General features: G+C 35.2%; 8 protein-coding genes across 15 annotated transcripts; 1 reads left to right on the top strand and 7 right to left on the bottom strand.

Annotated features, from left to right (window-relative positions):
• Positions 1-7009: 7009 nt before the first annotated feature.
• Positions 7010-10837, bottom strand: LOC132642132 (uncharacterized). The gene is made up of 5 exons (XM_060359398.1): positions 9847-10837; positions 8857-9755; positions 8524-8796; positions 7562-8416; positions 7010-7360 (listed from the first exon to the last, which is right to left on the bottom strand). The coding sequence occupies exons 1-5, from the start codon at positions 10835-10837 to the stop codon at positions 7010-7012; spliced, it is 3369 nt and encodes a 1122-aa protein (XP_060215381.1).
• Positions 10838-31298: 20461 nt separating this feature from the next.
• On the bottom strand, positions 31299-35670 carry LOC132640203 (actin-like). Of its 5 annotated transcripts, none has more exons than XM_060356690.1 (5): positions 35559-35670; positions 33831-33903; positions 33327-33720; positions 31950-32563; positions 31299-31554 (listed from the first exon to the last, which is right to left on the bottom strand). In XM_060356690.1, exons 2-5 carry the CDS (start codon positions 33888-33890, stop codon positions 31489-31491), a joined length of 1134 nt encoding a protein of 377 aa, XP_060212673.1. In that variant the 5' UTR covers positions 33891-33903; positions 35559-35670; the 3' UTR covers positions 31299-31488. The 5 variants fall into 5 exon arrangements, with proteins under 5 accessions (XP_060212673.1, XP_060212672.1, XP_060212677.1 ...); XM_060356689.1 differs by lacking the exon at positions 35559-35670 and adding an exon at positions 34721-34868; XM_060356694.1 differs by lacking the exon at positions 35559-35670 and adding an exon at positions 34555-34578.
• Positions 35671-38601: 2931 nt separating this feature from the next.
• Positions 38602-44405, bottom strand: LOC132640202 (very-long-chain enoyl-CoA reductase). The gene is made up of 4 exons (XM_060356688.1): positions 44118-44405; positions 43281-43320; positions 39849-40603; positions 38602-38914 (listed from the first exon to the last, which is right to left on the bottom strand). Exons 1-4 carry the CDS (start codon positions 44184-44186, stop codon positions 38846-38848), a joined length of 933 nt encoding a protein of 310 aa, XP_060212671.1. The 5' UTR covers positions 44187-44405; the 3' UTR covers positions 38602-38845.
• An 18726-nt stretch (positions 44406-63131) lies between these two features.
• Positions 63132-67671, bottom strand: LOC132640200 (KIN17-like protein). Its single transcript, XM_060356687.1, has 2 exons — positions 67516-67671; positions 63132-64698 (listed from the first exon to the last, which is right to left on the bottom strand). Exon 2 carries the CDS (start codon positions 64640-64642, stop codon positions 63440-63442), a length of 1203 nt encoding a protein of 400 aa, XP_060212670.1. The 5' UTR covers positions 64643-64698; positions 67516-67671; the 3' UTR covers positions 63132-63439.
• Positions 67672-71689: 4018 nt separating this feature from the next.
• Positions 71690-72714, top strand: LOC132640198 (uncharacterized). The gene has a single exon (XM_060356684.1). The coding sequence runs from the start codon at positions 71835-71837 to the stop codon at positions 72705-72707; it is 873 nt and encodes a 290-aa protein (XP_060212667.1). The 5' UTR covers positions 71690-71834; the 3' UTR covers positions 72708-72714.
• A 2296-nt stretch (positions 72715-75010) lies between these two features.
• On the bottom strand, positions 75011-81394 carry LOC132640199 (heavy metal-associated isoprenylated plant protein 32-like). 2 transcript variants are annotated; one of them, XM_060356686.1, is made up of 3 exons: positions 81254-81394; positions 76234-76751; positions 75011-75290 (listed from the first exon to the last, which is right to left on the bottom strand). In XM_060356686.1, the coding sequence occupies exons 2-3, from the start codon at positions 76682-76684 to the stop codon at positions 75223-75225; spliced, it is 519 nt and encodes a 172-aa protein (XP_060212669.1). In that variant the 5' UTR covers positions 76685-76751; positions 81254-81394; the 3' UTR covers positions 75011-75222. The 2 variants fall into 2 exon arrangements, with proteins under 2 accessions (XP_060212669.1, XP_060212668.1); XM_060356685.1 differs by lacking the exon at positions 75011-75290 and having other exon boundaries at positions 75443-76751; positions 81254-81393.
• Positions 81395-103415: 22021 nt separating this feature from the next.
• On the bottom strand, positions 103416-110282 carry LOC132640197 (chitin-binding lectin 1-like). Of its 3 annotated transcripts, XM_060356681.1 has the most exons (3): positions 110168-110210; positions 107630-107698; positions 103416-104590 (listed from the first exon to the last, which is right to left on the bottom strand). In XM_060356681.1, exon 3 carries the CDS (start codon positions 104520-104522, stop codon positions 103692-103694), a length of 831 nt encoding a protein of 276 aa, XP_060212664.1. In that variant the 5' UTR covers positions 104523-104590; positions 107630-107698; positions 110168-110210; the 3' UTR covers positions 103416-103691. The 3 variants fall into 3 exon arrangements, with proteins under 3 accessions (XP_060212664.1, XP_060212665.1, XP_060212666.1); XM_060356682.1 differs by lacking the exon at positions 107630-107698 and having other exon boundaries at positions 110168-110282; XM_060356683.1 differs by lacking the exons at positions 107630-107698; positions 110168-110210 and adding an exon at positions 105727-107558.
• A 5388-nt stretch (positions 110283-115670) lies between these two features.
• Positions 115671-119322, bottom strand: LOC132640196 (heavy metal-associated isoprenylated plant protein 32-like). The gene is made up of 2 exons (XM_060356680.1): positions 119144-119322; positions 115671-116909 (listed from the first exon to the last, which is right to left on the bottom strand). Exon 2 carries the CDS (start codon positions 116680-116682, stop codon positions 116098-116100), a length of 585 nt encoding a protein of 194 aa, XP_060212663.1. The 5' UTR covers positions 116683-116909; positions 119144-119322; the 3' UTR covers positions 115671-116097.
• Positions 119323-119350: the final 28 nt, after the last annotated feature.

The following is a 119350-nucleotide window of genomic DNA, read 5'->3' as shown; positions in this document are numbered from 1 at the left end:
ATGATAGTTTTCTATTTTTACAAAATATAAACTTATGGGAGAAGTTTTACATTTAAAAAATTGAAATCACAACTTGAAATTTGAAATTGTACTTTCCGGAGAATTTGGGATTGAAATTATGATTAAAAATTGAAGTTGAAGTTCTGTTCAAATTTCATAAACAAACGCTGATTACAAATCAAATTTGAGCTCCAAATCCTAAAATGCCTACCTAGTAATCAAAGTAAGTTGAAATTTTATGTGATCTCAAATTTAAATCTCAGCGGGGGCAAAAACAGTAGGTAATTTCTACTTATCAATTCAAGTTCTGGTAGACAAAGTAACCGGAACATATACTAATGGTAAGTAGTAAATACCTCGTAAAATTAGTCGAGATACGTGTAAAATTACCTCTACGCCATGATTATAAAAAGAAAAACAAAAAACAAACGGCTAGTCCTTTTTTCGTTGCCTTTTTGTTTCCTTTTAACGGAAAAATATACATCTCTACAGCCATTGACGATTGCGTCAAAAAATACAATCTATGACATATTGTATTTGGAGTTCATCCGACCATTACAGAAAGCTAAAAATTGGGAAATGTGAGCTGGCCTTTTCTCTCTGTTCCTGCCTATATATTGCACAAGTTCAATACTTTTGACTTCTCTTTTACTTCTAACATTTTACTTTTAATAACAGAGAATTGGCAAAATGATAAAAATCCACTTGTAAATTTGTACTTGTAAATCTTGATATAGTGATGCAAGTCAAATGTGACTTCTAATATTCCATTGGGAGTTTCCGCTTAGCAAATCCACTCATTCTTTTTCCATATTTTCTTCAAAAATCTGGAAAAAATTGTAGGAAATCAATTCGTGATTGTATTGATGTATGAAAGTCATTATATACAAAGTAGGTATCTCACTATCAGCATGATACTAGGCTAAATGACAGGACCTAATTACTATACATAAGGAAGAGAATATTTACAATATTTACGTAGACTATTACATAGTCTATCACACCCCCGCAGTCGAAGCGGGAGGTTGTCGTACGCTTAGACTGTCCCTGAAATCATCAAAGAGTACGCGCGGAAGACCTTTAGTGAAGATGTCTGCGATCTGGTAACGGGACGGGACGTGAAGAACACGAACTTCTCCACGGGCAACTTTCTCACGTACGAAATGTATGTCCATCTCAATATGTTTAGTGCGGTGGTGCTGAACTGGGTTACCTGATAGGTATATGACACTAACATTGTCACAATAAACCAATGTAGCTGTCCGGATGGGACAACGGAGCTCCAAAAGAAGGTTACGAAGCTAGCAGGACTCAGAGACGACATTAGCGACGCCACGGTATTCGGCCTCGGCACTCGACTTAGACATAGTAGGTTGCCGTTTGGATGACCATGAGAGGAGATTATCGCCAAGGAAAACACAGTAACCGGATGTGGATCGGCGAGTGTCTGGACAACCACCCCAATCTGCATCTGTATAAGAAACAAGAGAGGCAATGGAGGATTTGTACAGATGGAGACCAAACTCAACAGTACCTTGAATGTATCGGACTATGCGTTTAAGAGCATGCATATGTGCAACCTTTGGATCATGCATGTGAAGGCATACTTGTTGAACCGCATAGGAGATGTCTGGTCTTGTGAATGTAAGGTACTGCAACGCGCCGGCCAACTTACGATATTGGGTGGGACCATCGCAAGGAGGCCCGGCCGTGGCACCAAGTTTGGCTTTGGTGTCGACCCGTGTCTGACTTGGCTTACAAGCAGTCATGCTCGCACGCTCTATAATATCTGCTGCATAATTTTTCTGAGAGAGAAACATGCCGTGTGAAGTCCGGGTAACAGCAATACCCAGAAAATAGCTTAGAGGGCCCAAATCCTTCATAGCAAATTCGGCACTAAGCAGAGACATGATGGATTTTCTGAGAGCATCTGAGGAAGCTGTGAGAATAATATCATCAACATATAGCAGAATGTAAGCAATGTCAGAACCTCGACAATAAATAAAGAGAGAGTGATCAGATCGGTTATGTGAAAAACCAATAGTGGAGACAAAGTCTGCAAAGCGTTGGAACCATGCACGGGGAGCTTGCTTAAGTCCGTACAACGGTTTCTTCAAGAGACAGACATGATGGGGATGCTTTGGATCCTTAAACCCAATAGGCTGATGCATATAAACAGTCTCATTAAGATTACCGTGTAAGAAAGCATTCTTGACGTCCAACTGATGAATGGGCCAAGAGTGTGCAAGTGCAATGCTCAAGACAGCGCGAATAGTATCCGGTTTGACAACTGGACTGAAAGTCTCATCGCAGTCAACTCCAACCTGTTGAGACTTGCTATCACAGACAAGACGGGCTTTGTGCCTCTCAAAAGAACCATCTGATTTTTTTTATGATGAAAAATCCACATAGAACGAATAAGATTCACATCAATGGGACGTGGAACCAACTCCCACGTCTTATTTTTAATTAGAGCATTATATTCATCAACCATGAAAGCTTTCCAATTGTGGTATTTAAAGCACTTACAGGATTTCGCGGGATAGGCGAGATGGAGGGAGTGGTGGAAGTGTTTAAGTTAAACGGTTGTTTGGGCTTAAAAATCCCATGTTGGCTTCTAGTGACCATGCGGGTGGGCTGCTGGGCAGTCACGGGTGGGGAAGTGGGGGGGGGGGGGGAGAGGCTACTGGGCAGTGACCGTGGGGTTGGACCGCTGGGCAGTGGGGGGGGGGGGGGGGAGAAGGGCTGCTGGGCAGTCACGGGTGGAGCAGTGGGGGGGAGGGGCTGCTGGGCAGTGGACACGGGTGCAGTAGTGGGGGGGAGGGGCTGCTGGGCAGTGGGGGGGTCGGGCTGGACCGAGGGAACGACGGGGGGAGTAGGCTCTGACAGAAAATGCAGGGTGTATGGAGAAATCTCATGGTTCAAAAAATCATAAGAAGTTGGGGTTGGTGAGTGCAATTTGGAGAAGGGAAATTGAGTTTCCTCAAAGATGACATGCCTTGATATGATGATTTTGTTGGTGGATAAATCATAACATTTATATCCTCTATGATTCAATGGATAGCCCAAAAATACACACGGGGTGGATCTTGCTTGCAACTTATGAATAGTTGTAGATGGGAAAAGTGGATAGCATAGACACTCAAAAACCCGAAGATGAGAATAAGAGGGGGTCCGTTGATAGAGAACTTGCATTGGTGATTTATACCCAAGGACTTTGGTGGGAAGTACATTAAGGAGGTATATGGCCATTTGGAGAGCATGATGCCAAAAGGAGGGGGGCATGGAGGAGTGGACAAGAAGAGTGCGCTTTTCTTTCTGCTTTGCCGTTTTGAGGAGAGGTATGGGGGAAAGAAAATCGGAAATTTAAACCATTGGAGGCGCAAAAAGATTGAAAATGCCCATTGGCGAACTCCCGCCCATTATCACATTGAATGTTTTTAAGTCTCTTTCGAATTGAGTCCATATTAATGCCTTAAAAGATAGAAAAGTGGAATAGACTTGGGACTTGTTAGAGATTGGAAAAATCCAAAGAAAATTACTATAATCATCAAGAAAGAAAACATAATAGCGGTGCCCATTAGAACTTAAAACAGGAGATCTCCATAAATCACTATGAATGATATCAAATGGCATAGTAGTAAATGACAATGAATCATAAAATGAAAATTTAACATGTTTCCCCAAAGGACAAGAGGTACAAAAAGAAGTTCGGTCCCTATTACATTCAATTAAGGCATTACTACGAAGAGAACTAAGGATAGCATTTCCCGGATGGCCGAGTCGGGAATGCCACAAGATAGGTGATGTGGCAATGAAGGTGGATGGTGGAGTGGTCCGTTTTGTGGCAGTGATAGGATACAATTCCTCGGTGCTCTCACATCTCATTAGGCGGCTCCCCGTCGGTAAATCCTTCACAGAAAACCCAAGAGGATCAAACTCAACAGAAACATTATTGTCCTTAATGAATTTACGTACGGAAATAAGGTTTTTGATGAGTTTTGGAGCATGCAAGACATTTTGGAGACGTAATTGGGGATTAGGTGGGGGTAGGTATATATGACCATAGCCTCGAATTGGAATAGTGCTACCATTACCAACAATGATTCCAGAATTATTGCTCAAATTAAAATAAGACGTGAGAGTACCTGAGTTGGCATTCATGTGGGAAGTCGCTCCGGTGTCCATGTACCAATTATCATCCGGTTGATGCATGGACAGAGTGTGCATGGCTGCCTCCACGTCTGTTGGAGTGTACCCAGAATAGGTCGGACCATGCATGGAATAGGCCTGTTGAGGTCGTGGACCCGCACCGAGAACGCCGCTGCCGGGCCGCGGTGTGGTGGGACGCTACTGCCACGGTCTTGTCGGATACGGGCAGGGGGGCAGTGGCCACTGCTGGGGCGGCCAGGCAGGCCAGTAGTAGCCCCCTGCCGGTGGCTGTCCCGTCGGCCACTGGCCGTGGCTGGTCTGTCCGCCGCCGCTGCGGCCGGATTTCCCGCGGTTGGTGTTGTTGTTGTTGTTGTTCCCCTTTCCCTTGTTCCTGTTGGAATTCCTGCCACTATTATTATCATGACGGTTAGTTGAATTATTGTTGCCGCCAGGTGGCGGGGAGGGAGTATCATTATCAACAAGTAGAGCCGCGGGACTAGAATCGCGGGCACATTCCTTGGCTGCGGCGTCTTCGAGCTTGAGTCTGGAGCACACTTCAGAGAAAGAGGGCAGCACATCCTTTTGCTGGATGGTGGTGACAAAGTGTGCATATGTCTCCGGTAAGCCTGCAAGGAGGCGCAAGACCATACGTTGGTCAGACACCGGCGACCCCACGTTGGCAAGCTGATCCGCGAGAGTCTTGAGCCTATTATAATAGGCCATGACCGAGCCAAAGTCGGCCATTTTTGTGGTGGTGAATTCAGTTTCAAAGTACGCTGCCCTTGAGTGCTTATTATCTTGGAAAAGTTGAGCAACTCGATTCCAAGCCTTCTCTGCAACATCATCCGCCACGAGAATAGAGGTAAGAATATCATGGGATACGGTGGCGTATATCCATTGAAGGACCACCGCATCTAGCCGTTTCCACAGCGGAAGATTAGCCGCCTTCGTTGCGTCGTACGCGGTGAGTTCAGTGGTGTCAGTTGGTGGTATGATGTGCTCAAGTACGGATTGGACGCGGGCTAGAACTTTGAATAGTGTCGCCCATTCGTGATAATGGCCGGTTTCCATGTCTAGAGTGATTGGAATTAAAGATTTCACATTCGTGACGGTTAAAACAGAATGAAATTTTTTGTTGTCAGCCATTGAAGAGAGAAGAGGGAGGAGGAAGGGGGAGCGGCTACGGCTAGGGTTAGGAGAGAGGGAAGTGGACGACTAGGGTTTAGGATGCTAGGGTTTTTAGGAGAAACCTAGTCTGATACCATGTAGGAAATCAATCCGTGATTGTATTGATGTATGAAACTCATTATATACAAAGTAGGTATCTCACTATCAGCATGATACTAGGCTAAATTATAGGACCTAATTACTATACATAAGGAAGAGAATATTTACAATATTTACGTAGACTCTTACATAGTCTATCAAAAACAGTAAGGTAGATTGTTTATAATAGGCTATGTAGTACTAATTAATAGTCTGGCTATCTGACAAACATCCCAAAAAAAATCATGCTTTGTCACCAAAGTTAAAAACTTAAAATGGTCACTTCCTATTTTCCTTTAACCTTAGTCTGTCAATTTTTATCCTTTTTTTTTACCAGCTTTGGGTTTTGTCGTTTAGCTGAGAAGGAAAGAGAGCACTCTGCTTAGCCATCAAACCTAACAACCAGATGCTCATTGGCCATTGCTTTGGGATACCATCCGTTTTACTTGTAAATAGTACTACTAATTATTATAAGTAAAAATAACAATAAAAATCAAAACCAAGGAAATTACCAGAAGTTTTCTAGCTGTTCTTTTTTCCTTTAAGAAGAGACAAATTTTTTGTTAGAATATATGTCAATATATTCTGTTTATTGTATATTTGCTATTTATGTACTTTGTATATTTAGCTCCTTAATTGTAGGCAATTAGGTCCTAGTTTATAGCCTTACCTTACGTAGCTTAGCTTGTATATATTACTGTTGATATGCTTGTTAATATTCAAGGAAATATAACTTCTTTCATGGTATCAGAGCGGGGTTGGAGTTTTATGGTAAAAATAACATTTTTACACACCACCATTTATTTTGACTGTCTTTTATCAGTTCAAAATTAGTAAGTCTCAAATCAAAATGCGGAGTTGTTTTGGTAAAGAAAAAGAATAATACATACAAGATAAGAAACATAGTACTATGGTACGAATTGAAAGAATTGCAGCTGTATATCACTATTCACCATTAGTAGTTTTCATATATACCACTACACCACTACTACTACTTTTCTTTCATTGATAACAGTAAGCTCCAGTCTTAAAACTTTTCTTCTAGCTCTTTCTACCAAAACAATACTCTTTTTTTTCTCACTTGAAAAACCTTAGCTTATACATCTAAGCAAATAACTGAGAAACTGTGAAGTTGATTTTATTCTCTAGTAGTTTTTTTTTTTTTTTTTTTTTTATTAAAGTTAGTTTATATTATTTCCAAAAAGGGGATAATTACATGGTAACTATCCAGCATAGAATGACAGGCCATTCTTGCTCAAGAGGGGTCTCCTCCTACACCAATAAGCTTACAAAAGAGATTTTGAACAAATGTTGAATCTGAGAAATAACAGATTCATTATTTGTTCCAATCTACTTAGCCTATACCAGCTTTCTTTTTCCTAATTCTGAAGTTGGCCATTCCACTCTTATCAAGTCTATATGGACCAATTGCATCCTTAGGTAAGTTTTGTGGGTTTTGAATAGCACAATTCATGTCCTTAATAGAGCCTTGCTTTGACAGAATATCTGCTACTGTGTTAGCCTCCCTATAGCAGTGTTGTACAGTGTATCCTAGCTTGTCGAGCCATTCTTGAATTTCTTCAATCATGTTCTAAAATCTCCAAGAAGCTTTGCTGATTCCTTTGATCATATCCACCATGAGTTTTGAGTCCATTTCTAGATTTGAACTGTATTGCAAACCCAAAAGTGCAGCTTTGATTTCTGCCATATTGTTGCTACAATAGTCAAGTGACTCTGAAAATCCAAGAATAATTTTGCCTTCATGGTTCCTGATGATACCTCCTGCTCCTGCTTTCTTCAGTTCACCCACAGAGCTTCCATCTGTATTGATTTTGTACTGATTTGGTTGTGGTTTCTCCCAATATACTAGAAAGGTACTGATTGGAGCAGAATATACATCTGCAATGACACAAATATCTTTCCAAGACAAGTGAAGGTTAATCTGTGTAAAATGTCTATATAATAATATCTTAATATGAAAGTTAATCTGGTTTACTATTCTATATAATGAATATGCTTTTTTTCCATACCTACTAGCTCCTCTCCTCTTCCAAAGTTCCCAGGTAATATACATTGGGAGAATTTTACAGAGAGTTCTGTGCAAAGCATTAGAGCTATCATAAGCCCACCAAGTCCGTATTACCTGCCTAATACTCCCATAATAAAGCTTAACTGCAAGAGGGTTAGCAAAGAAACTCCATATTTTCTTAGCGATATCACCTTCAACAAAGACATGATTCATGGTTTCAGTTTGAGGCTGGTTACAACAGTTACATCTAGACACAACCTGTTGGCCAAACTTGGGGAGAATGTCATCAAATGGGAGTTTTCTTTTGAGAATTCTCCAATTCAAAAGAGCCACTTTGAAAGGCATTCCTTTATGCCAAAGATTATTGTAAGAATCATTTTTGTTCTTCCTTTGTCTAGTAATCTCTCTGGCAGAAGAACAAGTGAAATTTCCATCACTATTGTGGGTCCAAATGCAGGAATCAAGAGAGTTTTGGTCAGCAATCTTGATACTTTCTATAGTGTGTTGCAGATTAGGGGGAACGGTATTCTCCAATTTACTAGAAATCCAGTTACCATAAAAAATAAACTCCTCGACTAAAGTGTTTCCTGGTCTTGGACCAGGTTCAAGCATTAAAGCAAGGGGCCCTAGACCAGTCCAGTTATCCCACCAGAAGAGAGAGGACCCAGAGTTGATTTTCCACAACATGTAAGGTTCAGCAATGCTTCTGCAATTAAGAAGCTCTTTCCAACTTTGAGATTGACCAGAGCTCCAACTTCTAGCAATAGAATTGACTCTAATGCAGTACTTGGATCTCAGAAAGTCAGCCCATAAACTCTTTTGAGTTCTAAATCTCCACCATCTTTTCAGAATAAAAGAACTTTGAATATCAGCAAGAGATTTAAAACCCAGGCCTTCTTCTTCTTCTTTGGGATAACAAAGATTCTTCCAAGCACTCCAATGGTACTTATTTTTACCTTCGTTTTGTCCCTAGAAAAAATTAGCAAGGTATTTTTCAATTTGCTTTAAAACAGTTTTTTTTGGGGGGGGGGGGGGGATAAGGCAGCCAATAGATGAAGAGTTTGGGACTGCAATACCTGTTGGATGATAACTGCTTTTCCCCCATGAGACAAGAGGTTTCCTTGCCAGCTACCAATTCTTTTAAAAAATTTAGAAGTAACATCTGTGAAGCATGAAATTTTCTTCCTACCAGTGTAAATGGGGCACCCAAGATAAGTGAAAGGAAATGTACATGATTTAAAACCTGACATTCTCCTAATTCTCCTATGAGTACCATCAGAGGCATGAGAGGCAGTTAGGAACATGCTCTTTTCCTTGTTTATTTTTTGTCCAGAGGCCTCCTCATATCTCTTCAGTTGTCTCAGAATAATCTTGAGAGAATACTTATCCTAGGAAATGAAGAGAATTACATCATCAGCATATGCCAAGTGGTTTATTCTTGGTCCCATAGCATTCATACTATAGCCAATGTATCTGTTTTTGTCATGAATCTTGTTGAGCAACTTAGTAAGAAGTTCAGCAGTTAAAATGAAAAGCAAAAGAGAAAGAGGGTCACCCTGTTTAAGAGCTCTTGTGGAGTGAAAAAATCCTTTCCTCTCACCATTGATTATATTAGAGTACCATACATCTGATAGAAGTCTCCAAACTAAGTCGATAAAGAATTCAGAGAAGCCAAAGTTTCTGAGAATAAAAATTATGCAGAGCCAAGAAACTCTATCATATGCTTTTTCCATATCCAATTTGAAAACCAAATTAGAATTATTACCTTTATTTATGTCATGCACAATCTCCTGGGTAAGTAAAATATTCTCAGTGATGAGTCTTCCACTAATAAACCCAGTCTGATTTTCTGACACTAATTTGGGTAACAAAACATTGAGTCTAGTAGCCATAATTTTGGAGATAATTTTATTATAGAAATTAGATAAGCTAATAGGCCTTAATTGAGAAAAACTAGCAGGTTCATCTACCTTAGGAATAAAAATTAAACAAGTATGAGTAAAATACTTTGTTAACCTTTTACCACAGTAGAAACTCTGCACAAAGTTGATCAGCTCATCCTTAATGATGTCCCAGCATTTCTGGAAAAAGAAACCATTAAAGCCATCTGGCCCTGCAGCACTGTTAGTACTGATATCCATGATTGCATTTTTTATTTCTTCTTCTGGGAATCTGTTAAGATTCTGATTATCTTCTTCATTGATAATCTTCTCAATGTGATGTAGAACCCCATAATCAGGAATTTGTGCAGTCTCAGTGAACGTACTTTCAAAGTATTGGACTGCTGCATCTCCAATGACCTCATTACCTTCGATCCAGTTCCCATCAGAGTTTTTAATTCTATGTAAAGTAACTCTCCTTCTCTTGAGTTTGATAGAGCTGAAAAAAATACTTTGTACAGGCATCTCCTTCGTCATTCCATTGAATTTTGGCCTTTTGTTGTAGCAAATTTTCTTGTATGCTAGACCATCTAATGTACTCAGCATTAACTCTGTTAAGATCCTGCCTGTTTTTCTCAGAGTCATCACTGTCCATCTTGTGCTCAAGTTCAAGAATAAGTTGTTCATATTGCTTGACTTTCTCAAAGACATTTCCAATGACTTCTTTGGACCACTGAGTTAAGACTTTGGAGAGTCTTTTCAGTTTTTCTTGCAGAATCCACATTGCATTGCCCTGTACTTCTTCCATCCATGAGTTCTGAACTAGTTGTTGAAAATCTAGTTGCATTGTCCAAAAATTCAAGAACCTGAAATAACTCACAAAATTATTAGTAACTTCTTTGCAGTTAAATATAATAAGATTATGATTTGAACCTGTCCTTGCCATGTGCTTAACCATGCTATCCCCCATATTGTCATTCCACTCCTCATTGTATAGAACTTTGTCAAGTTTTCTACAGATCCTGTTGCCTCTTTTCCTTCCATTAGTCCAAGTGAAAGTGTTTCCACTGTATCCTGCATCAACTAATCCACAATCATCCAAGCATGAGATGAAATCCATACTTTGACTCATTCTATGTGGTATGCCACCTCTCTTCTCACTAGGAGATAGGATCACATTGAAGTCTCCTAGTACAGCCCAAGGGCCATCAATATGACCAGAGTTATGCCTAAGCATGTGCCATAACTTTCTTCTCTTCCTGGCAGTGCTCTTAGCATAAACTATAGTATACCAGAAGGTTTTGTAGGTGATCAAATGCTTGATCTTTATAGTGAGCTGCTGATTGCTGTTTGAAACAATAGAGCAGTCCAAAGAGTCATCCCAAAAACACCATATTTTGCCATTAATGTTGGCCACTGCATTTTGAAAACCAACTTTATTTTTGTATTTCTCCAGATTGTATTCATCAATGAAAGGTTCTTGGACAGTCACAAATTGAGCCTTGTTCATTTTGACAATTTTTATCAGCCTTATAAAAGCTTTCTTGGACTTAACCCCCCTAATATTCCATGAAATTGTATTAATCATAATAACACAATTATAAAAATGGGGGGTCAAGCTACACTGCTTCTCTGTCTTCTTCTACTTCTGGATATATCTCCATTGGTAGTTTTGATATTTCTGGTTCTAGATCTGCCCCTTGGAGACAGATTGTGCTTCTGAGTTACAGCCTCAAATACCCTGCTAATAGCCCGAACATCAGCTTTTGTAACAGGAGAAAAAGCTTCTATCAGTTTATTAGAGGTATCTGATTCCTTATCTGACTCTTCTAGCCCATCTTTTTTATCCTTGCTATCATCCTTGCTAGGAGACTCTGCTATAGTGAGATGAATGGTAATGATTCCTCCCTTATCAGTGGTTCTTATAGAGTCTTCTTCAATGTGGTTGATGGGTTCTAGAGTGTCTTGTATAGTCTCAGCTTGTTGCATCTCAGCCTTGTCCTTTGTGTGCTCAGAGGAATTATGAACACTTTCAATCTCAATGCTATTATCATTCAAACTCTTTTGAGGGGTCTAAGTGTCCACCTGTCCCCTTGATCATATTGTTGTCCTGTATCCTGCTACTAACCTTTTCAAGATTCTTGATTTTGTTGTTTTTGACAGTCTTCAACTTTCTAGCATTCTTCCTTTTCTGATTTCTTTTTTTCTTTCTTGCACTTTCCATAGCATTAGCTATGCTCATATTGTTCTTAGTCTTCTTCTGCAAATCCACATCTGGTTGGAGATTGTTAGAGTTATCAGGAACTTTAGAGCTCTCCTTATTCTTATTAAGTTGAGTGTTATTGATTTCCTTCTCATCACTGTTGGATCTAATTTCACTTTCTTGACTAGCTTTTTCTTCAGAATTTTCCTTTTCTTGGCTAGCCTTCCTTTTAGTCTCCTTGTTATTTTGTTCTGATTCACCTTTTCCCTCTTGTTTTCCTTTTGCAGCACTCATTTTGACCCTTTTCATTTTCTCTATGCTGTTCATTTTGTTTCTTAGCACTGTCTTTTTCAGCCTCATTTTTCCCTACATCAATGTTCATCTTCTCTTTTGCCCTTATTCTTTCCAGAACTCTACATTTAGCAGTAGAGTGCCCCAATTTTTTACAATGTTTACAATATTTTGGCACATACTCATACTCTATTTTTTGCTCAAATCCTTTCAAGGGAGAATCGTCATCTTCATCCCCAACCCACATACTTTCCAGCAAGGGCTTTAAAAGGTCCAATTCTACCCTCACTTTGGCCATGCTTGGCCTAGTCTTATTTTTGGTAGCAGTATCAGATTCTAGAGGTGTACCAATCACACTAGCAATTTGTCTGAGATAGAGCCAATTGTCTAAGTGAATGGGTAATTTTGGGAGAAGTACCCAAACCAGAGCTATGGGTAAATCTTCCTCAGGTTTGAAATTAGGGCTCCATTTCTGTAACCACATTTGGAGCCCATTGATATCCACAGATCTTCTAAACCAAATAGTATTGAAATCCTCTTCTTTGGTGAAATCCAAGAAAACATTAAAATTATCATAGACTCCAATTGTAACTGTTCCTTTGAGAGAAAACAATTCAGCGAATCTAGAACGAATTTTGTCAATTTGGGGACGAGTACTTACGGATCTTCCGACAATGGTTCTTCTACTTTCCACTGCCATCACCCCATAGTACTCTCTGGTCCTAAAAATGACAGCCGCCTTTCCGTTGTGGGAAGTTCTTTTAGCTTTAACAGCTTCCTGTGCTTGTCGAAAAGTAGTGGCGGGAGTAATGACAGTCGATGTAATAGCATTTGCAAAAGAGGTTTTTTTTTATGATTTTCCATAGTGGTTTGCGTTTCAGTTGTTTGGGGGGGGGGGGGGGGATGTGGGGGAGGGTTCCTAGTGGGATCCACCGGAATTTGGCCTCTCGACGGTTCCATCGTGGAGATCGACACCAGCAAGCTAGTAGACTAACCGTTAGCGGGAGAAGGGAGACGTTAGAGAGGGGTTTGCTATCAGATATTGAGTAAAGTATGAGAGAGAACAAGTTAGAGAGAAGCTCTAGTTTTTTTTTTTTTTTTTCCATGTTAAGCTTTTTGAGTCTTTTATTCTCTAGTAGTTCTATTGCACAAAAACAGTATGAGGAGGGCACCTTTCTTTTTGCTTTTCTTATTTGTGTTCATAGCGTCATTTCTTGGTCAAACTTCTTATTATTTATTTGGTATATCACCTTTTGGACCTTTTCTTCGTGGCTTCCCTCGGAATTGGGCTATGTTTTTATCTGTCGGGTTGACAACAGTCATTATTATGGCTCTTGCTTTGATGTTTTTAATCATTACGATGAGAAATAGGACTTTGGTAGAGGGGATAATCGAACGTATTGTTAGAGCTCAACATGGTTTTTATTTTGATTTTCTCTGTACTTTAATACAGATGGCACGTTCTGTTTGCGACAAAGATATTCATATGTCTCTAGTATTCTACATTTCCTCCTTATTGCTTATGCTTATTCTTTATATGGATCTATTTGCACGGAGAGAGGATACAAATGCTGTAGTCCGAAAGGCTGCCAGAGGTTGTATGTATGGTGCTTTGAGTTTATTATACAGCGGGCGCATGTTCCACATTCATTTGAGCCTGTTTCAGCTTTTTTTGCCTAGTTTGATTATTCCCCTCGTGCCGGCTGGCATTGGTGCTTTTATTGTGGTATACTATTTTTTTTTGGTTTTATAATATTAATTACTTATTACTCTGAATTTAAACCTATATAACATGATCTTCTTTAGGTGTTCCGTTCCGAGGATTTACCGCACTATTGAATGATTCCAAATTGGGTAAGCCACTAGTTCATTGTTTTTTACGATGTATGTGTATATATATTAGCTTCTTTTAAAAATTATATCTCTTTTTATTTTGTTATTTGCATTATGGTTGGAAATGGAAACTTCATCTCGAGTAGGATTATTTGATACTTGAAGAATTGGAAGGTCGAGACAAATGAATTAAATTAAGGAACAGGAAATGGAGTTAAATATTAGTTATGTTTTGTGTTGTGATGGTAGCCGATTTTATATCAATTTTAGTTGAGTTGTATTGATGACAACATTTTGGTTCTAAAACTATATATTCTGGCTTATATTATCTGTTCTCGACTTACAAGTAACTATCTAATTCGATCCATTAAATATGAGTTGAGTAATTGACCATTTAAAAATGGATCAAACATGAATGAGATAGATTAAATAGATATGCGTACTATCAATATTCATTTGTATGTTTGTTACATTTCATGAATAATGTTTCATGCGAGTCTAAGCTTATTATCGAAAATATGAATATCCATATTATCGATTGTTAACCCCATTTTCTATGGATATTAAAAATGAGCGTATTGAATATTGTATTTATTTTTATTTAATTCATATTCAACCTGACCGCATGCGATGTTACTCTTAATACGAACATACCTTATTTATACTTCCTTAGGCTAAAGAAGATTTATTGGTTTTGCATTTCATTATGGTTGAATCGATCAAAATGATTATCCACAAAAATTACAAGTGGGGTTTGAAGGAATTGAAGAAAAGGCAGTGTAAAGGGGATTTTTTTTTGGAAGAGTGTTGGTCTGATTCTATTGATGTAATTTCTCTTGAGATTACCGTGAATAAAGAGAAAGAAAGGAGCTTCTCTTGAAAAAGATTGATGTTTCTTGTTTGCACTAGTCAAAAATTACCAACAATGCTTATGATATAGTGGTTGATACTACTCCATTTTTAATCAAGGTTTCGAGTTCGATCCCTCTTGGATACGGAGCCAGAGGCGTATGTAGCCTACAAGGTAGGGGTTCAATTGAACCCCAAACTTTCGATGCGGAGCTTAAATTTATGTGTAAAAAATTATTAAAATTGCAATAAATAGTAGATATGAACCCCCTAACTTTAAAAATATAATGGGTTCAATACTAAAAATCTTAAGATTGAACCCATAAAATTTAAATCCTGGATCCGCCTTTGTACAGAGCCACCAATGTTAGGAGTGCTTTGTCCCCAGTGTGGGACTATCCGGCATGAGTCTGGATTTGTCGGACTCAAATGCGGGTACCAGATATCGGATGGAAAAAGAAAACAAAAAAAAAACTAGTCAAACAATTATAACTGGTTCCTCCTCTCTTGATTTAGTCACATAAATTTGGGTCGCAATTTCACTATCCATGCTATTCAGACAGACGTAAAATTTAGACTTTTTACATGCTTTATTTATGATAACGATTTTGGTAACAAAACTATTACTGATATTAGATACACTACTGTCTCTAATCTTTTCTTCTTGCGTTTTTTTGAACCAGAGTTACACAAAACCAACTTTTAAATTCTAAGACGAACTAATTATACGGTAAAAACTAAAAATTCTCACCCCTCATTATTGATTATTCAAACATAAGTACTTCAACTTTTATCCAGTAAAGTAACAATCTGATAGTAATATTGGTTTTGACAAAGAAGATATTTACTTATATTTGAATTTACACTAATTATTCATGTTAATTTATCATGACAAGTGTTAAATAGATTATACATATATGTTACTCTTAATTACATTAAGTAATAACTTTATGTAAAGACAAATGTTACCCAATTATTGATTTGAGGAAATGATTTTTATGATCACGTATATAATTAGAACTAGATGATAAAAGCCCGTGCTAGCACGGGCCCAACCAAAAAATAGTATCGCACTTTTCTTTTTAGTCTGTCTTAAAAAGAATGATATATTTTTATGTTTAGAAATCATTTAACTTGAAACTTTCCCTTTTACCTTTAATGAAATGATTTAAATCCACACAAATATTTATGACTTGTTTTATACCACAAGTTTCAACGATCTTTCTTTTATTTTTTAAACTTCATGTCTAGTCAAACTATATCACATAAATTAGGACAGAGAGAGTACCTTTTAGTAATATAATTATGGAAAGTATTATAATTCAATTAATTGAAAATATCAATAAATTATTTTACTTAGTCCGCTTCTCTCATATATGACTTTCCTGATTTGGTTCTCCAATTGAAAAATTTGAAATATACATTCTCCTACCGAGTTTCATGCCATCATCTCTTTCTACTCAACAACACTGAAAAACGCTTTCATGTGTTAGCATCTGTTGTAGTCTTAAATTTTTAAGTATAGACCAACTTTATCATTTTAAGAAATATGTGTATACGTTTCTTGACTATTTATATTTTGTCTTCTTGATGTCATTCCTCATTATTTGTGTGAGACGTAATCTTTTGGTTTTATGACTTCTTTAGCGGTTTTTGTGTTTAATTTAAATCATTATTTCTTTTTTCATGAATTTTTCTCTTCTTTAAATTTTCTCTAAGCGTACCTTTACCATTTTCTGAACTTATTATCATTATTTAACGGAGTATAACATACTCCCTCCTTCTCAATTTATATGACGTAGTTTGACTGTGCACGGAGTTTAAGAAATAAAGATTTTTTTTTTAATCTTGTAGTCTAAAAAGAGCCAAAAATATTTGTGTGGTTATAGATCATCTCGTTAAGCATAAAAAATAGTAAAATTTAAAATTAAATTGTTGTCAAATAAAAAAATATGTCATTCTTTTTTTGACCGATTAAAAAGAAAGTAATAAATTGGGACAGAGGGAGCATTGTATTGGTAGTTCATTTGACCATTGCAGAAAGCTAAAATTTGGAAAAGTAAGCTGACTTTTTATCTATGGTAAAAAATTATCTTGAAATTTCTACTTGTAAATCTTGATATAACGATGCAAGTCAAATGTGACTTCTAATATTCCATTGGGACTTTCCGCTTAGCAAATCCACTCATTCTTTTTCCATATTTTCTTCAAAAATCTGGAAAAAACAGTAAGGTAGATTGTTTATAATAGGCTACGTAGTACTAATTAATAGTCTGGCTATCTGACAAACATCCCAAAAAAATCATGCTTTGTCACCAAAGTTAAAAACTTAAAATGGTCACTTCCTATTTTCCTTTAACCTTAGTCTGTCAATTTTTATCCCTTTTTTTAACCAACTTTTGGGTTTTGTCGTTTAGCTGAGAAGGAAAGAGAGCACTCTGCTTAGCCAACAAAACTGACAACCAAATGCAAAATTTAAAATGATAGTTTGTGTGATTTTTTTTTATTTTTTTTTGCAAAAAAATTGAAATGTAGGTTTTGAGATGTAACGTTAGTTCGGGTTCGACCAGTCGGATAGAATAAATCCCGAGGGATCACAAACCGTAGGGGCGTTAGTTGACACAAACGCAAGAAATCCGACCTGAAAGGGATTTCTTGCCGCCTGTTGCGCTGGCCGTCACGCTATCGACCGTTGAGGCTCCTGAGACGTCGAGACCATATCTCCTTGACAGATTTAGTTACCATGTATAACTCTAACTCTTGTGATATAAATACAGAGGTGGATACTCTCATTAGGAGGCAAATTCTCATTTTTACACACATATTTCATACTCTCAGATCTATAACCGCAAAAGCTACTTAAATTCTCTTAAGATTGGCTCGAGTTCGAGAGAAAAAGGCTCCAAACCGGACCAATCAGCTGTGTTCCACAATTATCAATCAAGGCCATCCCTTTTCTTGCACTTTACGAATCTTTGCTTGTTAATGTTGCTTATTTCATTGTTTTATCAACAGATCAAACCACGTATCCTTTAACTGCGTATAAATTCAATTGTTACCTTTTTAAGGGGTAAACAATATGCATTTTCTTCTCATCATATATAATTAACCTACAATTAATGTGTATATATGGTTGACTTGCAAATGAGCAGCCATATTCAACATAACTATAGTAATATCTTAATGCAATCCTCTAATCTGTACGATATTCGATTGTGTTGCAATTATGAAAAAAGAAATTAAACAATCAATTGTTTCTATAATGTTTTTATTAGATTAAAAAAAAAAAAACTGACTTTTATTTTGTATGCGAAGATTGAAAGATATGGTAGCCTCGTTTGTGTGGTTACTGGATTCCTCTGTGGATTCTGAATCAAAAGGAGCGCTTTCGTTATCGTAACTAGTGCTTTTATTTTAGTATTTGTTTTTTTATAGATTTTCTGATCCTTTGTACGTTGTCATTAATAATTAGAATTAGTATAAAGTATAAATTGGTGCTGACGATATACAACCTGCCGCTAATGAGGAAGAACACCAATTACAACGCCCCCCCCCCCCCCCCCCCCCAAAAAAAAAAAAAAAAAACCCTACCATTATTACACATCTTAATTTTTGATAAACCCTATTTGCTGATCCTGGAAACAAAAGAATAATTGAATCGCAAATCAAAAGCATTAGGGATTTTTACACTCTATGCCATTTAGGGCAAGAATAATTATTCGTTTTAGTCCATGTTTATTTATTTTTACCTGAGCTCACCCCCCCCCCCCCCCCCCCCCCAAAAAAAATCACGCTTGTTTTTTCCGGCCTCATTTCATGTTTCACGACTCCAGTGGTGTGTCGTGGGAGGTAAAGTGGTGCTGGAGCCATGGATACGTGCTGGTACGGTCACGTTTCAGGAACTAAAACTAAAATAGAAGTTTGTACAATATTGTATACTAGTGTAAAAGTGTGTATAAACTTCTCTTATACATTATTATACACTTTTATATAATGTTGATACATTATCTACCGTATATATAAAGTTGTATACCGATGTATAATGTTGTATACCGTGAAAAAGTGGCTATGCGGATGTAGATAAAAAATATGACTACGTGAATGTAATTTCTTACGGTGAATTGTACATTATTGAAATTTCCCCAAAACAATATTGTACTAGAGCCCCTATACAGTAAGTTAAATGCAACATATTCATGCATGGCTTATAATCGTGGTAGAGTTTGGTTCTTCTTGTCGTCAGGGGCGGACCCACATAGAAAATTGTGGTGCTCGAGCACCCATTAAACCCCGTCTCGGAATGTATATATTTCTATATAAAACTGTAAAAAATAGATATATTAAATTGGTAAGCACCCATTGCACAAATGTGCTTATGGGTGCGTTGGTTTGGATGTGGAATGTCAAATTCCATGTTTGCGTGAGGCTAAGGGTTCAATCCTCCACAAAGGTTATTTTTGGGTATCTTCTAGTTCTTATTTCTGTGTCTCATTGCTTTGTTTTTTAATTTTTTTAATGCATATTCTTCTTTTTTATTTTTACCGATTGACTTTTTCTTTCACTACTTACTTTTTTTCTTTTTTCTTTTTTCTTTTTTTCCCTTTCTAATTTGTCAAACTTCATCGCGGCAGAAGGCCTAAAAAGAAAAAGAAGAAGAGAAAATTATCACTTCCTAACCTGAATAGAGTAGTTTTTCTTTATGCTGGTTTTCCTTTTTGGACGACTGTCATTTATCGTTAAAGGCAAGCACCCAGGACCTTGAAATCCTGGATCCGCCACTGCCTGTCGTCAATTATAACATTAAAAAATTATAACTTGTTTGGATTTGAGTGTTCTAGCTGACTGAGATACGACTATTAACATGCGAATTAAACTTTTATTTTCTAAATAGAATGGTGTGGTATCGGACTAATTTAAATTTATATCGTGTAAGGTTCATTAAAAGAAAACCGCTTTTTATAATAATTTAATCTCAGGACTTGAACCCGAGATTTCTAATTAAGAATAGAAGGATTCTATCAATCTTATCATTATCTTTTATAGTGAATTAAAATGTTATTATACGTATGATAGTGAAAATAAAGTTTATTTTTGAAGAAGTTGAGCAGCTTAATAATTTTAAGTTAATGTTAGTACGTGAACACCTATTTCGGGTAAATGTCATAGATGGATACGCAACTATCATTTTTTTCCCAATTAAAGTCACTTAACTATATTTTCTAAAACAAAAATCACACCTAATTCAACTTACCGAAGCATAATAGTTTTTTGCTCTTTCTTAATCTAGTAAATAAAATTCAATTAAAAAGACCCGAGCATCAAATCGTGACTTCTAATATTCCAGTTACTCCCTTGGTGTTTCTGCTTAGCAAATGCGTTTAAACCTCCACTATTCACTCATTATTTTCCACATTTTCTTCAAAAATTTGGGGGGAAAACAGTAATGTAAATTGTTTTATAGGATTATAATAGGCTACATAATGGTCTGGCTATCTGATAAACATCCCAACAAAGATCACGCTTTGTCACCAAAGTTAAAAACTTAAAATGATCACTTCCAATTTTCCTTTAACCTAAGCGTGTCAATTTTTATCGTTTTCTAAACCATTTTGGGTTTTGTCGTTTAGCTGAAAAGGAAAGAGTGCTGTTTTGGTAAAGAAACCGAACAACAAAATGCTCATTGGCCATTGCTTTGGTGTACGAGCTATTTTACTTGTAAATGGTGTTAATTATTATTACGTACAAATAACAATAAAGTCAAAACCAAAGAAATTATCAGTTCAAAATTAGTAAGTCTCAAATCAAAATACGGAGTTGTTTTGGTAAAGAAAAAAAAATGGTATTCCTTCCGTCTCATAATAAGTGTCACCTTAACCAAAAATACGCATATTAAGAAACCAATAATGCAATGTGAAGTTTATCAAATTATCCATATATAATAAAAGTACAATAAGGTTTTTTGGCCACACTATTTTGGCCACAATGACCCAAATGAGGTAAATTCATATGATTATTTAGGAAAAATTTAATAATTTATGCTTACTTAATGTCATTTCTATCTTATTTTCTTAAAGTTTATCTTAATTTAAAATTATACAATAGAGGTTATGGTGATTTTTATATAAGTGTGGCCAAATTTGGGTCAAATTGGTGTGGCCATTAGCAACTCTCATAAAAATAAATTACTTTTCCTATTGAGAGCATGCACAAGTAGTAAACTTTTTGACATTGGGAATTCAACAATACCAAGTTACAATGTATCTTTTCCAATCATCATTTAAATGTTACTTTAATCGGTAAGTTTTTGTCTAAGGGCAGAGAATTGAAAAAAGCTAGCCAATTTATGTTTTGGTTTCCTAAGGTGGTGACACCTATTATAAGACAAAGTTTTTGCTTAAGGTGACACTTATTATGGGACGGAGGGAGTACTACTTACTATAGTATATACATACACACAAGATAAGAGAGCTACTGGTCTAATAAATTAATTAACAATAGTATTAACTAACTATTATTTAATTCTCCCAAATGATATGGACAATCTCTTTTTGCCGAGCATGAACCTTTTTTTTTTTTCAAAATTTAAAATGATAGTTGTGTTTTTCTTTCTTTCTTTCTTTCTTTTTTTTTTTTTTGTGCAAAAAAATTGAAATCACAACTTGAAATTTGGAATCCTACATTCTGGAGAATTTGGGAATTTGAAATTGAAGTTGAAGTTTTGTTCAAATTTTATTAACAAACGTTGATTTCAGATCAGATTTGAGCCCCAAATCCTAAAACGCTTACCTAGTATTCAATGTAAGTTGAAATTTTATGTGATCTCAAGTTTAAATTAGTGGCGGCAAAAGCACTAGCTAATATTTACTTATCTGTAAGTTCTGGTAGACATAATTACCGGAGCAAATGCTAGTGGTGAGTAGTAAATACATCGTAAAATTAGTCGAGATGTGTGTAAACTTAGATCGAGAGACACCGTGATTAGAAAAAGAAAAAAAAACAATGGGCCAGTGTCCTTTTTTCGTTGTTTTTTTTTTCCTTTTAACGAAAAAATATACATCTCTACAAGTCTTACTTCAAACACAACCATTGACAATTGAGTCAAAAAATACAATCTAACGGGGTATAACATACTCCGTTCGTCCCAATTTATATGATGTAGTTTGACTGTTTACGGAATTTAAGAAATAAAGAAAGACTTTTGAATCTTGTAGTCTAAAGAGAGCCAAAGATATTTGTGTGGTTATAGATCATTTTGTTAAGCGTAAAAGGTAAAATTTAAAGTTAAATTGTTGTCAACTAAGAAAACATGTCATTCTTTTTTGGACTGAATAAAAAGAAAAGTGATAAATTGGGACAGAGGGAGTGTTGTATTTGTAGATCATTCGACCATTACAGAAAGCTAAATTTTGGAAAAGTAAGCTGGGTTTTTCTCTATGATAAAAAATTATCTTGAAATTTCTACTTGTAAATCATGATATAACGATGCAAGTCAAATGTGACTTCTAATATTCCATTGGGAGTTTCCGCTTAGCAAATCCACTCATTCTTTTTCCATATTTTCTTCAAAAATTTGGGAAAAACATTAAGGTAGATTGTTTATTATAGGGCTACGTAATAATAGTCTGGCTATCTGATAAACATTCCAAAAAAGATCATGCTTTGTCACCAAAGTTAAAAACTTAAAATGGTCACTTCCTATTTTCCTTTAACCTCAGTCTGTCAATTTTTTTTTTTAACCATCTTAGGGTTTTGTCGTTTAGCTGAGAAGGAAAGAGAGCACTCTGCTTAGCCAACAAACCTAACAACCAGATGCTCATTGGCCATTGCTTTGGGATACCAGCTGTTTTACTTGTAAATAGTACTACTAATTATTATACGTAAAAATAACAATAAAAATCAAAACCAAGGAAATTACCAGAAGTTTTCTAGCTGTTCTTTTTTCCTTTAAGAAGAGACAAATTTTTACACACCACCATTTATTTTGACTGTCTTTTATCAGTTTAAAATTAGTAAGTCTCAAATCAAAATGCGGAGTTGTTTTGGTAAAGAAAAAGAATAATACATACAAGATAAGGAACATAGTACTATGGTACGAATTGAAAGAATTGCAGTTGTATATCACTATTCACCATTAGCAGTTTTCATATATACCACTACACCACTACTACTACTTTTCTTTCATTGATAACAGTAAGCTCCAGTCTTAAAAATGTTCTTCTAGCTCTTTCTATCAAAACAATACTCCTTTTTCTTTCTCACTTGAAAAACCTTAGCTTATACATCTAAGCAAATAACTCAGAAACTGTGAGGTTGATTTTATTCTCTAGTAGTTCTATTGCACAAAAACAGTATGAGGAGGGCACCTTTCCTTTTACTTTTCTTATTTCTGTTCATAGCGTCATTTCTTGGTCAACCTTCTTATTATTTATTTGGCATATCACCTTTTGGGCCTTTTCTTCGTAGCTTCCCTCGGAATTGGGCTATGTTTTTATTTGTCGGGTTGACAACAGTCATTATTATGAGTCTTGCTTTGATGTTTTTAATCACTACGATGAGAAATAGGACTTTGGTAGAGGGGATAATCAAACGTATTGTTAGAGCTCAACATGGTTTTTATTTTGATTTTCTCTGTACTTTAATACATATGGCACGTTCTGTTTACGATAAAGATATTCATGTGTCTCTAGTATTCTACATTTCCTCCTTATTGCTCATGCTTATTATTTATATGGATCTATTTGCACGGAGAGAGGATACAAATGCTGTAGTCCGAAAGGCTGCCAGAGGTTGTATGTATGGTGCTTTGAGTTTATTATACCGGGGGCATTGGTGCTTTTATTGTGGCATTGGTGCTTTTATTGTGGTCTACTAATTTTTTTTTTTGGTTTTATAATATTAATTACTTATCACTCTGAATTTAAACCTATATAACATGATCTTCTTTAGGTGTTCCGTTTCGAGGATTTACCGCAGTATGGATTGATTCCAAATTGGGTAAGCCATTAGTTCATTGTTTTTTACGATGTATGTGTATATATATTAGCTTCTTTTAAAAATTATATCTCTTTTTATTTTGTTATTTGCAGTATGGTTGGAAATGGGAACTTCATCTCGAGTAGGATTATTTGATACTTGAAGAATTGGAAGGTCGAGACAAATGAATTAAATTAAGGAACAGGAAATGGAGTTAAATATATGTTATGTTAATTTTGTGTTGTGATGGTAGCCGATTTTATATCAATTTTAGTTGAGTTGTATTGATGACAACATTTTGGTTCTAAAACTATATATTGTGGCTTATATTATCTGTTCTCGACTTACAAGTAACTATCTAATTCGATCCATTAAATATGAGTTGAGTAATTGACCATTTAAAAATGGATCAAACATGAATGAGATAGATTAAATAGATATACCTATTATCAATATTCATTTGTATGTTTGTTACTTTTCATGAATAATGTTTCATGCGAGTCTAAGCTTATTATCGAAAATATGAATATCCATATTATCGATTGTTAACCCCATTTTCTATGGATATTAAAAATGAGCGTATTGAATATTTCATTTATTTTTATTTAATTCATATTCGACCTGACCGTATGTGATGTTACTCTTAATACGAACATACCTTATTTATACTTCCTTAGGCTAAAGAAGATTTATTGGTTTTGCATTTCATTATGGTTGAATCGACCAAAATGATTATCCACAAAAATTACAAGTGGGGTTTGAAGGAATTGAAGAAAAGGCAGTGTAAAGGGGATTTTTTTTTTTTGGAAGAGTGTTGGTCTGATTCTATTGATGTAATTTCTCTTGGGATTACCGTGAATAAAGAGAGAGAAAGGAGCCTCTCTTGAAAAAGATTGATGTTTCTTGTTTGTACTAGTCAAAAAATTACCAACATGATACTACTTCATCCTTAATCAAGGTTTCGAGTTTGATCCCTCTTGGATACGGAGCCAGAGGCGTATGTAGCCTACAAGGTAGGGGTTCAATTGAACCCCAAACTTTCGATGCGGAGCTTAAATTTATGTGTAAAAAATTATTAAAATTGCAATAAATAGTAGATATGAACCCCCTAACTTTAAAAATATAATGGGTTCAATACTAAAAATCTTAAGATTGAACCCATAAAATTTAAATCCTGGATCCGCCTCTGTACAGAGCCACCAGTGTTAGGAGTGCTTTGTCCCCGGTGTGGGACTATCCGGCACGAATCTGGATTTGTCGGACTCAAATGCGGGTACCAGATATCGGATGGAAAAAGAAAAACTAGTCAAACAATTATAACTGGTTCCTCTTTTCTTGATTTAGTCACATAAATTTGGGTCGCAATTTCACTATCCATGCTATTCAGACAGACGTAAAATTTAGACTTTTTACATGCTTTATTTATGATAACGATTTTGGTAACAAAACTATTACTGATATTAGATACACTACTGTCTCTAATCTTTTCTTCTTGCGTTTTTTTGAACCAGAGTTACACAAAACCAACTTTTAAATTCTAAGACGAACTAATTATACGGTAAAAACTAAAAATTCTCACCCCTCATTATTGATTATTCAAACATAAGTACTTCAACTTTTATCCAGTAAAGTAACAATCTGACAGTAATATTGGTTTTGACAAAGAAGATATTTACTTATATTTGAATTTACACTAATTATTCATGTTAATTTATCATGACAAGTGTTAAATAGATTATACATATATGTTACTCTTAATTACGTTAAGTACTAACTTTATGTAAAGACAAATGTTACCCAATTATTGATTTGAGGAAATGATTTTTATGATCACGTATATAATTAGAACTAGATGATAAAAGCCCGTGCTAGCACGGGCCCAACCAAAATGATTCAATAAAGATCTTTTATAAAGGGCCTAACATGAGTAACAACGTTAATTTTATAGCTCTCTTGTGCAAATAAATAGTAGATAATAATATCGTTAAGATATGGAATGGATCATCAAACGTGAGAGAGTAAAAATCGGGTAGTCTTAATTTTGTTATTTTGGCTTAAAAAGTGGTTAAAAACACTCTTGTGCTTTACTCAAACACTACAAGAGGTCTTAAAACTGGTTTTGGCTTAAAGTACTTAAAAATAAGCCAATCTAACGGCTCTAAATTTCCATAATTTTACCAAATGACTAAATCATAGTTCATAAACAAGATATCAGAATAGCCTAAGGTTTCACATTAATAATTCACGTATCTCCATGTTTTTTTTATAAACAAATGTCTGCGATTACAAACTTTCAAATGCACATAATTTTACAAAGATCCCGTGATCTAATAAATTAAGTGGTAACTAATTATTCTTTAATATAATCCTCTCATATCGTTCAGACAATCTCTTCACGTCGAGCATGACTCTTTTTAAGTAAATAAAAAAAATTAAAATGATGGGTCATATAAATTGATGGGTCAAGTTTTACATAGTTAAAAAAGTTGAAATCACAACTTGAAAATTGAAATTCTACTTTCTCGAGAATTTGGAATTTGAAATTGAAGTTGAAGTTGAAGTTTGTTCAAATTTCATAAACAAATGCTGATTTCAAATCAAATTTGACCCTCAAATCCTAAAATGCCTACCTAGCTAGTATTCAAAGTAAGCCGAAAGTTTATGCGATTTCAAGTTTAAATCAGTGTAGGCAAAAGCACTAGGTAATTTCTATTTATCTGTTTAAGTTCTGGTAGACATAGTTACCAGAACATCATAGTTACCAGAACATGTACTAGTGGTAAGTAGTAAATACCTCGTAAAATTAGTCGAGATGTGTGTAACTTACTTCGACAAACGCCGTGATTATAAAAAGAAAACAAAATGGCTGGTCCTTTTTTCATTGCCTTTTTGTTTCCTTTTAACGGAAAAATATACATCTCTACAAGTCTTACTTCAAACACAACCCTTAACAATTGAGTCAAAAAATACAATCCATAACATATTGTATTTGGAGTTCATCCGACCATTACTGAAAGCTAAAATTGGGAAAATTGAACTGGCTTTTTCTCTCTGTTCGTGCCTATATATTGCACAAGTTCAATACTTTGGCGGGCTATTTGTGTAACTTTCCTTTTTTTTAATTTATAATTCAACCACCATTATGGTGGGATTAGGCCTCAGTCCTGGTCATTTTATTTACTTCAAAGTGGTAACATAAGTTACAGTTACAAAATGTGGGTGGAGGCATTTATCAATGTCACCCTGAGAGATAAAGAAGGATGAAGAGTTCATCCTTGTACAAGATTCTCCCTATATTGAAGCTAGTAAATAAGGAAGTGCAGAAAGCTGTAAAAGCATGGTTGTTGTTGGACAAATGCCTGTTAAGGTAGAGGTTTGTAGAGTTTGCAGCCAAACTCTCCCTAAGGCAATTTTTTTTCTTTTTTATAATTAACTGAAATTTTGCAAGCCTCTGCTTAAGGCCTAATTTTTGCACGAATAGGCCTAATTTTGCTACGAAACTCTGTCTTGCAATTTGTTTTTTCATTTTTTTGCGCGGATTGCCCTTCTTTTGGGGTGGTCTTTAAATTTTGCCCCTCATATTTGTGGTCTTTAAATTATGCCCCTCATATTGCTGGTCTTTAATTTTTGCCCTTCGCATTGCAACCCTGAGCGTTCACGCAGAAATCATGAAGTTCTGGGTTCGAACCCTAGCTCAAGCATAAATTAAAAAAAAAAATTGCAAAGCAAGGTTTGGGTCGCGTGTATACCGGACCCGGCATACACTTATTAAGGAATTACCAAAGTTATGACGGACCCGGCATACTCATGCCTTATGGGCAGACTGGGCATAAGTATGCCGGGTCCGGCAGAACTTTGGCAAATCCTTAACAAATTTATGCCGGGTTCGGCATACTTATGAGCAAACTTTTAATGGGCAAACTTTTAGTTAAGTCTTAACTAAAAGTCTTTTCCTAGTTATGCTTTATGGGGCAGACTTTTAGTTAAGACACAACTAAAAGTATGCCCCATAAGGCATAACTTTTCCTTAAGACATAGACTTTGTCTTATAAGACAAATTTTTAGTTATGCCTTAAGGAAAAGTTCCGCCTTATGGGGCATACTTTTAGTTATGCCTTATGGGGCATACTTTTAGTTGTGTCTTAACTAAAAGTATGCCCCATAAGGCATAACTAGGAAAAAACTTTTAGTTAAGGCTTAACTAAAAGTTTGCCCATAAGTATGCCGGACCCGGCATAAACTTGTGAAGGAATTACCAAAGTTATGCCGGAATAGGCATACTTATGCCAAGTCTGCCCATAAGGCATAAGTATGCCGGGTCTGGCATAACTTTGGTAATTCCTTAACAAGTGTATGCCGGTGGGGGCATAGCGAAATTTAAACTCTGTCTTGCGAATTTTTTTAAAATTTTTGACTGAGTGGGGGTTCGAACCTAGAACACATGGGTTTTAGCCTGGAACACATGGATTTTAGCCGAATGGCAAAATTTAAAGATTTCAAATATGAGGGGCAATGCTAGGGTTCGAACCCAGGATATGACCAGTTATACTAAACTGGAGTTCCAACGCAGAAGCTCAGGATATTTGAGGCGAAGGAAAAAAATTAAAACTAGCAATTTGAGGGGCAAAAATTAAAGACCAGTGCCTTTTAAGGTAAATCCCTACAAAAAAATGTTCGTGCTAATGACCCAAATGAAATGCTTATATGTGTTTAAGGAAGCAAGAAAAGTTTATAGTTAAACACTAATTTTTTGGAGAATGGCATTTACATTCCCCGATAAATTTGGTTTGTTGCACAAACTATGACTAGAGGCTACACAATGAGATGTATGGAAAATTGCTTCTCAACTTGTACTTTTTCCCTTTGCGTTTATAAAAACGGTAGAGGAAAATTAGAAAAAATGGGAAAAAGTTTCTTTATATATGTTCTCCTAAGTCCTAACATTAAGGGTCTTGAAAAATGAAACACATCATAAGTGTGTGTTTGGTATGGAGGAAAATATTTTTCGAAAAATGCTTTTTATTTTTTTTATGTTTGTTTGGTCAAATTTTTTGGAAAATATTTTCTAGGAAAACAAGTTCGTTAAAAATTGGAAAAATGACTTACCTAATCAAAGTAGGGAAAAGAAGTCCGCAAATGTCATTTCACCAACTATCTTATCATCACCTAACTCACCCTCCAACCATCAAACTCCAACTACTCCCACAATCCACGCAACACACCCACGCCCTCCAAATTTTTTATTTAAAAAAAGATTTTAAAATTTTCTTTTTGGGTTTTCTACACCACTCCCATCCCCGCCCCAACACCCCACCACTCCCTCAAAAAAAAAAATTAATTTTTAAAAAAGTTTTGAAAAGTTTCTTTTTGATGGAGCGGGGGTGGGGGGTTGGGTTGGGTGGTGGTGTGGGGTTGGGGTGGGTGAAGATGAACTGCGTTAGAGGGTGGTGGTTGGGTGGGGGTGGGATGTCGTTGGGGGTGGGGTGGGGGTGGTACGTATGGGATGGTGGGATTGGGGTGGGGGTAGTGGGACTTGGGTGGGTATTTTCTAAAAAATATTTTCTATCAAACAATCGAGCATGAGAAAATAAGTAAAAAAACTCACTTATTTTTCACTACCCAACCGAATATGAGAAAATAAGTAGAAATTCACTTATTTTTTAAAAACATATTTTCCCAAAAAACATTTTTGTGAAAAACATTTTCCTCCGTAGCGAACACACCCTTATAGAATGTCGATGCCTTCCTAATCCATCCACTAACTTCAAAGTTACTTACTCATTTTATACGCAAATCCCGCTTATAAAGTAGTTATATTTATCACTACTGTTTATGAGAAAAAGTTGAAATTTATCTCTCTACTATAAGAAATGTCTTAATTTTACTTCATTATTATGCTTTGAATTCGTTCATACCTTTGCCGTTAACAAAGTGTCTAGTATTTGTCCTCAACCCTAATAGAGCTTCAATGTGGATTAGGTGGATTCTTTTTATTAAAATGTTTAAGGACAATGGGTAATATGTCTCTATTTTTTATTATTGCTTAGAATTATCCTCTGTTATACCAAGGATGGAGCTCCGGCAGTATCAAGAGAAAATGTAAAACAATGGTACAAATGGAATTCTAAAGTATACTATAACATAATATAAAATTAAGATATTTGTATTATAGAGCTGTATTTTTTACCATTTTCTTTTAACATGGATATAAAATGTTAGAGCATAAAGCAATATAATGAGCTCAGAGAACTCATTGTTTATCCATTATTAGATGCACAAAAGAAGCAACTCGGATATCGATTAGTGCCAAAGCAAGGAGGATGGCATATCATTATGGCTCTGGCAATATATTTCCTTACAAGCTAAGGTTTGGAAGTGCTGTTCACATACATATTCACAAGGAATACAATTAATTTGGCAGCTAAAAGTGATACAAATATTTATGAGTCAAATGCCATGGTAGGGGATCTAGAGGTGGATTCAGAATTTATAATCTATAAGTTCCCAAAACAACCCTCAATTTAATATCCAATAATAACTAGGTTCACGATCAAATATTTATAGATATATAATAGTTTTCATAATATATATATGTATATATGTGTGTGTACACACACGGTTCGGACAAAAGCTACTGGTTTCACGTGAACTCTCCACGGTACAGGATTGGAGGTGGATGTACTCATGTACACTATTTATAAACTAGAGCGGATGGAGTTGGGAAGTGATATGTTCAACTGAACTCGTCATTTCAATATGGATCATAATGTATATGTAAAACAATCAGTAAATTTCAACAGATATTAAACTATGAACTCATAATTTCAAAAGTATAATGTAATCGCCTGTCTGTGAAATAATATGTAGCAATGGGTGTGGCATACACTTTACCTCGAACTAGAGCATGTGTATAACTTAAAATTAGTGAAACAACATATTCATATCAAATCAACACATCGGCATAAAAGAATAGTGGATGCAAAAATACTCTGCTCGTCTCAAAATCTTGAGTTTACTTCTATGTGGGAAAAAAATAGACCTGCACTTATTTGTTTTGTATTTCTATTGTCCTCATCACATAGTAAAGCAAAGTTGAATGTTATGGAGTTCAAAGCGTAGATCTCTAGACTTGATTGAGAATTAATATCTAAAGACGAATCCTCAATTGCAAAAGGCTAGAGAAAACCCGCCCTCTCTGATAAGAAACAAAATGAAATAATCTGAATTTTACGACAAATCCAACCTAATCTCTACTTTCACCTATGTAATTTCAAAATTTGCTTTCAAGCAGCTCAGTTTTCTAAGGAAAAATGGACCAAAAGGGAGAAGTATCATGCATCACGCTTTTGTAGAGCAGCTGGTGCCAGTATACATTAAAGAAAGTGTGTTGTGAGAGACTTCTAGCAGAACTTTGGTGTATGTCAGTTGTCAAACTGATGAAGCTATCATGAATTAGTACAAAACCATTTAACAGGAAGACTAATTGACATTTGTGAACGAAGTAAACACAGAGAACAATCTTCCTGGAGATTATTTCAAGTTTTCAACCTCATAATATACAGAAAACCAGTAAATTCAGCTCTTTTCGTGAAGAAAGCTAGCCACTTCAAAGACTCAATTCAGACAAAAGAGATAAATAAAAGAGTTTTTTAACAAAAAAAAAAAAAAAATTGTACACGTTTTTACAGTTTTCAGGTAATGTTTCACCAAGCCATAATTTAGGTTGTTGCCTTAAGCAAACCATCATCAATCATCTCAAGTGGACCGTGGCGGGGTGAAGAGGAAGACACACAGAAGGGAAGTATTATGGAACAGTTGAAACTTTCTAAGTGAATAATAATAAAAATAAAAGAATAAGATCATTCAACAATCAACTCTTTGCCTTCTCAAGGTCTTCAATCCAAAATGAGAACAAATACAGAAAATAAAGACAGAATATAACACCATAAGCTGCATTCTGTTCCAGTAGAATGAGGCACTTTCCTCTTATCAATGTTGTTGTCCTCGGAAAATCAGAAGCACTTTCTGTGGACAATGGAAGGACCTGATTCGTCGTACTCTGCCTTTGCAATCCACATCTGCAGACAAAAGAAAAACCAAAAACTCCATCAGAAAATGTATGGAACTTAGAACCAGGGGCAGAGTTAGGGGCACGAAGGGGTTCATCCGAACTCCGTTCATCGAAAAATTACACTGTATATACAAGGTCAAACTTATTTTTTATGTATATGTAATAGATGTTGAATCCCCTTAGCTTCTTGGTGTGTTTATTTCTTATATTTGGAATTCCCTTAGCGAAAATCCTAGCTACACAAATGCTTAGTACACCTACGCCTTAGTCCGAAACACGTTGGAGTCGCCTTATGAATCCTTACTGACCATGTTTTTCCATTTAAGCTCAACTCATGTATCTTAATACAAAATAAAAATAAAAGTGAATAATAAGTGCAAGGAGGTGGAGTTAGATGCAAACCTGCTGGAAGGTGCTGAGGGAAGCCAAGATAGAGCCTCCTATCCAGACACTATATTTCCTCTCTGGTGGTGCCACTACCTTAATCTTCATGCTGCTTGGAGCCAATGCTGTAATTTCTTTGCTCATTCTATCAGCAATTCCCGGGAACATGGTAGAACCACCACTGAGCACTATGTTTCCATATAGGTCCTTTCTAATATCCACGTCACACTTCATGATAGAGTTGTATGTGGTCTCGTGGATTCCAGCAGCTTCCATTCCGACCATTGAAGGTTGGAATAGGACCTCAGGGCAACGGAATCGTTCAGCACCAATGGTAATCACTTGCCCATCGGGAAGCTCATAGCTCTTCTCTACAGAAGAGCTGGTCTTTGAAGTCTCTAGTTCCTGCTCATAGTCTAAGGCTATGTAAGAGAGTTTTTCTTTCACGTCCCTGACAATTTCCCGCTCAGCTGTGGTGGTGAATGAGTAACCACGCTCTGTGAGGATCTTCATCAAAGCATCAGTGAGGTCACGACCTGCCAAGTCGAGACGAAGAATGGCATGTGGGAGGGCATACCCCTCATAAATTGGGACAGTATGGCTGACACCATCACCAGAGTCCAACACAATACCTGTATAAAATAATGGATTAGCAGCAATTACCAGAACTCTTCACAACAAGGTAGCGAAATACTAGTTCAACGTCCCAAATATCTCCAAACAAAAGTGAACTCAGTCTTGCCTACCATGGATGACTAATGGACTAACCTTATGATGCAATCTGTGGCCAAAAGATAATAGAAATGACAATCGTACATTATGCGCATCAGTTGAATGCATGGGAAATGTTTTCTTGGAAACTAAATGGGCTTCTTACTTATTTTCTAGTGTTTGGTAAGCAAACAAAAAGATAATATCCCAAGAGCATTTATATGTAATATAGCAAAACACTATGAAGAGTGGGAAATGGGGGGTTTCGGGGTGGGATGGTCAAGGGGTGGGAGTTGGGGGCGTTGGATGGGTGGGGAGGAGACAATGAACTTGGAATGTCACTTATGGAACTCATTTTCCTTATTTTAAAGGAACTTATTTTCCTAGAGAAAATGTTTTCCAAAACATTTTGGCCAACCAACATAAGAATGTTGGAAAATGTTTTCCTCCATACCAAACACACCCGTAGATAACTCCTTTAATTGATTCATTACGTGCATCAGTTAAATGCATCAGATGTAGACTACTCTTTTAAATTGGTTCTTTTTTTTTTTTTTTTTTCACAATTCAATAATTGTATACACCCTGCATCATCACACATAACTAAAAGGTCCTTTTCATGGTAGAAAAATGAGAAATTTGAGAGTCCAAAAACAAATATGATGCAAATGAAGATTGGCTTACCTGTGGTACGACCACTGGCATACAGCGAGAGAACAGCCTGTATGGCAACATACATAGCTGGGGTATTAAAGGTCTCAAACATAATCTGTGTCATTTTTTCACGATTAGCTTTAGGGTTAAGAGGTGCTTCAGTTAGGAGGACAGGATGCTCCTCTGGGGCTACACGAAGCTCGTTGTAGAAAGTATGATGCCATATCTTCTCCATATCATCCCAGTTGCTGACAATACCATGCTCAATTGGATACTTCAAGGTTAAGATACCTCGCTTTGATTGAGCTTCGTCTCCTACATAGGCATCTTTCTGACCCATACCCACCATCACACCAGTATGGCGGGGACGGCCAACAATACTAGGGAATACAGCTCGTGGAGCATCATCTCCCGCAAAACCAGCCTAGATATTAAATCAACATCAGAATCTCTTTTAACTTTCTTAAAGATAATGCCTCAAATAACACAATGCAACATTAACTCTATCTTAGTACAACAAAATCTTTAGCTTACCTTGACCATTCCTGTCCCATTGTCACAGACGAGTGGTTGAATATCCTCACCTTCTGCCATCTTACGCTACTTCCTGCAAAGAAAATTGAATCTTCAGTTTCCTCAGATCAGCATTCACATAATTCATGTGCACATAATCGATGCACCTCTTAATACAATATACATACATATTCACTCATATATACATACCTAATCCGACAAACTAAAAAAAAAAATTGCTCAAATTTTTATACACATTGTATGAAAAAGTGCACATGCATTGCCTATATATTAGCTCAACGCATTTTTTTTTTTTTTTTTTTTTTTTTTTTTTTGACTAGCACCGGGTGTCCGAGTCTCTTTGAGCCCCGACTAATCCCGGGGGTGCACAGGCCCTCGGCAAGGAGTTTCCCGCAAGTGCACCACGGTTAATTCAGGGTTTCCCCAGTCCGATGGCCCCCAGAAATTGTTTGCACCCAGCGGGTTTCGAACTTGAGACCTTGAAGGGGAGCACCCCAAGGCTCAAGTCAATTGCCACCAGGCCAACCCCTGAGGGTTTAGCTCAACGCATTTATATGTAGCCCAAATTGACTCATGAGAAATTTTTTAAATTATATGTTAATAGGAGTATTACTTATATATAGCCATTATAAAGAAAAATAATAATTTATAAGGTACTAAAAGTTACGAAAGAACAAATAAACCTATTAAAATTTAGTAAGAATTTAGCGGATTGAGTTATGACCCGCATGTTAGCCCATTTCAGTAACTTTCGGGCGGATTTATTAACTCAGCCCATTTGACCCTCCAAAATTCAGCCCAACCCTCCCATTTGACACATCAATCGATCGAATATGAATTATAAGAAAAAGAGAAACAGAGATTGAAAATGAAATGCAGGTGAATTGTACCTTTGGGTGATTGAAATAGGAAAGAGAGAGTTGAGAGAGACCACGTAAAGGAATGTAAATGGAAAGTGTGTGTGGGTGTTTTTTTTTTTTTTTTTTTTCTGTATCCCTGATTGGCGGAGATGGAAGAAATATTGGAGGGGTTATATTGAAAATGGAGAATAAATATCAGCCGCTGGATTGAATAACAGTATTGATCAAGGGACACTAGTGATACATCGTGGGGATCATTGTTTCTTTAAGTGGTCCCTCTAATTTCGCTTTTTCTCACATTCTTTTCTTATTTTCTTATTTTCTTATTTTCTATAAATCATTTCTTTTTTGGAACTCCAGGCCCAGGGACCCAAACGCTCTCTTCGGGTGCACATTGGGTAATCTGTTAATTGTGTAATAACTCTTAAACTATACAGGGGATGTCAACCACACCAGGCAACGAGTTCTGACTGAGAAAGTTACTGGTGAGAGGCATCAATCTCAGGTCTCTCACGTGGAAACTACTCACCCACCAAACTCAGCCACCGGGTTATAAATTATTTTATTAAGGATAAAAAAAGAATTTTAAAGTTTATTTATTTTTAATTATAAAAATCTATTTTTAATTAAAGAAATGTGATATTCTTTTTTGAAGAAAGAATATCACATAAATTGAGACGGAGAGAGTAATAACTATAACTATCTTTCTATTCTTAATTAGAGACATGGGATTCGAGCTCGAGAATGAAATTAACTTTAATAGAGAGTGTTTATTTTTCAAAGCGATATTTTTCAACGAGAATCCAAATTAATCAAGCCCCAAATATTGAAAAACAAAGATGGAAATTGAAATGCAGGTGAATTGTACCTTTCTGAGATTGAAATCGAAGAGAGAGTTGAGAGAGACGAGGCAAAGGAATGTAAATGGAAAGTTTTTTCTTTTTTTTTTCTGTATCCCTTATTGGCAGAGATATGAGAAAATTGGAGGGGTTATATTGAAAATGGAGAATAAACCTCAGCCGTTGGATTGAATAACAGTATTGATGAACGGATTTTAGTGATACATCATGGGGGGCTATAATTGTTTCATTAAGTGGTCCCTATACTCCCTCTTATTTCGCTTTTTCTCTCATTCTCCTTTTTTTTTTTGTTATTTTTCCTTGTATAGGACCTGTTTTTTTTTTTAATTTGTTTCTTTTTGCCTTATCTCTGTTTTAACACAAGTCAAACGTGTGTACAAGTATGTAATAACTATAAATGTCATTCTATCCTTAATTAGAGGTTTCGTGTTGGTTCAAGTTCAGAAATGAAATTGCTTTAATAGAAAACGTTTTATTCTTCAAAGTGATAATTTTTCAACACATATATGTCTTAGTCGAGCTTCAAAGCGTAATATCGAATAGCTGATAGGAAACTAAAAACTAATTTTTTAATGTTGAATTGTCTTTTTGAAAGAAAAAAAAAAAAGAATCACTCAATTTTATTACCGTAGAGTTATGTGGGCATGCACTTGTATATCTTTAAAATAACCTTCAAATATTATTGAAATATCTATAAGAAATAATAGGTTGACATTCAACATTAGTACTAACATGTCTAGCCAAATTTCTAAAATTTACATATTTTGAAAAATATTTTTTGTCAGAAGTGCTTTTCGAAGAAAAATTATTGGAGTTTAGCAATTCTTGTTTAGCTAATCAATTAGGAAAATACTTTTGTCAAAATTGGAATCATCAGCTTATGCTTGGTCAAGATTCTGAAAGTGCTTAAAAAAAAAATTCTTTTCAGTTTGTGAAAAATAACTTATACTATTACTCAAAAATACTTATTTTCCCCCATAAAAACAAGCCTAAACACCTCAACTTTCTAACATAAGCATCTTTCAATTTTTTGTCAAAAAACAATTCTAACTTCCAAGAAATTTGGCTGAACAAAGTTATAAATATAAGATTTGGGTATGTACCATTAACTAAAAAATAGCACAGTAAAGAGGTTTTAATGAATTTTCTTTTCCAAAACGTTCTTAAAAAAAGATGCTTCACTGTTTAATGGCATAAAATGACAGGTGAATGCTTTTTCTCAAAGCTGAAAAGTGCTTATGGTTAATGATACCAAATCTCAATTAATACAAATAAAGGAATAATGGATCGTGAAAATCTTCTTAACCCCCGTGACCATGAGGTGTGTCTACAAAATCTCATTCCCTTTTTTAGAGTAGTAGTACACGAGTCATAGACACATAGTTGGAAAGTTAGTTGACAAAGAGTGAAGGGGTCAGCACTAGACTAGTTGTACTCAACCAGCTTGCGCGCATCTTGACTAATACTATTGATACCTGCAGTTTTCTACTGCATAGGTACTGGATAACTCTAACGATCAAACCTTGGATCATAAGAAGAAATCACCTACTATTTGTGCCTCCACTGGGAATTTAAACTTGAGACCTCATGGTTCTCAACTAACTTTATTAACTACTAGGTGAAAATCAATGCTCCAATCAAGATCAAAATTTCAGCAAATGCAAAAATGAAATAAAAAGTTAAAGTGGTTTATTTTCATCTGTCGCAAGCCTTGCATATAGAGTACTTGTATTGGTAGGAGCGTGCTCGATAAAATAGATGATGAGGTACACGCACAAATTGATCCCAATACCATCATTATAAAAATTATAAGAAAAAAGTGAGTGTGGGGTTCATACTCCATAGCCATTCCAGCTTTTTGTAAAAGACTTCCAAAGATGCAAAACCACGTGTGATTGTCTTAAAGACACTTGCCTTTTTTCATCTTCTGATGATTAAAGCAGTTAATACAGCAATTGCACCCTTTTGCACATGTCAATCCAACTTAGAGATTCTTCTTTTTCTCATCCTACAGTTGTCATCTCTATCACTTTGGACTGGAAATGTTCAACCAAAAGATGACTTTTGGATGCATTGGTTAGCAATCAAGATCAAACAAGTTACTTTTATGTTGGCTTTCTGAGAAATCCAAGGGATTGAACCTTTATATGCTCAATTTCATTGACTACCAGATATAGCTGGACCAGCTTGCGTGCACCTCGATCAATTCCATAACATATCTGCTACCTTCCACCCAGTATACCGAGTAACTCTTTCTACCAAGACTCGGATAGTTTTCTTTGAATATCGGATTGTCAGAGCAATTTTCATCTTGTCATTTGCTGAGAAATGATAAGTGCAATACACACACACTATTGGTACAACAACAATAACAACTATGCTTTACTGCCAAACTACTTAGGTTGACTGCCTTTTGATCTCAGTTTCATCCTCTATTTTTCTAATAAAATATTTTCAGAAATATTACCATGTTGAGACAACTAGATCCACTATTTGATGGATCTTTACAGTAGGGCATCAAAGTGAAATTGGCTTTGTCGTGACAGTACGAAAACGATGCCTTCCCAAAACAAAACAAGATCCTTTATGCAGAGAACAGAGAGCCAAAAAAAAATAAAAGGTAGCGCGGTGCACAGAGCATCCCACACTAGCAGAGTCCGGAGAAAAACCGCACCCAAAGGGGTGTGATGTAAACAATCTATCCTAATTCCATAGTGACTGCTTCCACAACTTGAACCCACAAGCTATAAGTTACACGGGAACAACTTTACCGTTGCTTCAAGGCTCCCCTTCAGAGAGCCAGATTGATTTAAACTTGATGGATTAAACGCATCGTACTTTTGAAATTAGAGGCACGGAACTTAAATATTTAATGAATATTGGGTGCGCTCTTCATACAGACACCTATGTTCTGTGTCAACAATACTAGTTCAGTTGAACCTAGTGTAGATAGGTTGCTTCCGCCTCTGCCTGTATGATGTAAGTTTCTTGCAAGCTTATCATATATTGTAAGATCACTGCCATACAAAATATATTAATGCAACTACAAAGGGCAACAAAGATGGTTCTTGAAGCAATCACAAAGAAGTGAAGAACTACAAATATCACGGAACTCAAAAGATCATCTGGTCTAAAAAGAAGCTAAAACATGGAACAACAGTAATACAAGAGAAAAATCTGCTAAAAGTATTACATCCTCTTATGAGAAACATAAACCTTCAAAACTGAAGGTTCACAGAAAATGGTCAACTAAATAAATAATTTTCAGGCTTCCTCACATCGTCGAGGAAATGGTCTACAGAAAAGGAGGCAATATCACCCATCGTCGAGGATACTTTGGTCTTCCTTCCTTTCCATCAAAGAGCTGCAAAGAAAAGGTATCAAGGCTAAGAACCAAAACAAATGTCACAATAAAATAGAAATTCAAGCACAAAAGAATATTTGCTTACTTCACTATGTCTAACAAATAACAACAAACACATTGGCTATCTATCTAAATAAAATGCAGACCAAATTTGGCAGGAAGTTCAGAGAGAATTTTATTAATGTTTAGATTCTCTTGAGAGCAAACCGTGTTAAGTCTGAACTATCAACAATCATAATAAGCAAATGTAACAGTTTTCTGAATACAAAAACAGTGTATTTGAGTCCTCTCTAGATAAGATAAATTCATTGGGAAGGAGATAAGGTTCAACTTTCTTTCCTTTCGGCTTACCTCCTACCACCCTATAAATTGTTGTGCATCAGCAAACGGAAGCTGATAGAATGGATAATATGCTATTCGAGAAAGCATCACATACTTTCAAATTGAAGCCTACTGATATAAGAAGACTGGGTGGTGAGCGAGCCTCAATGTCGATGTAATACAAAGCGCTTTTTTTCATTTTTGGCCCATCGGCCGAAATTAATTACGGGCGCTAGCTAAAATATGCAAAATATATACAATGATTATGTATATTAAGAGAGAGAGAGAGAGAGTGTATGTGTGTGTCTTCTACATATATATATATATATATATATATAAAAGAAGGAAATTAATGTTGTTTTCAAATAAATTTTTTAACAATCCTACTCGGTACTTTCTCACTCCTATATTTCTTCTTATCATGTAGTTATAATTAATTTTCTATCTATCTCCCACAATTTTCGAACAAGATTAGTGACTGGACAAAAGTCCAGATTAAGATATATACTTAATATACAAAACCTATACATTTGCTGGCTATTTTGTAAATTAGATCACCGAAAGCCCTATATAACGCATGCAAAGAAATGTGGTCAAATGAACCATAGTTTACCTTCTTCAAGCGACGATGCTTTGCGAGGGCCCAGTTAGTCATAATGCTCGCAGCAACAATCATGAAGACATATCCTGCGACAGTCTGAGTAGCAATGTTGAAGCCCAACCACTGGTAGATCTCTGTTGTGTAATTTGCACAGGTAACAATATTAAACAAGAAGCCACATGGTATTTGGTAACCCCCATTACCTGTGGGACTACGGAGATTTCTCAACAATAAATGGCAATAGAAGTTTGCCACTTGACAAACTATCCCGAATCCAAATCCAATCTTCATCTGGAGATCGCTTACAGGAGTATAAAGAGGATGATTCACAAAATAAGCAATGAAAGCTCCAAAAGACCAATAATAAGCACAGTTCCGAAAAACATTGGAAATTGGAGAAGTTGCATGGCTAAAGCGGTGCACAAAAAAGGTCTCCATGATCCGTTTGAAGTAGTGGAAACACCAGTAATACAAGGCATAAGTCTGAACAGGGTGGATAACACGTTCTTCTTTGTAGCCAAAATACTTGTAGACTGGGAAATAGTAAAAGATAGGATAAAGTAATAGAGGACCCAGATACTCGAAGAAGAAAAGCGTACTATACTTGACTTGTGGGCCCAGATCCTTGAAAACTACAGTCAACTCACTTGTGCTTCCATTAGTATACTCACTGAGACTTTTCTTGTAGTGAAGAACAGTTGGCCTCTCTTTTGACCCAGGTTGGACAGGTAGAGTGAGTCGTTGTCTAGAAGGATAGTATTTTTTGGCTGTTGAGATAAGAAGTAAAAAATATTTAATGAAGTTAAAATCATATGCGACTTCTAGAAATAAGAAACTGGCATTAACACATGACAAATGGCAGAGTACACCAGTCCGCGATTTATCTTATGGATTGATCCTTGCCCCTTTGCGTTCAATTTCAAACCGATGAAGTGCTAGAGAGTAACCCCTCTGGCCCATATTAGTTGTCTTGTTTTTGTGTTACACGTCTCTTAAGAAACTATTAATAAGAAGGTTTTTTGTTCTACTACTAAACCACTTATTTATATCTTTAATAAGTAGTAAATATTTATTAAAACAAGGTTGAGCTAATCTGAACAATCATAACAATGTGTATGTACTCTTCATATCTGGGTTTTCTCTGCGAAGTAATCAATCTTTATTATTTATAAGAACAATTAATACTAGGGTGTGTTTGGTATGAAGGAAAATGTTTCCCAAGAAATATATTCTTGAAAAAAACAGGTGGATTCCTTACTTATTTTCTAGTGTTTGGTAAATAAGCAAGAAATTATTATCCCAAGAGCATTTATATCTAATCTAGCAAAACATTATGGGGGTGGGATGGGGTGGGGAGTGGGGGTTTAGGGTCGGCGGAGGGTGGGATGGTCAAGGGGCGGGGGTGAGGGGCATTGGGTGGGTGGGTGGAGACAACGAACTTGGAATGTAACTTGTTTTTCCTACTTCCATTGGGGAAGTCATTTTCCTCATTTTTTTAAGGAACTTGTTTTCCCAAAGAAAATACTGACCAACCAAACATGAAAAATTTGGAAGACATTTCTAGAAAATGTTTTCTTCCATACCAAACACACCCGAAGGGTAAAATAGGAAAAAACATAATTATATCTTGATATTCTAAAATGACAATTATTTTTGGTAAGCACGATAACTAAAATGGACCGTAGGGAGTAATCATTAATGTTTTCAATATTATTCCTCATAAAGATCCCATAACAATGTCAAGCACATGCATAGAAATGATAAAATGATTCAATAAAGAAAATGCTCGATTGTAAGCTACACAACTGGAAATGACATGTTGACACAGAGCTAAAGCGTTGCATGTACGTAATTCATCCCCCCGCATTCACTAAAAAAAGCAAAACTGTATATGATCACCTTAAAGAAAGAAATGCACCATAATATCACAGAAGAAAATTTGGCAGATGAATAAGATCCAGTTTGATACAAACCTTTGCAGATTCTAGATTAACACAAATCAAGCGTATCAAGTAACAAATACCGAGTACTTTGAAGGGAATAAGCTTAGAAGAGCATCCTCACTTTTTATGCAACTTATGATCCTCTTATCTGGACTAATTGAGTTTAATATGGAGCCACTTGTGGAACTTGTTTTCCCTAATTCCACTAACAATATCTTTTTCTAATTGAGTTTATGCAAAATTTGTTCAGATGCATTACATTTGTTACCAGATCAGCCATCACTAATCAATATCATCTAGTTGAAGTATCAATTGTTTAAAATGAAGTCAGACAGTGCTTCTTCCCTTATACTCTTTCATTGCACATGTTAGTTCTAAAACCTGACTACATGAAACTTTAAGGAAACCATGAAGCTTACCCCTTTCATGCCATTTTAAGTCGCACAACTTAACACTTTTAGGTCGAACTTTTCAAAACTGAAATGAAATCAGTATCAATTAGTTCCAAAATTTTGATGATGATACTTGAACAAATGAAAAATCATTTTATAAGTCCCAGTTAAATTGATGGCTATATTTTTAAATTGTTATTATTATAATGAATAAAAAATGCACAACGAAAACAAAAAATTAGCATAAAAACACGGACATCTTATCAGCTTGCTTTAAATCTCCAAAAGCACTCTATATATGTACATGAAACAAACATACACACACACAAGGAGAAAATTTCCTTATTTCTGATGAAGCAATTAAATCGTAAAATTCATTCACAGAGTAGAATCACAACTTAATAATTGAAACCATAAATTTATCGAGCACTAAGATCCTAGTAATGTAGTTTAAGTAATATGCATGGTAAAACCTACTACACATTCCCCTGAAGGCTCAAACTACTCTGCCTTTCCATAAGTCAAGTGTCTCAAGGCAGATTCAAATGATATTTTCCTCTTGCAAATGTTAAGCGTTAAACTAGTACATCACAGCAAAATAAATGACTTAACCAATAACTATCAGTGGAACTTTCCAAGGGAAGGATCTTTTGTTTTCTGTGAAAGATGCATGAGGCAAAACTAAGTGATTTCTTCAACCGATTTAGCACATCAAAGGAAAAAACAATAGGTGATCTCTTCATATATGGCTACGCATTGGTGGGTAGCAGCTACCCACTATAATAATCCAGTTACATGGTGGCGAGCCACATGTATCCAAGGTAGCTGGAAAATTACACTGTGTAGATAAGTATTTTTTCCCCATATATATACAATGTTTTGAATCCCCTTGATTTCTTCATATGTTCACTTTTTCATGTTTTGACACCCCTCAGTGAAAATCCTAGTTCTGCCACTGGGCTACACAGTTACTAAAAAAAGTACAAACTAAGCTACCATTTTGGTACACAATAACACAGTCAATTGAATATCCTTAAAAACGTTTAATCTTTGAAATCGCCAACTCAGAATAACACAGACCCAACAGAAGAAATAAAGTAGCCACTCACTTCGTTTATGAATAGCCTCCTGCAGATCAGCAACGGTAGCCTGAAATAAGAACAACAACAACAACAACAAGCAGAATAACATAAGCAAACCAATAAAATATAAAATCATGCATCTATATACAACATTCTTTAACGAATTGACCACTATTCTACTTAAAATTGAGCACAGGAAAGCTGAATTTTGCTAAACAAAAACAAACCCGAATGAAGAAATGTGGAGAAGCATACAAAATCAGTAACGACGACAACGACAACAACAAGAAGCAGAATTACATAAACTGACCAACATTCAATTTGTTCGTCTTACTTCCCCTTTCAGTCTGTTTAAAAAAAATGTCTCTTTCCGTTTTTGGCAACTCTTTAATTCCAACTTTCAACATAGCATGTTTAAGACCAAGAACACAAGATTAAAGGGTATTTAACGAATTGACCACTACTCTTTTAATTGAGCATCAAAATAGCTAAATTTCGCAAAACAAAAACAAACCCAGATGAAGAAAGATGAAAAAACACACGGAATTACATAAACTAACCAATGTAAATACAAGAAATTACGCATTATATACATCATTTCTTTAACAAATTGACCACTATTCTGCTTAATTGAGCATCAAGAAAGCTAAATTTGGCAAACCAAAAACAAACCCAAATTAGGAAAGATTGAAAAACATACAGAAACAGTGACACAACAACAAGAAAATATAAAATCACATGTGTACATGCAGCCTTTTTTTTTTTTTTAACGAATCAACCACTATTCTACTTAATTGAGCATCAAGAAAGCTAAATTTTGCAAAACAAAAACAAACCCAAATTAGGAAAGAAGAAAAAACATACAGAATCATTGAGTTCAAGACCACCCTTAATGAGTTCTTTGCCACTACGTGTCACCACCAAAACCTTCATTTTTTCGCCCCAACAATTTGGGATCTATAAAAAAAGCAAATACTTGTAAGAAATGATAATGAATGTGAGGTTTGAAGAGTGTAATAGATCTCTTTGAAGGTGTTGGGGGACAAGTAAGAGTAGTAATTAATGGGGGTATAGGTATAGTAAGTAGTTGGGTAGAAAGTAGCTGAACAAACTATTTGTGTTCGATGAACTAACTTCAAATCATCAATCAATGTTCATAAATATCAATCTTACGTTGTGTATAGTCTTGTTTGACCATACAACTGTTTGATGGGCTTTAATGGACCACTTCATTAGGCCCATCACCCGAAAACCTTGTCTATTTTTCGGGTCATTATTTTGTGTTGGTCTTTAATTTTCGGAACTCTAAGCATATAACTTTTTTGCAGACATAAGTTTATATTTATATTTTCGCATCTTATGCTCTGGGCCCTTAAAGAACTTATATTCCGCTAGGCATAAGTTAGATTTTGAAAGACATTAAAGACTAGCTCATTTGAAGGGAAAATCGTGCGATTTCATTTCTGTTATCGCCTCTTGTCTTGCCTCCAGAGTTAATCTTGCAAAACAAGAACACAAACTACTTTTTCTTATTTTGCCTCTGCTGATATTTGAACCTAAGTTCTCACAGTTCAGATCCACTCATTAGTCATTAGGCTACATTCTTGGATGCATCAATAACAATAACTTTTGGGAAAATTACGTATATATACATGTTAAGGAGAAATATTTACGAAACGTAACGATAGTTTTTCTTATTTACAAAACATAACTATATTTTACGAAACATGACGGATTTTCATATATTTTTATTTTATTTTCATAAAATAATTTTTTTATTTTTTTTATTTAAAAATTTAATTTTATTTAAAAAACAATTTATTTTAAAAAAATAATTTTAAACTTAAAGAAAAACAATTTTTATATTTTAAAAAAAAAATCTTAAAAAATTACCTCAAATTTTTGTGTATGAAAGCTGTATGAAAAATGTATGAAATGTGTATGTGCAAGTGAAATTTTTAATATAGTTTTTCATACACAAAATGTGAATGAAATTCTAAGTCTTGAGCGAGGTATACACATTTCATATCATTCTCATACATAAAATTTTGAGCGTAATGTTTAAGCCTTGATCGAGATATACACATTTCATACATTTTTCATACACAAAATTTGAGCGAATTTTTTAAGCCTTGAGCAAGATATACATATTTCATACACAAAAATTTAAGCGATTATTTTAAGTCTTGAATGCTGTATCAAAGTTGTATACAATGTTATTGTAGTTGTATTAATTTTAGAGAAATCTAACATGAACTTTATACACGAAAATATGAGCGAAATTCTAAGCCTTAAGCGAGATACAAATTTCATACCGTTTTCATACATACAATTTTGAGGTGATTTTTTAAGCCTTGAACGAGATATACACATTTCATACAGTTTTCATACACTAAATTTTGAGCGAAATTTTTAAACTTTGAGCGAGATATACACATTTCATACAACTTTCATACATAAATTTTTGAGCGAAAAAAATAAAAAAATATTTTTAAAGTAATATTTTTTTAAAAATATTTTTTTAAAGTAATTTTTTTTTTAAAAAAAGTATGTTTGTTATAGGGTTTGTAATGTTATGTTTTGTAAATAGAAAGTTATCGTCACGTTTCGTAAATATTTTTCCTTAATATGTATATATAGGTAATTCACCCATAACTTTTTGTGTCAACGGGGTGCAGTGACTGGTGAGATGATAAGTATTCCTTAATTGGAGGTGTTAGGTTCGAACTCTGAAAATGTAGTGAACTGAATCGCAAAAAAAAAAAATGAAGACTAATTCAAAGTAGCAATAGGAAACCTGAATTGTTTATAATTTGATATTTGATAATTTATTGAATTAATGTCTAAATATAATATATACTCAAAATCACAATAGGAATATGATTTCTAGTTTGAATAACATTAATAGATTTGTGACATCCAATAAAGACCTCATCCCTTAGATAGATGGATTCGATTGATCATTTGATCTTATTATGACTTAAAGTTCTCTGTGACAACAAAGTTTGGTGCTCTCTTCGATCTCGCATATTAGTTAGTACTATTTAACAAATTGAACTATTTCAAAATATTTGACATTTTAGAAAAATCAAATATATTTTTACTACTAATGTAAACACGGAATAAAATAATCATGTATTTTACCTGAGATTATTATCCTTATCTCACCAATCAAACTACCCCTCTTATAGTAAGAGGCGGATCTAGGATTTGAAGGTGATGGGTGTCATAATTTTCTTCAATGTACATCTTGTTAGCAACCTGTATTTGGGTCGGGTCCATCTCTTTTGAGTTTTCGGGTTAACTTAATAGGCCGTTTTTTATTTGCAAATATGAAAATTACACCCATTAACAACAGAAGTAAAATCAACATTTTCACCAAGGAACTTACATCTTTTATGTATATTAAAAAATGAACTTGCACAAGTAAAATAATATCTTCAATAAGGGAATTACACCAATCAAAACAAGAAAAATTATAGAAAAACTCTTCAATAGGTAAATTACACCCCATAAGTAAATGTAGAATTATATAAACTATAAGTTCTAAAAAATAAATCATAAATTTCATGTTTTTTCTAAGCAATGCTTACAAAATTTCCATCACAATTTAAATAGTAAATTGATTTAAATTGAATTTAACAATTATAGAAAAGCACGAATTTTTATAATAAACTCCCTCCGTCCATTTTTATTTATCCACTATACTAAAATAGATGTCCACTTTTACTTGTAAGTTGTATAGTTTGACAACCCAAGACATAATTTACCATTTTATACCTATTTTACCCTTATTATTAAGTACTCCAATTCATTTCTCATTTTATTTATTGCTTATTAAGAGTGTCCCAAGTCAAATATGGACAAGTAAACATGGGCGGAGGGAGTAACCAACAAAAGAAATTATAAAAAAGTTGAATTTTGATTTCAATCCGAAATTCTTATTGAGACTCAAAGATTTGAAATTAAGAGAAATGCTTAATTTAAGGGATTTTGAAGTTTTTATTTTGTGTGTTCTCGCTAGATATCACAGATAAAATAATAGAATAGAGGAAAGAAAATATAAATAATAAAAAGACAAATAGAAAATTTAGAAAGTCGAAAAGGGAAATGACTGGTACAAAGGAACTAAAAAGAAGAAAGAAAAACGGGAGTCAGAAAATGTTTAAGATAGATTCAAACTTGTGTCTACCAGTCATGACACCTTTGTCTAATTTGCGACTGAGGGTGGCAGGATCAAATATTTAATCTAGTTTAAGCAAATTGCAACATAAATATGTAAAAAAAAAAATTATCAATTTAGGGGGTGCCATGCCACCCCACTCTAAAGGGTGCATCCGCCCCTGGTCAGTTATAGTTAAGATTATTAAATCAAATGTCCTTGTTAACGAGTATACCAAACTTCAAAAGACAAAAGTATGGACTAAAGGTAGTAATTAGGTACTTATAGTTGAAATAATTAACATAAACCTACACGGCTATGTTTTTTTCCAGCTCCTTTCTTTCTCTTTATTATTCAGGGTAAAACTCTTATCAAGCAAAATAGAACATCCAAAACTATTGTCATTCTTTTCAATACACTCGAAACTGATTTCATAAATATGTAATTCATACCTGACACAAATGCTTTCACTGTGAACGACACAAAGAGATCACTGAACAACAAAGTTATTTTAATTATTTATGAGAAAATAATCTCGGGGTTATTAGTTATTACAAGATGCCTAGGAGTATTGTCCATAGTGCATGTATCCATCTAAGAGATCTAAAACGTGAATGAGTCTATCTAGATTAAATTTGATGCAGCATAATATGAGTTGGGACATCAGTTTGAAGAGTGTAAAATACCACAAGTGATAGCTCCGACCTTTTAATTTTTTTGGATACTCATGGTATTTGGATCAATTTGCACACACATTATGTATTGGATAACTCATAACTCCTTGCATCAAGGTGCAAATGGGATGAATTCAAGCAGCAATTTTTCTAATTATCCTCTTCTAACCTCCAAAAAAAAAAAAAAAACATAGAAAGCGACACTCTTTAAATCCATAGTCTCTTTGAACCAGGGACGAATTTACATATAAAATTTGGGGCACGTGAACTCATGGTCTTTCCGTAAAACTAGATATTTTATGTATATATTTTCTAAATTGGTATAATAGTATCTGCTAACACCCAATTACAAGAAGTCTAAATGGTGTATTTATATGGAGGTTGAGTTATTTACCGAGGACTAGGGATTAATTCTCACCTAATACATTTTTTCCGTTCTTTTTTCTTTTTGTGCACCCATGTTCTAGAAATCCTAGATTCGTCTCAGCTTTGAACTTGTAAGCTTACCATGAATACTAAACTACAAAAGCTTGTATAATATAACAGGAAGGCCCCTGATGACAAACCCCATAAGATCAACTCTAGAAACTAAATTTTGGAATTCAAATGCATCCTGATTTACTTCTCTTTGACAATTAACAATGTATGTATCGCTCAGCTGAGTAACAGAGCTCAAGCTCAAATTACTTCTGTAGGCTCAAACTGGATTTGAGCTCTATCAATCACAAAAGTTTGTGCCATAAGCTTACATAATTTCCACTCTAAAATGTGAAAACCCGAAGTTCATGAAGTTTCCTATGTTCCATCAAATAAGAAAATTTAAAAAGAATTTAGACTGCATTATAAATCTCAAACCATCCAGCCGACTTCAAAACAAGTACACTGATGCTAAAGCAAATTAGAACAAACAAGTAAATAAGTACCTGAATGAGGGAGAGAGTGAATGCGGGGTAGAGAGCTCGAGCCTACTGCAGTAGTGTTTTGAGAATGGATGTTGCTATATACACGGATAGGATCAGCTCATTAATTTCGATAGTGTTGCAAAAAGGTTAAAACAACCATACTAGGTTACAATTCAGCACAGTTAAACAATAAATCGAATATCTAATAAACGACACTGTAAACTAAATATTTTGACGAAAAGATCAGGCTCCATCTAAGCCAGAAACTAAGGCAGCAAACCAGGAAAAATACATGCACTAATTCTTTAAAATTTGAAATTCAAATGATGTCATAAGTTTGCACATAACATAGAACATGGAATCCTCGATATTCATAGGAGGTAACTGATTTAAAATATCGTAGTTCTGTCGCAAAGATTAGGAAGTATCACAAGTTTTCCCTTATAGCATGCATGTCGTAGTCAGTACAAGGAGAAGAGGGAAAGGGGGACTACATAGTCAACAACGAATGAATATAACAAAAACTCCCTGTATACGGTAAAAACCGGATGCGAGGCAAACCGGTGGAGCGAGGGGACCGACTGATCTGTCTTCTTCGTCATTGGAACGACCAAGCCCGTTGACCCGAGCATTCGTGGCCGTTGGTCCGTATAGCCGTTGGTCCGTACGGCTGTTGGTCCGTATAGCTGTTGGTCCGTACGGCTGTTGGTCCAAGTAGCCGTTGGTCCGTACGGCTGTTGGTCCAAGTAGCCGTTGGTCCGTGTGGCCGTTACACGCGAGCCACGTGCCAGTAGCGTCCTGTCATGGTCAACTACCCACCATGCGTGTGTCAGACGGCGTCGTCAGTCTAATCCCACCAAATCCGTGCAGAGTTGTCCTTATTATTATTATCTTATTAATTCATATTGGATGAAACCCATGGAAGTCACACTATAAATAGGGCATATCCCCTTCCTTTGTAAGGGTTGGCTTCTTTATTTTCCAAGAACACTTGCAATAGAAAAATATATATGCAATCTCTCTCTTAATATCTGATCCGGCCAAGGCCGTTTGTTTCCATTTACGTTGTGTTTCTTCCATTAAGTATTCAACATGGCTTCTAAACGTTCATGTCCGTAGCAAATTAAGCAAATCATTGTTACTAGCCGTTTTATTACCAAATACTCACACGCTTATTTTCCGCTATCAAATACACATCAAGATCCAAGCACATATCCTATACCCGCGTACAAATTCAATTGGTTTCCCAATTTCGGGGTAAACAATTTGGCGCCCACCGTGGGGCTAGGATAATAGTGGTTTTTGATCTTGATCTCTATCTTACCCATCAAAATCAGAAACATCTACTGTCCGTCTCTGAAAAAACGAACCAAATGGCTAACAGTGGGCAATCTGGTCACGTCAACAACAACGAGATCGTGGCCGAAAATGAAGGCAGCGGGCCACGAGGATCACCAAACCCCACTGACCCTTTAAATACTAACAATTCAATTACTTTGTCCGGGACACAAGTCCGGAAAGAACCGGATACCTCGAATGATAATATTGACTTTCGTTTAATTTTTGAAATGTTGCAGGAACAGAGAGCGGCGATTGCCGAACAGGGAATCGCAATAGCCTAGCTGCAAAACGGAAGAGGTAAAACGACCCCGGAAAAGGCGAAGAGTGTTACTGAACCCAGAAGAGATGAGGCACGGATGGTTGAAAGCAATGGCTCCGGAGCTGGTCCATCCACCGAGGTTCTGAGAATGCTCGAAACGTTGGCGAAGCGGGTGGACTCGGCCGAAAAAAAATGGAGACATACAACTCTCGGGTGGATCAAATCCCGGGAGCTCCGCCTATTTTGAAAGGGTCGGATTCAAAGAGGTACATCCAAAGGCCTTTTCCTCCGAGTGCAGCTCCGAAATTAATCCCGAAGAGGTTCAAAATGTCAGATATCCAAAAATATGATGGCACAACGGACCCTCACGAACACGTGACCTCATACGCCTGTGCTATAAAAGGCAATGATATGGAAGATGATGAAATCGAATCCGTGTTGCTGAAAAAGTTCGGAGAAACTTTGTCAAAAGGAGCATTGACTTGGTACGATCATCTGCCCGAGCATTCAATCACTTCTTTCGAAATGCTCGCTGATGCCTTCATAAAAGCACACGCCGGAGCCAAAAAGGTGCAGGCTCGAAAGGCGGATATTTTCCGTATAGCCCAAAGAGACAAGGAGCTATTGCGTGAATTTGTCAACCGGTTCCAAAGGAAACGAATGGAGCTCCCCCCGGTTCCGGAGGAATGGGCCGCACAAACTTTCACAAAGGGGCTCAATGTTCAGAGCTCGACGGCTTCGTTCAAATTAAAGGAAAGCTTGCTGGAATACGAGGCTGTGACTTGGGCGGATGTCCATAACCGATACGAGTCAAAAATTCGGATAGAGGATGACCAACTCGATCTTCCCCCAGGGCCCGTAAAAATGAACAAAAGCTCGGAGAGATCACGAAAAAATTACGAACCGGAGGTCGGACCATCGAGGGAAAGGTATTGGCCATACTCTCGAAAACCAAGCTTCAGGTCGGAAAAATCAAGGGATGGCCCGAGTCATTTCTCCGGGCGGGGGTGATAAACGGGCCGAGTCCCCGATTCAGGTATACCACCGAGGAGTCAAACGAGAAGGCCACGGCTGTGAAACTCGATCTCATGGATGAACTTCGCGAAAACGCGTTGGTTCGTATTGCAACCTAGAAACAGAGAATGGAAAGGTACTACAATCGGAGAACCAATTTTTGACATTTCTAAGTTGGGGACTTGGTGCTTCGGAAAGATACCTTGAGCACCAAGAATCCCAACGGAGGAAAACTGGGTCTGAACTGGGAAAGACCGTACAAGATAACTGAGGTAACGGGCAAAGGATCGTGTCAGCTGGAATCCGTGGACGGGCAGCGATTGTGCAACAACCGGAACGTGGCTCATTTGAAGGGATATTACTGCTAAGGTATGGACACCTCATGTTTAACCTTTTTCTTCTTGCAGGAAGTCAAGTACCGGATAAAGTTAGGATCTAGGTCTGAAAACGCGTGTTGCACTCTTTTCCTTAGTACGGTTTTGTCTCAAAATGGGTTTTTCGACAAGGTTTTTAATGAGCCAACAAGTACAACGTGTTACTTAACAAAATAAGGACAAACGGCCGGGAACTCGGGGTCATGACCTACGAATGGGGGCTTGATAGCGCTCGCCTGATCTTGCAGCTCGGATAAGCACTAGGGGACTTATACCCACATCGAGGTTTACCCCAGTTAATGGAAAACGGAGAAGCTCAACAAATCAAGACCGGACCTTCTGCATTAGGTTTCGGTGTAAGGACCAAACGATCAAAATGAATCGTGTCCCCCCAATATTTGCTACGGCAAAACCAAAACCGGACCTTCTGCATTAAGGACCAAACGATCATAATGAATCGTGTCCCATTTAGCATTTGCTACGGCAAAACTAAGGCCCGGTCACCGGCCATAGCCTTCGATGTAAGGACCAAACGATCATAATGAATCGTGTCCCATTTAGCATTTGCTACGACAAAACTAAGGCCCGGTCACCGGTCACCGGCCATAGCCTTCGATGTAAGGACCAAACGATCATAATGAATCGTGTCCCATTTAGCATTTGCTACGGCAAAACTAAGGCCCAGTCACCGGCTATAGCCTTCGATGTAAGGACCAAACGATCATAATGAATCGTGTCCCATTTAGCATTTTCCACGGCAAAACTAAGGCCCGGTCACCGGCCATAGCCTTCGATGTAAGGACTAAACGATCATAATGAATCGTGTCCCATTTAGCATTTGCTACGGCAAAACTAAGGCCCGGTCACCGGCCATAGCCTTCGATATAAGGACCAAATGATCGTAACGAATCGTGTCCCGTTGTATATTTGCTACAGCAAAGGCAGAAGGAATTAAAATTCTCATATGTACAAACATTTTGCAAACGCAAAGTTATCAAAAGCTGGTATAACAAAATCTTGGGTGTCTTTCTGTTAAAAGGACTTCGCCCCGATGGTAATCGCCGTATTCCGGCACTGCCCCACTCACATACTCTATATCGAGGATTGTGCCCGAAATTCGATAAAGGCGACAAGGTCACAATGACCCAAGCCAAAGCTCGGCAAATTCCCCCAAAACGGGGATTGCTACATCAAAAACTTTGCCAAGGTTGAAAAAATACCGACCCTAAAGAAAATGCCTATCGTAATTCGGAGACATCTGAACTTATGAAGCATCGGATAAGTCCCACGGGCACGGTGAATTAACGACTATGAGTCGACTTGTCCTAAAACGGACCAACGATCATGACAAAAATAATGACAAACATTCAAAATGAAGAAATAAGAAGGTAACGACGAGCTGACAGGGCCACCGGTTTCAGAAGTTATCCACTCCCCGTTACTCCAATAGATCGGAGATCCGGGAAGTGTGGAGCTATCTGTATACGGTAAAAACCGGATGCGAGGCAAACCGGTGGAGCAAGGGGACCGACTGATCTGCCTTCTTCGTCATTGGAACGACCAAGCCCGGTGACCCGAGCATTCGTGGCCGTTGGTCCGTATAGCCGTTGGTCCGTACGGCTGTTGGTCCAAGTAGCCGTTGGTCCGTGTGGCCGTTACACGCGAGCCACGTGCCAGTAGCGTCCTGTCATGGTCAACTACCCACCATGCGTGTGTCAGACGGCGCCGTCAGTCTAATCCCACCAAATCCGTGCAGAGCTGTCCTTATTATTATTATCTTATTAATTCATATTGGATGAAACCCATGGAAGTCACACTATAAATAGGGCATATCCCCTTCCTTTGTAAGGGTTGGCTTCTTTATTTTCCAAGAACACTTGCAATAGAAAAATATATATGCAATCTCTCTCTTAATATCTGATCCGGCCAAGGCCGTTTGTTTCCATTTATGTTGTGTTTCTTCCATTAAGTATTCAACATGGCTTCTAAACGTTCATGTCCGTAGCAAATGAAGCAAATCACCGTTACTAGCCGTTTTATTACCAAATACTCACACGCTTATTTTCCGCTATCAAATACACATCAAGATCCAAGCACATATCCTATACCCGCGTACAAATTCAATTGGTTTCCCAATTTCGGGGTAAACACTCCCTGCTTCTCAAAGTTCTCTTTGAAGAATCCCTTTTATCGCTACTATTAAATAGGGCAAAAAATACTTCAAATGTGATAGCAGTCTCCCAAGTGGATATGGTACCATGAATGGCAATCGATTTGTCTATACAAACCGAAAGACTGAATAACCCGAACTGAAGCTCAAAATAGATTAAGTCGAAGTCCAAAATAGTGTGGCACCCAGAACCTCAAATTCCTGGATCTGCCTCTGACCATGAGCCTATCATGTCATACTATACTAGCTTCCAAATCCGTCATTCATTATACATGTTACAGATGAATTCATGGTTTGCAGTAATAGGAAAGACTAGTAAAGTTAGGAATGAATAACCTTGTCTAATAATGTCCAGGACTATATGATCCTTCTATTTTTACAGCTGGCCTTTTTGTTCATCCATGGCAATTATGAAAATGAGCTTCATGAGAAAGATACCTTAATAGTGTTGGGGACTCGGATGGAGACCTGCAGAAGGCTTCAGATTCAATCTCAAAGCTTAGTAGATTGTTCTTTTTCAAACGAACCAGACGATCCAGCAGAAGAAGAAAATTGCCTCATGGCTTTAAAAAACTAAGTCTACCTAAAAAAATAGGTAGTCTACTAAAAAAATAAGTAAACTTATTTTGTTAAAGCCACGCGACATTTTCTTAATTGAAAATAAGCTAAATGATTTTTGTTAATAAATTTATAGTGAAAAGGGTATACTTGCAATATTTGTGTCAAGGTAGGGGTATATTTGCACCATTTATGTAACGGTAGGGTATATGTACACTAATTTTTAACGAACGGTATATCTGCTCTAAATCGCAAAGTTGAGAGTTATATTTGCACCTTTTATATATAATAATAACTAATACAAATATTATCACCAATATTACTATAACGGGTACTAATATTCTTCTAAATCGCAATATCAAAGCCTGATTCCCCAAATTGACTGCAAATTGGCCATGTACTCTCTGTTTTTATCTCCTTTTTAATTCATGTGGATTGTTTTGCGATGCCTCGTCACCGTAAATGCAGACATTTTTCTTAATAAATAGGTAATGATTGTACCTTGTATCTAGCAATAATTGTAATGATGTTAACAAGTCTTCTTGCTATTTACTTAGAGATCAAGATTTATTTACTAAGCTTTTCTGTTGTTTTCTAAAATGAATTTTGCTTGTCTGATTCACATGTTGTTCGTGGTTGAATGCAAGGTTTTCTGGTTGATCTTGGGAAAGAACTCGAAGAGTTAAAGCAAGAATGATGATGAGGTTATTTTCGGTCCTCAGAAGTTTTTTCTTTGCTTCGTTCTTCATCGTCTCTGCTTGGCTAACGTACACTCTTTTGATGTTCTTACTTTAGTTGTATAAGGTTTGAGTTTCATTTTTGCTTTTAAATGATTTTTCCATGTCCAATTGTTGTTGTAGATATAAAGCACTTGACACAAATGCGAGTGCGACACTACTTGGAAAGGAATATGCTGCCAAGATGGCTGGTCCTTTGAATCTTATGGTGTACTATTCAGAGGAAACAAGAATGCAAATTGTAAGAATTGTAGTCATTTCGTATAAACATATTCTTCATTTAGCTTTTTGTTTGACTTGATCAGTTATTTACATTTTCTTTCTTCAGGTGTATATCTCCATATCATTTTTCATGTGTCTAAAAGCATTTGGTGGCTTTCTACTACTATTTGACAGGATAGAATCGGTGTTTTTTCTAGTAAGGCATTTCAATTTTCTTGCATTAATTGATATAATTGGGATGTATTTGCGTTTAGAGTAAATTATCATCAATTGACAATCCTCAATATTGCAGATGATGTATTTGCTGATGGATACTCCACTTTTTTGTGGTTTCTACCACTATAACGTCGGAAAGCCAGAATTCATTATTCTTCTCCAAGACTTCGTACAGGTTGATTAGATTAATGTTGCTTCTTTTTATTTCATATATTTAGTGTAAACATGAAGTAATTGGGTTCCGTCTCTTCACAGAATCTGTCATTCTATGGTGCATTGCTGCTTTTCATGATGATGAAGACCAAAATTTTCGAGAAGCAATTAAAGAAAAAGGGGCGAAAGAGCTGAAGAGATCAAAGAGAATTGTAGGACGGTTTGTTGGTGATCCGTTAGCAAGCTTTGTTAACAAGTTCTGTGACATTATTTTTATTATTGAGTTTTGAAACTGAAATACAAAGGAGATAGTAAGAGGAAAGCGCAGAACAAGGGGAATTGTAATGTGAATTTGTGCATAAGAATGTGTATTTGCAAAGAGAGTAGAATTAACAGAAATTGATTTTGTTTCAGTGTCTTTGCGGCCTGATGCTAAAGTCTTAACCATTTTGTTGGTTAAGACTTTATCTTTTTTACCTTATTATTATAGTTAACAACTACAAGACGAAGTGATTAAATAGGCATTAATTTAGGTTTTAGAAATTTCTTTTGCAAATCCTAGCTATATCCCAATATGATTACCTAACTGCAACTTCTCTTGTCACATTCATGTGTGGTGTCTGAACAGATGTTGTAACATTCAAGTGTTGTGTATTAATTCATTCTTCTACTTCAAAGAATTAGCATGGTTGAATAAAAGTTTAGGAGTATATATGTTCTCAAAAGCACGGTGCTTGTCATACACTAAACAAAAATAAAAGGAGTGCTAGGCTTGTGAGATATAATTGGAAGTTTATATGTGAATCCATTTACAACATTTCATGGATCCACCTTATGGCGAATATCAAAGTAATCACGCATAAAAAGAGAACTTTTAGATAAAAGGAATGCCGCTATATAATCGTCAAGAAGGTTTAAGGTTTGTACGATTATTTTTTTTAGTGGCAGCAGCACTTTGCACCTCTAGAAAACTTTGCTATGATGTGTAAACATTAAAATCCACCTTTGAAGGCCCTCTACTGCACCCTTATCCAATTTGTATTCTGTTTGCCACCACTTCATTTTTTGGTTCCTCATCTGTATCTAGTATCCGTATTGAGGACCAACTAAATTCAAATTCGAACAATAAAATCCCACTTCATATAATCAAAATACACTAAAAATAGCAAGAACTTTGACGTACCCATACTATCTCACAAGGAGTGCTATACACAAATTTGCGCGAGTAGTATCGGATGAAACAAATATTCAAAGCTTGATAAAATTAGTACTCTATTTCTTATCAAAGCTCTCACAGTTTCTGGTAAAATAGTCACCATCCTTGTGTTTATTTTCTCCGATCTGTACTTGTTTAATATGGATTCTTTGTTTAATATGGATTCTTTCTTTTTCTAATTTATTTACCTACCTTATTTCGTAGCAATTTGTTGTACTTCTTTTTTTTCTTTAAAAAAAAAAAAAAACACACACACACACACACACGAAAAAAAAAAATTACTAGTCCAGCTTTTTGGGAGACTTTACCCTAACCAGAATGGCATCTGCACCCATTACTGCCCATACTCATCCAGCTTAATTGCATCACTGATAGGCTCTAACACTAAGGTATGGATATTGCAATTTATCACCGTTGTGTATCCTCCTTCCCTCTACATCAAGCTCTCCAAATTTATTACATGATAAAGCACCATTGGCCAAATGATTAGCCAGCTTGTTGCATTGCATATCTTATAAGGGCTTGTATCTCCTCCACCCACACAGCTATATTCCATGATGGTTTCCGTTTATTCTCAATCACATTTCGCCAAAATTAAAGGGTCAAATCTGCATAATAAGATTGAATAGATGCAGATTGTCACGATATCTCAAGGCTTCAAGAATAGCCAGTCTCAAGCTATAATCCTTAGCCTCAGCATACACTAGATCACCAAGACTCTCGCATGCACAAAAAGCCAAGGAACTTGGACCAGGATTACCACTATTAGCATCATCAGTGTTGCACTTATACCATCCAGCTAGTGCTAATTCCGTAGCAGTTTTCCAGCAGCTTTAGCATTTCACTCCAGGTAGTTGGTACAGTTTGTAATGAAGGTTTCCTCGAGCTAATCAGCATCTGAACTGTGTTTGTAACTTGATAGATAAGTATGTGCCTTCATACGTGATAGTATTTCTTCTCTTCCACACACCCACAAGATAATAGATGGCATGGCATGAAAAATAGGTTTTAACCTTGCTATCACAAGTGCCTGCCACCAAGTAACGATGACTTGTCCCCAGTTGCAGCCCAGCAATATCCAGACCTGCAAAAGAAGAGAAAAACAGCCAAAGCTTGTCAGTGATTGGAGCCTGCAGGAACAGGTGGGACATTGTTTCCTGGCCTGGATTCAAGCAACACCAGCATCTTAAAGCCATTTGATATCTTGGATTCAAGCAAAATGGATAGCTGGACTTACTATAAGCCAGTTGCTCAAGAAAATCACCAACTAAATAAAGAACTACCAAAAAACCAGCACATAACTGAAACGTCACTCCAAATTGATGCCGCTAAAATACTTTTTCCAATCAAAATGCACTTCTTCAAAGTAAATATGCTTGATTGGTGGGCTACCGTTCCTTCTAGTTTGTTCTATTAAGAAGAGTGTAGAATGAAATTAATAAACAAAACGCAGTTTTGGAGACTGCTATGCAAATAACTTAGGATTGTTAAAATGGATAATGTTAGTTGCAAAGTAGAGTCAAATACTTTGCATTCTCATGTGGGAATACTACAATGTGTCCATCAGGAGAATGACAAAATTATGCAAAAGGGAACACTACAATGTGTCCATCAGGAGAATGACAAAATTATGCAAACATCTACAACTCTATGTGAGGTTACTGGAGCCAATATTGTAGTGGTAGAAGGCTAGAAGGACTCTTCTTATTGAATTGCTTTGTAGGACATTGCTAAGGAGATTCTTTGGACACCAAAGTAGTGTCTCAAGGTCTGTCAAAGATTCAAAGCATGTGCGGAAGTTCTTTGCCTATGATCAGCTATGGCCTTTTGACAATGATGTTGTTGATATAATGCTGTACTACTCGAACCTTGAGGGCAAGGTTCTTCCTCGGGCCGGAGGTATTTTTATGAATGGGCTTGGACCAGTATTAGCAAAGCATTTCAATACCAGATTAAGTTGCTATGTTTGGGATCCGAGTTGATAAATAGAGACTTGTGGAAGCAAAACATGTTTATGCAAATATTGTTGAAGTGTCTGTCTCTCCTCATCCCCATCCTCTCTGTTCTTCTCACCCCCTTTTGAGTCTATGCTTCTCATCTCCCTTCTATCTTTTGTCACGATTTCCCTGTTATCCTTTCTACTACCTTAGTTGATCTTAAGCTTCCCATTGTAATAGTTAGTTTGAGCTTTCAATCAAAGGAATTGGTTCCCTGTTGTTTTGAGCAATTAAGTGTTCACTACATACTGATACTTCAAGGGATAAAAAATATGCTACTCAGTAGAAAGCTTGACAAGAAAATAAGCATATCATAGCAAGAAAAAGAGAAACAGAACAATATGATTACCTTGTAAAGGTTAAGGAAACCTCTCTCATCCTGCTTAGACGCTACAAACACTTTTCTCCGGCAGTCCCCGATCGAAAGTTAGCTCGACTCAAGTCATTGTATATTAAAGCCTTGGATATGAACAATTAGGAGAAAGTGCAAGGTACAAGGGAGAGTCTCAACTTAATCCTTTTATACCGGAGCTAACATGTCGTAATTAGAGGGGTTTCTCTCATCCTTTTTTTTTTTTCTTTTTTTTTTTTGAGTATGTATTAATAGACAAAACAGTACATAAGTTGTACTGAAACCATATTTACAAAAGTGCTCCAGGTATACAAAACTAAACAGCCATCCTAAATGGTACTCATAACATCCATTATATCAACAGATTCTTCTGAATAAGTCTGTTTACATAAAAGCACAAGATAATTCAACTTCATCTTCTGCAAAGAGTTCTCCACATCATCAAAACATCTGGAATTTCTTTCGTTCCAAATTGTCCACCAAATGCTTGCTGGGACAGTTGCTCATCTATCCCTGTCTATTGCCTGAGAAGCTACTTCCTCCCAACTGTGAAGAACATCAATAATTCTTCCAGGCATTATCCAAGTCTAAGGTTGATGAACATTCTCCATAGTTACTGTAATTTTGCAATGTATAAATAGATGATTAACTCTCTCCTCTTCCTCACAACAGAGAAAGCAACTACTGGAGCTTAAAGTGATGTTCCTTTTAGCCAGATTCTCCTTAGTAAGAACAGCCTCTCTGGCAAGAAGCCAAAAGAAACTTTATATGGGATTTTAATCTTCCAAATGTGCTTCCGTGGCCAGTTCATAACCTGCTGGTTGGTCTGATTAAGTAACTAGTAGGCACCACCCACCCTAAAATAGTCACGGCTCTGTTCCAACCACCATAATTTATCAGACCCCTCTTGTAGGCCACTGAAGAGTTCCAATGCCTTATAAAACTCTAGTCACCCTCTGAATCTCCCAATCATTGAGCAATCTTTTCTCATATCGAACAAGATAAATATGTAATTCACACCTGACAATGACTTCACTGTGAACGCCACAAAGAGACAACAGAGTTTTTTTTTTTTTTTTTTAATTATATATGAGAAAAGAATCTCTGGGTTACTACAAGACACATATAAGTATTGTCCATAGGGCAGCATCCATCTAAGAAATCTTTTTTTGGGAAGACCATCTAAGAAATCTAAACATGAATGAGTTTATCTTAGATTGAAAAAAGAAAAAAAAATTGATGCAGCATAATATGAGTTGGAACACCAATAAACTTAGATCTCAAGTTTGAAGTTAACTCAGCTTGGCATTTTATTGGAAAGAGGTAAGGAGTTAGCTCATTTAGTGGTGTTTGGATTAGTTTATTTTATATGTTTTTTGGCTTTTAAGCTCTTTTCTATATTTTGTGGTGTTTGGAAGAAGTGAAGTGTTTTTAAGCACTTAGTTTTAGGCCAAAAGGGTTTTTAAAAAAAAAAAAGAACTAAAAAAAAAAAAAAATTAAAATCCAAAAGTTGGGTATTCCCAACTTATGACTTTTAGCTTATAAGCTACTTTTTTAAAAAAGCCAACCCAAACACCCTCTTAGTCGTCTGCACTGGCTCGTACGGAGTTGCCCAGGATAGGCTGTAGGGGGATGGAGCGATGCACCTGGCAACCCTGCATGTTCCAACATAAAACACCCTCAAAGAGTGAAAAATACCACAAGGGACAGCTCTGATCTTTTAATTTTTGGATACTTGTGACATTCGGATCAACTTGGGCACACAACAGCTATTCCACCAGCACTAGCCACCTCCCACCAACGCACATGTACTGGATAACTACATGCAGCAAGGCGCTAATGGGATAAAATCAATCAGCACTTGTAAGTGACAACAGCAATGTTTCTAATTCCATCATCTTCTAATCTCCAGAAAACACAATATAGAAAGTGCCATTCTTTAAATCCACTCTGTCTTTGAACTTGTCAGCTTACCATGAATATTAAACTACAAAAGCTTGTATAATATAATAGGAAGTCCCTGACGACGAAACCCCATAATATAAACAAACGCTAAAAACTAATTTTGGAATTCAAATGTATCATGATTTACTTCTCCTTAACAATTAACAATGTATGCATAACTCAGCTGAATGACAGAGCTCAACCTTGTATTACTTCTGTAAGCTCAAACTGGATATGTGCTTCTATTAATCTCAAAAATTTGTGCAACTGCTTATCACAATTTCCACTCTAAAATGGGTCAATAAAAGCCCAACGCTCATGACCTGATCTGCTATTGATCAAACAAGAAAATTGAAAAAGAATTTAGACCGTATTACACATCTCCAAAACCATCCAGTCGACTTCAAAACAAGTACACTGATGCTACAGCAAATTAGATAAACAAGGAAATAAGTACCTGTACAAGGGAATTCATTTTATCCCTCATTTGCAAATTGTTGAATGTTCTTAAGCATGTTAATATTCTCCAATGACATCAAGAAAGGCGAAGTAGAGACGTCGAACCCACTGCCGTAAGGTTTTGAGGACTAATGTTGCTATATACAGAGATAGGATCAGCTCATTAATTTCGTAGTGTTGCAAAAAGATAAAGAATCGTACCAGATTACGACTCAGCACAGTTAAACGTCAAATCCAATATCTAATAAAAGACACTGTAAGTTGAATATTTTAATGAAAAGAGCAGGTTCCATCTAAACCAGACACACATGGCAGCAAACCAGGACAAATACATGCATTAATACTTCAAAGTTTGATATTTAAATGATGTCAAAAGTTTGCACATAACATAGAACATGGAATTCTCAATATTCATAGGAGATAACTGATTTCAAATATCATAGTTCCATCTCAAAGGTTAGACAGTATCACAAATTCTCTTATAGCATGCATGTAGTAGTGAGTACAAGGAGAAGAGGGAAAGGGGACTACAAATTCAATAATGAATGAGCATAACAAAAACTCCCTGCTGCTCAAAGTTCTCTTTAAAGAATCCCTTTATCGCGACTGCCTTATTACGCATGGATAAAAACACATCAAAAGTGACAGCAGTCTCCCAGGAAAGTGGATATGGGACCAAGAGCCTACCAGGTCCTACTGTACTAGCTTGCTTCCAAATCCGTCACTCATTATACGTGTTACAGATGAATTCAAGGTTGCAGTAATAAGGAAAGAGATTATACGCAGATGAAACCTGTAGAAGGCTTCAGATTCAATCTGAAAGCTAAGTTTCGGTGAAGCTATGCGCTTAAAATAAGCGTGCACTTTAAACAACAATGCGAAAGTGAACTCAACAAGGAGCAAGCGGTTCTTCCAATCTGAACTTTGAGGAGTTGAATTAACTTTTCAGTGTAAATAGTATGAATAGACAAGCAGCATATTATTGATAATTAAACAAGAAAAAATACAAACCCATCCACCATCCCAAAGGAGGGGGCCTTGTTTTTTTAGTTCTTTAACTTTCAGTGATTGCCTAAGTCGTGACTTGCGGATTCCAGAGCTTATATGCAAATATCCAGTGACAACAGATTGAAGAAAGTAGCGGCAGCTTCTTCTAAACATAGATGTGAAACATCACTAGTGTTCCCAAAAATACAAGATGAACAACCATATAAGAGCATGGTGACATCATAAATGACTGATGGCTTATCAAAACGAAAACATCACAAAACAAAGGGAGAAGAAGTAATGAAAGACTAGAGACAACCATCACCTATGTAGAAACCAGCATTAGCCATAATGTATAACTGACAACTAACCAAGTGGTCTTGCGAAGTACAATAAGTAGTGCAAGAAGTTCTTGACCAATACTAGTCCTTTGGCATCCTTTATCCCTGTCATTGAGCCAATTTGGATATGTCTTCGTAATCTATTGCCTTGAGAATCTTCCCTTCATATATTCCCCTCTCAATTTGCACTTTAGCACAAAAGTTATCTGTATCAATTGCTAACAGTCTTGCATTTGATCCACGGTATGCACCATTAACAATCCTCACAAGACCTCCAATTTGGGGAATTACAGTCTCAAGCTCTTCTTGATCAACCCTTAAAACATGTTTATTTTCAAGCATCTCAATCTCCCCAACATACTTATCAATAACCTTACGAATAACACCCTTTTGCTTATAGTAACCCTTGTCCGCCAAAGCCTTGCTCATTACCTTCACAATTATCCCCTCGCATAGCCAGTAATCTTTCCTATTACTCCGCTCCTTGGCTTGCTCTTCCTCTCGCATTAAATCATCCAACACTGATTTACCTCCACCTTTAACATTCTTACCAGTTTTTTCACCGTCCTTGTTACCTTTTTCCCTCTTCTCATTATCTATCTCATCAAACACAAACTTTGAGCTTTCTGCTCTCTCTTTCACGACAGGTTTTGAAGTCGAACCCAATGTTAACTTTATCTTCTGATCAGTCTCCGATTTCTCCAAGGGTTTCGGTTGCAGCTCCAACTGCTGCTCAGTACCATCCATATTTCCTCCACCCATCAACTGCTCTGCACGCTCTCTTTGCTTCTTAATCTCCCTTTCCTGCTTCTCTTCATCTGCTAGGTCTGCCCTAATTCTCTTGTTCTTCATTTTTTCTTTGAAGAGAGTCTCGGAGTCTCGATCAATATAGGTAATAAACCACCCTTTCGGAGTCTCTTCAACCTTACACTTTCCTGTTTTTCCCAAGTACTTCACAAACTCAGTTAATGTTGCCCATTGAGTGGAATTCATATGAACATGATGGCGATCGGCAATATACTCATTGTACACAACAGTCGCAGCGATACGACTGAAGCGGTGACTGCGCTTCATATGCTCAAGGAATTGGCTCTCGAATTCCTCGGAATAGCCACCGACAATGCGATTCTGGTTTTGACCAAAGATCTCCATTTGACGTTGATGGGACTCACTCATGCAGTGGCACTTGAATCCATTTTCATCTCGACATTGCTTTTGGCACATCTGGCAATACCATCGTAGCTTCTGCAGGCCCTTTGCTTTTATTCGGTTGGCAATTGCCTTTGGGGTCAAGAAATCGTTTTTCCCCATTTGAAATTGGGACTGAGACGGACGAAGTTCAAATTGGTGGGCTTCTTGCCAATTACCTGAAAAAGATACACAATAACTCAACATCACTTCTCGTAAACATCAGCAGTTATACAAAGTAAGTACGTCTAAATATATCATGCTTGTTTGAGGAAAGAGTTAGATGGGCACTTGGTCTCAAATGTTATCTACTGTCCAATTATCAATAATATCGATAAATGAAAACATTTTTATTCTTTTTTTGAAATTGGTAACAGTAAATGAAAACGTAAATGAAAACGTATTTACGACTACATAAATCAATAAATTTCCTAAGACAGTAACTATCAAAGAAAGTTTTAACATAGTAATAAGAACTCAAGGTCCAATCAGCAAAGACTGATTTAGATTCAAGGTGTACTTTAGCCCAATTGATTCCAAATACTAAGATTCGAAGTAGTTAGAGCTGGATTCACTTCTCGGAAAATGTTGCCGCACCCATGTCGGATCCTCCAAAAATACACTACTTTTGGAGGATCCAACATGCACCCATCAATATTTTTGAAGAGTCCGAGTAGCACGGTATAAAACTGATCAATCCGAACCCGTAAGCACATTCCATACACAAATTGAGATGTAGATATTTTAGGGAAATTTTCAAAAATATACAGCCCAACATAAATTATTACGCCGTGTAGCTCAACATACAACATTATACAATATTATAAAACACTATACCCGGAGGGAAAAGTATATAAAGTGTATAATAGTGTATAAAGTGTTTATACAAAAATTTGAGCTAAATCGGGTAACAAACTTAAAGTATGGGCTACGTGGCGTAAATATTTTCAAAAATAGACATAGAGCGTAATTTTCCATGCAAGGGAACAAATCCAGATCTATTATACATATATAGCTCCACAAACAAGAATTTGAGCAGATATACTTTGATAGAATACAATATCAATCCAGGTTTATCTTGTTTCACTATAGCTAAAACAAAGTTTCCAATTTTACCTTTTTGATGAGATAAATTTTATCATTACATGTGCAGCCAATGCAAATTAACTGATAAAATTGTGGATATTTGTACTCTATCAAAGAATTTATCCCCAAAGGACAAGAATTCAGCTTTACTAATATTAATCATCAATTTATTATCTTTTTGATGAGATAAAAATTTTCAGAGATTTATTATTACATGTGTAGCCAAATGCAAATTAACTTGTAAAAATCACAACTTTGCAAGTGAAGCTTTTTGTAATATATAGAAATAGAATTCACAATTAGGATTGAAATCGCGACAAAATTGACAAATTAGGTTACTGAAAAAAAAATAGTAAACTCGGATTTCGCCGGATAAACGAGGAAGTTGGAAGAATAGCAACCAAGAGAGTTGGTGGTCGGTCAAGATTTTCCGATTAAAAGGGTGTTAATATCAACCCGAATTTGGAATGGTCCTGCCCAAATTAATGTATTAGGGCTAAAAGCCTTTCGATTTGCACCTTTGTCCATATTTGTGCTGGTCTTTAATTTTTATTCCTCGTAATAAATAATTTTTTTGCTAAGCATAAGTTTATATATTCGCATCATAATAAATACCCCCACACATTATGCCCCACATGAATTCAGTTTCTAATACAACTTATGCCCCAGTAGACATAAGTTCTGTTGTGAGTAGAGGTGGGCATGGTACGGTATTTAAAATTTCAGTACAGTAATTTTGGTTTTCGATTTCTAAAAATATTATACCATTACTATACTAGATTAATTCTGTATGGTTCGGTATTTCTAAGTTCGGTTTGGTATTTTGATGTACGGTAAATCGGTACCATAGTTTATTCAACTTCGACTTACATATACCCGTATCACAAAGAATTATGACTCTGACTATTCAAGAAACGTCTCAATTATATTGTATTAACACCTTACACATGTAAATATATTCAAAAGAAATTACAAGCGACCCCCTTCGTAAATCAATTATACAAAAAAGACATTTAAATCAAGATAGAGTAGGGGAAGTTCCAACGTTTAAACAATTAGTTTGGTACTAATACTAGTTTACATATTTGTTAGTATTATAATACTAAGATATATGAATTATATATGTAACTATATACTTCGGTATGGTATTCGATATTTTCTTTATCTATCATATCATGCCCACCCTTGGTTGTGAGCGGCAAAATTAAAGACCACCTCATTTGAAGGGAAAACCATGCAATTTCCTCAGAGAATTACTGTAAATAGTTCAGTGGTATTTAACCAACCAAAAAAGGTTTGCCTGAACAGTAAGCCTTCTAACCTCCCCAAAGGTATTTGTACTTACAATACTTAAAATTGCTTTTAAGTATGAGTCTACCAAGTATTAATTATAAACTATTGTAATCCTATTCCAATTAATAAAGAATGAGAGTAAAATCCCTATTTAAGAGAAAGGATTGACATTTGGTATCTTTGGTGTTTCAACTTCTTTACCTCCTTGTATATGCATCTTCTCATGAGTATTGATTAAAATATTTATTCCATGAAATTAGTTGAGGTGCACACAAGCTGGTCCGAATATCATGGTTATCAAAAAAAAAAGTATTGATCAAAGTTATATATATTGATGATGTCAATTTTTTATATTCATCTCAATCTATTTGAGGACTAAATGTTTATAAAAGTTTCTTGTAAATGTTCATCTCAATCTATTTAAGATTCATTTCCCCCTCAGGTGAGGACAAAAAAGGAAGCATAATTTCCATAAGACTATATACCTAAAACCAGTAATTTTTATTCTTGATGAAGCTTGAACCTTCCTTTGTTAATTTGGTACATTTTTAGTACCAACAAATTGGTTTTTGTTTTAAGGAAGCCAAGGAGAAGTTTGCTCCACAAAAATTACTTACCTTTAGTGGCGGCGACGGAGGACAGACAGTGGTGGCGATGGTGCGTCGGCGGCGGCGTACGGGTGGGAGTGATGGGAATTTAGGTTTTGGTATAAAATATTTGGGAGGGGGAATGAAGGACGATTCAAGGTTGGGGGAGTATAATTATTAAATTTTCAGCTTCATTATTTTGACCGCGTGCGGTCCAAATATATAATTTAATTTTTTAGAAAATGTTTTTTTTCATTTATTATTTGTACCAAAAAAAGTTTTGACCTCACGTGATTGAAATTTTATATCATGTTTAAATAATGACCGCATGTGGTCGAAATCCAAAGAAAAAAAAAATTGAAAATTTCGACCAAAAAGTGTGGTCTAAAATTTTTGATCCATTTTTCCTGTTTTTTAGTAGTGAATTTTAGTCCGTGATAGCAAGTTAATTAAATTTATTATCATCTTTATCACGTCAATACTCATGAATATCAAATTCAGGCATCATATATCTTTTTCTTCATGTGATGTGATTTTTTATGTCAAAATAAAGTTGAATGGGGTTGTTTAATTTTTTCTTCTGTTTGTATAATAATGTTTTCCCTTGCTTTTGCTTAGCAATATGAGTGAAACTGTGTCGAAAGATAAAAATCGCAGGAACAAGAGAAAAGATGTGCATTTTTTCATAAAGGTATAGTTATATCCAATAAATAATGAATCCAGTTGATGGATTTGTAGAAAGTATACTCTTATGTTTATATTAGTTAACGCTAAGGCTAAAAGATTAGGGAATATTAAAAGGTTGATCAGTTCTTCATTGGCTTTCACTTTTTTCTGCACTCGGTTCGTACCCATTTTGAGATACCAATTAATTTAGATTTTCACGATCATTAAAGGAAAAGCGTTTCCGATCAAAAAAATTCTCACTCAAACCTCAAATCTTTGTTTAAAGGTGAAGTGTCATATTTATTCGACTACAAGCCTCGACGATCATTGGATTTCACTTGGATAGTTGCACAAGTGGTCAATCAAACTAATTGACTCATTTTTTGCCTTAATTCATTTTTGGCGGTATTCAAGAAAAAAAAATGTGTATAATCATTAATATTGAATAACTTCAAATTAGAACTTAATCATATTCTAAGATTTCTATCTTTAGTGTTTCTTTTCTCCATAGAAAGACAGAAAACTAATCATTATTATTCTCTTCTCCTCTAAAGAATAATAATGAAGATACTTCCAAAAGAAAAAAAAATAATGAAGATATATGGTGCTAATGTTAACTCCCTTTGCCTTTTTAGTGTCAATCACTTAGCTCAATCCAGAGGTTCATCTAATAAGGTATTTAGCAGTACCCCTGTGTTAAATATGTGTTTAAACTAAAACAAATAATTTAACAATTTTGATAGTTACTATTTAAGTATATCTAAACCATAGTTAATTAAGTAATGATAGATGTGTATATAAAAGACAAAATATTTATATCCTCCATTTGCTATAAACATCAAGCGCGGATAAATTTTTTAGGCCTGCTCAAGCTTCATCACATTGATGCCCTTGAAAGTTCTTCTAAACTAACATGAACGTGTAATGAACAAGTCAAGTTGTAAACAAAACAAAACAAAAACAAAAACAAAAAAAAGACTTTAAAATAAGTCAACGTTGATGTAGGTTAGACAAGAGATTTTTCCACCTTTAACGCAGCTTAAGAAGTCAATTGAAATTAGATAATGTTCGATCATCAATCAATGTTCCAATACTAAATGCTAAAGAAAGAGAAATGTATAACATATGATTGAAAATCTTGACTTTCCTTTTTTTGCAACTAAAACTGATTTCAAATTCACTTGCCCCAGTATTTGTTTTTTGTTGATACTGATCTAGAATCAGTATTTCATATTTTAGTTCACACGTAATAAACTTAATTACTTTGGTACCAAGAAACATAAATAAAGGTTCGTTTTTTTTCTCCTACACGGTGTTTGATCATACTTGATTTGAGGCCCGACTAATTTCGATTTGCATCGATCTAGGTAGTAAAACAGCTCTCACATAAAGATGACTCTATTCCCATGATTCAAACCCCAGACCTATGGTCAAGGACGAAAGGATTTAACACCCCACCACGAACTTTGGTAATAATAATAAAGTTTTCTTTTATAGTTTCACATTAGGTGTCTGATATCCGCATTGGAGCCTGATTGATATGAATTTGTGTCACGAGATCCCACTCTAGAGCAATAATCTCTCTCGCCAAAGGCGACTTCATTCTCAAGACTCGAATTCGGGACTTTTAGTTAAGGAGGAAGAAGTTAATCGCCGTGACATTTCATGATTTTAAAGGCTTGTTTTAAATGATAATCAGCAAGCTTGATTCAAAGCTCGTCCGTGTATGACTCAGTATACAGTCACTTTGAGTTTTTTAAGAGAGATACGTAATAATTAAAAAGAACTCGATTCGCAAATCTTCACTTTATATATATTTTATACAATTCGAAAGCTTCGTAGCAAACTGCAGCAACATATCTTTGTAATTTCCATTACCTCAGTAATATTACTTTATTAATAGTAAAGTTATTAATTTGATAACTTTGGTTGCAATCAAAATTCAAAACATAGTTAAACACGCATCAACTGCGTATACTATGACGTAAATCAAGATTTATTAACGGGAAATTTGCACGATGGCCCTTATTCGGGGGTGGTCTTTAATTTTTGTTCCTCAAAAGTCAAATGGGGGTTGTCTTTAATATTTGCCCTTCGCTAAAACCCCTTAATTCCGGGTTCAAATTTTCGCTCAGTCAAAAATTTTAAAAAAAGATTAGCAAGACAGAGTTTTGCTACCTTTAGGCATAGTTTAAAACTCTGACTTAAGTAGAATTTGACTGCTCATAGTTTAAAACTCTGACTTAAGTAGAATTTGACTGCTTAAGGCAGAGTATTGCCTTCAAGCATAAGTCAGACATAAGGCAAAACTTACCTTAAGGTAGAGGTTTAAATTAAGACAAATTTTTTTTTTTACTCAGTTGAAATTTCGCAAAACTCTGCCTTAAAACCCAACTTTGCTACGAAACTCTGCCTTGAATTTTTTTTTTTAAAACTGAGCAGGGGTTCGAACTCCAAATCTCATGATATTAGGCGAAGGTCAAAAATTAAAAACCACCAATTTGAGGGGCAAAAATTAAAGACCACTGCATTTAAAGGGCAATCCGCACAAAAAAAAAATGTTTAGGAACCCCAATTCAAGTAGTGTATGTGTCGATTTATATAGAAGCAATAGCGGAGTATAAAATTTTTTATTAAGAAAATTCGAAATACAAAGAAATAATTACACAAAAAGCATAAATATTTTATAATTGTATTATTTATATGGTATAATTTTCCAACAAATGAATATCAATTGATTCCCCTCAAACAAAAATAACTCTATCCTGCAAAAGCATTCTTTAAATAAAAATGAAAAAGAAGCATAAATAGTTTGTCATATTTAATTTATCCAGTATAATTTTCCGACAGATGAATGTCAATTCACTTCGCTTGGATAAGAATGACTCAAATCATTCCTTAAATAAATTACAGGACGCACGCATTAAGCTTATTAACCTGTTTAGCTAAGCTTCTGCAAAAGTTAATTTTTTTTTAAAATTCTTTTAAAAAGTGTTTGTTTTAGAGAGTTGCAATTTTTTTACAAAGCTTTTAACCAAAAAAAAAAATTGCTTTTGAATAGCGAAAGCTATTTTTCAGAACTAAAAGTTCACTTTTTCCCGTAAGCACTTTGAAAATTTTGGTCAAGCAAAAATCACTACTGTAATATTGACAACACTATTTTTCAAATAGATTAGTCAAACACAAACTGCTACTCTTTAAATATATCTTCGAAGAACTTTTCAAAATAAGCACTAAAAGCTTAGAAAGAAACTTTTCAAAATAAGCACTAAAAGCTTAGTCAAAGTCACTAGGCAAATGACACAGGAAGACTAATAACCTACTCCTTTATTTTCTCGCCACATTTGACTAAAGTGGAAAGCTGAAGAACCGCTCTTTCCATTTGTGACTCGTAATGACGCGATATACATTACGTATTATGAATACCGTCAGATAGTCTGAAATTTCAGTGAAACAGCAAACTTTCAATTAGTCACTTAACCAATACGTTACATATATATATAACGCTTATCAAATGATAGAATTAGTCAATAAGTACACCGTGTCCCTTTGTTCATCTATAAATATTTCATAAAGCAACTCTAAGAAATTAAGTTTAACATTTTACAAATCACCGCTATATTCTTATCCTTCTTTGGCCCATCATTAATCAGAAAAAAAAAAAAAAAAACTTGCAATTTCAAATGGCATATTCATTGGTTTCTCCAAACACCTTCGCTCTAAACCTGAAATTACACTGCAAGATTTGTGAGAAGACACTGAAAAACATGCTGCTAAAAATCCAAGGTGTCCATTCAGTGAAGATTGATGAAAAGCTTGGAAATGTAGTCATTTCAGGCACAGTTGATCCTGCAACAATTCTAACCATGTTAGAAAAACTTGGGAGAAAAGCAGAACTCTTATGGGAACAAGGAACTCCGATAAAAAACGAGAAAAATGTTCAGATAATCACACAATCTAAAGTGATCGATCCACTGCATGATCCAGAAACTATGAAATACGTAGAGCAATTGTCCGGGATTCCAGGCTTGCAAACAATAGAAGTGACCACAACAATCAAGTTGACTTTCCAAGGAGAATCAAGAAATGAACCTGCTGATACAGTCTTGGAAATCAGCACTACCAACAATTTGAACAAACCTCATCATCAATTTGAACAATTTGAGCATTCACATGGTGATGGATTTTGTGCGGCTTCTTCGTCGTGTTGTGGTGGTCATGCTGCTATCAATCAAAGTCATAATCTTCATGGATGTTGTCATGGCGGTAATACTAGTAATTTTGGTTCTTGTTGTGCAAACAGCAGAAATTGTTGTTGCGAGCATCGCCCGCCCCCAATGGAAAATTGGGGTAGGGCACGACTCTCCAATTCTCAACCTCCACCTCTACTGACAGCACAATCGTGGTCAAGTGGTAGTAGTATTGCATCTGCCCCTCCTTTGCCATCTGATTATTTTCAGGGACCACCATCTCCACCATCATCATCCTCGCAAATGCTTAACACCTATTACAGTGCCTTAAGCGACGAGAATGCAAATGGCTGCATAATCCAATGATTGCTGTCATATGTGTGCGTGCGGGCGTGTGTGTTTGCTTCCTGTCAATGTGTAGCTAAGGTACTATTGTTACAAAAAAAAAACAAAAAGAGAATGCAAAGAAAAAACAAAAGGTAGGGAAATGAAGAAAAATAGTACTCCTACTAGTTCAAATAAGATCAGTGATGTGATAGATCTATTGGTCAACTGCTCTTGTAACTAATTCGTAAAGTTTGCTCACTGTTTGTGTGAATATTCTTGTTCTGTAAAAATTTGAAGGGTATCTATTACGATCATGATCAGGAAGCACTATTCTAGTGTTTGTAAACTATGGGTATTACAAATATCGACATTAGAATTTTTCAATGGAAAGACCAAAATCACAGTTTTTGAGGGGTAGCCCCAAACTTTTACATAACAAGGGCTATACCAAGGGTTCCCTGGAGGGATGGTCTACTTAATTGTCAAATTCTAAATGTTCAACTTTCTGCAACTTTTTGTTGTTCATCTTTCCTTTGAGTGTGGCTTACTGAAAGATTCAACATCTATTGAGATACATGTCCTTGATCAGTCCCATTGATGTATGAAAGCTATTTAAATATCATCTCTTATAATGTCAAAATACTAACCTCAGAAGATTTGCTCTACAGGATTTACTAGCCCTTAGGAGAGCTCGTTCACTGAATCTTGGGTGTCTTACTACATCAGGTTCAACTTTCAACCCCTTCTCAATTGACCTTTAGGTTTCACACCATGGATGGCAATCACTAATCAGGCTTAAGTAACAGTCATATTACAAAAGTTTGAACGTGAAAAATGTCAATGGCAGGTTCACTTTAACGCACAAGAATTTGACAACCTCAGGAGGAATGTTTTTGTCCAGTTCACAAACATAATCGAAAATTAACAAAAATTCCGCTGTTTTCTTCCATTAATTCTATCTGAGCAAGGTTTGTTTTTAAAATTAACTAAAAATCTGCAGTACCATTGGAAATGTTATTTCAACACCAAGAATTAAAAGCAAAGAATTCAGGTTTCAACTTATAATAAATTTATTTCAGGCAAATATTGTCCAGGCTTAAAGAAATAGTCACGTTTCATGTGATTTCAGTACTTACCTCAAAGCCAAGTCTTAATTAACTGATAATACTAAGAAATTACTTGATAAGAGCCTCAAATTAATGCTAACTTCAAATGAGACTCAACACATAGAAAAGTCGGAAAAATATGCTTGTGAATGATGAAGCATTTACTTATTTCCTCACTGTAGACAAAGAAGTATGATTTTACCTTTAGAGGAGTGGAAAGTGGGGCTTTAGTTGAGCTTGTCCTGAATTGGCTTCCATGGCGGGCAGGACTCTAAAACTGTCTCCTGATGCCCCAACACATGCATAATGTTCTATGGAATTATAACATTGGAAGGACTGTGATGTTTGTAAATAAATAAAGCGCAAACACTGGGACACTACCACACAAGAAAAAAGGGCAGCCCAATGCACTAAGCTTCCGCTATGCGGGGAGTCCAGGGAAGGGCCGGACCCCAAAGGTCTATTGTATGCAACCTTACCCAGCATTCTGCAAGAATGAAGTATATACTGCCAAATTTTAACATAGGAACCTGGTGAAGACTATTTGGCTGCTGCATTGAAGGGGAAAAAATAAGTGATCTATGACCACTTGCCTACCAGGAGTCTTGATTCATTTATACTTATTACAACTTCTCCATCCAATATTGTGCATACAACAACAACTAGGACTAAGGTCATGAATCCCCACTTCTTCATTTTCGCTTATTTTATTTGGGGATTCATCATGAATTGACAAGTTTTACAGCACCCCTCCTCCTTTATCCGGGCTTGGGACCGGCAATGTGAGAGAGCTCACACAGGCGGAGTTATGCTTATAGGAGTACCTCACTGATCTTATTCGGATTCCTAAAGCCCCATCTAGCAGGACAAAAACATGTAATGGGAGAACTAAGAACCTCACCAGAATATGCATTGCATAGGCTATACTCCGTAAAATCGGAGGTATTTAGCTTTGGTGTCTTGGTATTGGAAACGGCGAATGGGAAAAAGCAACAGAGGGTACTCTTGACGATAATCCAACACGAATTTTCAGAAGGCTATGGAACTTACAAACCCCCCTTTGCTTTATGTAGGAAGCCGCGTTTTATTCATTTCTTAATCTCCAGAGGTATAGTATCCCTAAGATCAGTTAAATAGAATCTAAATAATTTAGTTCCAGTGAATTTTAAACCATTACTCCAGCTAAATGAATAATGATAGGACTTACAAAACATCTCAAGCAAATAGAAGATGGAATTAAGCAGAATTATCATTTATCGATTCAATTCAAAGTTTACTATGGGCATAAGTACTACAGAAATAGACAACAACACTATCGAGAGGATTTAATAGACTAAAACCTAACAATCAAATTACCCTGAGAATCAATCTGTAGTTCCAAATATGCAAAAGGTAATTGATCTAAAATAGAAATTAAACATATTATGTTTGGTAATGCAGGAATGGACTTAGTACAAATTAAACAAAGGCTTCTCTGATGCCACAACAAAGTGTATCTTCCGCAAATTCATACCATCTGATATCAAAAGTTAAGGAGAAATGATCAATACCGAAACAAAATCTGCCAAAAATTACAACATTCGCAGATTAATACTGCTCACGAAGGACACCCTATCAAATACTCAAATGTGCGGGGGAAAGAGGGAACTCACAGCAAGAACAAAGAAATCCTCAAACATGAAAACGGGAATTAGCTGAAAGGACCAGAAATTGGGGTTTCAAAGGTTCAACTTTACTAGAATAGTGCTTTCGTGATCATGATCGAAATAGACAAGGTTAAAATTAACTACTGTATTAACAAAGGGATAATATTCACACTAACGAGCAAACTCTTTTTTTTTTTTTTTTTTTTTTTTTTGAGGAATCACACACTAAGCACACTTTACAATCGTCGAAAAAGAAAAGCACAACATAACATATTTTACATGAAGAACTACTGCTACATTTTTCTGTATTTCCTCCACTCCTTTTTTTTTTTTTTGGATAAAAACTGGACCTCTACCGCATAGTATAACATGAAAAAAACACACATCTGCGCACACACACATCATTGGATTATGGTAGCCATTTACGTTCTCATCACTTAAGACATTGTAATAGGAAGGAGGCACACGAGGGTGCAGGTGGTGATGGTATTGGCTGATGAAAATAATCAGGCGGCATAAGAGGGGCTGATGGAATAGGACGATCGCCTGACCGTCGTGGGGGTACCATAGGTGGATCAGGAATATACCCCATTGGCTGCGGCCGCGGGCAATGGTAAGAATAGTTGTTCCCGTTATTCGCATAACAAGAACCAGAACTAGTATAATTACCACCGTGGCTACCACAACATGACGAAGAAGCAGAACAAAATCCACCACCACCATGTGGAAGCGCTTCCGATAGTGTAACCGGTATATTATGGTAAGAACAGTGGTTTTGGTTATTTGCACAAGAAAAACCAAAACTAGCATTACCACGATGGCAACCACAAGACGATGAAGAAGCAGAACAAAGTCCCCCACCACCACCACCATGTGGAAGCACTGTCGATTGTGTAATCGTGCGGTTATTGCTTGTTGATTCTCCTTGGAAAGTTATCCTAGTGGTTTTAGTCACCTCCACTGTATGCAATCCTGAGACATCAGACAGTTGATCCAGTTGCGCCATAATGTCCGAATCGTTCAACGGATCATTCACTTTTAATTGTTCACATGGCCAGAGCTCTGCTTCTCTCCCACACTTTTCAAACTTGCTTAGGATTTTTGCAGGGTCTACTTCGCCCGAAATGACTACTTTCCCAAGTTTTTGATCAATTTTCACAGAATGAACCCCCTTAAATTTTAGCAGCTGTTTTTCCAGTTTCTTTCCACAATCCTTGCAGTGTACTTTCAGCTTGAGGGCAAAGGTGTTGAACGGATGTGACATTGTTTTACTTATCTTTATCTGCAAGTATGTATAAACCTTCTTGTTTTGCGTTTCTTCAAAAACAATCCTGGGGGAAAAGAAAAGCAAGGTTAGCTTAGAACAGCATAACCATATTTGAATTATTATCCAATAGAGAAATTAAGTAGAAAATGTCAATCCCCTTTCTCAAAATCATCTATTTAACTTCAGACTCGGCTTTTTTTCTAAGAACATCATATTATGAAGCTTAAAAATAAAATAGAGGACCAATATCTGGGTTGTGCCTTAACAGCTCAAAATCAATATACGGTACTTCATTTTGATTTCCGGACAAATAAATAGACGGCCCTAACATCCAAAAATTTCAGCTAGGCATCTCATTTTGGCATGGTATCTATTGAAAGTTGGTGTTGCACAATTATGCCTATTAAGCAAACCAACCTAGCTAGGTGGCTGAATGCTACCCGCCAATGATTTAACAAACCACGCCAATAACAAAAATAATGTAAACCTCAAAGGTGGATCCCCTCATATGCGGAACCAAGATTTAAAGTTTATGGGTTCCTACAGTGATTTCGAGTTAATATACAATGACAATTGGGTTGTTGTTGTTGTTGTTGTTGATACAATGACAATTGGGTTCTAAGGCTGATGTTTATAGATATTTAGTGGGTTTTCCAAATACATATACATAGTTTAGGCCAAAACTAGAGTACACTCTCTAGCTTCTACAGGTAATGTAACCCCCTTCTACAGGGAGGGGGGAGGGGGGGCGGGGGAGGTCAAGATCTGAGATCTAAGAAAATCAACAAATAAGATAGATCTCAAAGCATCTGGCTTGTGCAATAACAAGTCAAAATCAATACTTTTCTTACTTTCCTTGAAGTATCTGCTCAAACAAAATCAACAAGTCATGCTTCTCTCCATTTTTACGTGTACGGTGAGAAAACTATAGGAAGAGAAGTGTACAAAAACAGAAAGATTGATCGCGAAAACTGCAACTAGAACTACTATATAGTACCACACTGTATCTTGTTATTTCACCTTTTTCCCCGGATAAGATCAGTAAGAAATAACACACAGATTTATAAATAAAACACACTATTAAACAAAAAAACACAAGTTTTCGACGGGCACAAAAGTCGGAAATTGGCTCGTCTTGGATTTCCAATGGAAAGTCCATCGGAAATGTTTCCGACCGATTTTTATTTCACCTTTTTTCCGGATAAGATCAGTAAGAACTCACACACAAGATCTATAAATAAAACACAGTAATTAAAAAAATACACTAATTTTCCAACTGACACCTCGTCGGAAATTGGTTCATTGTGGATTTCCAATGGAAAGTCCGCAGAAATTTTCCGACGAGCCAATTTCCGTCCGATTTCATCAGAAATTCGCTTTTTTTAATAGTGACGCAACACATCTTACAAAATCATATTCTTCTATTCAAAAAATAACAGCTCATCAATTTCTCACAGAAGATCACTGAAAACTAACTAGAGGAGATCTGTGAATAAAACAAAACAAATTTTCATTGTCATATTCTTCTACATAATATAAGTATACATAACGAAGCATTAATTTTCTCATAAAAATCACTAAAAACTACTTGTAATACGAGAGACCTATAAGTAAAACACGATTTCTACTTAAAAGTAGACAAAAAACACGATTTCTACTTAAAAGTAGACAACATTAAAAAAACAACTATATCATGAAAACATTGGTGTAACCACACCGTATCTTGTTATTTCACATTTTTTTCCTGCATCAGATCAGTAAGAACTAACACACGAGATTTATAAATAAAACAAACTATTTAAAAAAGAAAAAGCACAAATTTTCGACGGACACATAGTCGGAAATTGGCTAGTCGTGGATTTGCCATGATCCATGCGAAATGTTTCCGACGAGCCAATTTCCACCAATTCCATCGCAAAATTCACTTTTTTGTTTTAAGTAGTGACACAACACATCTTACAGAATCATATTCTTCAATTCAAAATATAACAGTTCATTAACTTCTCATACAAGATCGCTACAAACTAACACAGAAAGGAGATCCGTAAATAAAACACAAATCTTATTCGAATATTAAGCAAACGCAATAGTTCATTAATTTCTCATAGAAAATCACTAAAATCTAACACAAAAAGGAGATCCGTAAATGAAACACAAATCTTCTATTCAAAATATAAGAAAACACAAAAGTTCATTTTCTCATAGAAAATCACTAAAACCTAACACAGAAAGGAGATTCGTATATATAACACAAATCATATATCCAAAATATAAGCAAACACAACAGTTGATCAATTTCTCATAGAAAATTACTAAAAACTAACACAGAAAGGAGATCCGTAAATAAAACACAAATCTCATTCAAATATTAAGCAAACACAGCAGTTCATTAATTTCTCGTAGAAACTCACTAAAAACTAACACAGGAAGTTGATTCGTGAATAAAACACAAGTCTTCTATTCAAAATATAAGAAAACATAAAAGCTCTTTAATTTCTCATAGAATATCACTAAAACTAACACAAAAAGGAGATCCATAAATAAAACACAAGTCTTCTATTCAAAATATAAGAAAACACAACGGTTCATTAATTTCTCATAGAAAATCACTAAAAACTAACACAGGAAGGAGATCCTTAAATAGAACACAAATCTTCTATTCAATTTATAAGAAAACACAACAGTTCATTAATTTCTCATATAAAATCATAAATAAAACACAAATCTTCTATTCATATTATAAGCAAACACAAAAGTTCATTAAGTTCTTAAAGAAAATCACCAAAAACTAACACAAAAAGGAGATCCGTAAATCAAACACAAATCTTCGATTCAAATTATAAGCAAACACAACAGTTCATCAATTTCTTAAAGAAAATCACTAAAAACTAACACAGAAAGGAGATCCATAAATCAAACACAAATCTCCGACTCAAATTATAAGCAAACACAAAAAGTTCATCAATTTCTCATAGAAAATCACTAAAAACTAACACAAGAAAGAGATCCATAAATCAAACACAAATCTTCGATTCAAATTATAAGCAGACATAACAGTTCATCAATTTCTTAAGGAAAATCACTAAAAACTAACACAGAAAGGAGATCCATAAATCAAACACAAATCTTCGATTCAAATTATAAGCAGACACAACAGTTCATCAATTTCTTAAGGAAAAATCACTAAAAACTAACACAGAAAGGAGATCCATAAATCAAACACAAATCTTCGATTCAAATTATAAGCAGACATAACAGTTCATCAATTTCTTAAGGAAAATCACTAAAAACTAACACAGAAAGGAGATCCATAAATCAAACACAAATCTTCGACTCAAATTATAAGCAAACACAAAAAGTTCATCAATTTCTCATAGAAAATCACTAAAAACTAACACAAGAAAGAGATCCATAAATCAAACACAAATCTTCGATTCAAATTATAAGCAGACATAACAGTTCATCAATTTCTTAAGGAAAATCACTAAAAACTAACACAGAAAGGAGATCCATAAATCAAACACAAATCTTCGATTCAAATTATAAGCAGACACAACAGTTCATCAATTTCTTAAGGAAAAATCACTAAAAACTAACACAGAAAGGAGATCCATAAATCAAACACAAATCTTCGATTCAAATTATAAGCAGACATAACAGTTCATCAATTTCTTAAGGAAAATCACTAAAAACTAACACAGAAAGGAGATCCATAAATCAAACACAAATCTTCGACTCAAATTATAAGCAAACACAAAAAGTTCATCAATTTCTCATAGAAAATCACTAAAAACTAACACAAGAAAGAGATCCATAAATCAAACACAAATCTTCGATTCAAATTATAAGCAGACATAACAGTTCATCAATTTCTTAAGGAAAATCACTAAAAACTAACACAAGAAAGAGATCCATAAATCAAACACAAATCTTCGACTCAAATTATAAGCAAACACAAAAAGTTCATCAATTTCTCATAGAAAATCACTAAAAACTAACACAAGAAAGAGATCCATAAATCAAACACAAATCTTCGATTCAAATTATAAGCAGACATAACAGTTCATCAATTTCTTAAGGAAAATCACTAAAAACTAACACAGGAAGGAGATCCATAAATAAAACACAAATCATCTATTCAAAATATAAGAAAACACAACAGTTCATCAATTTCTGATTAGAACACTAAAAATTAACAGTAGATCAGATCTGTGAATAAAACACAATAATTTTTTGTTGTCATATGCTTCTACATATGTGTTCTTCTAATCAAAATATTAACTATACATAACGAAGCATTAATTTCTCATAAAAAACACTAAAAACTATTCGTAAATCGTACTACAAGAGATCTGTAAGTAAAACATAGTTACTACTTAAAAGTAGACAAGATTAACAGATAAATTCCACGTAATTAAAATATAAGCAGACATAACGGAGCATTAATTTCTCATTAAGATCACTAAAAACTACTCTTAATACAAGAGATTAGTAAGTAAACACAATTAGAAGATATTAACAGATAAATTGCTCGTAATTAAATTAATAAGAAGCAAAGAAGCTTACCACTTTATGTTGCTAGAGAGTAAAGTTTGGACTTTGGAATGAAGTACGTTTAATTGGATAAATGAATAATTAGATTAGTGGTATTTATCGCAGGATTAGGCTCCTCTAACGCGGGGATTGCCAATCTTATTACACGTGTCAGTTTATGAAGGGTTCAGATTACAATTTTAATCATGGTTAATCATAAGTTCATAACTCATACTGTAGTTGGATTAGGCTTGTTTAGATGCTAATGTTAAGTACACGTGTCCGTTTATGAAGGGTTCAGATTTAATTCCCTTATTACTAAACTAGTGGTATTGTCCGCGCGAGTGAAACTTTTAATTAGTCATTCTACAATTTGTCAATACAAAAAAAAAAAAAAAAAAAAAAAAAAGGCAAAAGTCATAGATAGTTCGTTAAATTTTGTCACATTTTCTTTTGGAGTACCTAAATCGAGAGTTGTACCTATTAGGTACTTAAACCAGTTCATATTCGATCTCATTGGGTACCTTTTGCCTATGTGGCGCCTACATGGCGCAACAATTGAGTTAATTTTTGGTTGGAAGCGTGACATCCCTTTTTTCCTTAAATTTTTTTTTTTTGGATAAAATTTTACCTCTTTAGGGATGTCCACGCGCCCAACAAAAAATTGACTCAATTGTTGCGCCACGTAGGCGCCACATAGGCAAAAGGTACCCAATGGGATCGAATTTGAACTAGTTTAGGTACCCAATAGGTACTACCCTCCAAAAGAGTTTAACTTTTTTTTTTTTTGGGTTTCTACAGCACCCACCCCCATGCGACCCTTCCCTCCACCCTCTTTCCACAATGTTAGGGCTTGGGTGGGTATTTTTTGAAAAATATTTTCTACATGAAAGAATAAGTAACCAATCGAATATAAGAAAATAAGTAAAAAATTCACTTATTTTTCAAGAATACATTTTTCAAGAAAACATTTTCCTCCATACTGAACACACCCTTAGTGTTTGGTGCATTTTTTTTTTTTTGTGTTGCATATTTAGTAGTAATTGATGAAACTTTCTTGTGTAATTATAATTAAATCTACTCTCCGGATCAAAAAGGTTGTCCACTTAGCCTTTTTTTTGTCAAAAAGAGTGTCCACTTATCAAATCAAGAAAGAATTAACCTCATTTTTTCAAATTTGTTCCTATTAAGTACAATGTGATCAAATCCCAATACCTATTTAATTAGAGGCAGTTTAATCAAATTACCTATTTTTTCCTTAGGATTTAGTACTTTCTTAAGAGGTGTGGGGGAGTATAGATTTTTTTTTTTTTTAAATGGATGGGGGGGGGGGGGGGGGGGGGAGTGAGTTGCGTGGTGGTGAGGCGGTGTGGTAGTTGGAGTTTGATAGCGTGGTAATTTGGGGGTGGGTTGGTTGGTAGAATGCTACCCGTGGCACTTGTTTTTCCTACTTTAATTAGGGAAGTCATTTTCCTCATTTTAATGAACTTGTTTTCCAGAAGAAAATATTTTCCTATACTTCCCCCGGACATACCCTAAAAAGATACTCCCTCCGTCCATTTTTACTTGTTCAGTGTACGAAAAAAAGATGGCCACTTTTACTTGTCCAGTCTGCAGGAGATAGTTCACCAGTTCATATCTATTTTTCCCTTATTAATAATTATTGGGTTGAAAACTTCAAGAAATTATTAGTGGTTGCACAACTTTTAAAGTATTTTGATTGATTTCAATTATTAGATGACTTAATAATAATAATTAGGGATTATATAATAAAATTGTCATTATATTTATGGCTCCTTAAGGGGTGTGAAAGTTAGTACAAGACAAGTAAAAATCAACGGAGGGAGTATATAAGAAAATAACAAAAATTACAATTCAAAAAGTTGCATCAGACTCTAGAAATACATAAAAAATTCTTATAGCATGTTTGGCAGGCTTCTAAAATCAGTTTATCTTGACAAGTGTTTTTTAAAAAAATACTTTTGGCGAGAAACAGTTTGTGTTTAACCAATTAATTTAATAACACTTTTCAGCAACAATTAGTATTTGGTTAAACTTTAAAAAAATTGTTTTTAAGTATATTTTTCTCAAAAGTGCTTTTGAACAAAAACTATTTTTTTAGCTTTTGAAAAATTATTTTTGCTACTCTCAAGAAACACTTATTTTCTCTCAAAAATTTGGCTAAACATCTTAATTTTTTAAAATACACTTTTTTAAAAGAAAAAAATAAGTACTTTTGGGCTTTCAAAAGCTTGGCCAAACAGTGCTATAAGAGTTGGTCAAACATAAAAGATGATGTTTAATGGATGTATAGGCTAATTTTGAACCTATCCCAAATACGTGGTGTTCATTTTCTCATCATGCAAGTCGGCGTATCCTAGGCAAATTTAACGGAATTGGTGATGCGGAGTTCAAAGTCAATAGTATAAGTAAGGTGGACCAGACTAGTCGGATCATTAGATGCCAATCTTCTTACACATTTTCTTTTAAATTAAGGCTCCATATTTTCTAATTATACAGAAGAGCCGGTTGGGCTCCTTTTTCGTCGTCTGTTATGGGCCCATAAAATAAAATAAAAATTGTGGGCCTCTTATATATTAAACAACTAAAATAAAAAAAAATGTGGGCCCCATATATATTAAACAACAACTAATATTAAAAAATTGTAGGCCCCATATTAAACACCAACCAATATTAAAAAAAAAAGTGAAACCCATCACATTCAAACTCACGAGAAAAAAAAAGTATACCCCATATTAACAAAATCAAGCAATATTAAAAAAAAAAAAGTGAATCCCATATTAAAAAAACAAACAATGTTAAAAAAAATGTGAGCCCCATATTAAACACCAACCAGTATTAAAAAAAAAAAAAAAAAAAAAGTGGAATCCACCACATCCAAACTCACGGGATCAAGCAATATTAAAAAAAAAAGTGAATCCCATATTAAAAAAACAAACAATGTTAAAAAAAATGCTTAGAAAACCAATAATGATGGACTCATTGCCACATGCGTATCAACCTATTAGTGGGAACAAATGAAATTATTGTACAGCAACATACTTAAAATACTTATATATTAAAATAAGATAGAATTTAATTACTTTTTCATTTTTTCCTTACTCTAATAAATGTGAAAAGAGATTAATGTCATAAAAGAAAAAATAATATTAAATGGAGATCAAATAATTAATAAGGTAAATTAGTGAAATTATAATTCTAATTGACGTTTCCTTAAAAAATCGTGTAAAAAATAACATGACAAGTAAAATGAGTTAAACAAAAAATATTTACTAAAAATTAAAAAATAGAAGTTCTTCATGGCCCCATATTAAACGCCAACCAGTATAAAAAAAAAAAAAGTGGAACCCACTGATAACGTCCAAATACACTCCTCAAAGAGAAAGTGTACACGGTCATATGCAATATATTTACCCAACTATGAGTTGGGGTCGATCCCGCAGGGAACAATATGCTAGGCAATTAAGAAAGTAAGTAACTTTCACCAACTACGCTAAAGCCAAACAATGGATTATATTTTGGTTTTTGAGAAAGATGATAACTAATGCAAAAATATAAACTAACCTAGAAAGCGAGTAAAATGATCAATGGCCACAAGCATGGATAATAGGAGATTACACTCAAGTAACAATCCAACGTATTTCACAATTTCACAACTAAGAGCGGGTTTGTGTTGATAGATAATGATATCTAAAATCTCATTGAAAGTCTTCCAACCAAATCAATGAATTTCACTCTAAGCTTTTCCAAGCCTTAGAGTGTGATATTAGGCACAATCAATTTAACCTCAAGTAACTATCCTCTTCCGAGCTCAAGTTATTAGATGGGTTTAATGATCTAAATTCTTGTTAATTAATCTTTCCCAACCTAGATTTCCTCTTCCAAGCTCAATCTAAGTAAATGGGTGAGTCCTAGGGTTAGCTAATCCCTTTGGAAACATTCAAGAACGAGATTAATTAAATCAACAAAGACCCACTTCAATAGCAATAAGAATCATTCAATACATAAGCATAACAAGAGTTTCAAACCAAATTTTAATCAAGAATATTTTCATAAACAAGATTCAAGTAATGGAATAGAAAGCCACACACTTAGATATACAATACAAAGCAAGGAATTGAAGGAATGAATTAAAGGTTTAAGAAATACTCAACCAAATCTTCAACCCCAAAGTGTAGTATAGAAACCTAGTCTCCAAAACTTGTAAAAAACTGCCAAAGATAATGTATTACAAACCCTAAAAGGGTATTTATATTATTCCAAAAACGGGAACAAAATCTGGACCATAATACCCTCTTGCACAACATGCTGCACAACATGTTATTTGTATGTTCAACATGCTAATCGCATGTTGTGCCAAAACCGTAGCATCTTGTGACAATTTCTCTGTCACCACATGCTGCACCACATGCTGTTCGCATGTTGCACATGCTGCACCATATGCTACTCGCATATGGTGCCACTTTTACTGACAGCAGATGCTGCATGTGGTGCCAAAAACATTGATTTGTTCTATTTTTGCTCTATTTTGGTCCGTTTTGGTCCGTTATGCTCTCCGGGCATCTTTTCCTACAAAACAACATAAAAACACAAAAAGTAACAATAAAAGTGCTTAAAGAGTCACAAAAACTTAAGGAATTAGCATCGAATATCGCGTAATTTCACGACTCATCACCCACCACATCCAAACTCACGGGGAAAAAAAAGTGGACCCCATATTAACAAAATCAAGCAATATTAAAAAAAAAAAAAAGTGAATCCCATATTAAAAAAAAACAATGTTAAAAAAAAGTGCTTAAAAAATCAAACAATTAAATCAATAATGATGGATTCATTGCCACATGCGTATCAACCCATTAGTGGGAGCAAATGAAATTATTATACAGCAACATACTTAAAATACTTATATATTCAAATAAGATAGAATTTAATTACTTTTTCATTTTTTCCTTACTCTAATAAATGTGAAAAGAGATTAATGTCATAAAAGAAAAAATAATATTAAATGGAGATCAAATAATTAATAAGGTAAATTAGTGAAATTATAATTCTAATTGACGTTTTCTTAAAAAACCGTGTAAAAACCAACATGACAAGGAAAATGAGTTAAACAAAAAATATTTACTAAAAATTAAAAAATAGAAGTTCTTCATTTAAATAGAAAATCAAATTTCTACTTTGTTTCATTTTAAACATGTAAAATTAATATAATAATTTGAATTAGAATTATCCAAATCAAAATTTGATAAAAAATTATATGTATTACTTTACTATTACTACTATATAGAAGAGTCGGTTTATAGAGGCAAGATCGTCGTTCGTGTTCGGTCCTATTTTTTTATTTAAGGGTAAAAAAATCCTTTCTGGTCCCACCCACTTTTTTATTTAAGGGCAAAAAAATGACGTTTTATACTTTATATTACCAACTCTTCTGAAAAGTAGATAGAAATACTTTATTATATTTCTATTTTTCTACTATATAGAAACATCGGTTTACCCATGTTTCGTCGACAGTCACTCTTAAAAAAAAAAAAAGTGGACCCCACCCTCTCCAAACTCATAAAAAAAAGTGGATCCCACCCTCTCCAAACTCATGAAAAAAAAAGTGAACCCCATATTAAATAAAAAAGAAAAAAGGCAACGTCAAAAAAAAAAAAAAAACGTGCACCTCATATATTAAAAAATCAAATAATATTCATGTAATTCCCAAAGTATCCCCATCAAGTCAATAATAGTGGATTCATTGGCACATGCATATTAACCCATTAGTGAGAGCAAATGAAATTATTGCACAACAAAAATATGGACCCCATATTATTACTTTTCTTCAAAATATTTAATTGTTGTATTTGCTATTCCGCCATGTCATTTTATTTGTTATGTTTACTAAAATAAATATACTTAAAATATATATATATATTTAAAAAATAAGATACAATTTAATTACTTTTTTATTTTTATTCTTACTATAATAAATGTGAAAAGAGATTTATATCAAATAAAGATCAAATAATGAATAAGGTAAATTAGTCAAATTATAATTCTAGTTCACGTTTCCTTAAAAAACCATGCAAAAGACAACATGACAAGTAAAATGAGTTAAACCGAGAATATTTACTAAAAATAAAAAATAGCATTTCTTCGTTTAAATAGAAAATTAATTTCTACTTTGTTTCGTTTTAAACATGTAAAATTAATTTAATAATTTGAATTAGAATTATCCAAATCAAAATTTGATAAAAGATAATAAGTATTTTACACTTTTAAATTAATCGAATTAAAATTGAAAGTATCAACTGATGCTTAAATATTGCTATTATTTTATCTCAAAGAGAGGAAATAGTTTTCTTTTAAACAAGTCTTTTCTTTTAAAAAGTATTAATAAATTTTCGTAGCAAACACGAATAAAATAAAGTTTTAGATACGGAGCACAAACTACAATGTTATATTAATCGTATTTTGAACATAGTATATATATATTATCACTTTCTAAACACAACTACATATACATAGATACACTATAATCCGAAGTGTTAGGCCCGTACGCAGCACGGGCATAGGCCATCTAGTCTACTATATAGAAACATGGGTGGATCGTCGTCCACCCCAGGGACCTACTCATGTTTCTATATAGTCGAGTAGAATTTAAAAAAAAAAATTAAGGGACCACTCTTCTATAATAAAAAAAAAATTAAGGGTCCACCCTTCTATAATAGTAGAAATAAAAAATTAAAAAAATTAAGGTGGAGCCCACGTGAAGAATTAGGAGACAATATTGAACACAAAAATCGCTAAAGAAGTCATAAAATCAAAACATTTAAAACTTAAGTTTAGACACATACGTCTCACACAAATAATGAGGAATAACATCAAGAAGATGAAATATAAACGGTCTTGGATAATAGTAAATTATAAAATAGAATAAAAATTAAGATGGGGTCTACTCTTCTATAATAGCAGAGAATAAAAAGAAAAATTAAGGTGAGGCCCACTCTTCTATGATAGTAGAATTTTTTTTTTTAAAAATTAAGGTGGATCCACGTGAAGAATTAGGAGGTGATTGCAAAAAAAGGGTTGGCCCACGTGAAGATGTAGGAGACAATTGTAAAAAAAAATGTGGGATTCATGTGAAGAAATAAGAGAAAATTGCAACGAAAAAAGGGACATTTAAATAATGATAATAAGTTCAGAAAATGGTAAAGTTCGTCGTCCACCCCAGGGACCCATTCATGTTTCTATATAGTAGAGTATTTGAAAAAAAAATGAAGGGCCCACTCTTATAGAAACATGGGTGGATCGTCGTCCACCCCAGGGACCCACTCATGTTTCTATATAGTAGAGTAGAATTTTTTTTTAAAATAAATAAATTAAGGGACCACTTTTCTATAATTAAAAAAAAATTTAAGGGTCCACCCTTCTATAATAGTAGAAATAAAAAATAAAAAAATTTAAGGTGGAGCTCACGTGAAGAATTAGGAGACAACTCCAAAAAACAAAAAAATTAAAGTGGGGTCCACGTGAAGAAGTACGAGATAATTGCAACAACAAAAAAATAGGACATTTAAATAATGATGATAAGTTTAGAAAATAGTAAAGGTATGCTTAGAGAAAATTCAAAGAAGAGAAATTCAAGGAAAATAAATAACAATTTAAATTGAACACAAAGATCGCTAAAGAAGTCATAAAACCAAAACATTTAAAACTTAAGTTTAGACACATACATCTCACACAAATAATGAGGAATAACATCAACAAGACGAAATATAAACGGTCTTGGATAATAGTAAATTATAAAATAGAATAAAAATTAAGGTGGGGCCTACTCTTCTATAATAGTAGAAAATAAAGAGAAAAATTAAGGTGAGGCCCACTCTTCTATGATAGTAGAAATTTTAAAAAAAATTAAAGTGGGGTCCACGTGAAGAAGTAGGAGAAAATTGCAACAAAAAAGGACATTTAAATAATGATAATAAGTTCAGAAAATGGTAAAGTTCGTCGTCCACCCTAGGGACCCACTCATGTTTCTATATAGTAGAGTATTTGAAAAAAAAAACAATTAAGGGCCCACTCTTCTGTAATTAAAAAAAAAAAAAGGGTCCACCCTTCTATAATAGTAGAAATAAACAAAAAACAATTTAAGGTGAAGCTCACGTGAAGAATTAGGAGACAATTGCAAAAAAAAAAAAAGGTCGGGTCCATTTTTTTGAAAAAAATAAGACATTTAAATAATAATGATAAGTTTAGAAAATAAGGTGGGAAAGAAAGTGGACCCATCGTCTCCAAACTCATTAAAAAAAAGTGGATCCCATATTACAAAAATCAAGCAATATAAAAAAAATGTGTGGACACCAAAAATATTTGGTGGACCCCATACTAAAAACACCAAGCAATATTAAAAAAATAAAATAAAATAAGGTGGGAAAGAAAGTGGACCCTACCATCTCCAAAGTCATGTTAAAAAAAAAGTGGACCCCATATTACAAAAATCAAGCAATATAAAAAAAAAGTGTGGATCCCATATTAAAAAGTGGACCCCATATTAAAATCATAAGCAACGTAAAAAAAAAATTGCACCCTATATTAAAAAATCTAACAATAAAAAAATAAGGTGGGCCCCATACTAAAAACACCAGCAATATTAAAAAAAATAGGATGGGAAAAAAGTGGACCCACCGTCTCCAAACTCATGTAAAAAAAATAAAAGTGGACCCCATATTACAGAAATCAACCCATATAAAAAAAAAGTGGATCCCATGTTAAAAAGTGGACCGTATTAAAAAGTGGACCCCATATTAAAAAAAAAGCAACGTCAAAAAAAAAAGTGCACCCAATATTAAAAAATCAAACAATATCATCTAATTCCCAAAGTATTCACATTAAGTCAATAATGGTGGATTCATTGTCACATGCGTATCAACCCATTAATGGGTTTTGAGATATCGAAATGTTATGTCATCCATAACGGCTGAATATGTTTCTTCATAGTCGATACCGGGTCGTTGGGAGAATCCTTGTGTGACAAGGCATGCCTTGTATCTCATAATTTCATTTCTCTCATTCCTTTTCCGCACAAAAACCCATTTATGGCCAACTGGTTTTACACCATTAGGCGTTTGGACTACAGGTCCAAAAACCTCACGTTTGGCAAGTGAATTCAATTCTGATTGAACTGCCTCTTGCCATTTTGGCCAATCATATCTTCGTCGACATTCTTCGACAGATTGAGGTTCCTGATCCTCAATGTCTTTCATAATATTTAGTGCAACATTATATGCAAAAACATTATCCACTATAATCTTCGATCGATTCAAATCTATCCCATCACCAGAAGAACTCAATGATAGTTCTTTATTTACTTGAGTCTCGGATTCCCTAATATCTTCAGGATTATCAGAATTAATCAGATCTTGAATATCTTCATGATTTTCATAGTGTCATTTTGATCATTTTTCGTGTTTTTTTTTCTAGGATTTTTATCCTTAGAATCCAATGGCCTACCACGCTTCAGGTGTGTATGAGATTCAGAGGCTATGACACTAGTAGATTTTCCCTTTGGGACATCAATTCGGATAGGCACATTCTCTGCGGGGATATGTGACTTAGTTATCCTTTTCAAATCAGTAAATGCGTCTGACATTTGATTTGCTATTTTTTCCAAGTGGATGATCTTCTGGATCTCCTGTTCACATATGGGGGCACGTGTGTTAGACCCCGTATTTTATACGTCGAGTTATTCGCGAAGGAATCGTCGTGAGATAGAAACCTCGGATTATTAATTTCTAAACTAGAATTAATCGGTTATAAATTTTACATAGTATAAGAATGTTGTTGGAGATTAGGAACTACTTAATTGTGGTGTTAAGTAAAAATTAGTGGCAACAATGAGCCAATATGAACATTAACATGCCATGTCCAAAAGATGACTCAAAGTCATCTAAAACAAGGCTATTATGAAAGACATACAAATATGCATTTAATGTTGATTCATCCACTACACTTTCATTATATTATGCACAACTAAATGGAAAGAAAAGGGGATGAGAAATTAGGCCAAGATGGCTGAAAATAAGAGGAGAAAAAGTTGAGGCATGCATTTGAATATTGAAAGTATTCATTATTTTATGAAGGCATGCATTATTTTATGAAGGTATACAAGTTGGATGAGTCATTGCACATTTAAATATTGACCATTCATCTTTGTATGATTGCAATGGACAAGGTTAGTGTATGAATCATCCACTACACATGCAATTGTCTTGTAAACAATTAAATGGAAAGAAGAAGAAAGGAAACAAAGAGTGAGGTTGGCCGAAAGTATAGAGAAAAAGAATTGAATTTTAGTGTAAAGTTAATTGAGTGCTCAATGTCATGAGTGGAGCATGTGTTGTGTCCAACTTGTAGTCATCTTAGTTTAATCAAATGGATGACTAAGAGAGCTCATCTTTTCATTCCAACTTCACAACACAAAAATAGAAAACTTAGAGAGGGAAGCTCTCGGCCAAGGCTAGCTGATTTTGAGCTCTTTGTGTGTTGATCAAAAAAATATTTCTTCAAGCATTTCAACCCTTTAGAAGGTCCCTAGAAACGTGAACATAGTCATTGGAGCAACAAGAACCATTATCATTTCAATTCACAAACTCTAGCCAAGTTGAGAAGTCAGATTGTCAAGGTAAGATCTAACTTTCTTTTACATGTGTTAAGGGTGATGTAGATGTGTGAATATAAGTTTCATGCATGAAATGATGTGTGTTGATGTTGGAAGATGATAGTAGACATGAACTTATATATGTTGATGTTGAAGTATGGTTGTAACTTGGTGAACATAAATTGCATGCATAAAATCATGAATGTTGGTGTTGGAATGTTAATGTGGCCGTAGGGACTGTTTTAGTGGAAATGGTGGGATGATTTTCTTTAGTAATTATGGTTGTTGCTATCATAGATGTCACGACCCAACCCCGTAGGCCGCGACTAGTGTCCGTGCTGGACACCCGGACGTACCCCTTAACCCAAACCGGCATATAAGCAGAGTATATAAATATAAAAGTCAAATGACGTCACTAACTATCACAGATGAACAGATATAGCACGTGGAAGCCGATAAGGCTATCACAGATCATATCAACCCAAAACATATACAGAACCCACATGTACGTCTACAGACCTCTACAGATCACAACAGAATCATAAGACGGGACTGGGCCCCGTCATACCCCTGAATAGCATACATATGTACAATGGCATAAGATTGTACCAAAACGTAGGCTCCGGACAAAAGAGCACTCCAAGACAGTAGAGTAGGATCCTAAACGGGCGGATCAACAAATCGATCATCAGTACCTGCGCGGCATGAAAACGCAGCCCCCGACGAAAGGGGGTCAGTACGAAATATGTACTGAATATGTAAAGCCTGAAGCACAGAAACAAAATCATAACCGGAACAAAACGTACAGAAAATGAGTGTAATATCCAGATTATCAAATGCATATTTCCAAAACGTAAAGAACGTATACCGAAACATATGCCATATCATATCCGGCCCCCGTCAAGGGACTCGGTGAACAGAACGTGGTCGCCACCCCGACACTGGCGCCACAACACATCATGCTCCAGATTAGGGAATAACCCCGTAACATAACATATCATATCAGGTGGCCATATCAAATCATATCATGTCATATCAGAATGTGTGTACATGGCACAACATACTCCACAACCCATGTACCAGTGAACCTGCCCCCTCACATCGAGGCACGGCGAACAATGCAGTGGAATACGCTTGACAACATATCCTGGCCCGGGCTCAGTGGGGGAAACATTGAGGCATCCACGAATGGAGTAGTGAGAAACTAAATGCAATATAAAATACCATATATTTCCAGAGACTCAATAAGACATATCGAATGACAAATCAAAATAATGAAATCGGACAGAATCATAGTAAGTGTATTTCGGATGTCATAATAAGTTACGGAGAAATAATCTTTCTGAGGTCGCTTCCACATTCCAAAATAGTTTGCAAGACTCAAGGGAACTATTAAAACAATTGTCCTTTAGTAGCTAGAAGGATAGTTAAAACGGTTCATTTTACATGGTTTGAAAATAAGACATTAGTACAATAAGAGACAAGTCGGGAATAGTGGGCCCACCTCGGGTCAACTGAAGCGATGGGCGCAAATTACGTATATTAAATCTATAGAGTTACCCATGGAGGTCCTAGGGAAATTCCCTAACTTTTTAAGCAATTTATGAAAACTTGCACAATTCTTTCAACAAAACATGCATATAGGATTCAATTCTATTGAATGAAAAAGGGACAAATTTAAGTGCGGATTCCTAAGAGTAGAGTCGTCCCCGAGGCTCGTATCCAAACCTATCACACCTAAGACATGCCAAGAGAAGGAAAGGTAAAGCTTTACATACCTTACGTCGTTCAATAACTCGGTCCAACCACGAACTTCCATAATTAATATGCCAAACCTAAATCCTTACTTATACTACCTTCACACATGGCTCTAGAGCTACTGAAAATTTTAGCTCGCGTTACCATCTACAAGTCTCCATTTCAACCTCTGTTCACACTTTACATAAGAAGAGATTGCACCAACGTTGCTGGACACATTTTTGGCCAGGAAAATCAGCAAAGCAAACATTTATTGATTTAAGAAAACACCACTGAATGAAACTTTCTCCATGCCTATCACTTTAGCTAATATTTCTTTTTCTTTAAGGTAGACCATGAAACCTTTATTTGATGTCTTGCTCCTTATGGTCCTTACTAGCGAGAAATAAGAAAAAAATAGCTACAATTGAGTTGTTTTCCACAAGGCGAATCAAATTGCTCAAACATATCAAGGAATTTGAAGTAAAATTAGCTATTAAAGAGACGTATAATCACTGGATGAAGAATAAGAGTAGTAGTAATTTAAATGGTGTTGTGAAGATGGAGATGAAGGAATGGTTTGGAACGAACAGTTTAGGGAAAATGTTATTTGGAAAAGGATTTAAGGGTAATGCTCAATATAATGATAAAATATATCATGTGCTGTACTTAAATCATTTTACAAAGCACAAGTGTTTTTTTTTCCCCTTGTTTACACGTAGCAGTAACATTAGTACAACAAATACATATAATAGCATTTGAAGGTATCTTAAAATGATAGCTAATAAACACCTTTTTATACCCCTCTCAAACATTAATTATTAACCTTGTGTCCATCATCCCATGCACTGATCTTTTCACGTGATATGCCCCCCCTTTTGTCACTTTTAATGAAAAAGATTTTTTTTCCTTATCATATTGGACGATGGGTCCCACTCCTAATAATGCCACCTAGCTAGCTTAATCACTTAGTCATTCTAGTTGCTGCCACATGGGGATGACATGCACGTTTATTATTTATCCAAAATCCCATAATTAGTTTATTAATCTCCCACTAAAATTTAGTATTTATCCAATTATCCACACAATTAATTCTTGCTCTCAATTCACTTAAACATGAACCACTTTGAACACATTTCATATACTCATTATCATAATCGAGTGGTAAAATTCTAGTCCATAGCCTCTTTATACCTACACAAATATTATTTTCAATCATCGTCGTCACTTTTTTTTTTTTTTTTTTTTTGTCTTAAATCATTTCGAAATTTTATTCCTTGTATCCGTACTTTCAGCAAACCAAGCGTCCTTCTTTAGTAACACAAATCTCAACCTTAAGTGTAGTATCTACTTAAATGAGTGAGCATAATCCATTTATGGCCGTGGAACCCATAACTTTTTTGGCTTTACTTATATAAAGAGTTTTGGTCCTGAAAGTAAACCAAATGGATACACACATTACATTAGTCACCTTATGCATTTTGCTCATACATCCACGTGCAAGTAGTTGTCCCCTTTTAACACTTATCCATTCATCAACAACTAATTCACTAATCTTCTACTAATTCAACAATTAACGGAATTTCCTAGATAATTAATAATTTCTCCACTACCCTCCATGTATGATTAATTGCACACATAATTAATTCCTAATCTTCACTAACATATCCACACTAATAATAATTAACTAGCATCCCGTGCAATTTTTAAAGTTGGGGTTAAAAATTTCTTGTCTCATGTCTCAAAAATAATCTTGTCCTTGAACTTATGTCGATTAGCTTACGAATAACCCAATGTACAAAAGTACGGGATATAACAATAGATTGCATGGTAAAAAGAATGAAAAGAATTGGAAGGTTAAAGGTGGAGTTGTGTTAGTATGAAAATAATTGAATCCATGATTGTATGTGTGTGATGTTGGAGCATGGTTAAGCCATGTAGTGGACTGTTTTGTGTGGAAGTTAGTGAACTGATTTTACTTGATATTTTGATGGTTATTGTCATGAATTTTATGATGGAAATAAAGGTGTTTAATGGTTGGAGTTGGAACTAAAGTCGTTTGTGAGTTGTTGTAAGGATTATAGAGATGACGATGTAGCTTAGTTGCGTATGAATTGATGATGTAGTTGTCATGTGATTGCTGGTCATAACTTACTGAAATTATATGAAAAGAATACATGAAATAATGTGTAGGAATCATATGTGGTTTGCTTAATATGTTCGTAAACGTTTGCAAGAATTCCGAACATTGTTATGTTGTCGGTTAGGGACTGTTTTGGACGTGTTGTTGGTTAGGGACTGTTTTGGACGTGTTGTTTTCATTAAGTTGGAAAAAATAATTATAGTTGAGAGTATACATCATGTTGTCATAGTGGTTGGGCTGTTATAGAATCGTTTCGACGAAATATTATGACTATAGACTAACAAGAATAAATTGGATGTGTCATAATCGCATGTACACTATTATCTAGTGTTGTAAGGTACGGGCTATTTTGACACGTTGTTGTTATTCTTATTGAGCTTGGAAGATTAATGATAATTAAGATTATGCATCGTGTTGTATGTTGGATGGGCTGTTATAAAGTTGTTACATGCAAACGTTAAGGCTACAAACTATTACGAATAACTTGAGAATGTAGTAGCCGTATGTGAATCGCTATTGAATGTTGTGAATACGGACTGTTTGGAATGTTGTGTGGGCTGTCCGGATTGGTATTGAATGTATAATTATTGATGTGGGAATGGTTGTATGTAGTTGGTTTGGCTACAGAGAAAACGTCGTCTAAACATCTAGAAAGGAGTTACTAACGTTAGAATACATTTTGAATCTCCCCGTAGCTTAACCATAGTTGTTGGCGTCTTAATATAGGTTGAAGTATTATTGGGCAGCGTATACATATTGTGTGACAAATAAGCGCTAAAGGTATGTGAAGCTAAACCTTCTTTCTTTTTGGCATGATCGTTGTGAAATGAATATACGATATATATGATTCCAAAGGAACTCCTATTCCGAGAGCCACTAGGATGGCTAATGATCTTGATTCTCATGACTTACATTATATATATATATATATATATATATTGATATGTACATATGATTCAAAGTTCCATTTTGATATAATCCACAGGGACATCCGAAAGGTAAATGATATGACTATTATTTGAATTTGCGAACGATGGTTCGCGTTGATTATTCTATTGAGTCCTTAAAAACATTTTGAATTGCATATAGTTTCTCACTACTCTGCTCGTGCATACCTCAATATATCTTTCACCGAGTCCCGGGCCGGGTATGTTATCGTGCACACTTCCACTGCATTGTTCACCGAGTCCCTCACTAGAGGGCCGGGTACGGTATATATATATATATATATATATATATATATATATTATGGTGTTATGCTGTGTTATGACGTTATGTTGTGTTACGGAGTTATGCCGTGTTACGGAGTTATGCTGTGTTATGGAGTTATACTATATTCTGGAGTATGCTGTGTTATGGCGCCAAAGACGGGGTGGCGACCATGTTCACCGAGTCCCATAGTGGGGTCGGATATGATATATGATATTGACATGCATGATTTATGTTCAAAAGCAAGTATTTTGGTATTCTGGTTATTGTACTCGTTTTATGTACTACTTATCTCAGTTATGATCTTGTTTACTGTATTTCATGCTTTACGTGCTCAGTACATATTCCGTACTGACCCCCTTTCTTCGGGGGGCTGCGTTTCATACCCGCAGGTGCAGATACTCGCTTTGGTGATCCGCCAACTTAGGATTTCCCTTCTGCTATCTTGGAGAGTTCCGTTGTTCCGGAGCCCAGACTTTGGTATAGATCATTTTCGATCTAAATATATGCATATGTTGTTTAAGGGTACGACGGGGCCCTGTCCCGTCATATGTTATGTTACTGTTGATACTCTTAGAGGTCTGTGGACATATGTGTGGGTTGTGTATGAGTTCTGTTCAGCTGTGTATATACGATGTGCTGTGGTATGATGTTCGTCTATAGTGGCAGCCTTGTCGGCTTGCATATGATATTGATATGTGATGGTAGCCTTGTTGGCTTGCATATGATATTGATATGTGATGGCAGCCTTATCGGCTTGCTTTTATATGTATAATTATGCGACAAATCTGAGACCATGGTTTGGTCGTTATAAGATCCATATTGAGTTGTTGAGAAATGAACATATAGCTAAAGAGTGTGTATACGGGTGTCCAGGTAGGACACCAGTCACGGCCTACGGGGTTGGGTCGTGACAACATGGATCAAAATGAGATAGTGATGGAACTCCCCGCGCAATTTCTCTTTTGATTTCTTTTCTCTCTCCCCCTAATTGTGAAAAATTTGTTTCATCAAATCGACAATCTGCAAATCGGGCAGTGAATAAATCTCCCGTCAATGGCTCAAGATAGCGAATAATAGAGGGTGATTCAAACCCAACATATATTCCTAACCTTCGTTGGGGGCCCATCTTAGTGCGCTGTGGTGATGCTACAGGCACATATACAGCACAACCAAAGATTCGGAGATGAGGAATATTTGGTTCATGACCAAATACTAATTGTGACGGGGAGTATTTATTATAAAAAGTCGGTCTGAGACGAATAAGAGATGCTGCATGTAAGATAGCATGGCCCCAGACGGTAGTGGGCAACCGTGTTTTCATAAGTAGTGGTCTTGCTATCAATTGTAGTCGTTTAATAAATAACTCAGCAAGGCCATTTTGGTTATGAACATGTGCTACAGGATGTTCAACTTTTATCCCAACTGATAAACAATAATTATCAAAAGATTGAGACGTAAATTCTCCGGCATTATCGAGGCGTATAACCTTAATGGGATAATTCGGAAACTGTACCCTTAAGCGTATTATTTGTGCCAATAATTTCGCAAATGCCAGGTTGCGAGACGATAGGAGGCACACATGAGACCATCTTGAAGATGCGTTTATTAGCACCATAAAATATCTGAATGACCCACAAGGTGGATGAATAGGTCCACATATATCCCCATGTATACGTTCTAAAAAGGCAGGGGATTCAATGTCAACTTTCATTGGTGATGGCTTAGCTATCAATTTGCCCTGATAACAAGCGGCACATGAAAATTCACCACTTTCAAGAATCTTCAGGTTCTTAAGTGGATGCCCATTTGAATTTTCAATAATTCATCTCATCATTATTGATCCAGGGTGACCTATTCGGTCATGCCAAAGCACAAAAGTACTTGAATCATTAAACTTCTGGTTTACGATCGAGTGTGCTTCAATTGTACTAATTTTTGCATAATACAGACCAGAAGACAAAGTTGGTAATTTCTCCAAAATATATTTCTGGCCGGAGACATTCTTTGTAATGGCAAGATATTCATCATTTATTTTGTTTAATGTCTCAGCGTGATACCCATTACGGCGGATATCTTTGAAACTTAACAAGTTTCTTGGGGATTTAGAAGAGAATAATGCATCTTCTATAACAAGTTTCGTCCCCTTAGGCAGAAATATAGTAGCTCTTCCGGAGCCTTCAATCAATTTCGAATTGCCAGAAATTGTATTAATATTTCCCCTTTTTCTACGCAAGTGAGAAAAATATTTCTCATCTTTGAATATGGCATGCGTTGTTCCACTATCAATCACACAAATATCTTCTTGATTGGTCATTGATCCAAATAAAATTTGAGGAATTTTCATAGATTCTTCAAAATGAAAGAATAGACAAAGTGAACATGAAAGTAGATATTATTATTATACAAAGCATTACACAAACTTTATTTACATAACTATGGAAACACAACTATTATAGCTAATCGTAACAACATGGATGAAAATATCTAAACTATTACAGATTCATCACCGATCAGATGATCTATTTTTCCTTCAGGGAGTTCAAAGAAATCTGCCACATCTAGATGCATGGGCTCAACATTATCTTCAGAAATAAAATTTGCTTCGGCATTCTTTTCTGCCTTTTTGAGGGAGGCTTGATACAGCTCAACTAGGTTCTTTGGCGTACGACAGGTTCGTGACCATTGCCCCTTTCCTCCACATCGGAAGCATTTATTTTCTGAATTTTTCTTGTGCACAGCTTCATGCTTTTCATCCTTCCTTTTACACTGCTGGTGGAAGGGTATTATTTGGTGCAAGACGAGAATCATGATTAAAATTCCTTCCTCGACTACGATCATGACCACGACTGGGGCCACGACCTCTTCCACGCCTAGAATGGTTCTAGCGAAAATTTGCCTCATTCACTTCAGGGAATGGAGCAGTACCAGTGGGTCGGCTTTCATGATTTTTCATTAATAATTCATTATGTTGTTCAGCCACTAGAAGATGTGAGATTAGATCAGAATATTTCTTGAACTTCATCTCTCGGTATTGCTGCTGCAGGAGCATACTTGAGGCAGGAAAAGTGGAGAATGTTTTCTCCAGCATATCATGATCAGTGATATTTTCACCACATAATTTCAACTGAGAAATAATTTTAAACATGGCAGAATTATATGCCTTAATAGATTTAAAATCTTGTAGCCTTAAATGGAGCCAATCAAAACGTGCTTGTGGAAGTATGACCATCTTCAGGTGGTCATATCTATCTTTTAAATTATTCCACAGAGTAAGAGGATCTTTAACAGTGAGATATTCCATTTTCAAGTTATCATCAAGGTGATGGCGGAGGAATATCATTGCCTTGGCATGGTCTTGGTTTGATGCCTCATTTTTATCTTTGATGGTGTCTGCCAGACCCATCGCATTAAGGTGAATCTCGGCATCAAGAATCCAAGATATATAGCTATTGCCAGATATATCTAAGGCTACAAATTCACGTTTAGTAAGATTTGCCATTAGTAAAGGGAAATAAAAAGTCAATACCTTCGAGGCTTTTAAAGTATTTGCTCGAGATGGCAGAGTCTCGTACTGATAACGTGATATAAAATAAAGACTAAGCTTCAAATTAAAAGGTAAGAGATATACGGAGAGAGAGAGATAGGAAACAGTAGTACTATATCAATTGTTTCTTCTAACTTTTGTTTTGTGTATTCCTTTCTATAACATTCAATACAAACAAGCTCCTCTGTTTATAGAAAAGGAAAAAGGCTTCTAAGACAAGCCATAGTAGAAAAGAGCTTCTAAGACAAGCCATAAAAACTTAATGACCACACTAACTTTGTGGCAAAGTAAAATGAACATACAATATAATATTTACAACATGATATAATTATTATGTGATTTTTAACCCTTTTTTTTTTTTTGATAACCAACTTGTTACATTAATCGCCGATTGGGAACGGGGCCTGCTAGATGGCCAGGCAACTAAAGCCATGGCTTTAGGCCTCCACATTTTGAGGGCCCCAAAATTTACAATCACTATATATGATATAATGATATGCATTAGAATATATCTATATATTTAATATTAATAAAAGGTTTTAAAGTTGTTCATAATAAGAGACTCAAGAGGGCAAATCATCATGGCTTTCACTATAAACCTTGGAGAAGGAACCATCAACTGGGTGGAAGCTATGGTTATGCTAAAACTCTACATCCAAAGAGGAATCAACCAAGTGATTGGAGAAACTGACTCTATGCTCCTTGCTAAAGCCATCATTGATAACTGGAACATCCCCGGAATAATGTATACCACTGTAAAGAAAATCCAGAAGATAGTGGAAGAGCATGGTTTCATCACCAAGCACTGCCTCAGAGAAGCAAATCAAACTGCTGACAAGCTTGCTTCATTAGGTCACACAACAGATGTGAACCATGTATTCAACTGTCTTACTAACCTCCCTAGACAAGTTAGAGGCCTCGTAAATCTTGACAGAATGGAATCGGCCACCTTTAGATCAAAAAGAACAAAAGATGACAACTTAGTTCTTGAACCTCCTTAGATAGTCAGTAGTCCCACACTGGCTTTTGTATAGGCCCACTCTTTGCTATGTGCTTTTCAAGCACAAAATGCCAGTTCTTTCTTTTTTTTATTATTTTTTTTAAATTTTTTTATTTGTAACAGAGTAACGTTTCACGTGATTATAGTAATTACCTCAAAGCCAAGTCTTAATAAACTGATAATACTGAGAAATTACTTGATAAGAGCCTCAAATTGATGCTAACTTCAAATGAGAACTCAAAACATAGAAATGTCGGGAGAAAATGCTCGTGAATGATGAAGCATTACTTATCTCCTCACATTGTAGACAAAGAAGTATGATTTTACCTTCAGAGGAGTGGAGAGTGGGGCTTTAGTTGAGCTTGTCCTGAATTGGCTTCCATGGTGGGCAGGCCTCTAAAACTGTCTCCTGCTGCCCCAACATATGAAAAATGTTCTATGGAATTATAACATTGGAAGGGTTGTGATGTTCGTAAATAAATAAAGTGCAAGCACTGGGACACTACCACATAAGAAAAAAGGACAGCCCGGAGCACTAAGCTCCCGCTATGCGTGGGGTCCGGGGAAGGGCCATTGTATGCAGCTTTACCCTGCATTTCTACAAGAATGAAGTATATATTGCCAAATTTCAACATAGGGATCTGGTGAAGACAATTGGCTGCTGCATTGAAGGAGAAGAAAAGTATTGATCTATGAGCACTTGCCTACCAGGAGTCTTGGTTCATTTATACTTGTTACAACTTCTCCTTCCAATATTGTCCATACAACTAGGACTGAGGTCATGAATCCCCACGTCTTCATTTTCGCTTGTTTTATTATGAGGTATCATCATGAATTGGCAAGTTTTATGATGTGGCTGTCAGCCTACCGCAACCCTCCTCCTTTATCCGGGCTTGGGACCGGCCATGTGAGCGAGCTCACACAGGCGGAGTTATGCTTATAGGAGTACCTCACTGATCTCATTCGAATTCCTGAAGCCCCATCAAGCAGGACAAAAACATGTAATGAGAGAACCAAGAATCTCACCAGAATATGCATTGCATAGGCTATACTCCGTAAAATCAGATGTATTTAGCTTTGATGTCTTAGTATTGAAAATGCTGACTGGGAAAAAGCAACAGAGGATTCTCTTGACGATAATCCAACACGAATTCTCGGAAGGCTAAGGAACTTACAAATCCTACTTTGCATTATGTAGGAAGCCACATTTTTTCATTTCTTAATGTCCAGAGGTATAGGCATCCCTAAGATCAGTTAAATAGAATGTAAATAATTTAGTTCCAGTGAAATTTAAACCATTATTCCAGATAAATGAATAATGATAGGACTTACAAAAATCTCAAGCAAATGGAGGATGGAATTAAGCAGAATTATAAGTTATGAAATCAATTCAAAGTTCACTATGGGCACTATGGTACTAAAGAAATAGACAACAACAATATCGAGAATCAATCTGTACTTCCAAATATGCAAAAGGTAATTGATCAAAAATAGAAATTAAACATATTATTCTTGGTAATGCAGGAAAGGACTTGGTAAAAATTAAATAAAGGCTTCTCTAATGCACAACAAAGCATATCTTCCGCAGATTCATACCAAAGTTAAGGGAAAATGATCAATACCGAACTAAAATCTGCCAAAAATGCAACACTCTTAGATTAATATCGTTCACAATGGACACCCTATCAAATACTCAAATGCGTGAGGGAAAGAGGGAACTCACAGCAAGAACAAAGAAATCCTCAAACATGCACAGGGGAATTAAATGAAGGTCCACAAGTTGGGGTTTGAAAGAAGCCATTAAGATTCAACTTTACTAGAATAGTGCTTTTCGTGATCATGATCGAAATAGACAAGGTTAAAATTAATAAATGTATTAACAAAGGGATAATATTCACACAACGAGCAAAATTTTTTTTTTTTTTAGAAATCACACAATATGCACACTTTACAATCGTTGAAAAGGAAAAGCACTTTACAATAGGAGTACTGACAACAGCACAGATTTTACATGAACTACTACTGCTACACTTTTCTGTATTTCCTCTACCCCTTGATAATTTTTTTTTTTTTTGGGTTAAAAACTGGACTTCTACCACATAGTATAACATGAAACATACACACGCGCACACACACAGAGAGCATAGGATTATGCAGCCATTCGCATTCTCATCCCTTAAGACACTTTAATATGAAGGAGGTACACGAGGGTGCAGGTGGTGAGGGTAGTGACTGATGAAAATGGTCAGGTGGCATAAGAGGGGCTGATGGAATAGGACGATTGCCTGAGCGTGGTGGTACCACAGGTGGATCAGGAATGTACCCTCTTGGCTGCGGCCGCGGGCAACTGTAAGAATAGTTGTTTCTGCTATTCGCACAAGAAGAACCAGAACTAGTATAATCACCACCATGACCACCACAACATGACGAAGAAGCAGAACAAAATCCACCACCATGTGGAAGCACTTCTGATTGTGTAACCGGTACATTATGGTAAGAATAGTTGTTTCTATTATTCGCACAACAAGAACAGAAACTAGTATTACCACCATGGCAACCACAGCATGACGAAGAAGCAGAACAAAGTCGACCACCACCACCAGCACCATGTGGAAGCACTTCCGATTGAGTAACCCCGGGGTTATTACTTGTTGATTGTCCTTGGAAAGTTATCTTAGTGGTTTTAGTCACCTCCACAGAATGCAATCCTGAGATATCAGAGAGCTGCTCCAGTTCCGCCATAATGTCCGGATCGTTGAACGGATCATTCCGTCTTAATTGTTCACATGGCCAGAGCTCTGCTTCTCTCCCACACTTTTCAAACTTGCTTAGGATTTCTACAGGGTCTACTTTGCCAGAGATGACAACTTTACTAAGTTTTTGATCAATTTTTACTGAATGAACCCCCTTAAACTTTAGCAGATCTTTTTTCAGTTCCAGTCCACAATCCTTGCAGTGTACTTTCAGCTCGAGAGGAAAGGTGTTGAAAGAATTTGACATTGTTTTTGTGATCTCTATCAGCAAATATGTATAAACCCTCTTGTTTTATTGTTTCTTCAAAAATAATCCTGGGGGAAAGAAAGGCAAGAATAGCTTAGAACAGTATAACCATAACTGAATTATTACCCGATAGATAAATTAAAAAAGAAATTGTCAAACCACTTTCTTAGAATCCTCTATTTAACTTCATATACTCGGCCTTTTTTTCTAAGTGTTAGGCTAAAACGATCCAAAGATACTCTTAACATGATGTGATATTGTCCGCTTTGGGCCAAGCCCGCACGGTTTTCCCCAAAAGGTCCACATCATTAAGAGTATCCAACACCTTACCAGTAGCTCATCTTTCTTTTCAGCTATCAATGCGTTACTTTTTTCGCACACCCAACATTAAGAACATCATATTATGAAGCTTAACATTAAGATATAGAGGACAATCGTTAGGATTGTGCCATGACAGCTCAAATAAATACGGTACTTCATTTTTTATTTTTGGCCAAATACATAGACGACCCTCCTCAGACCCCATGTGGGATTTCACTGGGTATGTTGTTGTACCTAGACGACCCTGAACTTCCAAAGATTTTCATCTAGGTACCTCATCTTCAGGTGGTGTCTATTGAACAGTTCGTGACTTCGTCTTCACACAAACTGTGGCTATTAAGCACATATTTAACAGTTCTAGACCAACCTAGGTGTCTGAATGCTACTCGCTATTGATTTAGCAAACGACACCAACAAAAAATACATGTAGTCCTTAGAAGTGGATTTAGGATTTGAATTTTATGAATTTCTATGAGAACCTCGAGCTGATATACAATAATAACTGCGTTCAAAGTCAGGTATTTATACATATTTAGTGGATCTTTTAATACATATACAGAGTTTAGGCAAAAACTATTGTGTTTCCCTGAACCCCTAAGTTACTCTCTCTAGATTCTACTAGTAACCTCCCCTTCTCCAAAAAGGTCAAGATCTGAGATCTAAGAAAATTATAGTATAAAGCTTAACAAGATAGATCTAGGAGCATCTGGCTTGTGCAATAACTGGCGAAATCAATATCTTCTTTATTTTCCTTCAAGTATTTACCGCAACAAAATCAACAAGTCATTCTTCTCTCAATCTTTTTTACATATATGGTGAGAAAAATTCTCAGTACAGAAGAGTAAACAGATAGATCAATAGAAAAAACCGCAACTATAAGTACCAGTCCCTCTGTCCCGATTTATGTGGCACACTTTCTTTTTTGGTTTGTCCCAAAAATAATGTCACCTTCCTATATCAAGAAGCAATTTAAACTTCATGAGATAATTTACAGCCACACAAATATCTAAGAATTATTTTGGTCCACAAATTAAGTCGTCCTTTCTATCTTAAACTCCATGTCAAGTCAAATGGTGCCACATAAATTGGTACGGAGGAGCACTATATAGTAAGTACTAACACATGAGATTTATAGTTATAAATAACACAATACTATAAAATAAACATAAACTGGAAATTGGCTCGTCATGTATTTCCGATGAGAAGTCCGCCGGAAACATTTTTCCGGCGAGCCAATTTCCGACCGATCATATAGATTTTTGCCCTCAGATTCTTCTACCAGTTTGTGGGAATACACTGGGTATGTCGTTGTTGTATATTCTTCTACCGGTTGTTATTTTCTACATTAAAGCGAGATCTAACGATAGTATAGATCAAAACAGATGAAAACACAACACAACGAGATCTGGTCTTGACACAACAAATTTTGCAGGTGCTATTCTTCTACTCAAAAGTAGACCTCATAATTAACAGATCAAACTCCTCGTAATTAAATTAAAAGGGAGCTAAGTTCGAAGGGCTTACCAGAGATGCTTGAATCGATCAATATATACCAAGGAAGCTATTAGGATGAAAGAGAAGAGAAATAGTACGGAGGGCTCTTTATATATACTTTCTTAGTAGAGACAGTGACGTAGACATATCCGGTCACTGCTGATAATCATTACGAGAGGAAATGACAAAAATGGTCCTGCACAATGATCGGCTCTTCGAAGACGTCCGGTTAAGTTGAAAGTTGAAAGTGCAGGGGCTACACCCGTCTAGTAGAACTAATACATGGGCATGGGCATTGTAGATGATGTACAAGTTTAAAGTTAATTTCATTCTTTTTGGGACGGACTAAAAAGGAAAGTGTATCATATAAATGACATAGGGAGTACTTCATTTTATTTTTCAACCAAATAAATAGACGGCCCTGAACTTCCAAACACATTCACTTAGGTACCTCATATTGGCATGGCGTCTATTGAATAGTTGGTGTTGCACAAAATTTGCCTATTAAGCACATATTAAACAGTTCTAAACCAACCTAGCTAGGCGGCTGAACGCTACTTGTCATTAACTTAGCAAACCACACCAATAAAAAATACATATATCCCTCAAAGGCAGATCAAAGATTTAAAGTTTATGGGTCCCTTCAGCAATTTTGAGTTAATATACAGTAATAACTGAATTAAAAGTTAGTGGATTTTTCAAATACATATACAGAGTTTATACATATATACAGTATTTCTGTAAACCCTTAAGATACACTCTCTAGCTTCTACTGGTAACCCCCTTCCCCCAAAAAAGGGTCAATATCTGAGATCTAAGGGTCTGTGTGGACATGATTTCAAATCAGTAGTTTGAAATCAGGTTGATTTGAAGTTAAAAAAATTTATTTGGACAAGCCATTTGGATTTTTATGTTGTAATTTTTTTTTAATTGCATGAATACTCCACAACTTGTGAAAACTATCAAAACTTCCCCAACTCTTATACAACTCTTATCCTTCTATCAGAAAATAACAATTCATTAATTTCTCATAGAGGATCACTAATAACCATCAGTAGAGGAGATCCGTATACCAAACACAATAGTAGAATTTTTTCGTCCTCATATACTTCTACGAGTTGTTATTTTCTACAATAGAGCGAGATCTAACAACGTAACACATACAATAAAACAGATGAAAACACAACATAATGTAATCAATAAGATCAGCAAATTATAAAAACACTTAACAAATTTTGCAAGTGATATAATACTACTCAATAATTAAAAAGAAGCAAAGCTCGAAAGCTTACCTGAAATTTTTTAATAGATCGATACAGAGTACAGAGGGGAGCTATGAAGATGAAGAGAGTACGCGCGCTCTTGGAATGACAATTTATAGACGTAAAAATCCACAAACAATAATAAAATATTAGTACTTATTATTTAAAAAAAATACAAAAATAATTTAGCTGGTGTGGGGTTAGTCAAGCTCATATATGAGCTGGATCCACACTTACTGGAAAGACCCCACAATAATAATTTATTAAAAAACAAGAAAAACAAAAGAAATATTTTTAAAATATCATAATATAAAATTGGTGCATTAACTAGACAGATGCGCGTGACTATGCTTCTTTCCCAAAAATAAAATTTTAAAATTAAAATAGAATTCACGCACAAAATATATCACCCTCTAATGCGCGGATTGCCAATCCTATTACACGTGTCATTTTATGAAGGGTTCAGATTTCATTTTATCTGCTAATCCCGAAAACCAATTTTATCCATGGTCATAAGTAGTCATATGGCAGTTGGATTAGGTTTGTTTAGATGCTAATCTTATTACACGTGTCCATGAAGGGTTTAGATTTAATTTATCTGTTAAATCCATAATACGTGACTCGTAACTCATTTAGCATGTGTAGTTCACGACTTGACGAGTGAATTGTGAATGTAGCCAAAACCACCTTTTTTTTTTTTTTTAAGATCAACTAATTTTTATGCCAATTGCCGGTTGTAATCCTTCTAGTAATTTTTAGTTTTCTCTTTCTCTCTTTTTGGGGAAACAAAAATTTTAATTCTTGAGTTATACTTGTATTTTACTTTTGATCTCTATGTAATTTGATTAAAAACTTAACGAAATCGATATTTTACTATTTTGAAAATTGAAAAGCAAAACAAAAGAGAAGGTTGTCAAAGGCCAGGCCACCATTAACAAGCATCAAATAAAAGGTCGCCACTGTCAACTCATCCTTTTCAAATGATACTCGTCATCAAATTGGTACAGAAAGGTTTTTTCCCCACCTCTTTCTAATCATTTCCGATTTTCTAATTTATTATTCTTTCCTGGTAGGCTAGATATGTTGTAGAAATGTTGTTTATCTCAAAAAGAAATATTATATATCTGAAATTACAATTGTAGAACAATTAATCTCACTCCATAAAAGCCATCAATTGGCCATGATTCCTAATTCAACTAATGTTATAATAGTCATTTACTAGTCCATTTGACTAGTTGGATTAATGACTTTAAACACTCAATTGAATAGCCATTAAAATCTCAGACAAAACGTTGTCCTCAGTACAATTGATGACCTATATATAATGTCCTTGACTTCATTTTGAAGTGGCGGTAAAAAATGAGATAATATCTTCAACCATTTTCATATCATGTTCGCATCACATAGTATATATTTCTCTGTATTCTTTTTGTGTGACAAAGATATCTTAAGACACAATATTCCTAATATATTGTAGCGTGCTAAGTTTTCTTTTTTAATCTTTGTTAGATACTGGTTTTTAGTTTTATACTAGAAGAGCTTGTTGAATCATGGGATACACTCATACTAGGTGAAATATTGTTAAGCACAATGTTTTAATTGACATGCCTCAAGTTTGGTGAATTCACTAAAGTGTTCATGATCGAGTATTTCGGTAAGAATTCCAACAAGATCCACCAAAAAAAGTACAAATAAGAATAATTTTAATATGCAAGGATTAAGAAGCTTCAATCTTGAAGCTTCAATCTTTCTTTGCTATTCGACTATTTCAATTAGGCAGAAGCTGATAAATGAATCTAGCTCCCACTGAGCTCTTCTCGTCCCTTAAATATTTCTTCTAAGAATGAAAATAGTGTAAACTTACTTATGAATCTCTCAGTTTTTATTTCTGTTCTCTTTCTTATTTAATTATTTTAAATATCAATTCTGTTAAGTTTTTAACTTCCGTTAGTTTGAGGGATCAAAATCACACATATATATTAATTGAAGGCTAAATATGCTCAGTCAAATTACACAGGGACGAAAAGTGAAGTATAGCTATAACTCAAGGACTAAACACAAACTTTCGATGGGATGTCCGTCGGAAAATGGCTCATCTTTCCGGCGAGCCAATTTCCGACCGACTCCATCAGAAATACACACGTCATGGATTCCCGATCGAAGTCCGTCGCCAAAAATGGCTCTGAAGAGACAATTTCCGACCAATTCCGTCGGAAATTTCAGAAAATAGTTTTTTCTAGTAGTGACACAACAAATTTTGCAGAGTCATATCCTTCTATCAGAAAATAACAATTCATTAATTTCTCATAGAGGATCACTAATAACCATCAGTAGAGGAGATCCGTATACCAAACACAATAGTAGAATTTTTTCGTCCTCATATACTTCTACGAGTTGTTATTTTCTACAATAGAGCGAGATCTAACAACGTAACACATATAACAAAACAGATGAAAACACAACATAATGTAATTAATAAGATCAGCAAATTATAAAAACACTTAACAAAATTTTGCAAGTGATATAATACTACTCAATAATTAAAAAGAAGCAAAGCTCGAAGCTTACCTGAAATTTGTGAATCGATGGATACAGAGGGGAGCTATGAGGATCAAGAGAGAGCGCGCGCGCGCTTGGAATGAAGTTCCACTATTTGCTTACGGGAAATTTATAGTGCAAGTTTTCGACGGTCACTTCTCATTAAGAGAGGAAATGACAAAAATTGTCCTGTGTTTTGGATTCTAGAATGTGCTAAAATTAACACTTTCAGAGCCTGTTTGGATGGGCTTATGTTGGGGTAGTCTAACTTTTTTTTTTTTTGGCCTATAAGTTGTTTGCAGCTTATAAGCTGCTTTAGATAAGCTAAGTCAAATGGGCCCAATTATTTTTTTGAGCTTATTTTAAGCACAAAATGACTATAAGCTGGCCAGCCAAACACTCAAAAAAGCTGAAAAGAACTTATAAGCAACTTATTGGCCAATCCAAACGGGCTCTTAGTCTTGATCAAAAATTTTAGAGGAAAATAACACTCTATGTCTATTTAGATAAAATATTTACCCCAAATGGCCTATAAAAATGGTCCTTTTATACATTATTATACACTTTTATATAAAGTTGATACACTGTCTACAGTAAATGTATAATGTTGTATATTGTGTGTAAAAACACTGCTGCAAAAAAAAGGTTGGCTATGCGGATTTAAATTAAAAATATGTCTACGTGGATGTAGTATTTTGATGGTGGACTGCATATTATTGAGATTATCCCAATGTTTTATTCTCTATGTCCCAATTTATGTAATATGCTTTCCTTTTAAGTCTATATCAATGACATATTTAGAAATAATTTAATTTAAAAATTTTCTTTTTACTCTTAATGAAATGATTTACAATCATACAAATATATATATATATATATACATGACTTGTTTTAGACCATTAGTTTCAAAAGTCTTTATTTCTTTTTTAAATTTCGTGTCTAGTTAAACTATCACATAAATTAGGATAGAGGAGGTAGTAATTTGTGTCGGATAAATTTGACGGAAAATGAGGGGAAAAAAACATATTATACACTAAAAATGATATAGAAAAAAAATAGTAAAAAGTTATACCCTGCTTTAAAAATAAATCAAAATAGCAAAAATTACAAAAGAAAAAATTGTATCTCTAAATGTGAGCTACCATTAAATTTTTTATAGTTCTTGTCAAATGTAGCGGAACATAGTTTGAAAAATATTTGATCGACTAAGAGTGAGGGAAACGCAAAAGACCATAAACCGAATCAATACATACTTAAGGGCCTGATTGGAAAGCCACCTGGTAATTGGAATTGGTGTAATTACTAAGGTAGTAATTACACAACCTAGTAATTACACAGTAGTGTAATTATAATGACCTGTTTGTTTGTCATAATGTAATTACAGTGTAATTACAAACGTGCTGTTTGGTTGCACAAGTGTAATTACACAGTTAGTTTAATTAAAAAATAAAATTTAATTATAAAAAATTTAAAATTGATATTCACAAAATATTTGCCTTTATAAATGATATTAAATTAATTATTTAATAACTCATTGTTTCTTGAAAATATATTAATTAATAATCATATATTTGTAACTAATATTGTAAAAAATAATAGATATATATTTTTCAAATTATAATATTTAATTTTGATTAATTATAAAACTTAAAAGAAGATTTTTTTTGTGAGAACGTCATGGATTGGATGTTTGACAAAAAAATAATATTTGTAGCTATAATTCCATAACATTATTCAAATGTTTGACACAAAAATCCATCAAATGTAAGTGAAAATGAACAACATGCAACATAAAAGCAAATAACTTAAAATTGAAAATATGACCAAAATTCAAAATTCAAAATCCAAAAGAAAAAGTTCAACGTAATACTCTTATGTCAAATTTCAATATTACATAAGTAAGTTTCAACGTAACTTAAGTAAATAATTAAAAATAAAATAAAAAATATAAGTCTATAACCTCATTCACAATGGAATTCTACTTTAGAAACGTCACTTGTTATATGTCAAGTTTGTTAATAACTCATTCTTTCCAATACTAGGAAGTGTAGTTTTAAAAATTAGAATAATAACACGGTTATGTTAAATGAATAAAATAAAAAAAATACGAGCAATTACATGAAACCACAATAAGTAAAAAGTGGGAATAAAAAAAAAGGAAATGAAAAATAAATAATATAAAAAGAAAAATGCATTTTAAATAATAAAAATAATTAAAAAGTAAAAATAAAAGAAGTTAAAATAATAGAAATAAAATAAATTAAAAATCAAAAGAAATTAAAATAAAAGCAATAAAAAATAAATTAAAAATAAAAAGAAATTAAAATAAAAAAATAAACAAACTAAAAAGTAACCCTGTGATTACACCCAATTCTCAGTCCCCTCCCCCTCCCGAGAATTGGAGAGTGTAATTACACTCTCTCAATTACACTCAATTCCCACCTAATTGTGTAATTACTTGGTCAAATAAATAGGTCAAATTGTGTAATTACACTCAATTCCAATTACCTGGGTGACTTTCCAAACACGCCCTAAAAGACACTATCTTAAATCTACCCTCAAATACAAGGGACCAATTTCGTCATTTTAACGGAATTGGTGACGTGGAGTTCAAAGTCGTAGTGACATATTTAAGTTGGATTAGATGCCAATCTTATTACACGTGTTCTTTTACATACGGTTCAGATTTAATTTTATCTTCTAAACGGCAAAATAGTTTTAGCGATGCTTAATAAACTCATAGTATATGCAGTTGGTACGTGACTATGTTTCTTGCTACTGAAGTACTAATTAACTAATCAAATAATCAGTTTATAGCCTTTGAGCCAAATCCACTTTGTTCTTTTAGAATTTGTTTGGAAGAACCCATTATAATTAGGTTTCTATGTAATTAAAACAATTTTTTGTTCTTAAAAAATGTTAATTATTTGCATTTTCCTTTCATAATTTGCGCTTAAAATTGCTTTTTTGGAAAAATTAATTAAACACGCTTTCTATTCTAGCAAAGAAGCTTTTCAAATGTATTTAATCGTAAGTTTAATTAAGATATTCATGTGACAATTGGTGACAACTGCAACTTTAAGTTTCTATTTATGTATTTCACTTAATTAATTAAATCTAACACGAAAAATTTCTCTACAAAATTTAACAGTAAACACACAATTTTTAGATTCAAAGTTTATTCATGTGTCCTTCCAAAAATCCTATATGGGGTAGAAAACAAAAAAAAATAAAAATTGATTTCAACTATACCCTAATTTAGATTAAAGAACTACTTCTTCTTAATAGTGTTCAATTCTTAGAAAGACATCTAAAAAATATGAGTAACTTAGTAAATTATACGTTAATGTTTTTCTTAATTGCGTGAAATGAGCTAAAAATAACACTTATTTTGGGACAGAAGGAGCAAAGTGTGTATTACACTTTGTATTTCTCAAGAGGAAGTGAGAATTAAAGGTGATTTTTAAATTCTCATATGTTTCAAATATGTAAGAACATTTCTTTAAAATTAATTTCGTGTTTTACTAGTTTTTCTCCCTACTCATAAGTACAAGTATTTACAGCAACATAACCAATGTAGTCTCACAAGTGAGGTAAGCACAAACATATTTATTATAGAAAAATAAATGAACTCATATATATTCTTTTGTTATTTAAAAATGGAATGAGACATCAATTTTATTATATTCACAGGAGCGGAAAGATACCAATTACTCTTTATAATATTAGTTATCAATTAATAATTATTAAATCCTTTTTAAAATCTGTACTCTAAAAATGTACTAATCAATAATATCTAATATTTCTTATGAGCCAATATTTTTGTCCACATGAAAATTTATTTCATCTAAAGAAAACTATTTAATTTTTATTGTTAACTCTGTCAAAACTATCTTATGCTGCCCCAATAAATACATAATATTCTATGGAACGACAACATTGGAAGCGAGTTGATTTTTTTTTTTTTTGGTTAATAAATAAAGCACAGACACCGGGACACTACCACACTAGCACAGGGGCATTTTAATAGCTCAGTTGGTTGACCATCTGAACTTTCACCTTGTTGGTAAGGATTTGATCCCCTGGCTTGTAATCTCCTCCCCCATTTCCCCTTCCCCTACCCATAACACTGGCATAGGCGCACAAGGAAACAATGAGTTCAAGAATGAAGTTGTATATATTGGCAGACTTCTGCATATAAGAATCTGGTGAAGATTATTGGCTGCTGCATTTAAGGGGAAGGGGAAAAAATTTGATCTATGAGCACTTGCAAACTAAGTGTCTTGATTCATTTATAGTTGGTACAACTTCTCCATCCAATATTGTGCATATTGAACAAAGATTGCAATTTCAGTAAACTGATGCTTGTAGTGTTAGGATCAAGCGCTTACCATCGTCCAAGAGCTATAATTGATAATGAAGGCACAACTTTATTTCTTAACCAAATCAATCAAATTAGCGTCATGTTCGACCGCAAGCCTTACACGAGCCATCCCCGGCCCATCATTCGGCGCTTGCCATAGACAGGATGTTGGTGTTACCCAATAATACCATCTCAATACCTATCACACGCAATATGTTGTTCCTAGGAAGCGTACCCATAAGTTTTTGTTTTCATACCACTTTGTTGGGATCAAGCTACTTACCATCACACCAAAAGTTATAGCTTATAGCAAGGACACAACTTTATTTCTTAACCAAGTTTATCAAGCAAGCGACATGTTCGACCATGATTCTAACCCTCCCCTCCCCAGCCCATCACTTGGGACTCGCCACAGGCAGGATGTTGGCGTTACCTAATATATAGGAGTATCTCACTGCTCTTCTTCCCATTTCTAATGCCCCATCAAGCAGGAAAAATACATGTAATGAGAAAACTAAGAAGTCCAATTATAACTCCCCTTGCTTTATATAGGAAGTCATATTTTTACCTCTATTTCTCCCGAGGCATAGGTATCCCTTAGATCAGTTATTTATCATCTAAATAATAATAGGTCAGTGAATTTAAACCATTACTCTGGCTAAATAATTTAACGATAGGACACTTACAAAGAATCTCAAGCAAATACAGGATGGAATTAGGCACAGGAATTATCAATAATGGATTCAATGTCAATTTCACTACGGGCATTATGGTACTAAAGAAATAGATAACAACAATATCGAGAGGATTTAATAGACTAAACTACAGTATAAATTACCCTGAGAACAGATCTATACTTCTAAGTTTGTAAAAGGAAGTTGATCTAACATTGAAATTAAACATATTACTTGGTAATGCAGGAATGGACTTGGTAAAAATTAAATAAAGGCTTCTTTGATGCATAACGAAGCATATCTTCCGCACATTCATACCGTCCGATACCAACGTGAAAATGAATAATATAACAACACTCCTAGATTAATATCGTTCAGAATGGACACCCGATCAAATATTCAAATGCGAGTGGGAAAGAGGGAACTCACAGCAAGAACAAAGAAATCCTCAAACATGCGCACAGAAATTTGGGGTATCAAGTACGCCATTTAGATCCCACTTACACTAGAATAGCGCTTTTCGTGATCGTAATAGACAAGGCTAAATATAAATTACTGTATTAACAAAGGGATAATATTCACACAATGAGCAAATTTTACAATTGCCGAAAAGGAAATGGCACTTCACAATGGAAGTAGTGACAACACCACAGATTTTACATGAACTACTACTGCTACACTTTTCTGTATTTCCTCTACCCTTTTTTTTCCCTTCTATTTGGCAAAACACGCACACGCACACGCACACGCGCACACATACACGCACGCACACACATCATTGGACTGTGCAGCCCTTCAGGTTCTCATCACTTAAGACACTGTGATAGGACGGAGGCACACGAGGGTGCAGGTGGTAATGGCGGTGCCTGATGAATATAGTCATGCGGCATTAGAGGGGCTGATGGACTAGGACGATCACCTGACTATGGTGGTGGCATCACAAGTGGAGGAGGAATATACCCCATTGGCTGTGGCCGCAGGCAATGACAAGAATAGTTGTTTCTGTTATTCGCACAACAAGAACCAGAATTATTATAATTACCACCGTGGCCAGCACAACATGACGAAGATGCAGAACAAAGTCCTCCACAACCACCACCACCATCATCAACACCACTTGGAAGCACTCTTGATCGTGCCATCCTGGGGTTTTTACTTGTTGATTCTCCTTGGTAAGTTAGCTTATACGTTAGAGTTACCTCAACAGTCTGCAATCCCCGGATGTCAGACGGGTTCACCGGTAACCCCATAAACTTCAAATCATTCAGTAGATAATTCGCTTTTAATTGTTCACTTGGCCAGAGCTCTACTTCTCTCCCACTTTTTCTAAGCTTGCTCAGGATTTTTCCCGAGTCTACTTTGCCTGAGATGACTACTTTCCCGAGTTCTTGATCAATTTCCACTGAATGAACCCCCTTAAGTTTTAGCAGCTGTTTTTTCAGTTTCACTCCACAATCTTTGCAGTGTATTTTCAGCTTGAGAGCGAAGGTCTGGAAAGAATGTGACATTGTTTTTGTGATCTCTATCAGCAAATAGAAACAGCCTCACTATCTCCACGAGGAAAGGGTAAGGTCTGCTTACACTCTACCCTCCTCAAACTCAACCTTACACTCTACCCTCCTCAAACTCAACCTGTGGGAATACATTCGGTATGTTGTTGTTATCAGCAAATATATATATATATATATATATATATATATTAACCTTCTTATTTTCGCGTTTCTTCAAGGTAATCCTGAAAGAAAGGCAAGAATAAATAGTTGAGAACAGCATAACCATAACTGAAATATTATCCAGTAGAGAAATTACATAAAAAAGAAATTGTCTATCCCTTTCTCAGTATCCTTTATTCTCTTTGTTGGTTACCTTCATACTCAACTTTCTTTCTAAGAAAATCTTACGAACCTTAACAATAATATAGAGGACCATCATCTGGATTGTGCCATAGCAACTCAAAATCAATACAGTACTTCATTTTGAATTTCGATCAAATACATAGACAACCCTGAACTTTCAAAAAGTTTCATTTAGGTACCTCATCTTCGCTTTGTGTCTATTGAACAGTTTGTGTTGCACACACTGTGTCTGTTAAGCACATTAACAGTACTAAAGCAACCTAGCTACGTGCCTCAATGCTTCTCGCTATTGATTTAGCAAAGCACGCCAATAAAATGTATAGTTAGTCCCTAGAGGCGGATCCAGGATTTAAAGTTCATGGATTTATACAGTGACCTCATCACCTCAAGTTGCTATACAATAATAACTGCATTCAAAGTCAAATATTTATAGATATTTAGTGGATTCTGCAAATATATAAGTGTAGACAAAAACTACAGTATTTGAAATACTGTATTTCTATGAACCCTTAAGTTACACTCTCTAGCTTCTACTAGTAACCCCCCTTCCCCAAAAAAGGGTCAAGATCTGAGATCAAAGAAAATTATAGTATAAAGCTTATCAATAAGATAAATCTAGGAGCATCTGGCTTGTGCAATAACAAGTCAAAATTGATACTATATTTTTTTATTTTCCTTCAAGTATTTACCGCAACAAAATCAACAAACCATTCTTCTCTCCATTTTTACATATACGGTAAGAAACTCTCATAAAAGTGTTAACAGAAAAACAGAAAGATCAATCGCGAAAACTGCAACTATAACTACTATATCATGAAGACATTTGTGTAACCATATTGTATCTTACTAAGGAAATATCCAAATGTCCTTTCACCTTCTTCTTCTTTTTATCCGGATAAGATAAATCAGAACTAAAACATGATATTTATATTTATACGTTAAAAGCACTAATCACTCTGTCTCAATTGATGTGGCATAGTTCAGATTTCGAGAGTTAAACTTTTTTATTTTGATTGTGTATTCGATTATGCAGACATGGGATCTTTAAATTTTTTTGAAATAAAATTTACATATTTGGAAACTATGTAAAAAGTACTATAAGTCACAATAATTGATAGTTCAGAATAATTAAAAGGCATATAAAAAAAATCGTAGTCAAAGAAAACTCGTTTGAGTCTCCAAATCGAAAAGGTGCCACATAAATTAGAATGGTGGGAATAATCACCCGTTTGACCATGACAATTTTTCACTTTATTTGAAAATCAGCATTTGGCTATGAAAATTAACTTGAAATTGTATTTGAAATCTGAAAAACACCCTAAAACCCTGTTTTCACTTTCATTGCGTTCAATCAACCAAATATTTTTTACAAAAACTATAACCAAACTTAACTTCAACTTCAAAATACTTTGGTTTTCGTGGCCAAACGCCTACTTGAAATAAACACAAACTTTCGATGGGATGTCCGTCGGAAAATGGCTCATCTTTTCGGCGAGCCAATTTCCGACCGACTCCATCAGAAATACACACGTCATGGATTCCCGATCGAAGTCCGTCGCCGAAAATGGCTCTGAAGAGACAATTTCCGACCAATTCCGTCGGAAATTTCAGAAAATAGTTTTTTCTAGTAGTGACACAACAAATTTTGCAGAGTCATATCCTTCTATCAGAAAATAACAATTCATTAATTTCTCATAGAGGATCACTAATAACCATCAGTACAAAGATCTGTATACCAAACACAATAGAATTTTTTCGTCCTCATATACTTCTACGAGTTATTATTTTCTACAATAGAGCGAGATCTAACGACGTAACACATTAAAACAGATGAAAACACAACATAATAATTAATAAGATCAGCAAATTATAAAAACACTTAACAAATTTTGCAAGTGATATATACTACTAAAAAATAGACCTCAACATAATTAAGAGATCAAATTCCTCGTTATTAGACTTTCGTCCTTATATACTTCTACGATTTGTTATTTTCTACACCAAAGTGAAACACAACATAATGAGATCAGCAAATTATAAAAACACTTAACAAAATTTTGCAAGTGATATAATACTACTCAATAATTAAAAAGAAGCAAAGCTCGAAGCTTACCTGAAATTTGTGAATCGATGGATACAGAGGGGAGCTATGAGGACGAAGAGAGAGAGAGCGCGCGCGCTTGGAATGAAGTTTCACTATTTGCTTACGGGAAATTTATAGTGCAAGTTTTCGACGGTCACTTCTCATTAAGAGAGGAAATGACAAAAATGGTCATGTGTACGGCCAGTTTCTAGAACGGGGGTGAGTCGAAACTTCAAA

Source organism: Lycium barbarum, chromosome 5 (genome assembly GCF_019175385.1).
Source record: "Lycium barbarum isolate Lr01 chromosome 5, ASM1917538v2, whole genome shotgun sequence".
Taxonomy (NCBI): domain Eukaryota; kingdom Viridiplantae; phylum Streptophyta; class Magnoliopsida; order Solanales; family Solanaceae; genus Lycium; species Lycium barbarum.
Note: the sequence above shows the minus strand (reverse complement) of the source record. Positions and strands in the feature narration are given on the sequence as shown.

Excerpts from the sequence above, each read along its gene's own strand:
- LOC132640196 (XM_060356680.1), bottom strand. The coding sequence starts at position 116,682 with ATGTCACATTCTTTCCAGACCTTCGCTCTCAAGCTGAAAATACACTGC.
- LOC132640197 (XM_060356682.1), bottom strand. The coding sequence starts at position 104,522 with ATGTCAAATTCTTTCAACACCTTTCCTCTCGAGCTGAAAGTACACTGC.
- LOC132640199 (XM_060356685.1), bottom strand. The coding sequence starts at position 76,684 with ATGTCACATCCGTTCAACACCTTTGCCCTCAAGCTGAAAGTACACTGC.
- LOC132640202 (XM_060356688.1), bottom strand. The coding sequence starts at position 44,186 with ATGAAGGTTTTGGTGGTGACACGTAGTGGCAAAGAACTCATTAAGGGT. Across the intron at positions 43,321-44,117 it reads GTCTTGAACTCAATGATTCT|GCTACCGTTGCTGATCTGCA; the intron begins GTATGTTTTTTC and ends TTCTTATTTCAG. Across the intron at positions 40,604-43,280 it reads GGAGGCTATTCATAAACGAA|CCAAAAAATACTATCCTTCT; the intron begins GTGAGTGGCTAC and ends TTATCTCAACAG.
- LOC132642132 (XM_060359398.1), bottom strand. The coding sequence starts at position 10,837 with ATGAACAAGGCTCAATTTGTGACTGTCCAAGAACCTTTCATTGATGAA. Across the intron at positions 8,417-8,523 it reads AAGCAGTTATCATCCAACAG|GGACAAAACGAAGGTAAAAA; the intron begins GTATTGCAGTCC and ends AATTTTTTCTAG. Across the intron at positions 7,361-7,561 it reads ATTATGGGAGTATTAGGCAG|ATTAACCTTCACTTGTCTTG; the intron begins GTAATACGGACT and ends CATTTTACACAG.
- LOC132640200 (XM_060356687.1), bottom strand. The coding sequence starts at position 64,642 with ATGGGGAAAAACGATTTCTTGACCCCAAAGGCAATTGCCAACCGAATA.
- LOC132640203 (XM_060356690.1), bottom strand. The coding sequence starts at position 33,890 with ATGGCAGAAGGTGAGGATATTCAACCACTCGTCTGTGACAATGGGACA. Across the intron at positions 33,721-33,830 it reads ATGGGACAGGAATGGTCAAG|GCTGGTTTTGCGGGAGATGA; the intron begins GTAAGCTAAAGA and ends TTTAATATCTAG. Across the intron at positions 31,555-31,949 it reads CCCTCAGCACCTTCCAGCAG|ATGTGGATTGCAAAGGCAGA; the intron begins GTTTGCATCTAA and ends TTTTGTCTGCAG.
- LOC132640198 (XM_060356684.1), top strand. The coding sequence starts at position 71,835 with ATGGCATATTCATTGGTTTCTCCAAACACCTTCGCTCTAAACCTGAAA.